Here is a 144,179-nt window from a genome sequence, read left to right on the forward strand (position 1 = left end):
TTTATAGTGTCCAAAATGAGAGCTTGCTTCTAAGTACAAAAATTGTAAACATTCTTTGCTAAAAGGCAAGAAATACATAAACAAATCCAATACTTTCTTGGACATTCGAGTCCGGTCGTCATTACTAGAATGGCGTCAAAATACGTCAAAGGCTAAAAGCCTGTGTTTTTTGCGTTATGCTATAAAGTTCCACAAATAAATGAAAAATTGCTTCCATTACAAAAAACGGTAAACATTGTTGCTAAAAAAGACAGTAAACGTGTGTATTAACAAAATGCAATACTTTCTACGACACCAATAATTATTTCCGGTCGTCACAAGCCGTGATAACGCTAGCTAAAAGCTTATTTTTTCGCATTTTTCTGTATTACATTGTTCCAAAATGGTTAAATGCTTGTATTAAACAAAAACAGTAAACAAGCTTTCTATACAAAAGATAAACAACATAATATTATACAAATCCAATAATTTCTTAGACATTCGAATCCGATCATCACAAATCGTCATTGCTAGAAGCTGAAAGCTTGTTTTCGAGCCTTTTGTATTTTAATGTTCCTAGTGACAGATTGCTTATACAGTCATGTTATTACCAAAAAAACAGTAAGCATTCTTTCTTAACGAAAGAGTTAAAACATAAACAACTCCAAAACGTTCTTATGTATATTCGACTCCGGTCTTTACAAATCGTCATTGCTAGAAGCTAAAAGCTTGTTTTCGCGTCTTTTATATTATGATGTTCCTAAAGGCAGATTGCTTATAATTACAAAAACAGTAAACATTATTTCTAAACATATAAGAGTAAACAACATATAAAAATCAAATACTTTCTTGGACATTCGAATTCCGTCATCACAAGCCGTCACTACGCTAGAAGCTAAAAGCTTGTTTTCTGTGTTAAAGGCAGTGGACACTATTGGTAATTACTCAAAATAATTATTGGCATAAAACCTTTCTTGGTGACGAGTAATGGGGAGAGGTTGATGGTATAAAAAATTGTGAGAAATGGCTCCCTCTGATAGGCCATAATTTTCAAGAAAGAAGTAATTTTTCACAAATTTGATTTCGAGACCTCAGATTTAGAACTTGAGGTCTCGAAATCAACCATCTAAACGCACACAACTTCGTGTGACAAGGGTTATTTTTCTTTCATTATTATCTCGCAAGTTCGATGACCGATTGAGCTCAAATTTGTACAGGTTTGTTATATTATGCATATGTTGAGATACACCAACTGTGAAGACTGGTCTTTGACAATTACCAATAGTGTCCATTGTCTTTAAAATGTTCAATATTATGGTTGATTCCATTACAATTAACAGTAAACATAACTTGCTAGAAGGGACAGTTAAAAATATAAACAAATCCAAAGCTTTCCTGGACCGAGTCTGGTCGTGCAGTGCCCACCAAAAACACCCACCTTTTTTTATTGTACTAGTGCCGGGACACTTTTGTGGATTTGTGTGCTCTATAAGTTATATTGTTATACTATTATATTCATGGTTTATTTATTAAAACACTGCAATACAGCGGCTAAAAGCCGAAATGTACAGTTTACAAAATAGTCATTAAAAACATTACTATATAAAAAAATATATAAAAAAATAAAAAAAATATCAAAATGTACGAACACACAGGCAACAAACTTGTGACAGAAAAACATTAAAGAAACACGTTGCCCCAGATCGGTCGAGTTGATCACCGAAAGGCGCCCGAAACCGTCCGCTATTTTAGTATAATTTTTTGTATTATCACTGACTGATCATAACTATGACAGTCTACAGCGCATTTAAACTTGTAAAATTTTCAGTTTATGGAATTGCAATTTTCAGTTTTATGTTTGTTTTTTGTAATTGTTGTGTGTTTTGCATTTCCCACTTTTAAAGGCAGTGGACAATATTGGTAATTGTCAAAGACTAGCCTTCACAGTTGGTGTATCTCAACTCAACATATGCATAAAACAACAAACATGTGAAAAATTGAGCTCAATCGGTCGTCGACGTTGCGAGATAATATTGAAAGGAAAATAACCCTTGTCACACGAAGTTGTGTACGTTTTGCCTAGATGGTTGATTTCGAGACCTCAAGTTCTAAACTTGAGGTCTCGAAATCAAGTTCGTGGAAAAATACTTCTTTCTCGAAAACTATGGCACTTCAGAGGGAGCCGTTTATCACAATGTGTTATACCATCAACCTCTCCCCATTACTCGTCACCAAGAAAGGTTTTATGCCAATAATTATTTTGAGTAATAACCAATAGTGCCCACTGCCTTTAAACATTCAAGCTAACAAGCAAGTTTCATTTGTTTAAAAAAAAAACTTAGATAATACTCCGTACATTATACGCTGCGAATCAGAGCAAATGTACATTGCAAAACCTGGGGTATTAAAAAAGACACCATGGGTGTTTCACACGATACACAGAAAATAATCAAATTTTGGTTCTCTCTTTTCTAGTATCTATATAAAAAGAAAAACACCCATATTTTCAAAATTAACACCCCAGTTTTTGCTGTGTAGCTACTCTTTTTGATACAATTTAAAATTGTGCTTCAAAAGGAAACAAAATTTCTATTTCCACGGCAACACCGGCTGATATTGTTATGTGCGCCTGATATCATTTTTGGTCAATGGTGAATGAATAAAGCGTTTTGTTTTAAGGGCAATATCTCGGGAGTGGTTTCTGGAATGCAATTCAGTTAAGTCGACCTCTAAAAGCCTGATATTGATGCCCAATGATTTCAGTATCCTTATTTATTAAAAAAGAAATGACAATTCGTCTACAGGGCCTACTTCAGTGACGTCTCTACGCGAAAGAAAAAAAGACCAAGCCGGAATCGAAACCACAGTAAAAAATTTAAAACACTGCAGTTAACATAATATGGAGAAAAAAACTGCCCGCCGAAAGCAAAAATTTCTGGGCTTCAAATGAGACTTTTTTCCCCATCGTGTTAGCAAGGATTTTTGTGTTGATGTGTGCTGCGTGCGTAGCCCACTCACTTTGCTAAGCATTAATTTTTTGCTTACACATCTAGGGCAGAAATGTTGTGCTTAGTCTAGGCTATATGATGTTTAAAGAAAAGTCCCATGATAAATATCCCTGGAAGTGCATGTTGACCGTAAGCAGAAAAACCACATTAAGTGATGTTGCATGCCCCTTCTCCGCATCAATATAGCAACACAATACAACATGCAGGCATCACATTATCACACAGAGAAGTCATAATCGTAGGCGACAAAAATAACAGGTACTTACCGCCGAAAACGATCCTTGCGAGATTTCCACACAAGAAATTCCCACCGACTGACTTATGGTCGGGATGGCAACCAGTGCTAAAAGCGCGGGGAAAATATCCCAGTTTCCATCAAACGTGCAGACATGTAACCACCTTCTCTTGTGTGTATTTATATCGCTATGGCTAGATTACATTTTTGTTTTGTATTGCATATCCTGCTAGTGCAGATGTGTCGTGATGACGGTGAAATAACGTTGAGTGCTGTAAATGTCTATACACACAGGGAGGTTATGGGCAAAAACATGCCACTCTGGTCACCGACTCATCAGTTAGAAACATCGTCGTATCATGCGGGAATTACATGGGCGGTTACCAGACCACGCACTGCGCATTACAATCTAATCCCATGCAACCGCAGTGAGCCGCAAACAGACAGCACAGAAGAAGGGGAGAAATTATAACTACATTTAAATAAAAAACGAAGCTGTTGAGAACATCAACATGTCGAGAGAAGCAGACAAATTTGAGGAGTATTCCTGACGCAATCATTACCCCGAATCGTTTCTGAATCACTAACTAATTATTTACAGTTGAAGAAACTGTACACACACCGTTGTCATGGTAGCCGTTTTGGGCCACTCCAGAGAGGGTGGATGGGTGATGCGCTACAATGGTGCTCAGTGTGCTGTGGATGGTTGCCATGGTTATTACAGTGATTAGTAGAGGCTATGCCAACCCAGTCGTTGATGATGATGATCCGCAGGCTGAGTGGTTGTGAAGCTGTGTTGTCTAAGTGGGCACAGGAGGAAGGATACACTGCGATGGGAATCTGAAGGGTTAATTTCAAAATCGTAAAACAAAGCTTAACTTGTTTTATTCTGCTTTTTGTTACGCCCTGGGCCCAATATCATGGCTCTGCTTACCGTAAGCACAGAATCGGCGCTTACGGAAGCAGGGAATGCTGTGCTTACCCCAAGCGTATTTCACGGGTAAGCAGTTAATTTTGACTTCTGCGCGTGCGTACTCCACGTTACTAGGCATTCTATGCTTACAAGGCTAGCGCAGAAATTCGGCGCTTGTAAGTAAGCTGGGCATCGGTGATCGTAAGCGCAGAATTCGGAGGTAAGCAGAGCCATGAAATTGGGCCCTGCTCTGCATGCAAGTAATGAATGTTCTTAGTGTCTGCATTCTAACAATGAAGCCTTCTTTTTATGTTGGTTTTGTTTTGGAACTTAAAGGCGGTAGACACTACTGGTAACTCAAAATAAATTGTTAGCATAAAAACTTGTTTGGGTAACAAGCAATGGAGAGCTGTTGATAATTATAAAACATTGTGAGAAACGGCTCCCTCTGAAGTAACGTAGTTTTCGAGCAAGAAGTTATTTCTCACTAAATTAATTTGAATTTATTTTGATTTCGAGACCTCAGATTTTGATCTCGAGGTCTCGAATTCAAGCATCTGAAAGCACAAAAATTCGTGAGACAAGGGTGTTTTCTTCCATTATTGTCTCAACTTTGACAACCGTCAATTGGGCTCAAATTTGCACAGGTTTGTTATTTTTGTGAATCAGATACACCAAGTGAGAATACTGGTCCATTACAATTACCGCAGGCTTCCAGTATCTTTAAAGACATACTGGACAAAAAATAGACAATCCCGATTCTCGTTGGGACCCTCTCCGGCTTCCCATTCAATGCTGGCTGTCATTGCGAGGTCTCCGCTTCATCAGCTGGGCAACACTTTTAAGTTTTAGTGTCACATGGTCCAAGCGTTTGTGTACAAACTATAATGTGTCATTATTGTGGAAACCCATAAAATAGGGAGGGTGCGGCAGGAGATTCTGCCCCCCCCCCCCCCCCGGAGATTCGGTCCCCCATGCCATTTATGGCAAACTGTGTACCAACTTCTTATGATAGCGCCCTCTTTTTAATCATCCCCGTTTAGCCCATGTTAATTTCCCATTTGGAAACTGAATCTCCGGCGGACAGAATTCCCTGTGACAAGGGCATACCTTAGGTTATTATTCCACACAATATAATTACCGTAACAACTTGCCTGGTATGATAACTATCACCCGAGATGTGTAACAATAGGAACGACACCGTTTGAATAATCCAGTTGTAGAGAAAGATAATTTTTATTTGCGCTGTAGGTATTTGTAGCTAATACTTTTGAGTTATTTTTTTACTTCGGTGATGATGTTCAATGTCAGTCCACACTAAAATAAAATAAAAATAGCTATAACTATTATTCGCCAATGGAGGGCGTGATTTGTTTTGTCAACACTCGCGGGCAAGTGGTCTGACACCCTCTTACAATGAGACAAGTGACTGCACATTATGAACGAGCAGAACATCCTCAATATGCAGGGTGTCTGACTTATTTAACAATAAAACATGCGACTTTCACTTGCACGGCAGATATTTCGCACAATGGTAACGTGATTTTATCCCTTGTTTTTTTGTAGATATTTGTTGGAATTTTAGTCACAAAATAAGTTTAGAAAAAGCATATTGAACATGTCCATTTTACGTAATATTTGTGCATGGTCTGACCTCGAAATGTAGGTTATATTTTTATTATTTAATTTAACTAAGTCATAAGTGAGTCGTGGTAGATTTTGTTTTCTTTTTTTTCTGGCAATGATTATGAATGAGTAGGGGGGGCACTATAATTATGTTTGCTTGCCACTGTTGACGCGCCTGCAACTAAACATGCTAAAATATCGCAGTGCAGTGAGCGTACTGTAGTGATACATACTGTAAGTTAGGTGTGGAGATTATTGCAGTGATAGGAGTAGCACTCTTTTTTTGTTGAGTGACCAGCGCGTGCCAGTGCAGTGGTGGTCTAGACTTTATAAAAAAAGAGTTCTGACCATTATTCCATATATAGTCCTACGAGCACCTTTTCACAGGATTTTAAAAAGGGAAGTGGTGTAGATTATATATACGGGAAACTGCTACACAAGTAAAATGACCAACTAAAGGCTAGACTACCCAGACCTTTTCGCAAATGCTAACTGTTTAATGAAGTACATGTTGATTGCAAGCTAGACCAACAACATGCACTTCAATCCGCTAATTGCAATAAGGTCCTCTACACTGTGTGGATCTTCCATTCCTGTCTTGTATGTAAAGCGCTTGCCTCTCACCAAGGTGACCCTGGTACGATACCCGGCCAGTGCAATATGTAAGTTGAGTTGTGCGTTGGTTCTCTGCTATGCAACGAGGGTGTTCCAGACTATCCGGTCTTCCTCCCTCAAAAAATCAAAAAACACTTTCGATCTCTGGCTGTGCTCCATGGTCATAATGGGTTGATGTGGTTGACTGCCAAAGGCGCCCTTGCATGCCTGCTTCTCGAACACGTTGTTGCCACATCCTTCGCAATTCAGCTCTTAGTTAGCTGCGAGTAAGGATGATTAGCCTCTCAAACTATTAATATTAATATTAACAAAGATTTATCTGTTGTTGTTTTTTTCTCGCAGGCAACTGAAGCTAAGCAGATGAAGCTGAGTGCTGACGATAGAGCTCAGAAGCTCACCTCGCTCCAGGCCGCTGGATGGAAAGAAGTGGAAGGACGAGACGCCATCCAAAAAGTCTTCATGTTCAAGAACTTCAACCAGGTAAATCATTCAGTCATACAAAGTGTAACCTCGCCAGAGGTGGATTTCACAAGGAGTTACTACTAATCTTAGTTAAAGGCAGTGGACACTATTGGTAATTACTCAAAAGAATTGTTAGGATAAAAACTTACTTGGTAACGAGCAATGGAGAGCTGTTGCGAGCAATAGAGAGCTGTTGATAGTATAAAACATTGTGAGAAGCAGCTCCCTCTGAAGTAAGCATCTGAAAGCACACAACTTTGTGTGACAATGGTGTTTTGTCTTCCATTATTAACTCAACGACCAATTGAGTTCAAATTTTCTCAGGTTTGTTATTTTGTGCATATTATGTTGAGAGATACTCAACTGTGAAGACTTGTACTCGACAATTACCAATAGTGTCCAGTGTCTTTAAGCATTGTTAAGTGTTTGATAACTCATAAAGAGTTAATATACACATAATGAATGTTTATGAGTGCAATGGTGCGAATATGTTCATGAGTTGAAAGATGGAATGTTCTATTCAATGAGGCGAAGCCGAGATGAATGGAACATTCCAGCTTTCAACGAATGAACATATTCGCACCATTGCACGAATGAAAAACATTCATTATTTGTTTTATATAACATCCAAGTAGATCTTTGTCATTTTGATTGAAAGATACAACTTTCAAAACAAACAATTTCAACTGTAGAAGCTGAATGCTAGTAATTTTACTATGCCTTCTTGCAGTAACACCTGCTGCGTTACCAAAGACACGCGCACGCAGTGATGTTTTTACTCAGCTTTTTCGTTCCATCCGAAAAGTACCATTGCACGCTGCCAGCGTGCAATGGTACTTTTCGGATGGAACGAAAAAGCACGGTGAGTGACTCAGCGTGCAATGGTACTTTTATTTGCTATCACGTGATGGACAATCCTCCAATCAAATGGCAAGGATCTGCTTGGGTGTTATATAACATCTATTATATCGTTGTGGTGCCCGCTGCCGAAACGTGGGATTCGAGCTGCCTCTGGCTGCCGGGCGGCCTCGGTAGTCTAGTTGGTAAGACATTACTCTAGAATTGCAAGGGTCATGGGTTCGAATCCCACCAATCCCACCAGAGTAACATGCCTGTGATATTTTTTCACAGGACTCGGGGAAAGTACTGAGTATACAGTGCTAACACACATCGGTGTATGGGTAAAAACCAAAATTACTATTCATAAAGAATAGTAAGTTAGGACTATCTTTGTGAAATTGACCCAGGGCCTAATTTCATAGAGCTGTTAAAGGCAGTGGACACTATTGGTAATTACTCAAAATAATTATTAGCATAAAACCTTTCTTGGTGACGAGTAATGGGGAGAGGTTGATGGTGTAAAACATTGTGAGAAACGGCTCCATCTGAAGTGCCACAGTTTTCGAAAAAGAAGTAATTTTCCACGAATTTGATATCAAGACCTCAGATTTAGAACTTGAGGTCTCGAAATCAACCATCTAAACGCACACAACTTCGTGTGATAGGGGTGTTTTTTCTTTCATTATTATCTCGCAAGTTCGATGACCGATTGAGCTCAAATTTTCACAGGTTTGTTATTTTATGCATATGTTGAGATACACCAACTGTGAGGGCTAGTCTTTGACAATTACCAATAGTGTCCACCGCCTTTAAGGACAAAAAGTAGCTGAGCACATCAAAGTTATGCTTACCAGAAAAAGGTTACCAGCTAAACTACCATGTCACCTGTAGAATTTGTGACTGGTATCATTGCTCCTTTCGCTAGGCAAAAAAAGGTTAGCAACATATTCTGCCTTCCGCTGCTTTATGAAATTTGGCCATCATGTTAAAGACGGGGTTTTAAGGTCAAATTCAGTATTATGGTGCACTCGTTTTCTGATAGAGTCCTTATAAATGAAAATGGTGACAAATCACAAAACTAAAATTGACCTTTGAGCCCCTATTTTAAGTGTTCACAGTTCAGGCTGTCAACAAGGTGTTACTATTAGGCATGCAATATTGAAAAGTGGGTAGGAATGCAGACATCTGGTGTAGTATGGCAAAGGTCGTGGGTCCGAATCCCACCTGATTAATATGCATGTGTTTTAAGCCACAGACCCGGGAAAGTACTCAGCGTTCTCCCTTAACAGTGGTGTGTTGGCCAAATACCAGGTTAAAACACCTGATGACCAGATCAAATACTCTTCAAGTGGTCGTGATGGCTAGTTCAGTGGTCTAGAATTTAAAAAAAAAAAGAGAGTTCTGTACATAGTCCTACCAGTGGTAGGACTATCACTATGGTACTGAACTTTATTTTATTTTAGTACCAGTACTTTTTCACAGGATTTTAAAAAAGGGGTATAACTAAAGTGGTGTACATTATTCATACTGGAAACTGCTACAAGGAAAATGACTAAAGGCTAGACTACCTAATAATAGTCATCGTTAAAGCCATTGGACCCTTTCGGTTCAGAAAAAAAAAAAAAAGTTCACAGATTTACAAATTACTTACAGGGTTTACAGAAGACAATGGTGAAAGACTTCTCTAGAAATATTATTCCATGAAATGCTTTACTTTTTGAGAAAACAGCAAAACAATTTAAATTCTCGTTAACGAGAATTACGGATTTATTTTAAACACATGTCATGACATGGCGAAACGCGCGGAAACAAGGGTGGGTTTTTCCATTGTTTTCTCCCGACTCCTATGACCGATTGAGCCTAAATTTTCACAGGTTTGTTATTCGATATCGAAGTTGTGGTACACAAAGTGTGGGCCTTGGACAACACTGTTTACCGAAAGGGTCCAATGGCTTTAAAAAGCGACCCTTTTTTCATTTGAAATATTGACTAGTGAAAAATCCGACAGACTAGTAAAATGACATCCTTACTGGTCCTGCTGTGAGGTCACCAAAAAAGTTAACGGCATCCCCTGGTACTTAGTATACAATGCTTTTACTCTCATTGGTGTAAGGGTAAAACCAACTATTCCCAATGCAAATTCTATTGAACTACAAGCTTGCAAAACAAAAACAAAACATCTTGAGCAACAAAATACTCATCCAAATCTTTTGCCTTCCAACTCAGGCATTTGGATTCATGAGTCGAGTCGCCCTCCAAGCTGAGAAGATGGACCACCATCCTGAGTGGTTTAACGTCTACAACAAAGTGGATATCACGTTGAGTACCCACGATGTCAGCGGACTCTCTGAGAAAGACATCAAGCTGGCTAATTTTATGGAGAATGTTGTGTCTTCTTAAAACAAAGAAATGTAGTTTTCAGGAAAGTTTTCATCTGGATTTAGATAATCCAAAGAGTTTTAGCTTTATTTTTAAAAGGTGGCTTTAATAGAAAGAAAACATTGACAAGTTGTCTTTTTTTCTGTGTGATAAGCAAGGCTCGGATTTGGGGAAATCCACAAGAGCACTGGGCTTGTAGCTCAGCAAAGTTGTATGTTGATCTAGACAATCTAAGGGTTTGATACTAGATTTAGGAAAGTAGCTTTGTGTAAAAAAAAAACGGCTAAGAAAGAAAATATCAATCCCTCCAATTTTATGGGGAATGTTTCCCCTTCTTAAAAAAAAAAATAATGTTTTTTCAAAGAAGTTTCGGACACCTAATAGGTGTGGATAGACAATCCAAAGGGTTCAATATCAGGTCTGGAATTTAACAAAGTGGCAGAATAATATTCTTATTTTAACTTTAATCTGATCTGTTATCTAACATTTAACAAATCTGTAAGATTATGGTTTAATAGCTTGAAACGATTGAGGTCATTATTTAGACCAGCCTGTTGTATGCAATACAAGTTTTATTATTGTGTATTTTATTTGTTTTGTCAAAATTACTGATCAAAATAATATCATGCCAGACGAAAACAATTGAAAAGCAATACAACATTATAAAGTGTTGATGGTAACTTAAAGTGTCAACTCTGCATATATAATTAACCCTAAATGAATATTATTTATCCCTGATGCAAATTTAACATCCGTTAATTGAAAGAAAAAAAACCATAAATCTACTTGTTTGTACCCATATTTAATTTCCGTATCTGAAATTTGATGCTATTTTCCCAGGAAAACATTTTATCACTACAAATGTATGTACAACATGAATGTCTGTATTGTGAATTAAAATTACCCTGCTTAATCACTCAGGAAATTTGAGTATGTACAAGCGTTTTTTTAGTTCTAGTTTACTCGACAAATAAATGACCGTAAAACCTATTTGGTACGAAACACTGTAACTATTGATAATGTTTATCATTTTGAGAAACAATTCCTTTGAACGGAATGTGGTTTCAGAGAGTGGGATTCAAAAGGACATTTTCATTCTGATGATTGTTTTTGCATGGGGGAGGGGGAAACGACTTTACATTGTGTATTCCATTAGGCCACTTACAAAAAAGAAATTGTTAATCGTCCCCGCCCGACCGTTCAAAAAACCCCGACCCCATTTTTTTTTTCATAATAAAAAAACATTTACTGCCAAGATTTTTCAGCGGATATTGTTTTCAAAATGTACAGGTTCGAAAAGATGTTTAAAGAAGGTTTTCATTCATGTTGGCAAAGCAAGAACAGTTCTTCAAATATTTACTTGGGCTCAATGTGCTTAGTTGTTTGAAAAAGTTTTCAGAAAATGTCATCTAGGAGTTGAATTTGAATTGGCATGTCAACAAAACTTTAAAAAGAAAAAGAAAGAAAAAAATCCCTACCTCCCCCATCCGCAAAAAGAAAAGGACGATCAACAATTTTGTATTATGTGGCCTTATTATACATGGACATTTTTTAGTGCTCCAGAATTTTGGCAATCTCAGAACGACCACCTTTTGCAATTAAATTTTCACAGGTTAGATTTATTGTATATTTCACCCTTTACATAACAAAACGATTCAACGGTTCCAAAATCTTTGCCTTCGCTCTATGGAGTTGGCTACAGCATTATAAAAAGAACAAACGAGATTTATGGCAAACAAAAGTTATAGAGCGCCACCAGGCGAATATTGGACGTCCAACAATCAAGCATTGTGGGTATTAATTACTTTTGGCCAATGGGAAATAGCGATGACTCGCACGGAAATTACGTCATCGGCAGAAAGTTCTTTACGAATGACGTCACTTTGAGAGGGCATGTCGAACGGTAATCCATGTTGTCTGCTTTTTGGATGCTCTCCGTTTTGTAGTCGGGAAGTTTATTTGTAAGGGTATCTTTTAGATTTTCTGGAATAGTTTTGAACAAGATGTGGACGAAAAGGATGTGTTTGATCGTGGAGCTTAGCCTGTTGTGGGTGTTTTGTGGATTTATGGCAACGGAAGGTAAGAATTTTGAGTGCAAAAACCGACTGATTTTTTTTTAGTCCGGGGGATTTTGTATTTAAACTTCAACGACGATCCGATGTACGGTAAACCAAAGCCCAACTGCTGTAGTGTAGGCAAGGGGCGGAGAACGCGACACACCCACAGTGTAATTTTTCTAGCGTAAACATATTTTTGTGAAATTTAAAGCAGTGTTTATTGTAATTAAACTCGGAAGAGGTTTACGAATAAGGCCTAGTCTAAAGTTGCAGTTTTAGGCCTAGACCTACACACTTTATTAATTAATTTTAATGGGATGGGAAAACTGAAAGTTCTGCCAAGCCCAAAGTTTATAACAACCTGACAACACAGCCTCCCCACAGACAGACACATCATGGCGCACCCAGCCCAGTCACCAGGTCACAGCTATATTATTATATATTGTTAAATATAAAAACTTATTAACTTCCAAAATGGGTAAATAAAACTCAAGTGACATAATAGTTACCTCACAACGACGACTGAAGTTTGAAGGGGGAATACAAAAAAATTGCTAAATATTATTTATTAATAATTTTAACGATAAACAAAATAAAATTTACCATGTTCAGTAATTTGTGTCTCATTGGACATTAGTCTACACTTTTTTGCATGATTATATAATCCCGAATTCCAAACAAAACGATTCTTTATCAATGCTTTATTGACATTTTTGCTGTTTAATACCACTGCACCAACGACATGCCACACTGCACTCCTAAATATTATACTACTAGTGCAGTTTTAGTACAAAACACGCACTAAACATGAAACTTGGACAAATTGTGTATGGTTACATTACAGACATTTGTTTGTCTCCTAGGTTAGGTAATTAGAAATATAGTTCAGTTCAGTTGAGTTTTGTACACAGCACAAACACGTGACAAATATTCAAAAATTGATACAAAATTGTTTTGCTTGAATAATACATCATCACATTTACAAGATTTACCCTACTACTGGAACAAGTCATCAGGGACACACTTCAAGCCTTAAATCCCCCTAGCGTGGTTTATAGGCCCACACAATCATTCACTCTCCGAACAACTGTTGCACACATTTAGGGGTGTAGGCCCATACTTGTTTAGCGCACGACTCTTGCACAGCCATTTTTTTTTGGAAAACCGCCAAGGAAATGAGTGGCCTTAGCAAGAGATTGTGAACTTCCTCCCCAACCAAGGCACCCCCTCTACTATAAAACTACAATACTTCAGCAATGTCACATTACATGGTCACCTGTAGACTTGGTTTTTATGGTCACCTATAGACTTGGTTCCAAGTCTTTGATCGTGACTTTTAGTCGTCCTGATAGCCGCTACAAAAATGCCCTCTTGTGATCAACCTTCGTCATTCAGCCTACGATTGGGAATTAGCGTGCATGATAGCTAGGGGCGTTTGTCGTGGCTGAGATGCAGAAGAATAACCGCTATAAGACTTGAATCAAGTCTAGGTCACCTACTGCTACTGGTACACTTCTCCTCCCAAGATCATTTTGCAGAATGAAACAAACTACCACAGAATATTCGCGACGCACCAACTATTAGTATTTTTAAGAGTAAACTCCAAGCTATGGATCATCATCAGGGGGGCCCATTTCATGTAATCATTGCTGCTCAGTGTCACCTGCACGTGTACCATCCCGATATGTGGTAATTGTGCAGTCATTCACCAGAACCAAAAACATAGTACATGTATTTGCCAGAGGGGTGCCTGGCTGTTTTTTTTTATACCTTTTTTTGCATTTGGACATCCTGGTTTAGCTCTCACAATTTTAACATTACGGATGATTTCGTCCAGCAATTTGGCATAGCAAAATATTAATACTGAACAAGTTTTGTGCACACGAAGGATGATTGCTATTTGAGTCACACTCACACATGGGGATTTTTGAGTAGCAACTGATATGTTTTGCATAGCATTTTGTAAATAATTAATTAAATAAATTGAACAAATCTAGTTAAAAAATAAATGTGTATGCCAACCCCCCCCCCCAAAAAAAAATAATAATATATAGTTAAAGGCTTATAATAATGAATAGGGTAGGTGGCCTTAGCTTTCGGTCCAAACCGGACCTTCTTCAGAGGCATAAAACAAATACAAACAAATACATATCCATTAAAGGCTTATAATGATATTTTAAAAGCACAACAATAAATTAGGCAAGCAGTTTCAGAATACACAAAAAAGACATTTTTATAAGACAAAGTGAGATTTTCAATACCAATTTTCAGTGAACTCCCCACCAATAAAAAAATTAAATCAATAAAAACCAATACACGACCGGTACAAATTAAAATATATATAAAAAAACCCAAAAGAAAACAAAATCTCCAAAGCCCAAATCAGTAAGTTTATGATAATTCTAACCCTGTCATTTTTATTTGTCCATTTATTTATATTTTAATCCCAGGTATCACAATAGATCCTCAGAGAAGGATGACAGTTCTCCAAGGCACTGCTAATGTTTCAATGATATGTCCAGTACAGAGATGGGCTGTCAGACCAGTCGATTTCGAGTGGTTCTACTTGCCTAATAATGCTGACAGGGCTACACTGGTAAGGTTCTTAATAACATAGGATTTGAGGCATTGCATGGTGAGGTATCAAATTTGGTTTGCGGTAACACCATGTGTGTATCTACTTGCCAGGTAGAGTTGTTCTTAGGGAACTGTCTTGCTTTATATTTGGTTTGCGGTAACACCATGTGCGTATCTACTTGCCAGGTAGAGTTGTTCTTAGGGAACTGTCTTGCTTTATATTTGGTTTGCGGTAACACCATGTGCGTATCTACTTGCCAGGTAGAGTTTGTTCTAAGAGAACTGTCTTGCTTTATATTTGGTTTGTGGTAACACCATGTGTGTATCTACTTGCCAGGTAGAGTTTGTTCTTAGAGAACTGTCTTGCTTTATATTTGGTTTGCGGTAACACCATGTGTGTATCTACTTGCCAGGTAGAGTTGTTCTTAGGAAACTCTCTTGCTTTATTCTACTGCCGTGGAGTAGATAATCGGAGGTTCGGGAGACTTCTCAGTTCTGAAAAGAACTGTCCTGCTTTTTAACTATTACCAGGGCGGATGGTATAGAAATTAGACTGGACTACTACTTTAGCTTATAGGATCGTAATTAACTGTACTGCCGCGGAGTCAGTTCTGAAATTGGTCTCAACGTTTCGACTAGCTTGCTCTAGTCATCGTCAGGAGACTGAAGAGGTAAGAGAAGAGTGGGCTTATTTATAGGGGTTCAGTGGATCCACTGGTAATTAGTCAATAATGGTAATTAGTCACAAAGACTCTAAGGCCAGGACCCATATCATAAGTAGCTAAGTCAGCACATAACTATTGTGCTATATATGAGATTAAGGTTACAGGCAAGTCCTAATGTTCTACTTGAGCAGAATGTTGTCAATGGAAATGCGTTTTTAACTTGTTTATAATTCGCTTGTTCACCATTTCAATGTAATTTTGATATTATTTTGTACACTTTGTAATTTATTCGTAATTATCGATTAAAAAATCAGGCCCCAACCCCAAGGTTTTGACAAACTAAAAACACTTCTGCCGTTGACGACGCAAACAAATTGACAATGCTTTGACGCCATGCTTGGGATTTTGTATTGTTATACCTCCACGCTGCAACAAAGCGGCTTTACAAATTGGAGCTTCCAACTATGACATAACGGAGCTTTTCGCGAATCTTTCAGAAAAGCGCACGATATATTCTAAATGATTGTTTTTTTACACCAGTAAAATCTATGTATAGTCATATGACTCGATTTCCTTATTGGTTTAAAACCTTTTAAATGAAATTCAGCAAAGTTCACAAGTTGACATTTTTGTTCAAGCAGGTCTTTAAAACCAAAGGATCATTCAAGAATTCCAAACTACTTGAACCGACCTCCAACAGTTGTCCCTTAGCAGTATGTGACCTTCATGGAAATGACTGGTTAGGAGATGGTGACTAACGTTGCATATCCTGTCTCTTGGTAGACGTACTACCCTATACCCCTCTCGATCAATGTTAAAGTGACATCATATTTTGTGTCATCAGTAGGTCATCGGAATAATGGGAAATGAGGGGTCAAAGATATTCGCCCACACCCAAGGAAAAACAAATCTTTTTTTTTTTTTTGAGAATGAAGTTTTTGATGATGGCAAGAGTGGGTGTGACTCCTTGTAAGTGTAGATTTGTTTTTCTTTTTTCCCTTTTTTTCTTAGCTTTGAGAATGTCTCTAAGCGAGGGTTGAAATGTCACGCCATTTACTGTTTTTTTGCCTCTATTATAGGGTCAAACGTTCTCAATTTAATGTATTTTTTTCTGCCATACACTTTATTAAGGACTAAAGCCCGGTTAAAGCAAATTGTAAAAATAAATTGAATTTCTCAGCGTCACAATTGGACAGCAAATACAAGATTGTTTGGGTCATGAAATTTGCTTCATTCGCTTTCAGATGATCAAGGCTCTGGGTCCCTTTCCATACCTGCTTCAACTTGGCAAAGTACAACAATTGTGATTAACAGAAATAGGTTACGGGTCAGCCGAAATACCGCCCTACACTTTTATTATACAATTATTTAACCATTTTCGTTCCTATTAGTTTTTTGCCTAGCAGAATTTGTGTGAAGCAGTATTTTCTGCTCAAGCAGCTCAGTAAAGGGCGCCTCTGGTATTTTTAGACGAAGACATAATACCTCAATATTATACAATGGCATCCACAGCAAATACCATGATGCCCTGTGCTTTTCTGTGGTGCCCACCGCAAAGTTCCATTTCAAATTAAATTTTTCCTCGAAAAGTTATGCCTTATCAGAGGGAAACTGCTGTGCGCTTTCAAGAGCAAGTTCAAGGCCTATACACTTGTGCTGTGTTTGTTGTTAAAAAAGTTTATTTAGATTTTAGAAATTTATTCACTTTTTTTTTTTTTTTTTTTACACAGATAAATGGCACAAATGCAAACAACACTCGCTTTGTGACATCCGGCACAGGTCAGCTTATTGTTGACCAGGTCAACAGGACAGACAGTGGGGTGTTCACCGCCATTGCTACTGACTCAACAGGGGGGTCAGGGAACTGCACATTCTATCTGCAAGTTGCTTGTGAGTTATTTTCCTCACAAAATGTCTTAAAAGGGAAGTTATATGGAATTATTTGGTAACCACTCCTACAATTAAGGCACCTTTAACAAAACTTTTCCCGGATAACTTGTGGAAAGGTTTTCCCGGAACCATTTGGGAGCAACTGCTAGCTCCCAGTAGATAGCAGTCTTAGTGCGTGTGGTTTAACCAACATTAAACAAATGACCCAAAGAACTTTCCTGGAAACTTTTCTTTGAATTTATACAGAATGAACAATATTTTGTTGTGGGATAACAAATTAGCTCCAGGAAAACTTTTCTGCAAGTTATCCGGGAAAAGTTTAGATCCCGGGAAAAGTTTAGATAAAAAATTACTTGTATCAATATAAACCACAAGGGAGTAACATTGTAGTGAGAGCAGCTGCTTTCGATAGTAAAGCAATTTTAATATCAGTTCACTTTGAAGTAATGTGGTCATGGAAAAAGAAGTTAGTTTTTATCCCCCAAGAAACGTTACTGTCAGAAACAAATCCCAGATTGTGTATTCCAATTCCAATATTCAAACTTAATCCTTCCAGCCTTGACTAAAACCACTCTAGATTTTTATCTCAACAACGCTACCACCTTTTTAAATGAAATTTTCACAGGATGGTTTTTTTATTTTTGGGGTTGAACAAAGAAAAATTGACTAGAGTTGGATTCCAACCAACGACCTCCGAATTAACGTGCCTGCGCTATACCAACTGAGCTATCTACATGTAGCCCTATGTTGGTGGTCTCCCTATTTTGTCAATATCTTTGTTCGGGGGTGCCAGTCAGAAGCCATACAACTGTTAACTGCCGTGTAGTCAGGGATCACACCTAAAAGATGATACAACCTGGGAAGCGGCAGCCAGGGGATCACCTTAAGGAAATGGGACTTTTTTTTTATAAACCACAAAGGAAACTTACTGTTTTGATAGTTTTTTTTTGTATGTGTATGACTGTACAAACATACGTGTGTAGGACTAAACGATCGAATGGTCCCGAAAACCATAGATACACATTCCCTTTAAAGCTCCCCTGACCCGTACTCATAGATCTTCTTCATAAGACACTGTCATTATAAAACCATCATTCTGCTGGCTCAACCTGACTGACTCATAACCTAAATCTCCTACCACAAGGTGATTAAGCACTTTCTCACATCAGTCTTGTTAGAACAAGCTTGTGAACAAGCAAAACACTGCAACCTGGAATTTAGAAAGATCAAATCAGCTGGGCCCAATTTCATAGAGCTGCTAAGCACAACAATTTGTTTAGCATAAAGTTTCTTCCTTGACAGGATTACCAACAAATTTTCCACATGATTTTCAAGTTTTTTCTAAGCAAACAACAGCTGAATACCAGTTACAAGCAAATATGCAACAAGTGGAAATTTGGTTGATGATCCGGTTTTTATCAAGAAAGATATTTCATGCAAAGCAAATGTTTGTGCTTAGCAGTTCTATGAAATTCTCAGAACTATAATGATAAAAAAAATTAAGTTTTAAAAAAATAGATCAAAATCAACAAATGAACGTTTGACTTGGAGAATGAATCTTTCTTTTTGCACCAAACCAAAACAACTACTTTGAAGACCAATTTGATCAAAAAACTCAATTACCAGAAGCTCCAAAATAAGCAATGGAATTTGTGAAACCCAAAGAAAGTGCACATTATGACTTAATAGTTCTGAGCAGACGAAATTTAATAAAAATTCTGTTAATTTTCCCCTTTTTTATTGATGCCTACGGTCTAAGAAATAACGACTTAAAGGATTTGCGTACTTTTTGTAACTAAAAAACAATGTCCACAGAGTTACATTAAACTTACACCGTTTAAAGATAACGAGAGCAGAAGGTGTACCTTAAAATATTAGTTGCTGAGGTGCTGTAGTTTTTGAGAGATGAGTAAAACAGTGTCATGAAAATACGTTTTTACATGCTAAAACAATTTTTGTCTCATGATCACTGAGACAAAAATTATTTTCATGACATTGTTTTACTCATTTCTCAAAAACTACAGCACCTCAGCAAGTAATATTTTCAGGGAAGCTTTCTACTATCATTATCTTCAAACAGTAAGTTAAATGTAACTCTATTGAAATTTTTTTGTTTTTTTGTTTTTTTTATAAAGTACCTAGACCCTTTAAAATAAGTATCTTCCCCTCTCCACTTTTCTAGTTCCACCCGTCTTTGACAATCAAACGATTACGGAGATTCAAGCCAACCTTAATCAGACGGCCGTCCTGACCTGCCCCTATGAGAGTAGTCCTTTGTCTACGGTCACCTGGTTGAAGGATGGTGTCATCCTAGGATATAGTACAAGGTTCATCATCGATGGACGAAACCTCAGCATTGCAGGTAATTCTTCAACAATCCAGCCATCGATTTCACAAAACTCTTCCTAACTTAGGATTAATCTTAAGGGCTTAAGATGAGTTCAGTTCCGCATCCGAAGACGTTAGGACGCATTGAACCAATCCTAAGTTAGGACGGGTTACTCATCCTAACTCGAGATAGGATTAATGCTAGCATTTTGTGAAATTGGCTGTAGAGATAACATTAAAGGAACACGTTGCCTTGGATCGGTCGAGTTGGTATTTGAAAAGCGTTTGGAACCGTTTGTTATAAAATGCATATGAGTAGAAAGATGTTGTAAAAGTAGAATACAATGATCTACACAAGTATGCCTCGAATTTGTGTGGTTTTCGTTTTACCTCATCGACTAACACGGTCGGCCATTTATGGGAGTCAAATTTTTGACTCTCATAAATGGCCGACCGTGTTAGTTCGCGACGTAAAAGGAAAACCGTGCAATTTTGAGTGATACTTTTGTGGATCATTATATTATACTTTTAAAACATCTTTCTAACCATATGCATTTCAAAACAAACGGTTTCAAACGCTTTTGATAGACCAACTCGTCCGATCCAAGGCAACGTGTTCCTTTAATAACAGACAGGCCTTTCAGATATATTCTTAATCCCTGATGCAAACAGAATAAGTACAGTATGTTGCAAACTGCTTACTGACGAAAAGACCTATGGTGTCAATCAAAAAAATAGTTCATGGCCAGTTTTCAGAATGGGAATGTGGACACCATTGTAACATGAGACTATTTTCCCCCACAGACATGATGAAGACCTTATCTAAAGGAAAGTGAGTCAATAACACAATTGAACTTGACATTCCCCTTCCTCTTTAACGTCTACGGTCAAACATCTAGGCCATGCTTTAAGATGATAGCCTTTATCCTCTTTCTACCCTTCTTAAAGGGAAGGTACTCGTTTGGTAATTACTCAAAACAAATATTAACTTAAAAACTCACTTAGTAACCCGTGGGCATTGGGGAGTTGTTGATAGTATAAAATGTGGTAATAAGATTCGGCTCCCTCTGAAGTAGCATAGATTTTGAGAAAGAGGTTATTGCTCACTAAAATAATAAAAGACTTCCAGCCAGAAGTCTTTTATTTCTATCTGAAAGGCAAATTCGCCCAATAAGGTGTTTTTTTTCTCTCATAATATTCTCGCAACTTCGATGACCAATTTAGCTCAAATTTTCACAGGTTTGTTAGGTTATGCTTAAGTTGGGATTCGCCAAGTGAGAAGACTGGTCTTTGATAATAACAAAACGTGTACCTTTCCTTTAATTGAGCTGGACATGTTTGGTAATTACTCAAAATATTTTTCAATTGGCATAAAAAAAAACTTGTTTGGTAATGAGCACTGTAAAGCTATTGAAACGACTCCCTCTGAAGTAATGCAGTTTTTGAGAAAGAGGTAATTTCTCACTCAAATATTTGAATCTGAGAAAGACTTCTTTCTGAGGCATCTAAAAGCAAACTCATTTTTTGCTGCTACTACTAGGGTGTTTTTCCCTTTATTATTTGTTTGCAACTTTAATAACCAGTTTAGTCCAAAGGTTCAAACATTTGTTATTTTATGCCTATATGTTGGGATACAGTAAGTGAGAATATTAATCTTTGACAATTACCAAAGTTGTCCTGCTGTCAATTTCACCAAACTCTTTATAACCTAGGATTAATCTTAGGACTTAGGACAAGTCTCAGCCTTGCACTGTTTCATGTGAACCTTAAGATTATTCCTATTTACTCATCTTCACTCGTGACAGGATTAATTCTAACGTTTTGTGAAATCGTGAAATCGTCTGCAGTGGCTTTAACTATCAATTCAATATTTAAACTTTTTAATTGCTGTTTATTTCTTCTTTAGATGTACAAGCCGTTGACAAAGGCAGCTACCAGTGCAGGGCGTCAAACACCTACGGGACGGCTGTCAGTTCACCTATAATTCTTGCTACGGAAGGTGGGTTGGTTTAATAAGACCCTCAGTGAAGCTATCAGACTAGTGTCCATCAGGTTGTTTGTCAACAAATTTTGTTTACTCGATCCCAAAACTTGTTGAAAATTAATACAAAAAAGCACAAAAGCACTATAATTAGTGATTGTGAAAAAACTTATGATCTGACGAATCTCGGCTTTTTGAGAAATGGTGGTGCACAGACATCATTTTTCTAACAAAACTTCACTTGAGTTTGGTACTCTTACCACAACACCCTACAAAAAAAAAAAATAAAACTAAATTTTTGGCTTGAAAATTGACATTATTATAGTCTTTCCTACAGGGTCAACAGGGTCAACAGGGTCAACAGGGTCAACAGGGTCAACAGGGTCAACAGGGTCAACAGGGTCAACAGGGTCAACAGGGTCAATGAAGTTTCTTGTGACACCAGACTCTGTATCAATCTTCATTGCTGGAGAAAATGCTACGTTGACTTGTAGCGTCAGAGGGTCACCTCGCCCAACAGTGGAATGGACAAAAGTAGGTATTCAGTCTTTGTTTATTATGCCCAGGTACATATTTAAAGGCAGTGGACACTATTGGTAAACACTCAAAGTTATTATCGTTATATATTATATAACCTTCCTTGATTACGAATAATGGGGAGCTCTTGATCGTATAAAACATCGTGAGAAACAGCTCCCTCTGAAGGGACGTAGTTTTCGAGAAAGAAGTAATTTTCCACAAATTTGATTTTGAGACCTCAGATTTAGAATTTGAGGTCTCGAAATCAAGCATCTGAAAGCACACAACTTTGTGTGACCATGGTGTGACAATGGTGTTTTTTCTTTCATCAATATCACGCAACTTCTACGACTGATTGAGCTCAAATTTGCACAGGTTTTTTATTTTATGCACATGTTGAGATACACCAACTGTGCAGACTAGTCTTTGACAATTACCAATAGTGTCCAGTGTCTTTAAAAACTCTAGAACTTTTGCTCAAACTTTCAAAAATGGGGGGAACAAAAATACCTGCATAAAAACCTGGCCTGTGAGGAGCAATAAAGTTTACCAAACAGTGAGTCACAAATTTTGCAACTGAAAGTGAACTTGAAGAAGTCTTTTTGAGCTCAAGATGACTTTTAATATGTCATGAAGTTCACCCAACTTCCCCTCACTTCCTCTTCCAACATCCCGGGGGAAAGATTTGGGTAAAAAAAAGGCGATATACCAACTGACGGAGATATCACTGCTTGGAAGAAGTGTTTTAAAAATAGATTGCTTGCCCTGGGGCGATAAATGATTGTTTCCTGTGATTGAGATGCTTTAAACAGTAGGTAAAAAAAAGGCGATATACCAACTGACGGAGATATCACTGCTTGGAAGAAGTGTTTTAAAAATAGATTGCTTGCCCTGGGGCGATAAATTATTGTTTCCTGTGATTGAGATGCTTTAAACAGTAGCCCATACAGTTTACGGAGGAACATGCATATCAAATTATCCCAATCAGTTTGCCTATGTACGTGTTTAAAGGGAAGGTACACGTTTGGGAATTGTAAAAGACCAGTGTTCTCACTTGGTGTATCCTATCATAAGCATAACATAACAAGCCTGTGAAAATTTGGGCTCAATCGGTCATCGAAGTTGCGAGAAAATGATGAAAGAAAAAAAACCCTTGTTGGACAAATTTGTTTGCTTTCAGATAGGAATAAAAGACTTTTCGTGATAAATTAAGATTTTCTCAAAAACTACATTACTTCAGAGGGAGTTGTTTGCCACAATGTTTTATACTATCAACAGCTCTCCAATGCCCGTTACCAACTACCAAACGTGTACCTTCCCTTTAATAAAGACTTGACCAGCATGCAGGGTTTGAACTTTAAGACACTGACCATTCTAACTTTTACTGGATCCACATTTTTTTTTTTTTTTCATTATTATTTGCTTCACTATTGAAAGAAAAATTTGGAATTGAACAACTTAATTTTGTGAATACTATGCAGGCATGGAATTCCATCTTTGAGATGGCAACTTGGCAAGGCCATTTTCATCACGGAAATGGTTTTGAAAAATCAATGGGAAACTTTTGAAAATATCAGATTTTTTAATTTTGGGGTTGTACATGTATGCCCATCTAGCTGTTTGTAGTCTATTCACCCAATTCACCTGGCGTCATCATCAGTATAATCTTGGATGCGCCATACTGGTGGGCAATGTCACTCTGTGTGCTTTTCAGTGAAGTGCAGTGCTTATTTTATAATGATTAAAATGTTAACCTATTGACCACCAAAATGGCGAGCTTGGCACGGTAGAGCGTGTGTGACGTGCGTCAAAGGGGTCATAATGGCTACTCACGACCTGGGCCCAATTTCATAGAGTTGCAGAATGGTAAATTTTGCAACTGTGCAATTTCCATTATACAATGTCTGACGATACTTTACACCTTCCATCTTCATAGAACTCCATGGCTGTGATAAACACTCAACTATTGACAGTCTCTGAGACATTTGTAAACGGCGTGGTCAAATCCACCATTGAGTATACGAGTGTTGCGTTGGACGACCGGGGGACATACTCGTGCTCTGCTCGTAATGTCAACCAGGCTGTTAACCATCTCTTTGAAGTGGTGATCTATGGTAAGTAAGTCAGCCTGCTTACTGTGAGTGACAGATCTTGGCCCAGTTTCATAGAGCTGCTATAAGCACAAAAATTTGCTTAGCATGAAATTTCTTTCTTGATAAAAACAGGATTACCAACCAAATTTCCATTTGTTGCATATTGCTTGTTACTGGTATTCAGCGTTTGTTTGCTTGTCCTGAAAATCACGTGGAAACTTGGTCAAGGCAAAAATTTCATGCTAAGCAAATGTTTGTGCTTTAGCAGCTCTATGCAATTGGGCCCTGCTCTTATGGAGGCACACAAATTTGTGTGTATTGTAAGCATATCTCACAAGTTGGCAAGGATTGTTTAGTTGTGTGCTAAGCATAATCCCTTACACAGCTTAAAGGAACAGTACATAATTGGTTTTTGCTGACACAACAGTTGCTGACAGTATAGGCACTTTATGTAATCCATCATATATACATAAATTGACAAACCTGTAGAAGTTTGAGATCCATCGGCCATCTGGGTCACGAGAGAATAGTTAAAAACCAATAGCAAACTTTGCATTGCATCGATGCCAAAATAAAAATGAATACAATACTCACTGAGCGATAAACTCCAAACGCGAAGTTAGATTATTTATTTCTCATCAAATATAACAATTCAGACAAAATATTTCAAGGGATGTTTTCAACTATCATCATCATTAGACTATGTAAGTTTTATGTAAATCTGTGATCTTCACGATTTTTGTTTTTTACCATTTCTGTAATGTTCCTCTAAGTGCCAAAAATAGAGTAGATTATAATCTTTTAGAACTTGTCTTGCTTTATCTACTTCCCCGGAGTGGATTATTGAATGGATTTGTGAAAAGGAGGATACAACTTTTTTTTAAGTATTTGTTTATATCTCTTTAATTAAAGTACCACCAGTGATCACATCAGTGTTTGAGTCCATATTGAGAGTTCAGATCGGTCAACCAATGACTCTACTCTGTCGAGCGACTGCTCTGCCAAAGGCATCCTTCACATGGTACAAAGATGACAGGGTAAGTACACTTCAAGTACGCTTGCGGGGCCAAGCTAACCTGAGCAGATTCTGGAACCAAAGCAGCGGTTTCAAAAAGGGCCTCAGATTCAAGTTTTAGTGCAAAATTATCTCTTTCTAAAAAAACTACGCTACTTCACAGCTAGCAGTTTTTCACAGTGCTTGCTATCAACAGCTCTCCATTACTGGTTACCGCAAGTAAGTTTTTATGCTGACAAATATTTTTTAGTAATTACCATTAGTGTCAAGTACCTCTGAGCACAATTAGCGGAATCAATGTGTGGTGAAGAGGTTTTCAACTTGTGGTTTAATTCCAACGAGGCCTGGTTCTTGATAATTTTACCGAGACGAAGTCGAGGTAAATTATCAAGAACCAGGCCTTGGCCTCAAAAAGTAAAATAAATGCAAAAATTAAAAATTGTCAATGATTTTTTTCAACACAACCTCCCTCCAGCTATGAAATGGTAAGGCCAAGTCAAGGCCCTCGGGTAAACAACTCCTTATAAGGGAATGCTGTGCGCGTCGTGCGTATCGCGTGATGTGGCACAACTGTCTCGGCCGTTGCTCTCGATCAATAGGAATGAAGAAACTGTCTTATAAGCACAGGTGCAAACTCGCGTGTCACGCCCATGTTTCAACACTTTTTACTGGTCACAAACAAAGGTTTATACACACCCACGTGACGCGCTCTCCACCAATAGGAATAGTGAAACTGAGGTATTTATGAATGTTCCTTCACCTCCATCCTTCCCCCCTCTTACAGCCAATCTCCAGAGTAGCTGAGACCCATTTCCAAGAGGGTTGGGATGGCTACCTTAGGGTGAGAGAGGTCATTGGATCTGATGCTGGCCTATATCAATGCCGTGCCGTCAACGAGGTGGGAGAAGCGTTCTCAAAATCCTTCACAATAGTCGTTACTGGTGAGTAGTAAATGAGAAGTTCATGACATTCAAATATTGTCAGTCAGGTCTGGAATGACACAGAGGCCCATGCCTCTGTTGCCCTTAGTCTTTGCCTTGGTGCCCCTTCAATAGCTTCTTATACACACTCTTATAGTTTCCAATGGATGTGCCCTTTGCAAAAGTTAACTCAAAAATAAATACCATATCAGTCTATTTTATGACTTAATGAATTGACATAAAAAGTTGCATCCCCTTCCAAGGTTGTACATTTCATTTACTTCAGGTTGTTAAGCTATGCAGCCAGGCTCAATGGGCATGATTACTGATGCTTACATGCTTGACGTACTTACAGACTGTGAAGGGGTTAACCCTGTGTCAGCCACTAGTGGTATGAAACCTGGTCTAAAATGGCAAAGGTAGTGGGTTAAATCCCACCCGGGTAATATTCTTGGAGATTTTGTTGTCACAGAACTCCAGAAAGTGCTGATATGAACAGTGCTTAAAGGGAAGGTACACGTTTGGTAATTACTCAAAACAAATATTAACTTAAAAACTGACTTGGTAACGAGCATTGGAGAGCTGTTGATAGTATAAAACAGTGTGAGAAACGGCTCCCTCTGAAGTAGCATAGATTTTGAAATAGAGGTAATTTCTCACTGAAATAATAAAAGACTTCTAGCTAGAAGTCTTATTCCTATCTCAAAGCACACAAACTCGTCCAACAAGGGTGTTTTTTCTTTCATCATTTTCTCCCGACTCCGATGACCAATTGACTCAAATTTTCACAGGCTTGTTATTTTATGCATATGTTGAGATACACCCAGTAAGGAGACTGGTCTTAGACAGTTACCAAGAGTGTTCCTTCCCTTGAACCTACATCAATGTAAGGTAAACACAAGTAGTATATATACAGTAGTATTCATCCCCGGTACAAATTTTAACCTCTATTAAAATCTGATGTTTTTCTTGCACAGGTCTGCACTTCTTGGTGAAGCCACGCCCCAACATGTACATCTACACCAACGCGACGGCCCAGATGGACTGTTCAGTGGCTGGTTCCCAGAACAGTATAGACATTGAATGGAGGAAAAACGGGTTACCAGTGACTACAACATGCACTGAATCTCGCCTTAACAAGTATGTCAATTAAAACAGGGCTAAAAGCACAAACAAAGCTTGCTTAGCAAAAATCAGAGTACCATACAGTTATCATTGCTTCAGCAGAATATTCTGCTTAAAAGACACTAGACATTATTGGTAATTGTCAAAGACCAGTCTCCTCACTTGGTGTATCTCAACATATGCATGAAATAACAAACCTGTGAAAATTTGAGCTCGCTGAGTCGTCGAAATTGCGAGATAATTATAAAGGAAAAACACCCTTTTCACACGAAGTTTGTGCTTTCAGATGCTTGATTTCGAGTCCTCAAATTCTAATTCTGAGGTCTCAAAATCAAATTTGTGGAAAGTTACATTTTTTTCAAAAACTTCGTTTTCAGAGGGAGCTGAGTCTCACAATGTTTTATACTACCAACAGCTCTTTATTACTCATTACCGAGTAAGGTTTTATGCTAATAATTATTTTGAGTAATTACCAATAGTGTCCACTGCCTTTATGAGCTTTATGATATTTGACAGAAAGTTGATAGGAAAGTTTTTTATTGACCCAGTTCATTTCACCTGGTCCCAATTTCATACAGCCTGTAAGCACAAACAAATCTTGAGCAAAAAATAGGTTACTAGCCAGAATACCATACAGTTACCATTGCTTTGACTGGTTGACCCCGCTCATTTCTTGCTTAGCCAAGCAGAACTTTCTGCTTAACAGCTTCTATGGTATTTTACAGAAAGTTTGTTATTGACCCGGTTCACCTGGCCTCAATTTCATAAAGCCTGTATAAGCACAAACACACTTGCTATAAGCACAAATCAATCTTGCTTAGCAAAAATATGTTACCAGCCAGAATACCATGCAGTTACAATTGCTGCAACTGGTAGCCCCACCCATTTCTTGCTTGAAAAAAGAAATTTGCTTGACCCACCACTTAGAGGAGCTACTGCACATGTTTGTTCTTAATCTGATTTCCAATTTGTTTTTGACATCAGAAAAATCAGGAAAAATTAACCTGAACAGTCTATAAAAGCCTTCAAGTAGGCTAGCCATTGTATATTTACTCAATAACATTTTTCCTACTTATTTTCAAAGGACCAAATATATTGCCTGTTTTATTATTATTACTTTACTACTCTTACCCAACTTTGGTGTACATGTACACTACACCAACCTGTTAAGTGCACTTCTGGTGCACCGTTCTCTGCACCAAAAGAGTACCAAAAACATACCCTACACCAATGGACACCAGTAATGCACCAATAGAGCACACAATTGTCTTTGTCAATTTGCAGTGTACACCAAAAGTGCACCAGATATACACTAGACTGAATCCAGTTACACCACTTAAAGGAACACGTTGCCTTCGATCGGTCGAGTTGGTCTTTAAAAAGCGTTTGTAATCGTTTGTTATAAAATGCATATGGTTAGAAAGATGTTTAAAAAGTAGAATACAATGCTCCACACACATTTGCCTCAATATTGGGTGGTTTTCCTTTTACTCTGCCAACTAACACGGTCGACCATTTATGGAAGGATACAAGGAAAACCAGGCATTTTCAAGTGATACGTGTGTGGATCATTATGTTCTACTTTTAAAATATCTTTCTAATCAAATGCATTCTATAACAAACGGTTACATACGATTTTCAACGACCAACTCGACCGATCCAAGGCACCGTGTTCCTTTAACACCGACGTATTTTGTCAATTTGCAGTGTGCACCAAAAGTGCACAAGATGTACAAAAGTACACCTTGTAGTTCAACCAAAAGAACACAAAAAACAGAGTGTGGTGCAGTTTTGGTGTAAACTTATATTAAAAAAAAAATCTGCACCAGAACAGCACTAGAAGTGCACTCAAATGACGCCAAAGTTGGGTAAGGGTGAACACTCTTGATACTTTTTCTCCCTCAACCTCTCTCCTCAGCTCGCTATGCACCGGTACTTTTCGGGTTGGTAACGCATTGTTCATCAAGGAGATGTCAGTGGAGGATGAAGGACTGTATTCCTGTGTAGCATCAGAGAGAGGAACAACGAAAACCATCACGGCCGACACTAGAATCAATGTATTAAGTAAGATTACACTAGGGGAATCCCCTTTTAATAGATTTTTTAATGATTGTGAAAGGAAAGGTGACATGTTTGGTAATTACTCAAAACAAATATTAACTCAAAAAGCTGACTTGGTAACAAGCATTGGAGAGCTTGTGGTAGTGTAAAACATTGTGGGAAACGACTCCCTCTGAAGTAACGTAGTTTTTGAGAAAGAGGTAATTTCTCAATAAAATAATAAAAGACTTTTAGCTAGAAGTCTTTTATTCCTATCTGAAAGCACACAAATTCGTCCAACAAGGGTGTTTTTTCTTTCATCATTTTCTCGCAACTTTGATGACAAATTAAACTCAAATTTTAACAGGTTTGCTATTTTATGCTTATGTTGGGATACACCAAGTGAGAACACTGGTCCTTGACCAAACGTGTACCTTCCCTTTAAGTAGGATTTGAAACTTTGCATATGATGGAAATAGGATATGGAAAAGGTTTGTGGTAACACCATGTATTAACAACTATCTCTAAATGAACTTGGGTGGTTCTTCTCCAGAAGACGACTACTACCCTAAAGACAGATGAGATAAACTTCCATTACAAATGACTTAGTTGTCAATTAAAGCACTACATCAAATCAAACAAAGGCAGCCAAACAGAAATTCAGTCTTTTTGCCAGCACTCTATTTTGCAAACAAAGTCTGTCGCAGTGACATTATTGATTACAGTGGTTTCCATGCCGAGGGCGCGGCACTAGTCTTTCTTGAAATAGTTAGCACTGTTCGTTGGCAAGTCTGCGAACCGACTGATAAACACCCAAAAAAGGAAATAAATAGTCTGCAAATTATCTTCTACACACCCACTCACAGCAAAACTGCCCTTAAATGCCTCTGCTGAGTGTTTTCCTTAATCTCTGTATAAAATCTCAAGCTTTAAAAAGGTCAACCTATGATTCACGATTTCAAAATGCCACAAAAGGTCCCTCCATGCACTCCTACACATAGGCTTCCTAAACCTAGGCTTCCTAAACCTAGGCTTCCTAAACCTTGACCGGAGAACACTTCAAGCGTTGGTTATATTTAGAAGGTAGAATATGCCTATATGCAAAGCTGCCAAGTCTCCAGATTCTGCAGGAATTTCTTTGAAAATATACCACATGATCCAATTTCTGATGAATATATATGAAAAAATCCCTGATTATGCAAAGTTTGTTCCTACTATGTTGAGTAAACTTCTAAATATCTCTCTGATTGTTGTTCAAAATCTCCCTGATTGGGGGTTGCATATTGCAAATGTTCGCAACTCTGGTTACAACGCCAGAAAGTTTCAAATAAAAAATATTATCAAACAATAATAAAATTTATTTTCATGTTTGTATAATGTTTACAGATGATTATTCTGTACAAATCAGCCTTTAAAGCCATTGGACACTTTCGGTAAACAGTGTTGTCCAGTGGCCCACACTTCGTGTATCATAACTTATATATAAAATAACAAACCTGTGAAAATTAAGGCTCAATTGGTCATTGGAGTCGGGAGAAAATAACGGGGATCCCACTCTTGTTTCCGCACGTTTCGCCGTGTCATGACGTGTGTTTACAATAAATCCCCAATTCTCGACATCGAGAATTGATAATTGTTTGAAAGTTTTCTCAAAAAGTAAAGCATTTCATGGAATAATATTTCAAGAGAAGTCTTTCACCATTTCTTTCTGTAAACGCTTTTTTTTTCTGTTCTGAAAATGTATAATGGCTTTAAACTAATTTAAAAACTGGCATTTTCCAGTGAGTCGCTGTACTTGGCATCAAATATTGTATCAGGGAAACTTCTAACACTCTGATGACTGTTTGATTTTGGGTAAAGTTCAAAATGTCTGTTCAATGTCCGGTAAATAGAGAGATTTAAAGGAATGGTACGGCTTTAGTCTGGGAGTTTGTACCACCCCCGTCCCAATTTAGGGATGGTTTGTAGGCTCTAATGTAAGCCTCTTTCGCACCCCCTTCCAACGTACCAAGTGTATTATAATAAGGGAATAAAAGGGTAGCGATGAGTTCTTAAACAGCCGTTTAAAACCGACAGGGTTGTTGGCATGTGATGAAGTCCCGAGCCGAAGGTGAGGGCCTTTATCGCACGGCAACGACCCTGCAAGGTTTTCAACTGCAGTTTAAAAGGTGTAATAAAATAAGAAACTCTGTCAAACTAATCCGTTTTCCGACGTGCTTGAGCTCTGTACGTCTGTGTGTGGCATTGTTATGACTGAGACAGTCGGATATGCTTCCCGCGCATAATCTTGGTGCGAGACATTTCTCGTTTTCCTTTCACACACAGCGTGGCCAACTCACCAACAGCACCCACAGCACGCCCAAAAATGTCTTGCACCAAGACTTAGGCGAGTATCCGAGAACAACCGGTTTTAAACGGAGCTCCAGCTGGTTATTATCAACCGTTTAATCACCCACATGTGACGGGTTCTCCACCTATAGGAATAGCGAAACTGTCTGAGGTTTATATGAATGTCTGATTTAATTTGTTGCAGTTCCTGTCAAGATTGAGCCCGCCCTACCAACTAAAATGAAAGGTGACTTCCACAGAGGACTAACAGTACGGTGCCAGGCAACGGGGGTACCTACACCTAAGATTGAATGGCTACGACACGGGGTACATGTTATTAATAATACATACAGAACGGTGAGTCAGACCAAGTCATCACATATTTTATCAATTTTTTGTTCTCTCCACAAGTTCAATAAAATTACACACAAAAAAATGTACTTGATACCTCAGTTGGTAGAGTGCGGGCACGTTACTCCGGAGGTCGTTGGTTCGAATCCCACTCTAGTCAATTTTTTTTTCAACCCCGATATATTGATTAAAAAAAAGATACAAAAATCATGAGGAGAATGCCAGACTGAGGAGGAAAATGTAAATTTTCCTTTGACTTTCCAGTTCACTTTCTGCCGAAAAAAATTTGTTTTTATTTATGGTTTTGCTGGTGGTTTCGCAATCATTGAGGGGCAACTGTGATGAATTTTGATCTAAAAGTTTGCCATTTACAAATTTCATATAATGTTACCCTAACACTGTATTAAGCACTGTATACTCTGTACTTTCCAGAGTTCTATAAAAAATAAATTACAAATTTCGTATCATTTTGTGTTACGCTTTCACCGATTTGTATTAGGTACTGCTGTACTTTCCAGATTTCTGTAAAATAAAAAACACAGGTGCCAATTAATTTCTTTATTGTCCCCTCTTTAAAGCCATTGGACACTTTCAGTAAACAGATAAGTCTTTCACCATTACCTTCTGTAAGCCCTGTAAATTTTTGTAAATCTGTGAACTTTTAAATTTTGTTCTGTACCGAAAGTGTATAATGGCTTTATAAACATAAAAATGGTAAATTTACTTGTCAAAAAATGTTTTGTTAATTTTTTGAAATTAATATGAGGAATTCAAGACAACCTTTTGCACTGTGACGCGTCTTTTTATGTTTTCAGTCTTACCAATCTATTGCAGACCTTTTTAAAATACCAGTTAATTTGTTTTCATTTTAGGTGATTGGTGGAGTGATGCAGTTCCGAGCCCTCCATGTGGCTGATGCAGGTCGCTATACGTGTGTTGCGTCTAATAAAGCAGGAGAAATAGCACAGAATATGCAAATCGTTGTCAACAGTGAGTAGAAAACAGGAAAAAATTGCAAAATGTTCACCAACCAAAAGGACCTTTGGTAAAAACGTTGAAAATCCGCCAAAAATACTTAGTGGCAACTGCTAAGGTTGTGGGTTCAAATCTCACCTGAGTATAATATACCTATGATTTTGTTCAAAGAATTCAGGAAAGTGCGGAGTATACAGGGTGAGACCAAAGTTAATATTCTTTATTAAGATTAAAGATTAAAAATATTTATTGTCATGATAAAAAACATGAAATTTGTCTTCCCTGTGTAAAGGAGACTACATTACATACAAGAAAGGCATAGCAACAATAGACAACAAGAATAGAATTATCCCTGGTGCAAGTCTAATATATTTCAAAGTTAGTGGCCTTTATGTAACACCCAAGCAGATCCTTGCCATTTGATTGGAGGATTGTCCGTCACGTGATAGCAAATAAAAGTGCCATTGCACGCTGGGTCACTCACCGTGCTTTTTCGTTCCATCCGAAAAGTACTATTGCACGCTGCCAGCATGCAATAGTACTTTTCGGATGGAACGAAAAAGCTGAGTAAACACATATCACTGCGTGCGCGTGTCTTTGGTAACGCAGCAGTGTTACTGCAAGGTAGTAAAATTACTTAACATTCGGCTTCTACAATTAAAAATTGCAGGCCTACGTTTTGTTTGTTTTGAAAGTTGTATCTTTTAATCAAAATGACAAAGATCTACTTGGATGTTATATAAAACAAATAATGAATGTTTTTCATTCGTGCAATGGTGCGAAATGTTCATTCGTTGAAAGCTGGAATGTTCCATTCAACTCGGCTCCGCCTCGTTGAATAGAACATTCCATCTTTCAACTCATGAACATATTCGCACCATTGCACTCATAAACATTCATTATGTGTATAATAACTCATGTTTCGACCCTAAAGCAGACTCTTGCTCAAAGAAAGCCTTTAAACAAGACGGACTCTGCTTGGGCCAGAATGTCAGGCCACTGACTATATATATGTTTTTTTGCATTAATAATAATAAGTGGCTTCCTATATAGCGCTCAAATACGTCACTCAGTGACGCTCATGGTGCTCAAACATTCAGTGTTTTCCCTGTATTAGTGTCAGCTACACCCAACCTCTTCTCAAAACTTATCTTATCTCACAGGTTTTCACTGACAATAGTTTGTATTCTTTCTTTTGTTTTGTTTTGTTTTTTGGTTTTTGCCCCTTGAACACCCAGCAGGGTGGATGTGCGCATTACGAAGTCTTTATTATTATTATTACCACATAACCTTCAAATGATCTTTGTGGAAGTTCAAGCTCTGTTTTCTGTTATCGTTTTTCCCAGCCATCCTGACGACCCCGGCAGCATTAAATATCACCGTCAATCCCCGTAGTCGCATTGCCCAGGTGAAGTGGAGCATCATCGCCAATGGAGGCTATCGTGTAACCAGTTTCAATGTGGAGTATCGGCAGATTAAACCAGACGTCACTGTTTGGACTGTCTATGAAAATGTCCCAGCAAATCAGGTATTTAAAGAAACAAACAAAAATTATCACCATCAGTAGAAAGAGTTTAAGCAGGCAATAAGAGAATCTGAAATAAATAGGTAGTGTCTCGGTTATTAGTAGCGATAATTGTAACCCTCCATTTTCCTGACAGTCACAGACCGAAAAGTTCTGATACAGTCTGTGTAATAATCCACGTAATAACTCATGTGCAATTTCAACCATTTTTGTCGTACTAGTTACCAGATTTGCAAAACTTTTACCTCTTCCAAAAATCATGACGGACATTCTATTGAAAGAACACAGATTTGATCTCTAATGTGTAATGAATTCATGTAGAAAATTAAAAACATCTTTGAGAAAATAATATTTGGTAAAAAAAAAAAAAAAAAAAAGTAGTTTATTAAGAATTTGAGATTGATCAAGTATCGACTCTGGGGAAAGTTATGAATTAGAAATTGAGAACTTTGCAAGAAAAATAAGCATGAAGGTATTCACAAAATGAAAATGACTTTGAAAAGATACATTTTATATAAACAATAGTTTCTTAGAAAAGGAGCAGTTTTTTTATCAAAAAACTACTTTCAAGACCACTGTGTGACTGTACGTGAAATTATAAACTCTCACCCAGTGACTACCTGCATACACAAGCTCTCCATAGATACAGAGAGGTAGTTTTTATTGTTATTTTTTGATGATAATTTTGTGTAGTAGTTTTTTATTGTAGATTGTTCAGGTAATTTTTTGATAATAATTTGTTGATGGTAATTTCAGAGGACATTGGGAATCAAAGAGCTTAATTCTGAAGCTTCGTATGAGGTCAAAGTATGGGCCAACAACCAGCTTGGTAAAGGAGAGGTTTCTACAATAGAGTTCAAAACTGAAGCACCTGGTGAGATCTCAACTTGTTCTTCTCTTTTATGAAAATAAGGCATGATATTCTTACAACTCAAGTCTGATTTACAATTTTGTTTTGCCCCACATCTTAAACTGAAAATTCCTTCCTTGTCTTCTCTCCATGGTGTTCTTGGCTAAGGCTTTTTTTTCGTTTTTTCCCCTCCTAGCAACGGTAGTATACACGATAACAAAAGGAAACAAGGCTACACACAACAAATAGTGTAATTTTAAACTCTTGATGACGTTTATTTTATTTTTATGCCTTTAATAGATTTTAATAATTAAATTTCTTAACTTGAAATAAAAATAAAAATACCCAGGGGGTCGACCGTATTCTTAGGGTAGGTCGGGTTACGCCAACATATATATATATTTTTTTTGCCTAAGGTACAGTGATTAAGTTTGCTTTTGTGAGAGTCATATCAAGAAGGTAATAACTTCATTTGTTACAGGCTAGTCAAGCTTTATTCAAGATGATAAAAGAATAGTGACTTTCATGTGAGCAGCCGTGTTTTAGGGTGTTAATAGGGAAGTAAACATAATTATTATTTTTTTTTGTCAGAAGCTGGAGGTGGAGGAATCTTGGAGCTGTCCATGACACAGTTGATCATCATTGCCGTCATCATCGTAGCTGCTTTTGGAATGCTAGTGGCAATTATCTGCGTCATTGCAGCTAGACGACGCAGCTCTAATCCAACAAGTAAGACTGAAAACGATGGGGTTGATTAAAGATTTTCTTTTAATAGATGTTTAACTTTGTAATCTTGATGGTATAGTGGTGAGACACCAGAGCCCAACGTGACGGCTCTCTATTTATCGTGAGCAAAGAATCAGCGCTTGCAGAAGCTCGGAATTCCGCACTTATGTGTAGCATATTTCACGGTTTGAAACCCTACTATTTATAACTAGAAAAGTTGGGAGTACACCCATCGTGATTATCGTGTAGATGGCCGGTCCTACATGTACTTGCCGTCAACTTGCATCAAGTGCCGTCAACTCAACCACAACACCGCAGATGGCAGATATGGATTAGTCATGACCCAAGACGTCAGCGATCAATTTACACGAAGCACTTTACATAATACACAATGCGATACCGATGATTGACATCTTGGGCCAAGACTATTCCATATTAAGGAAAGCCCCCTCTGTTGTCAATGTTGTACGCACTCTGTGAAAAAGAAAGATGGCAGCTGACGGTTTTGCTGCTTCGAGTACACCCATGTGTAAATCTGTTTTGGGAAGAGTGTTGTCTCTGAGAAGAGCCGTTGTGGTCTCAACGTTTGGAACTGTGTGGTTGTCTTTGAGAGATTGAAGCGGAGTATACTGCTCAGAACATCAAGACCACACTGGCTCTTTTTAGAGCCAACACTTCTTTCAAAAGAGATTTACACATGATTATGCCCACTAGCATCAGAGAGCTGTTGATAGTATAAAACATTAAGGGAAATGACTCCCTCTGAAGTAGGATAGATTTTGAGAAAGAGGTAATTTCTCACAAAAATTATAAAAGACTTCTAGTCAGAAGTCTTTTATTCCTATCTGAAAGCACACAAATTCATCCAACAAGGGTGTTTTTTCTCTCATCATTTTTTCTCTCATCATTTTCTCGCAACTTCGATGACCAAATTTTCACAGGCTTTTTATTTTATGCCTATGTTGGGAGTGAAAAGACTGGTCTGTGACAATAACCAAAGGTATACCTCCCCTTTAAATAAAAAGTACAATACCTTAATGGCTGATGCTGTCTTTCACTTTGTTCTCTTCTGACATGTCTGATCAAACAGGCGGAGAGGATAACCAAGCCCTGGTCCATAACCAGCAGGATTCCTCATCCCACAGCAACCCCGCCTACATGCAGGGCGGGACCAGCGACAGGCCCCAGAAGGACATGGAACTCAAGGAGGTCAGGCAGAATGAGAGCAGCGGTGGTGCGCAGAACGGCAAGTCCAAGAAAGAGACCACGACAACGTAGAGTGAACGTAAGCTGCTTGGCTCAATCGCCAAAGAATCTTGTGCCATTATCCACACCTGGTTCGGACCCTTTAGGTAATTTAACACTAAGCAATTAACAGGCAACCAGTTCCAGGCAACCCCCATGAAGAAAGTCTCTTCACCTTTGAATATTCCCGTATTATTCTTGCCTAATACATGTCGTAGCTCATTTGGTGGAGGATCTTCCCAGAGTGCCAGGGGTCTTGGGTTCAATTCCCAATGAGGACCGTTTGATTTTTCTCTCATCCCATGTTTGGGTATTCACTTCTATGGTGATTAGTCACCTTACCTTACCAAATAAATATTGTGTGAATATTTATTATTCTTGGGAATCAAAAGACAATGTTTAACAACAAAAGTTAATGTCTGCTACTGTATCGAAGTGGTCCTGTAGCATGCACTGTAACTGGTTGCCTCCAAGTTGCCTCGTGTGATTTTTAGTTTGTATAGTGCAGTAATTATATGGAGGCATTTAACCTCCGCATGACGTGAAGCTAAATCATGATGACTGTGAGAGTAAAACACTTATGTTGGTCTTCTGTAGTTGGTTTTAAACTTTTTAACATCTCACTGCCAACAATATCTGCCAGTTACCCGAACCCTAAGAACCCTTATTCATACCTTTATGCTTACGAATCCTTATCCTTAGTACTTTTTTCATACCCTTATCCTAACCGATCCTTACATTTAGTATCCCTTTTCATTCCCTTATCCTTACAAACCCTTGCCCTTATGTGTGAAAAAAATGTTGTACAATACTCCTTGTGGATTTTCAAATTTTTGGCCCTAATTCAATAAAAATCCTGGACTTAATACAAGTGGTTTTTTGCAGTTTTCGATCAAAACTTTAAAAAAAAATCCCGAACCTTGTGGATTTTTTCATTTTTTGGCCCAACCTGGATAAAACCGCTGGACTTTTTTCAGTTTTTGACCCAAATTTGATAAAAATGCTGGACCTTTTTTCAATTTTTGGCCCAAATTTATAAAAATGCTTGACTTACCCCTTGTTGATTTTTCAGTTTTTGACCCAAATTCAATAAAAATGCTGGACTTACCCCTTGTGGATTTTTCAGTTTTTGGCCCTAGTTCGATAAAAATGCTGGACTTACCCCCTTGTGGATTTTTCAGTTTTTTTTGCCAAATTTCGATAAAAATGCTGGACTTACCCCTTGTTGATTTTTCAGTTTTTTGCCCAAATTCAATAAAAATGCTGGACTTACCCCTTGTGAGTTTTTCAAACTTTGGCCCAATTTTGATAAAAATTACCCTTTTGAGTTTTTAAATTTTTGGCCCAAATTTTGATAAAAATACTGGACTTACCCCTTGTGAGTTTTTCAGTTTTGTGCCAAAATTTGATAAAAATGCTGGGCTTACCCTTTGTGAGTTTTTCAGTTTTGTGCCTAAATTTGATAAAAATGCTGGACTTACTTACCCCTTGTGAGTTTTTCAATTTTTGGCCATAATTCGATAAAAATGCTGGACTTACCCCTTGTGGATTTTTCAGTTTTTTGCCCAAATTCGATGAAAATGCTGGACTTACCCCTTGTGAGTTTTTCAATTTTTTTTCAATTTTTGGCCATAATTCGATAAAAATGCTGGACTTACCCCTTGTGAGTTTTTCAATTTTTAGCTCAAATTCAATAAAAATGCGTGACTTACCCCTTGTGAGTTTTTCAATTTTTTGCCCAAATTTGATAAAAATGCTGGACTAACCCCTTGTGAGTTTTTCAGTTTTGTGCCCAAATTTGATAAAAATGCTGGACTTACCCCTTGTGAGTTTTTCAATTTTTAGCTCAAATTCAATAAAAATGCGTGACTTACCCCTTGTGAGTTTTTCAATTTTTTGCCCAAATTTGATAAAACTGCTGGACTTACGTCTTGTGAGTTTTTCAGTTTTGTGCCCAAATTTGATAAAAATGCTGGACTTACCCCTTGTGAGTTTTTCAATTTTTGGCCCAAATTCGATAAAAATGCTGGACTTACCCCTTATGAGTTTTTCAATTTTTAGCTCAAATTCAATAAAAATGCGTGACTTACCCCTTGTGAGTTTTTCAATTTTTTGCCCAAATTTGATAAAACTGCTGGACTTACGTCTTGTGAGTTTTTCAGTTTTGTGCCCAAATTTGATAAAAATGCTGGACTTACCCCTTGTGAGTTTTTCAATTTTTGGCCCAAATTCGATAAAAATGCTGGACTTACCCCTTATGAGTTTTTCAATTTTTTGCCCAAATTTGATAAAACTGCTGGACTTACCCCTTGTTGATTTTTCAGTTTTTTTGCCCAAATTCGATGAAAATGCTGGACTTACCCCTTGTGAGTTTTTCAATTTTTGGCTCAAATTCAATAAAATGCGTGACTTACCCCTAGTGAGTTTTTCAATTTTTTGCCCAAATTCAATAAAAATGCGTGACTTACCCCTTGTGAGTTTTTCAATTTTTTGCCAAAATTTGATAAAACTGCTGGACTTACCCCTTGTGGATTTTTCAGTTTTTTGCCCAAATTCGATGAAAATGCTGGACTTACCCCTTGTGAGTTTTTCAATTTTTGGCTCAAATTAAAAAAAAAAAAAGTGACTTACCCCTTGTGAGTTTTGGCTCAAATTCAATAAAACTGCTGGACTTACCCCTTGTGGATTTTTCAGTTTTTTGCCCAAATTTGATAAAACTGCTGGACTTACCCCTTGTGAGTTTTTCAATTTTTTGCCCAAACTTGATAAAACTGCTGGACTAACCCCTAGTGAGTTTTTCAATTTTTGGCTCAAATTCAATAAAAATGCTGGACTTACCCCTTGTGAGTTTTTCAATTTTTGGCCCAAACTCGATAAAAATAATGGACTTACCCCTTGTGAGTTTTTAAAGAATTTTTGGCTCAAACTCAATAAAAATGCTGGACTTACCCCTTGTGAGTTTTTCAATTTTTAGCTCAAATTCAATAAAAATGCGTGACTTACCCCTTGTGAGTTTTTCAATTTTTTGCCCAAATTTGATAAAACTGCTGGACTTACGTCTTGTGAGTTTTTCAGTTTTGTGCCCAAATTTGATAAAAATGCTGGACTTACCCCTTGTGAGTTTTTCAATTTTTGGCCCAAATTCGATAAAAATGCTGGACTTACCCCTTATGAGTTTTTCAATTTTTTGCCCAAATTTGATAAAACTGCTGGACTTACCCCTTGTTGATTTTTCAGTTTTTTTGCCCAAATTCGATGAAAATGCTGGACTTACCCCTTGTGAGTTTTTCAATTTTTGGCTCAAATTCAATAAAAATGCGTGACTTACCCCTAGTGAGTTTTTCAATTTTTTGCCCAAATTCAATAAAAATGCGTGACTTACCCCTTGTGAGTTTTTCAATTTTTTGCCAAAATTTGATAAAACTGCTGGACTTACCCCTTGTGGATTTTTCAGTTTTTTGCCCAAATTCGATGAAAATGCTGGACTTACCCCTTGTGAGTTTTTCAATTTTTGGCTCAAATTAAAAAAAAAAAAAGTGACTTACCCCTTGTGAGTTTTGGCTCAAATTCAATAAAACTGCTGGACTTACCCCTTGTGGATTTTTCAGTTTTTTGCCCAAATTTGATAAAACTGCTGGACTTACCCCTTGTGAGTTTTTCAATTTTTTGCCCAAACTTGATAAAACTGCTGGACTAACCCCTAGTGAGTTTTTCAATTTTTGGCTCAAATTCAATAAAAATGCTGGACTTACCCCTTGTGAGTTTTTCAATTTTTGGCCCAAACTCGATAAAAATAATGGACTTACCCCTTGTGAGTTTTTTTAGAATTTTTGGCTCAAAATTTAATAAAAATGCTGGACTTACCCCTTTTAAAAAAGAAATTTATAAATAAATAGTAAACTTGCAGGTACAACCATGTGTAAATCTCTTAGGGTGATTTTAATAGTCAATGATTTCTTTAGTTACATAATACAAAAGACAAAGACCATACTAATTTCTTTATAATTTAATTTTGACGGCAGTCTAGAAAAAGTTATTCCTTTAAAAAAAAAGCTCTTAGTATATACTGATGATAAGTAGTTCTTGTCTTACATTGCATTTAAATGTACATTTACCATAGCATGTTCTTATATATTTACTTAATTGATGATTACTCGCCAGATAAGTGCAGTTTTTTTTCACTAAAAAGAAAATTTTCTGATTTTCCTCTCAAGTTATTTTTTGTCTTTAAATGTATCATAGCATGATCTTATACAGTTAAAAATTTTACCCATTTATTCAAGATGATTTAAAATTAAAGCAATATACATTCTATGTAAGTAAATTTCAAACTTAATGTAATCTTGACGGAAATATTGCATAAAAATGTATAGTTGAACCAATGCTCAAATATCGAGCTGCTGTGCTTCAATCTTACAGTTTTTTAAGTTTAAACGCTTTTAAATGTAAATATGTGCGCTGGAGTAGAACATATTAAACCATTTAATGCTAACATTTGACATAAAGAATGACAATACAATTTAATAGCAATTGCGATCATTGTTGTCTCTTAACTCTTGTTTTGTATTTAGTCCACCGAAAACATTCATTCCTCTTGGCATACTAATCACATAAGAAAGCACATTTAGTTAAAGGCAGTGGACACTATTGGCAATTACTCAAAATAATTATTAGCATAAAACCTTACTTGGTGACGAGTAATGGGAGAGGTTGATGGTATAAAACATTGTGAGAAACGGCTCCCTCTGAAGTGACACAGTTTTCAAGAAAGAAGTAATTTTCCACGAATTTGATTTCAAGACCTCAAGTTTAGAATTTGAGGTCTCGAAATCAAGCATCTGAAAGCACACAACTTCGTGTGACAAGGGTGTTTTTTCTTTCATCATTATCTCGCATTTCGACGACCAATTGAGCTCAAATTTTCACAGGGTTGTTATTTTATGCATAATGTTGAGATACACAAAGTGAGAAGAATGGTCTTTGACAATTACCAATAGTGTCCAGTGTCTTGAAAGAGCTGTTGCCCTCGTAGTCAAAAACAGTAATCGCAAGCAACGAATTCAGGTAATAAAAGGTTAATCACACTTTAGTTGCCATGGATCCGCTAATCAGAATAGAAGATATAAGCTCTCCTGAAGATGTACAAGTTCTAAAACAGTGTGTGTCATATTTTTCATAAAACAATTCAAATACTGTTCATCAGGCCTATACGTTAAGTAACGCTGATAAATTCTAATGAACAATATTATTCCTAAGTATAATTTACAACAGATTCAGATATTGCAGACACACAGCAATGGGACACAACAAAATTGCAACCATGTAGATAAAACAAATAATTTAATCAAAAATACAAACACAATTTAGACATTTACCAGTTTATGAGGTTTAGACATTTGAAACTTTATAATACTGCTTTTAATGATGTAGTCCATATCGAACTACTACCAGCTGCTTTTAAACAGGAATGTAACATGATTAAATGATAAAAACACAACCATAAAATATGACGTAGGAGGTAAATATATCTTTCCGTCATTGTGGCGCCATCAGCATTAATAGATGTTTAGAGTCACTGGACACTATTGGTAATTTAAAATAATTGTTAGCATAAAAGCTTGCTTGGTAATGACCAATGGAAAGCTGTCTGAAGTAAATTAGTTTTTGAGAAAGAGGTATCATTTCTAACTCAAATGGTAAAAAACTTCAGCTGAAGCCTTTTATTAGGCATCTGAAAGCACACAAACACTGACAAATAATGTGCAACAAGGGTTTTCATGCAACTTCAAATTCACAAATTTGTTGTTGTACGTATGCATACATGTACAATGAGATACATCAAGTGAGAGTTCTAGTCTTTGAAAATTACCAAAGGTGTCCAGTGCCTTTAAATCAGCATAACATGTTAGTTACAAGAACAAAACAATGAACATACCTTGAAATCTAGAAGGGCAAATCGGTGAGACAGACCATTGAGGGAGAAAACTGAGGTTGGTCAAACTGCCCGTGGGGAAAGCTGCACTGGAACTGTGAAGTCACGCAACAACTAAACATCAAGTCAAAGCAGGCATGGCATGCCGTCGATGGTACTGCAAACCACCGAAAACCGAGATTACAGCAACCTATGAAGCATGTGATTCTACCGTCCACAAGTGTAGAATTCCTTGGTTGCTTGGTAAAACGTTGTATTAGGAATGTTGTGCATTCTGCTGTATCATCAAGGCTCCCAGTGGATGATACCCATGCTTATCTACATCATGTAGCCCTGTTTCAGCCCTAGGAGTAGCTGGCAACACACCCCTGGTGGCAGTCAAGTGTAGCCCTCACCTTGAAGACATTACTGTCGATCATCTATTTACTGAGACGTAAAAACCCTGCAGACATAAACAGGAACAGCACCGTCCAGGAGAGTGTGATGACGTAGCCAATCCACACCTCAAAGTGCTCCAGACCCCATCCTGTACAGGAAGATAAAAAGGGGGAAAAAATGTTCGACAGATGGAGGAGGAGGGGTAAAGTTATAGTCGGTAGGCCTTGGACAATACTGTTTACCGAAAGTGTCCAATGGCTTTAAGGGTACAAGTGTCATGACCGATATTTGAGCCCACACTCCTGCTGATTAACTCCTGCTGGGAACAGTGAACTAGACCGCTAAGCCACGACATGTAAGATACTTGAAAAGAAAATGCAGATTGTTCAAGTTGGGGGCGGGGGGGGGGGGGGGGGGGGCGGCATCGGTAAGGATCAAGATGTCTCACCTTTACTCAGAACGCCTCTTAAGCCCTCATTGGCGAAGGTTTGTGGCAGACAAATACTGATGTAATAAAGTACGTCGGGCATCGATTGAATCGGCCAAATGATACCTGGTTATGTCAAAACAAAATGAAAAATAAAGCCAATTATCAAAAATCTAAACTTGCTCAGTAAAAAATCTTTTCTAAATTTTGAATGCTTCTGGTGGTAGTTTGGAGGCCACAGTTCTGAAATTTGCATTGCAGGAAAGATCCATTAAGGCCAGAATAATACATCCTTTTCGTCTTCACCAACTCACACCTGTTATCTCTATGTAATTCCTTTTTAAACAGTGGACTCAAATCTTTTATTCAAAACATGTAGTGCTGCTGACTGCCTGGGCAGATTAATCATCCATTAGTTTAATGACCCAATTGTGACAATACCAACACACTCACACTCACTGCAAAAGATGAATAGTTTACGAGTTTTGGTGGCTTACTTTTTAATTTTTTTATGGAGCTTAAACTTACCGCTTAAGAGTAGTGTTGGATAGAAGAATCCCTGAGTTAGTTGCATGACAGTCACCTCCGTGCTACAGACTGATGAAGCAAAGAGGCCGAATGCCTGGCCGCAAAGTCCCTGAAGGAAACACATCAAGGCAACTAGGAACAGACTACCCTCGTTTGGAATCTGTGAAAGAACAGCAAATCAAAATAATAATAAAAAGAAGAAGAAGAAAAAGTTCTTGTATAGTGCATTTCACAGTAACGTCTTAATAATATTCCTTTAATCTTTCTCAGCTCCTTGTGGAGTATTAAAGGCACTGTACACATTTGGTAAATTGTCAAATACCAGTTTTCTAACTTGGTGTATCCCCCATATGCATAAAGTAACAAGCCTGTGAAAATTTGGGCTCAATCGGTCATCGAAGTTGCAAGAAAATGATGAAAGAAAAATCACCCTTATTGGCAAATTTGTGTGCTTTCAGATAGGAATAAAAGACTTCTAGCTAGAAGTCTTTTATTATTTTACTGAGAAATTACCTCTTTCTCAAAAACTATGTTACTTCAGAGGGAGTCGTTTCCCACAATGTTTTATACTATCAGCAGCTCTCCAATGCTCGTTACCAAGTCAGTTTTTAAGTTAATATTTTGTTTTGAGTAATTACCAAACGCGTACCTTCCCTTTAAGCCCTGGGCTACCATGGTTTTTTTTAATTTAAACACAATATCAACCTCTTCCCTCGCATGTACCCGTGTGACAAAAAGCAGATAAGCATCTTGCCCAAGGACACAAGTTCCATGACCAGGATGGAACCCACACTCCGATGACTTAACCACCAGAATCTAAATTTAATGCTTTAAACCACTCGGCCATGACACCCTACTAAATAAATCAGCATTACCTTGACTAAAAAAAAAATGATGACCCTACTTTTAAGCCTTTTTCTGACCCATTGGTCATCAGGCATGAGCTTGACAAATTTATGACATCCTTTTCTGACCTAAAAACTGCCAAAGTCATGCATGTGAATCACTGAGCTATCAACATTGTTAAAAAACAAACTTACACTGAAAACTCCAAGTACAAAAACAAGAACGATGACGCTCTGTAGGATTGTGAGCGTACCCTGGACTAATACATGAGACAGCATCACTTCAGTTGCACTCACACCTGGGGGAGAACAAATAATTTAAAATAGAAAATAACATTGCACTTGTAAATATATCTTAGGCCAAGTAAAAAAAGAAACATGTTTAGCGTCCCCGCCCGCTTCCTTTTTACAGGCCGCCTCCTTTTTTATTTTATTTTATTTTTTATTTTGTTATGTACATTTTTTTTTTTTTTTTTTTTAGTAGGGTTATTTTAAATGATCTCAGCAAAAACAATCTGAATGTCTTGTCTGAATGCCTCGACTAAATTGTTTCATTTATGTTTTGTGTATTTCAGCAGTAGGAAAAACAATGGATATTTGACATTTTAACAAAGAATGGCGGCCATCTTGAAATAAAAAATAATAAATAAAAAGCCCCTCTTCCTCCTTTTTTTGAATAACCCGGACGTGAAACATGTTTTGTTTTTTTACTCGGCCTTATACATCTACCCTCTTAAGGCTGAGTCACACTGCAGCGATAACCAAAACGATAATGATCACGACGCAAAGAAAACGCATTGTATTGGTTAAATTGCTCCATGCAGAATATGCGTAGGCTCATTCAACCAATAGAATGCGTTCTCTTTGCGTTGTGATCATTATCGCTTTCGTTATCGCTGCAGTTAACTCGGCCTTAACCCCCCCCCCATTGTCTCCTGCAATGCTCATTCCTTTCTTTTTCTGTGGGTTTTCTGCCTCTCTCTATATTCATGTTTTTTCCAATCGACTGCTTCTGTTACACCAGAATATATGTTCATGTTTGTTGTGTTGTCAGTTAGTCTTCGAGAAAGACTCTGCTAGGGTTGAAACGTCAGGCGTTTTTGTAGATATGCCAAGCACTTACCTGCCACCCAACTCCTGTCTAGTAATCCTTCTTTTCTTTCAATCACCAAAGACAATGCTGTAATTCCCATGGCCAAGAAAAACACAATTCTGAAAAGCAGCAAAAATAACAATCAAACTAATCTTTGTCTTCTTTAGAGGCTATAAAGTTGTTTCAAAATGTTTAAAGGCATAGAAAGAATACACTGAAAGCAAGGTGAGGTCAGATGCTGTGTACAACCCATAAATGTTGATGAGTAGATTAAGTAATACTCTGAGATAAAGAGGGGGGAGGGGCCTTAAACAAAAGTGCTCTCTGCATCACCTGAAACATTTTGAACATTTAGAGAGCCTTTAATTTCCCTCCAAAATAAAGGACAAACCTGTGTGACATGTTCCCCCAACACCATCATGTGTTAAGCACTGGGTTCTTTCTGGAGTCCTATGGAAAATCCACAGGAATACATGTACTCCTCAGATGGGATTAAGCTCACAACCTTTGCCATTCTAGAGCTTGCCCGGTGAAAATGCGATTTTAACATCTGCTAAATGGAGAGTAATCAGTTGTGACCTGGAGCGTCACTAAGTTACAGACATGTGCGCTATATAAGAAGCCACAATTATTATTTTTTTTATTAATCAAGTCGATCAAGTCTTAGGACAAAAGAACCACAAAGTTCTTTTCTATTTACCCTTTATTTGTAATTAATTTTCTTTGTGACTTACGTTACTATAATGCCGGGTGCCAGGAAGTCTATGAACTTTGTCATTGAGCTGCCGTAGATGGGTTTCTCAAACTGCAGAAAGATGAAAATAGAATCACAACAAAGGGTACAAAGTGTTTGTGGATGAGCTGATTGGCTGCAAGCTGCTTGTGGCTGCTTCAGGGTCTCTTAACTCTTTGGTGCACATGGCGGTCGCTAGCGACCACCAAAACACGTCAAATTAGACTTTTAAAAATGGCAATAACTTAAAATTACAACCCCCATATATACCGCTTTCATTCGGTTGTTTAGAGCGATTATTGAGCTTTTGTTCAGTGTGATGTTCAATAGGGGATGCTAATGAAACATTTTGAGAAAAACACGGTTGAACATGTCCTTTTTTTTGTCTTTTCTTTTTTATCTGTGCACCAAAGGGTTAAGGGTTAAATATTGTTTTTTTTTTGTACATTTTAAGTATTCAAAATACTTACAATAACTGGTATTTGAGCCACTGCTGGATCAGGTAAAAACTCTGCAGTCAGTTTCTGAAAAATAAAAGGAGTAAAAATGGAGTAGATTTTGTTGAAAGCTTGATTATGAAAACAACTGAGTGTGAAAACAAGTTTAAAAGCACCACAAACAAACTTTTTTGTGAGTAAAACTCAAGGCTTCTTCATTCTTTAGTGAAAAGATGCCAGAGTAACAAGATTCCATTTTTCGTTAGAAAACTTAAATTCACAACATGTTCAAACCACTCTCTTTAAAAAGTAAATGCAATTTTAAAGAGTTTATCGCCTTACCTGAAATGCAAGCAGCATGTCCTGCTGCAGTGCTATGGCAATCTGGGAATCTGCAGAGCAAACAAATACAAGCTAATAATCAAAAATGAAAATTTTATTTGGGCCTGTGGCCATTCCACTCTACGTGCCTGTATGGTAGCACAAAAAAAGAGGCATCAAGTCAATAGGGCTACTTACCCCCTCTCATTCTTCTTTGATCTTGTGATACATGAAAGTCTTAAGCTTGGGCGATATCGATTTATTTTATTCACGATATATCGCGATATTCGATATAATTGCGATTAATGAAATTTGACATCATCAGTCTTAAAACTCCAAGTAAAGTTGTAGAAGAGACAGTCCTAGCATAAGAGAGGTGTTCTAATGACCTATTCTTCTGGTTTTACTCCAAACCTATGGGGTGCAAGATGTCTCAGCTAGCAAATACATCGCAATATTTAATCGATATATTGCGATCCATATTATCCATCCGATATCGAAATCGTGTCCAAATTAATATCGCGATATTCGATAATATCGTGATATCGCCCAAGCTTAGTATGTCTAACTGTATGCAGTTTATTAGTGTGACCATGTAAAAACATAATTAATTTGAAATGCAATCGCATCAAATACTTGCATTTTGACACGTGCATACTTAGCATCCTACAAGCACCATACAACTCAAAGGTTTTTTAACAAGCGTGCATGCAAAGTTTTGGGAGCCAATCGGGGTTAGTGGCGAGAGATATCCATACGGTGCGCTGCCCATAGTAGCGAGGCTGCTACTTTCCATACTACGTGTTTATGAAAATTGGCCCACGAGAGTCAATTGTGAGAAGTTGGGGTTAAGGGTCAAGTTAAAATTGACTTACTTGTCATGTCCAGAGAGACATGGACCGAACCTCCATCGATGATTTGAGCAGTGGCCTTTGACGGATCTTCAAATCTTTAAAATAATCAAGAAATTTTAGAATTTTTTATTTCCCATGTAGGCCTTGAATTTCATTCTTGAAGGGGCAAAGCAGTTTTCCTCTGATAATGGGCACTTTTAAATTTGTGCATGAACTTTGCAAAGGGCACCACAACAAAAGCACAGCGCACCTCAGCAATAGACCGATCCACTAAGCTCCGCCCCATTGCGTACTGACCAATTATAACGCAACGAAGGTCTGACACTAAGGTCCGACATGCATGCGCGTATCTTGGCGCACGCGACAGAGTTGTGCAGAAAGGCATTGGAGATCCCCACGTGTTCTTGCTCACACGTGCGTCGTGGGCGGAGCCTACTGGATCGGTCTATTGCTGTCAGTGACGTGGGTTATTGCGAGGCCTGCTTTGTGTTGACAGTTTCTCAACCAAGCCATTTAACATCAACGGGAAGGGAATCGACAATGCCAACATTCCTGAAAGATAGCTCAATTGCGGGCCTAGGCATTAGTCCCTTAAACATCTAGTGCAGAAATTTGGCACTTGCACAGTAAGTGGAGAATGGTGATCGCAAATGCAGATTTTAGCGATGAGCCGAGCCATGAAAGTGTGCCTTGACCAGGAGGGTTTCTACCCATGGACAAAGTGTAAGTTGATAGCAGGATAGACTGGTACCTTGTTATGAGATCTTTAGTGAAGTTTGCTCCAAATTCTATAATGCCCCAGTAGTCCCCATTCTTTGCTCCATCCATCGCCGTACTGAAGTTTGCAACTGGTACCTTGTGGCAGCAAAGGGGGTAAAAACAAGATAATTTAACTCATCTTTTTATAGCCGTTTGTCATTACATAAAAGAAAGAGGCAAGAACAATACAACCTTTTTGTCTGGCAACTCACACCTGTTATCTCCATGTAACTCCTCTACCAAACAGTGGACTTTAACTTGAATCATCCACAAACCAGTAGGGCTGCTGATTCATCCAATTACAAGAGTAGGATCCACTGTTTGGACAAGGAATTACTTGGAGATAACAGGTGTTACTTGGTAAAGATCAAAAGGATGTACAACTTTTTTCTGAAGTGGAGCTCTCCCATTCTGCTAAGGAACTTGCCCTAGACTTTTTGTGGAAATTTTTCATAGAGAATTTTTGTATCTGGTCATGACACTTGTGTCCTTCAGCATTTTACCATTATTGCTTCACCCTTCGGATGGGACGTAAAGCTGTTGGGCCTGTGTGTTGTGAATGCAGGTAAAATAACCCAGTGCACATGGTGCACTAATTAAGAGAAGGGGTTTGCCCCGGTGTTCATGGCTTGATTGGCTGCATATTGTGACAGCACCTTTTAAGACCATAACATGGTGCTATGTACAGGAAGAAGGCCCCCCCAAAAAAATATGTTGGATTGCCCTTTCACTTGATTTTTTGCTTGGGTCAATCGTTTTTTTTTTTTTCAGATGTCAAAGAAAGCCCAAAACTGCATAAACATTTGTTGAAAGATCTAGTTGTCAAACAAGCAAGGTATTAATCATCTTATACATCTCGCTTCAAGCGCTCTTTTTGCGTCTTTATTTCGGCAAATTCCTTCAAAAACAATCAATTTCCAAGAGTCATTTCATTCACCATGTTTTTCATCCGTTCAATAAACGAGCGATATATGGGCATTACTGGCAACAGCGCCCTCTGTTGTTCAATGGAGTGTTAGACTGGTTCCTTGTGAAATCATGATGTCGGATAAACGGGCGTGTGGTTTGATATGTGACACAGGCTCGCCCTATCTGTGCGTGTGAGGGAAATCGATCTACATTTGTGCGTTATGCTTTTGTGAACGTTGAAACCACGACTGTTGCACTGGATAATTATTGTGGACTGAAAGTAGTCGGCCGAAAACAAATATGTGTGTCAAATCTACCATTTTGTAAGCATAAAATATTCTTGAATACAAAATTCGAAAGTAATAAAAGGGAAAAAAAAAAAAATAAAAAAATAAAAAACCGCGACTGAGATTTTGCTACTTTTACGGTCAGTTGGGATAGGGCAATCCTACAATTTTATTTTAGACCCAAGTCTCATTCTTACATGTATGTACCACATAAACCTTGCAGGAATTACTGACAGCGCATTAGGAACTTAAAGACACTGGACACTATTGGTAATTGTCAAAGACCAGTCTTCTCACTTGGTGTATCTCAACATGCACAAAATAACAAACCTGTAAAGATTTAAACTCAATTGGCTGTCAAAGTTGCAAGATAATGGAAGAAAAAACACCCTTGTCACACAAAGTTGTGTGCTTTCAGGTGCTTGATTTCGTGACCTCAAAATATAATTCTGAGGTCTCAAAATCAAGTAGTGGAAAATTACTTCTTTCACGAAAACTACGTTACTTCAGAGGGAGCCTTTTCTCACAATGTTTTATACCATCAACAGCTCCACATTACTCGTTACCAAGTAAGTTTTTATGCTAACAATTTTTTTGAGTAATTACCAATAGTGTCCACTGCTAAAAACAGTTAATTCTTCTCATAATTATTATTATCTGGGAACAAAAACCCCCACCAAATGAGAACAAGGTTGTCTTTACCTGATGGACAGAGTAGTTGTTGACGTTCTGCAAATATAACAGACTGAGCTGTGGTGGGACTTCGTTATTCACCACGGCAACGGGGAGATCCCTCGGATCATTGCCGATAGCGAGACAGAAGAGAGACGTCTGAAGAATGGGGATGATGATGGAGAAGAAAACCACACTGCAAGAAAAATAACTTTTGTTTAGAATCAATTAATTAATTAGGGATTTACAGTGTGATGACTTGGTCTTCACTGCCTGGTAATTACCAGGGCCCGTTTCATACAGCTGCTTTATAAGCATAAAAAATTGCTAAGCACAACAAAATGTAACTGGTTTTCTGCTCAGTTTAGCAGAAAAAAATATTTTGGGGGTTGAACAAAGAATTGACTACAGCGGGATTCGAACCAACGACCTATGGATTAACTTGCCCGCACTATACAAACTGAGCTATCTAGCCCTATATTGGCGGTGTCCCTATTTTGTCAATGTTTGTTCGGGGTGCCAATCAGAAGCCATACAACCGTTAAATGCCGTGTAGCCAGGGATCACGCCTAAATTATGATACAACCTGGGAAGCGGCAGCCATGGGATCACCTTAAGGGGATGCGACTGTTTTGTTTGAGATATCAATATAAACCACAAGGGAAACTGAGTGGGTAAATTTGTAAATGATTTGGGGGGTTGAACAAAGAATTGACTAGAGTAGATTAATGTGCCGGCGCTCTACCAACTGAGCTATCTAGCCCTATATTAAAATTTTAAAAATACTATGAAACTAGTGCTTAAAATAGTTATGCTCAGCAAAATGTTTGTAAGCAGGCTACCAGTCACAGAGTGTACAAGTGGCATGCTATTTTGGCAGATAACGTTAGTACAAAATTTGTTCTGCTTAGCTGTTTTTTTGTGCTTACGCAGCTCTATGAAATTGGGCGCTGGTTAGTGGCTAGCTATCGAGCCAAAGGTGAGATCCCTTTACAGTGGACAGACACCAACCAAGCTCGTGTATGCTTTTAATCTCATTTGGTGGGGTAGGTTAAGACGGGGTGGGCAAAATTACAGAGCTCCTGTCATCCTAGACTGGGTACCTGTCTTTATCCGAAAAGATAAAGACAGGTACCTGCTATTCAGATCCAGTGATTCCGTTGGATACAATGATATCATTGGATAAACGTGCACAGTGACATGAGCTTTCCATAGATGCCCAAACAGTACACTCCTATCACGTCCGCCATAAAATTTGACTGCGTATCTCTATGTGAAATGAATGTAGGTCAAAGGTGCATAATACAGGCCGGCTGGAGGCCGGTCTCCAGCGTTGTTCACGAGCCTGGAAGTGTGACGTCAGATGTTCAGGCTACTGTCACCCTGCCTCCGCATGTTACACTACTGAATAGGGGGAGGACTGGTACTGGGGTTGGGTCTACCAAAGTGATAATTACCCAGGATTCCTCATGATGCGTATGACGTTCTTGACCATCAGAGCCCAGAGCCTAGACAGACTGAGGAAGTCATTCTTGCAGCAGCTAGACGAAGGTCGACTCATCTGCACCTGTGAGTCGTTGTCCAGCAACAACTCTCTGTCTGACGTGTAGACTTCTTTCCCGTCTACTCCTTGAATGCTGTTCTCGGATGAGGAGTTACTGATGTGGGGGATTACCTCAGTCGGCTGAAAAAACAAATGAAATTTCTGCAAGGGGCCTTTCTTAAACCTCGTCTTGGGCTCCGTCTCCATCCTGGGCTCAGCACACTACAGACGGAGGTTGGGTTTCACTTTTCCTTTCACTTGTCTCTGTCGTGCCGTAGTTCCTTTTGACAATATATGAATTAGCCGCACTTAACAACACGGTTCGGCTTTCAGGCCTATCAGTTTGTATTCTGCAAGTGATGGTATATAAACAAACAGAGCCTCAAGCCAGAGCCAGAGACCAAGCTGAGGTTTGAGAAACGCCCATGGTTGCGAAACTCTTTGCACTTTGTCAAACAGCAAAAAAAAATTACAGGCAGCGTTGAGGCGACAAACTCCACTGCTATCAATATGAACACTATGGTTCATAGAAGAATTTGTCTAATAATGTCAGACTTGACAACGAGGATAAGATTGCAATATACTTGTTAAACAAACTACATATCCTGAAAGTATTTCCTATCACAATACTTCACCTACATTCACATGTTCCTGTGCCTCTCCGCTATTTGAAGTATCTTGCATACACAGCTTTAGGAAAACGTCTTCAAGTGTCTGAAAAAACGAAAACACAAAATGTTTTTTTTTAGTCCCTGCCTGATTTTGGTTTTACACTTGCACCAATAACAACAACGTGATAAGCAATGTTATAACACCCCATACAAAGATACTGCCTTGTATGGGCTGTTATACAACAGATGTTGGCTGCTTCTACATCTTACATCTCAGATCTCATCACTCAGTATGCACCTTTCCGCAGTAACCTAAGATCAGTCGATCAACGTCTCCTCGTAGAACATATGGCAAAGAACACATGGGGAGCACGTTCTTTCGTAGTTACTGCGGGGAAGGTGTGGAATAGTCTTCCCTACCACATCAGGAATGCAAATACAACATCTTCTTTCAAAACTGTCCTCAAAACCCACCTCTTTGCAGTTAAACAATGACCAGCGACTCTCTACAAACTGTTTCTGTTCCTTTCTTTTGAACTGTTTTATTTTGTATCATGAGCGAGCGCCATGAGCGCCTTTTTGTGGCGGATACCGGCGCTATATAAGACTCCATTATTATTATTATTATGTATGTGGTTAAAACCATGCCTTCCTTGGTGATCCCGGAACAGTCTATTTTCCCCAAGCATGCCAAGGGGAAGCAGAAGGATAACACAATAACCAGAGGATCACTTGGAAGTTGCAGTTTAAACCATAACATTTGAAGCGGTCAGTATTTCTATACCCAACGCTGTGTAAATCCTGCGGAAGGTTGTGAGGAGGAACTTTAAAGTTGGAATAACTTATTGCCCCAATTCACCTGACGTCATCATCAGAATACTCTTGGATGCGCCATTTTGGTGGGCAATGTCACTGTGCATTAGTCAGTGAAGGGCACATTTTAGGCGAGGCGGCGTTTATACGTAAACGCGTCGTGTGTGACGCGCGTGTAAGGGGTTAATAGGATCAGATAAGTATACGCGTGTCATCTTACGGGTAACTGGTGACGGTTGATCAGCTCTAGTGGGTGTGACTCCGACAACAGCTGACCGTTCCTCATCAAACCAACCTGCAGATTTGAGAAAGAATGTCTTTTCTTGTGAATTTTATATAATAATTTTTTTATATATATGTTGCTGTTCTCTTTTATGATGTCCTTTTAATCTTTTTAAAATATTGTATCATAGTTGCAATTCAGTTTTTATGCTGTGATGGCTACTGTCAATAAACCTTTTATCTATCTATCTATCTATCTACCATATATCAAAGCAATTTGGAAACACCACATGACACAACAATTTGAATTTTCCAAGGGCCCTTAAAGCCATTATACACTTTTGGTACAGAGAACACAAAAAAAAGTTCACAGATTTACAAATAATTTACAGGGTTTACAGAAGGTAATGGTGAAAGACTTCTCTTGAAATATTGTTCCATGAAATGCTTTACTTTTTGAGAAAACATTAAAACAATATAAATTCTCGTTAGCGAGAATTCATATTTATTTTAGACACATGGCATGACACGGCGAAACGCGCGGAAACAAGAGTGGGTTTGCCCATTATTTTCTCCCGACTCCGATGACCGATTGAGCCTAAATTTTCACAGGTTTATTATTTTATATATACGTTGTGATACACAAAGTGTGGGACTTGGACAATACTGTTTACCGAAAGTGTGTAATGGCTTTAAGCAGGCCCTTGAACCTACACCAAGAAGGGCTTTTTGCACTTCGAGATGACCAACAAAATAATTGGCCTAGGGCCAGGGGTTGTTAGTTGTTCCTAAGCATGCTTTACTCATTTTAATTTTTTGATAAATTAAGATTCGTGGGATTTGAAACTTTGCATGGTGGAAATACGATATAGAAAGATTTGAGGTAACACCATGTAATGACTATCTCTAATGAGTTGGGGTGGTTCTGAAAAGAACCGTTGGTTTCAACTCGACGTTTCAATCAGTATGCTCTGATCTTCTTCTGGAGAAATGACGATTCCCTCCAAATTTAGGAAAACATTTAAAAGAGAGTGTTTATCCACTTACGATGTTAGCTTGACGAGCTTCCTCAATGTAATGGGTGGTCAGGATGATCGTAGTCTGTGACTTTTGTGCAAATTGGATTAAATGGTCCCAAATCCTTGTGGGAAAAACACAAAACCAAGGTTAATATTTTACACAAACACTTAGCAGGACAGCAATTTTCTCCACAAACAATACATACAATACTTGCTCGGTCCAATTCCGTAATGTTGTTTACTAGAATTTTGCTTAGCAACTTTGCATGATAAGCAAAGTATTAGTCAAGTCCCATCCACAACACCTAAATCAAAGTTACTTCAAAGTGAAATGGTTCTCAAAATGCTTTATACTTTCTAGACTTGTGGACAAGTCGTTCAATTTCTGTCGCGGTGATAGCGTTCCCAATCTCCCCGCGATTCCTGCGGTATTCTCGCGAGACTGCTGGCCCCGCAAGACAACTGCTCTCACGACTCTGGTCGGCAACCAGCAGTTCGCGCGAGAGCAGTGATCACGCGAGAGCACTGCCACAACTCGAATATCTCACCGCGGCAGACCATTAACGACTTGTCCACAAGTCTATATACTATCCAAAGACACTGTACCACTAACCAAGTAAGTTGTTATTTCCATTAGTTTTTAAGAGTGATTCCCTTCAACATGTTTCATCAATCGAATAAACAAAAAACAGTAGAACACTTTCAGAGAATCAGGATTCGAACCCTAGACCATCTTACTCAACTTTGAGTCTTTTAGCCCCTTCCGTTATTGGAGCATTCCCTAATGGTAAACAGAACACTTTCCAAGAATCCTGATTCGAACCCTAGAGCATCTTACTTGATTCTCAGTAGTGGATCCACTCCGACGGTTGGTTCATCCAGGATGAGTAGAGGAGGGCTCTGAACCAGGGCAGCAGCAAAGGATACCCTACGCTTCTGTCCTCCGCTAAAGAGAGATATGAGAGAAAGGGAAAACACAAAAGACTTACAGATAAAAACAAACTTGGATTTCTCCATTAATCAGAGTTTTTCAGCATGTTCAGAGTCGTATTTTATTGTTTATTGACACTTGAGAAAAGAAAAAAAAAGCTGTTGCAAACTTCTTAGTAACCAAAAGGACACAATATGGTATAAATGCAAAAAGAATAGTTAGTAGCCTGGCGCTTCGACCCTTTCTCAAAGCCAAAAGGTTTTCTCATTTTATTATCTGAGAAAAAAAATTAGCTGTTGGCTAACTGGTTTAATACCAACCAAGAGGACCTATGGTACAAATGCCAAAAAAAAGTCCTGACATTTCGATCCTAGCGGCGTCTTTCTCAAAGGCTAAACTAACACAACACACAAAAACTGGTGTAACAACAGTCAAGATTTGACCACAAGAGGTAGGAACACAAAAGACAAATTCAATGATGGGAAGAGCGCTAATTAGACATACTAAAAAGGGGATATCTGTGAAGAGAAAAAAAAATCAAATTTATTGTATGCAAGCATCTTTACCTGAGATTGCCAACCCTTGACCCCAAGCCAGGGAGGTTTAGAAGCTCTATAAGGAATACCTTCCTCTTCTTGAGATCGGCCTTGGCCATCTGGTGAATGGTCCCAAAGTAGTTGAGGGTCTCGCCGATAGTGAAGTCATCAAATAGGGCTGTCTCCTGCAAGGGTCAAAGGTCAAAGGTCAGATTAGAATGTGTGTTACTGTTCAATAGATTGGTCACCAATCTACCTCTTGTGTTACACTGGGATCCAGATAATAATAATAAAAAAATAATAATAATAACCGTATTTACAACGCGCCTTTTGCCAAAGGATACAAAGCGCCAGGTACTATTACTGCAAGGAGTGGGGCGAATTTTGAGATATAAGACCTAATCCTTAAGCACCATGTAATGGTTTACAAGGTGCTGTGGCGCAATATGCTGCCAATCCAGCCAGGAACACCGGGGCGAACCCCTTCTATTTTCGATAAGTGCACTGGGTTATTTTACATGCGCTTATACAACACATGGGACCAACGGCTTTACGTCCCATCCGAAGGACAAAGCAATGGTTATGTGTCTTGCTTAAGGACACAAGTGTCACGGCTGGTGAATCGAACCCACGCTCTGCTGATCAGAAACACCAGAGTTTGAATTCGGTGCTCTTAACCGCTCGGCCACGACACTCCCGTGGCCAGATATCAGGAGGTATTTTGACATGTGCCCTTTCCACCTTTCGATAACCCCCAGAGTTATAGATTCCCAAAGGTTTTTGTGAACAGTATCCTCGTTGCTAGGGAAGTATCAAAGAGCCTGACTTATTTCATGTGGAAATCCTAACAGACTTTTAAAAAGTCTGAAACTACTCATCACTGAAAAATGTGTTTTGTGTTTGGGTGTGAAGGTCACTTTATTTATTCATTAATCTGGTTGTGATTGCTAGAAGGATAGACTTTGATATTGGACCCAGAACTACTTAAAACTTCCCGGGGGCAAGTATGGGCTACTTTACCGAAAGTATAAGGGCAATTCTACGGTCAGTCGCATTACACTTTTCAGTGTCATTTCTCGATCTTGGTGCTAGAAGTTCTATGTGAGATACTCTTTCCACTAAGTTTATAGACTGATTTGTACTTGACACCCAAGGCTTTGAATTGATAATATAAGAAATGTTGTGGGCTTTGTGCTCTTGATGTTATAGCGTTGTAAAAAGCGGTCAGTCGCATTACACAAAAAGGACATCATGGTAAAAAACAAACTTGTCACAATTCAAAAATGTCCTCTATCAAAAAGCTTGCGAAAGTGTTACTATTATGTAACACACAACTCTTATACATGAGTATCCAACAGGATACTTATAAATGGTCAGCAACTTGAACTTTTAAGTATACATGGCAAAACCATGCATGGTTTTGTCATGTATACCTAAAAGCATGGTCAGTCGCATTACGGTCAGTCGCATTACAGTTTTCCAGTCAATTAAGCCAAGCCTACATGGAGCCCAAGCTGAGTTCTTATTTGGCAAAATTGGGTTCATTCCTTGTCAACAACTAAAAATAAATTGGTTTCATATGTTAGCTATAACTTCTAAGTGGTACGAAAGTTGTGACAAAAACTTGATTTTTGGGTGTCATATGTCCATGTTTGCTTGGAATTGCCCATATACACAAGGCCTGTTTGAATGATAGTCAATGGTCATCAGACAATAAGAGAGATTTATTATCTTTAAGACATACCTGAGGCATGTACCCAACCATGCTACCTGGTATTCCAAGCCCCTTGGTCCCAGGGGGTTTCCCCAATGTCAGGACGGTACCTCGGTCCGTCTTGAGACGACCCAGAATGCATCGCAGGAGGGTAGTCTTGCCACAGCCACTTGGTCCGAGAAGTCCGTAGCTTTATTGTAGTCAATAATAATAATAATAACACATTCTTATTTAGCGCATTTCACAATAAACCGTATCAATGCACTTACATTAGTCCCCTGGTCATTGGGCCAATAAACATCCCTTTAATCTTTCTCAGCTCCCATTAGGGAGTATACAGCCTCGAGCTGCCGTGGCGCTCCGAAAGCTTGTCATTCACAATATCAACCTCTACCCTCGCAGGTACCCATTTATACCCCTGGGTGAAGAGAAGCAATTATAGCAAAGTATCTTGCTCAAGGACACAAGTGTCACAAACGGGATTCGAACCCACACTCCGGTGACTTAGCACCAGAACTTGAGTTTGATGCTCTTAACCACTCGGCCGCGACACTCTACAAAACTAAACATACAAAATGAATGGGACGGTGGTGTAGATGATTTGTCTTGTGACTCGTGACATCACAGTTTAACATTAGAGCCCTACAGACGACAAAATGGGTCCAATTTCATAGCTAAGCACAACAAGTGTGCTTACTAGAATAAGGTTACCAGCCACACTACCATGTCACAGATACAATGTGTGACTGGTATCCTACTCAATTCTGCTCAGCAGGAAATTGTTATTTTAAGATCAGCAATATTTTCTGCTTTAAGAAACCATATGAAATTGGGCCCATCCCCCACAAAGCATCTCATGAATTAAAAAAACACGAAATTATTTCTGTAATATTTTGCAATTTGAGCATTGTAGCCTATCTACCACAAACTGCTATGACAAAGCCAAAATGTTGCATCTCAGCACATACTGGTTTTGTGTGTATTCATAGCGAGATGTGACATTTGACATTTAATTTTTTGCACATTTTTGCTCGGACACAACAATGTATAAAGTTAAAGGAACACGTTGCCTTGGATCGGTCGAGTTGGTCTTTAAAAAGCATTTGTTGTATATTGCGCATGGTAAGAAAGATTTTTTAAAAGTAGAAAACAATGACACACACAAATTTGCCTCCCATAAATGGCCGACCACAGTAGTTGACGAGGTAAAAGGAAAACCATGCAATTTCGATGCAAATTTGTGTGGATTATTGTATTCTACTTTTCAAATATCTTTCTAATCACATGCATTTTCTAACGAACGGTTTAAAATGCTTTTCAGAGACCAACTTGACCGATCCAAGGCAACGTGTTCCTTTAAGACCTCTTTGTTTGACTTACATGGTTCCCCGAGGTACGGTCATGTTGAGATTCTGCAACACATCGAGACGGTGAGTTCCTCGACCATAGTGTTTACAGACATTGTTACATTCAATAGCATTCATGGTTCATTCAGCCCTTGTGGTTTGATCCTTCAACACGTAACAAGCTGGACAGCGTTCACAATCTAAAAATAGAGCATTGAAAAGCCATTGGACACTTTCGGTATTAAAACAGTATTGTCCAAGGCCCACACTTGGTGTATCACAACTTCTATATAAAATAGGGGGAGGGGGCCTAACGAACCTGTGAAATTTTAGGTCATCGGAGTCAGGAGAAAATAACAGGAAAACCCACCTTTGTTTCCGCACGTTTTGCCGTGTCATGACATGTGTTTAAAATAAATCCGTAATTCTCGATATATAGAGAATTGATATTGTTTTAATGTTTTCTCAAAAAGTAACACATTTCATGGAATTATATTTAAAGAGAAGTCTTTCACCATTACCTTCTGTAAACCCTGTAAGTTATTTGTAAATCTGTGAACTTTTATTTTTTTTTCTGTTCCGAAAGTGTCCAGTGGCTTTAAGAATTTACTTTTTGCACTTTAAACAAAGATTAAAACACAGTTGTATGCATCTCCGGTACTTGTATGATGATCGTAATAATTATCTTAACCCTCAATCCTCTTACCATCGGGAGGATCGAGGGTTACGGTAATCGCAATCACAAATACAATGCAGACTGCAAACTTGTGCAAAAATATAATAATATTTATAGTGTAACACAATTTGCAATTATGCACTGAACATGACACTTGACACTGGACATCAGTGACACTCAGTGACAGCTAGTGCATTACTACACTAGTGGCTGCAGACAAGTAAAGCTATGAGACTATGCAGATTTTTCCACGAATCAAGAATTGTTTTAATTTCTTGACTTCCTCGTAGGCCTTGAGTTGACAATCGTTTGTTTTTCAGTTTTCATACTAACTAGCGGGATGCCGCTAGATGATGAAAATCCTTTACACAAATATTTCGAAATGTAATGTGGGTGAGGGTGTTATACGCCTCTCTTAATATTTATGCATGGCGTCATCATTCTAACCCAAAATGAAGCTATTGCACACGGCCGCCACTACTTGCAGTGGCTGCGCCAACCTCGTTTTGGGTTAGACGATGTACCTTATACATACTTCTAGAAACTATAAGGCTCCCCCGTGAGCCTTATAGGGGTCTAATATTTTGGGCCTCCTTAACGCTATACGTTTTTCAAATCAGCGTTGATAGGTGAAAGTTTTACGACCGTTAGCCAGCAATAACTAAAGTTTCTTTTGTACTACACTACCAAAACTTTCCACACACACTCAATATACATTCATAATGCTTGCATTTCCTTTTTGTTGAGTGAAATAAAAAACATCGTCAAAAAATGACATTTTCTGCTCGGTACTCACTGTTGTTTTTCTGCCGCATCGCACCAGCCTACTACATGTAGATCGACGAATTGCCGAGCCGCGGCCGAGTCGAACTGTAAAAGCGGTGTTACAAGGCAGTGCAGCAGTGTGTGGGTGCTGTCCGTTTACAATACCCGCCGTTCACGCATAAACCTTGCACGCATTGTGGCGGCCATATTGGATTTGGGATTTTGAGGCATTATTTTTTAGCTTGGCATACAGCAAATTCGAGCTCAGCACCCCTCAATGCCCCTTAATAACTTGTATGACATAAATTAACACAATTTGCCTTCAGGGTTGATTTTTTTTTTAAAGTTTACCCAGTGTTTCTTGGGCCCTTTACTTATTCATCGCGAAATTTTAATGACACAATTTCTGACCGTTCATGTTCACGCTGCTCTAGGAACAAACCTCCATACATCCCATATCTCTGGAACCCTATATCGGTCAAACTAAATAAAAACGGTAAATTCGTCCTCACTCCTTAATTTTCTCTAACTTATTTCACTTTCAGAAAGCATGTCAAGTTATTTTTAGGGTTTGTTACGTCCAGTTTCGGTCAGTTTTGTAATAGACAAACTCCTAAAAATGTACCTCATTCAGCCGCATCGGAGGGCTCTTTTGTTAACATTATCTCCAGTAACCAACCCGACGGGCCGATTCCTAAAGTAGGCTACAAAATGGATTTGGCAAAATGTACATTCTGAGACCTGACCGACACACTGCTCTAACCAATTTTGTGAGTGGTCTTACTCAAAAGGAAACTTAATTTCGTTTTGCTCCACAACTTTGACCAAATGCAAAGTTCCTTTTTTACAGCTTCAAAACAGCCTTTAACGTACGTGTATAAGTTTCACAAACTTCCGTGTTGGGGTAAACTCTGAAACTGCAACATTATACCTCCATGAACTTACCGTATTCTAAAACGGTATTCATGTACTCATTTGAGTTTACTGCCAACAAGAATCACAATGTGTACACTCTTTTCTTGTAAATAATTTGTTCTATAAAGATAGTGTCCATAGTCTAAAAACAGCAAGATACGTTTTGCATCAATAGTGCAATTTCTAATTCTGTATGGAGATTTATTGTAAGTCCGAGGTCGCCACCCACTTTCAACCTAAAGTGGTCCCACGGCGACCTCCTTCACCAAGCAACAGGTGGCCTGTCTCAAAACCAGACAACACACCACTCACAATACACTGACCAGAATGTGAGGTTGGGCTCGATTTCACATGCTTACTTTATTTGTGTAAGCCCCCGCCCCAACCCCAAAATGTTATTAATAGACACCTTTCAGGCTCCTTCCAACCTATGGCCTTACCCAATGTTTCCAAATTATAAAGCTTCCGTTTGATCCCATCCGCCTTGTCCATAATTCTCATGCCGATTGGAAGTGACTGCTTTTTTTAAAATTATTCTCCATTTAAATTTAACATTTTCAACAAATGAGTCACCTGATTTCTAGGAAGACTGGTAACAACATCGACCAGTGGTTGACACATGGTCGCCTGCGAAACATCAATCTGTGAGTGAGTTACTTCATTCATTCAATGCAAATTCGTGAGATTTGTTTCAGTTTTGTCCTGGCACCCAGCCTCTTCGAATGAATGAACCAATCCGGAGAACAATGCTTAGTACAACACGAAAGTAACCCGACCAAAAAGGGCGGATCGAATGGCAGGTGGGCGGGCAAGGGGCAATGAGTGAACCAATCCGGAGAACCATCTGCGAAACACTGTCCAATGACTCATGAGTCACCTGTCAATAGGGCCTATGTCATGATCATCATCAATTCATACGCGACTTGGGTACGAAGTGACTTATGTACGAAGTGGCTTGGGTACGAAGTGACTTGGTTGGATAAATTACGGCATGGTCGTGATGATTACGTAATAAATAATTTAAAAAAACATAACAATACATTGATAAAAACATCCCCAAACAAAATGCATCCTTGATTCCTTCTCTCCTTGTTTAAACTATAGTGCAGCCTCCTCACGATGAAAAGATGCAAAAAATGCTTTAATCAAACATTTAGACAGCCATATCTTACCTCAACAAGGACTTTATACCTTCATGGACTGTTTAGAGTTATTAAGTAAAATTTGACAAGATGATCGACAAAAACAAATGAACCTTTGTATCAGTCAGCTGATACACTCCCCTTTGACATGTTTGATGTTCTGAATAGGGTTTGAGACCAATAACAAATACATACAATGTTGAGCTTTTCAATGCCCAAAGCCGCACACGATTGTGCGTTGTTTGTGGTACCAGCCTAAGCCAGGCCTGAAGTTTCTGAAACCCCAAGAGGGCGCTCTTCACTTTAGACAATATTATTATTTTATGGGAAATAATTTTGCTAATAAAAATTAGGCTTTCATTTTTGTTTTAAACCACGGCATCGAGTCACAAGCAATGTGCATGTTGGCCCATTTCTGCTGGGGAACAACAAACTTCCTTTTTTGTTTGTGCTAAAGCATTAGGCTCATAGCAACTGTATTTGGTTCAACATTTTGGATTGTTTTGGGGTAGGGGTTTACCCAAATATTATTTTTTTAAATAACAGGCCAAAATGTAGAGCATATTATGACTTATTAAAATATCCTTTAAACTCGATCAAAGGAAAAGGAACAAACTAACTTGCCAGGGCCCAATTTCATAAAGCTGTTTGGCACAACAACAAAATCGCTTTAAGAACAGAAAAATGTTGCTCAGCAAAAACAGGCTACCAGCCAAAATACAATGTATGTTTGTTGTTTTCTCTGATTCCAAGCTGATTTTGGCTATTTAACAGCAAAACTTGCTAAGCACAATTCTCTGCTAAAAACCATTATGACATTGGACCCTGTTGAGTCTAGATCCTTTTGGACTAATAAAAAGACTTAAGTTGACCCTAAACAGCCCCCCACACCCCAACCCCACACATCACAGCAAAAACAAATGTATAAACACAAAGTGTACCGGTAACTAATGATTTTTTACCCATTTTTTATTGTCATAATCATTAACAGCTTTGGGTATGAGAAAATTTACATATAAAAGACATTTACTTTTGTTTGATAATGATTTCTAATAAAGCACAAAACTATAATATTTTCACCCAAATACCTTTCTTACAGCACAGGCCCAATTTCATAGCGCTGCTTAGCGGCCGATTTTGTGCTTACCGGTACTGTGCACTATTTCATAGCGCTGCTAACCGAAAAGCACACGAAAAGGCATGCTAACCTTCCGGTGCAGACAGCACGAAAATAAATGACTTCACAATGCAAATCCACGGTAAGCACGCAATATGGCCGCCCAATTTTTCTGCTAACCTGTGAAATACGCTAAGGCTTAAGCAAATTTTTCTGCTACAGTAAGCACGCAAATTTGGTTACCGTTAAGCAGCGCTATGAAATTGGGACCAGGTCAATACAACCCCACGCCAAAATAGTCAGGAGCCTTTATTTTGTATGAATGAGAATTAGTTTTCATTAGTATTATTGCACACAGGGAACTGACAAATTGGCGTGGCACAGTAGAAAATAAGGCCTAATGCATGAATTTAAAAAAAAACACTAAAAACTAAGTATAATACGTTCATCACAATTTTGTTTGTGTATGAATAGTAAATTCATACCAGAATAATTTTAACATCAATATTTTATAGAACCCCTTGAATTGAATTGAATTATGCAATTATACATCAATTCATTATTATATTATGTAATAGATTTTTCTATTCTTATGACTCAGGCATTTCTCGTTTTATGTTTGCAAGTTTTGTATGTTAAAATTTCAGTTTCTAATCTTTGCTATAAATGTCATGGGGGGGGGCCTCTTCTTGACAAGCTTTGCTTTCTAGAGACACCCTTCCACATCCATGATGGTATAGTATTATCTGCTATGGTTTAAACTGTTACTTTTAAAATGACACCATCTCATCTGTTATTTTACATCTATGTATTGTCATGATTTTGTGGAAAATAAAGTAAACTGAAATGAACTGAAAAAAACTCACCTGTTTGTAGCTCTATGTTCTGACACCCCTATGTTCAGACAACCCTATTCACCCTAATACCTCATGATCTGCACACTCTAGGCTTTAGGTTTAGGTTAGGGTAAGGATTATGCAAATATTATGAAGGTCGGAAAACAGAGGTGTCAGAACACAGGAGTAAAAACCACTCTGGTTAAAACTACTCGCAAGTGAGGGGTTCAAATCCAATCATTGCAGCATGTGGATTTTTGCTAACTGAATATACAGTGCTTTTTATGTGTATGTACACGCAAGTATAACTATAAAAAAAAAGCCTGGTTCATACTTTAAACCAAACGCAAAAGCGAAACCAAAGACCAAGAGCTAGCTAGCTCTATTTTGGTAAAGCGCCGGCACATTATTAAAGGCAGTGGACACTATTGGTAATTACTCAAATTAATTATTAGCATAAAACCTTACTTGGTAATGCAAGAGCTGCTGATAGTATAAAACCGTGTGAGAAACGGCTCCCGCTGAAGTGACGTAGTTTTCGAGAAAGAAGTAATTTTCCACGAATTAGATTTCGAGACCTCAGATTTAGAATTTGGGGTCTCGAAAATCAAGCATCTGAAAGCACACAACTTAGTGTGACAAGGGTGTTTTTTCTTTCAACGTTATCTAGCAACTCCGACGACCAATCAAGCTCAAATTTTTACAGGTTTTTTATTTTACGCATATGTTGAGATACACCAAGTGAGAAGACTTGTCTTTGACAATTACCATTAGTGTCTAGTGTCTTTAAAGCTACATGGACACTTCAGAATAATGCTATGTTTGTTCAACACAAATTTCATGAAGTTTAAACTAGCCAAACTTACATTAAGACCATTGGGTTAAAACAAAATCCTAAATCTGAGAAAAACAAGACAGAAGCTAAAAAACTTGTTTATAAATAAATAATGCTGATTTTACACTTCATGATAAAAACCGAGTCAATGAAACTGCCAGTATCTTGAGTTGTTCTGTAATCCTATTTTTTGTTTCCTCCGCACACAATCCACTCTTGTTATAAAGAGTACTTTTAAGAAGAGGTTCGTCTTATTAAGAGTACATTCTGAAGTCATGAACCTCATTTCTGATTTGGTGTTTCTTTGTTTTGCTGTCCTCTTATAACAACATTCCTGTTTTAAAGAGGTTATTTTACCAGTCCAAGTGACCTGCAGCCGGTTTCACAAAACGCTAGGATTAATCCTATCTCGAGTTAGGACGAGTAACCCGTCCTAACTTATGATGAGTTCAATACGTCCTACGTATTTTGATACGGAACTGAACCCGTCCTAAGTCCTAAGATTAATCCTAAGTTAGGAAGAGTTTGGTGAAATCGACGGCTGGTTATAACGAGAGTCGACTGTATTTGGAAACGGATCTCTATTTCTTGGAGTTCTCCCTCTTCCAGGCTATTATCTTTTCTCGTAGTTCATCGTTGGATTTGACTTCATCCATAGTCAGAGGTGCTCGATTGAAAGGATCAGTGTGATCGCTGTCAACAAAATAATAATCAATAAATTATCTGGGATTCAGGCATTGCATGGTGAGGATGTATCAAAATTTGGTTTGCAGTAACACCATTTTTATATCTACTTGCTGGGTCTATTGTGCTCTTTTGAGAACTTGCTGCTGTCTACTGCCGCGGAGTAGATTTCCAGAATTCAGGGGACTTCGTCAAGACAGATTCATATCAATGTAGTAGGATCTGGGCCCATTTCAAGTCTTCACGTGTTGAAGCCTTGGTGGGCGGTGCCAGGTAGGCCTGCACAGAACCACAAAACTTCACCCAGCACTCTGAGCAAAATACAGCACAGATTTCCCCCAGACTGCACTTCAGCAATGATGGCCCCATATCTAAAAATGAATAATTTTGTAGAACTGCTCGCCCTTGGTGGACTAAATTGGACTAAGAGCCCACCACTAAAATACGTCTACAACAACACTGAACTACACTCTTACCTGAGTAGATGCCTCGCTATGACAGATCGATCCATGATCTGACCCGATGATGGTAAGGTCACTGGGTCACTCATTAGGGTATAGGTCAAGGGGTCAATGAACTCATCTGGAGCATCGGCAAAGATTTCTTCCTCCTCTTCGTGCTTCTCCGCCATCGCCTAGGCAACCAGACAAGTAAAGTTGTGTTAACAAAGACAAATATATATCGGTACAAAGAACAGAACAAATGAAATGTGTCTATTTTGAAACAAATTGAGTAAAATACACCTTTATCTGTAGGCCATACAAACAAAATCAAACTTCTTGTCAGTCACAAGCAGTCAAAAGTCATTATAAAATTAGGTGAGGTGTCTGGAAGCACCAACTGTAAAACTCTTTTGAGTGGTGTTGGTTCTAAAAACCACCGGTTCTTTTCAAAAACCTACACTACTCAAAAGAGAAACCACAGATGTTGCTACCTCAAACCTCGCCTAATTACATGTATATTCACACCATGCAAAGTTTCAAATCCACCTTAGTCATATCATAACGTCCAAAAAATCCACAATAGAATGCGCTGTCCAATTGTGGAACTTTCTAAATGGGAGCTGCTTTTTAAAGGTAACAAATAAATTTGTAGATTTATAAGGAACGTTACAGAATTGGTATGAAACAAAAATCGTGAAGATCACAGATTGACATAAAACTTTCACGGTCTAATGATGATGATAGTAGAAAACATCCCTTGAAATATATTTGTCTGAAATGTCATATTTGATGAGAAAATAAATAATCTAACTACGCGTTTGGAGTTTATCGCTCAGTGAGCGTTTTATTCATTTTTATTTTGGCAGCGATGTAATGCAAAATTTATAACCGTTTTTTCACTGTTCTCTCGTGACCCAGATGGCAAATCGATCTAAAACTTCTACAGGTTTGTCAGTTTATGTATATGCTGGATTACATGAAGTGCTTACACTGCCAGCAACTGTTTTGTTAGTAAAAACCAATTATGTAATGTTCCTTTAATGTTCAATAAATTATAAAAAAAGACTTACTCTGACTTTATCAGCAAAAAACGTCATCTCAGAAATCATCTCTGGAGGAGCAAAGAGCTTCTTAAGGACGCGATCAGCACGAGTAAAAAGCGCAGGGGAGTACGACCTTCCGTCGCGTGACACCGCAGAACAGAAATCGTCGATGTCACCGAGGTTGATGTAGATCTGACAGATATGCTGGACGAGGCTACCCGGCTTGAAGTCAAACTCGTCAAAATCTTTTACTTTTAGAGCGCCCATCTTTGGGCCGACCTAGAAATGACAAAAGAAAGCATAAGTACATTCCTAGAAATGACAAAAGAAAGCATAAGTACATTCCTGGAATTTCACGAAGGTCATGGCCCCCGTTGCCTTGTTCTTGGCCTTGGTTGCCCTTCAAAAGTTTCCCATAGACTTTAAGATTTTCCAACTGAAGTGTCATTTTCAAAATTAAAATTGCCTTGCCCTCTCAAAGATGAAATTCTAGGCCTTGTAAAGTAACTTAAACTTTGCATGGTGGAAGTAAAGTTGGGTGAGGTTTGCAATTACACCCTGTGTAAACCTCTTTTAAAGGCAGTGGACACTATTGGTAATTACTCAAAATAATCATTATCATAAAACCTTTCTTGATTACGAGTAATGGGGAGGTGTTGATAGTATAAAACATTGTGAGAAACAGCTCCCTCTGAAGTGACGTAGTTTTCGGGAAAAAAAGTAATTTTCCACGAATTTGATTTTGAGACCTCAGATTTAGAATTCGAGGTCTTGAAATCAAGCATCTGAAAGCACACAACTTCGTGTGACAAGGGTACTTTTCTATCATTAATATCTCGCAACTTCGACAACCGATTGAGCTCAAATTTTCACAGGTTTGTTATTTTATGCATATGTTGAGATATACCAACTATGAAGACAATTATAACCAGTGTCTTTAAGTAGTTTTGGATAAGAGGAGAGATAAGGAATGAATGATAAGGCCAGAACATACCAGCTTCAGTAGGAAGTCGTTGAACATAGCAGCTATCCTATCTATCATCACTGGATGAACAAAGATCGTCTTTATCTCTGAAAGAACAAATAAAATATTGATTTACGAATATACAAATTATGAAACTGCATTCCACTTTTAGTTTCCAAATATTTACAAAAAAAAATGAAACATTTGTAAGCAGGAAATCAGTACGATACTTGAAGTTGAACTGCTTCTAGCTACCTGCGATCACAACGGTCTAGTTGGTAAGAAAACTTACCAACTAGATTGGCAAAGGTCCAGCCTTCGACTCCCACCCAAGTAATATCCCCGTTACTTTTGTTCACAGAACTCAGGGAAGTACTGAGTATATTGATGTAAGGGTAAAACCAAACGATAATAAGCAATTTGCATTTTTGTATTTGAATATTGTCTGATTGTCTGGTTTAATAATGTGCTTGATCACCAGTTATCACTTAATTAAATGTCCTCAGACTATCGTTGCTATGTCACATGATTAGGGGCAAGCTTTTGCATAGTTACAGAAGAGGCGTTGAACACCCATATACAATTCTATATGTGTACGTCACAAGGGTACCAGGGTTTGCGCATCTGGAGGTTGCTATACAAAAGCTTGCTCCAAACCATTTGACACAGCAACTGTCTCTATAGTCTGAGGAAGTCAAATGTAAGCGGTGCATTGTGACTAATAGCAAGCCATAATAATAATAATAATAATACACGGTTTTTATATAGCGCTTTTCACGGGGTGTCTCAAAGCGCTTCCGACATTATTACCCCTGGTCACTGGGCCTTAAATCATTCCTTAAACCATCTCAGCTCCCTGGGGAGTATACAGCCTGTGCGACAATTATATGCGCTACATGGCTAAACCAATCACAAGAACCATCTCTGCCCTCACAGGTACCCATTTACCCCTGGGTGGAGAGAAGCAATTATAGTTAAGTGTCTTGCTCAAGGACACAAGTGTCACGACCGGGATTCGAACCCACACTCTGCTGAATAGAAGCATCAGAGCTTGAGTTCGGTGCTCTTATCCACTCGGCCACGACGCCCCATAGCCATTGTACCAGACATTATTCAAATCTAACTCACAAATGGCTTATTAGAAAATCAATCTAGATTTTAGATTTTCTGTTATGTATAGTATTTAACTATTTTTACGACCGAGGTCTTGGAGGGCACATCTTTTTTTTATGACAGTCTTTTTTTACTTTTGCCTTTCCCTAGACAGCCTCTGCTTGTTTTTGTAAATTTTGTGTTATCCGAAGAAAAAAAAAGAAAAAAAGAAGAAAAAAAAACAACTCACCACTGGTGATAAAACTGAGTATATTCATTGACTCATTGGACATGACGTTGAAGAACCTTGCGATGGCGCCGTGCGTACGTAGCGAACTCTCTTGCTGCTGCAGGTCCTGCGGTCTGAGGCTGCGCCACTCGCCGCTGTCCTTCTTGTGCTGCATCTCTTTGATTTGCTTCAGGTTCTGGAATCGTGGGAAAGATATCGGTTGTTTTGTTGTAAAGAGGTGTGTTCTGGTGCAATGTCTAAAATAATGTTCACACAAGTCGAACATAACACAGTTTGTGGCCTTTCGAAGATTGTGGGAAATATATTGGCCCAATGTCATAAAGCCTGTAAGTACCAAACTTGCTAAGCACAGAAAAGTATTGCTTCTCCTGAAGAAACACCACTACTCAAAAGAGATATTTACATGGTGTTACCACAAACCTCTCTTAGTTATACTTCCACCATGCAAAGTTTCCAATCCTACTTAGAAAAGTTTTGCCTTTAAAATAGAAACAGGTTACTGTCCAAAATTACATTAAGTTTACATTGTTGTGACTGGTGCTTTATAGCAAAGAATTGGTCAAGCAGTGTTTTTTTGCTTTATGAAATTGGGCACTGGTTGATTTCTTGCAAAGAGGTGTGTTCCACTTGCATGAATGTTGTAAATTTCTAAAATGATGTTCACACAAGCGGAGCACAACCACGGTCTCAGAGAGATGGTAGTTTGGGGAGTGTTATCAAAATAAGAAAGACCCGCGTGATGGAGTTTTAAAAGTTTGAGGTGATGGATTTTTAAAAGTTTGAGGAAAAATTGAAAAACTTACATCCATGGCTTCATCCAGCATGAAGATGGCATCATTTATGAGGAGATTGATGAAACGAAGAAAGAGAGGAGCGTTGGCCGCTTCCATCGACTGCAAAGATTCTTCAGCTATGGCCTGGTATAGAAAGGAGACAAAAAATCAAAATGTTAGTCAAGGGCCTTGACAAACTTAATCCAGGACAAAAACAAATCAAAAATTTACTGAAGCTTTTCACTCTAATCACTGGTGTAATACAGCCCTGGGGAGGCCCAAGGAGTTTTTTGGCCTAAAGGTTACTGCGGCGCACTTCCACACTCAGGGATGCCAGTGACTCTTTTCTTTCAGAGCCTGAAAAAAACTTGCTGTGAAGGAAAGGGGGTCACCGCCCCTCCCCCGGCTCAGACCAAAAATAAATTAAAAAAAACAGAACAGCGATTTTTTTTGTAAAACCTAAAGAACAACAAATTCTGACCCCCCGCCAGAAATCTGTTTTCAAAAAATATATTTTTTCCGGCCAGATGAAACACGGAGTGCCGGCAAAATTAATTTTTTTTTTTTTAAAGCCAGAATTCCAGCAACAGCCGGAAAAAAACTGGCATCCCTGTACACTGACCCTTCCAAAGTCCTTATATCACGGGGTTCCAGTTGGCAGTTTCAAAAACACCCCAAGGTTTTACCGCTTGCCCTACTCCAGAGCAGGGGTGGCTTTTCTCCAGGGTATGCTATGCCCATTTGCTGGGGTAGAAAAGGGGTAGAGCGATCCAGGTGTGAAAGGGGGAGCCATTTATACCCTGGGGTTGACCTTGGGGAATCGAGTAGTGTGAACAGGCCTAGATAGGGTCCGGACAAAATGAATCCAAGACAGGGTTTATTCACCGAGAAGAACACAGTTCTCCGATGCACTAAAGACATGCCCTAATGCCAATGCACTCTGCTTGGTGATTTAACTGGCTGATTAAATGTAGTATAAACAAACTTGATGATTTGTAGTGCCAGTGATCTTGGCCCATGTTCATAGAGCTGCTAAGCACAAAAATTTGTCTAGCATGAAATTTCTTCCTTGATAAAAACAGCATTACCAACCAACAGTTGTTGTATTTTGCTTGTTACTGGTATTCAGCTGTTGTTTGCTAATACCCTGAAAATCACGTGGAAATATGGTTGGTAATCCTGTTTTTATCAAGGCAGAAATTTCATGCAAAGCAAATTTTTGTGCTTAGCAGCTCTATGAAATTGGGCCCTGGAAGATTTACCGGCTATTGTAGTAAACTATAGTATTTTCTCCTCGTCTTCTCTCTATTTGGGTTTTTGGCTTTGGCTAGTATAGTGATTAAGTTCACTTTTTCTGAGAAGTTTTGGCCTCACAACCAAATTTAACAAAATAAATAATGAACTAAATCCCTTTTAATCATTTCCAAGTTCTAACCTTCATGCTCTGCTTGTGTGGTTCTAAACTCCACAGATACTTCAGAATGTGGTACATGGGACGTCTGTAGTTGAACTTCTGATCGAAGGCGTGAGCATCGCCGGAGAACTCAATGTCAATGTAGATGCTGAGGACAGACCTAGAGACGAGGGGCAGAAGAGGATGCTCCAGGAAGATCTTCTCTCTGTTGAACCTTGGAGGAGGAAAACAAGATGGCTGATGAAAATTACGTTTAGATTCATGAGAAGGTTAAAGGCAGTGGACACTATTGGTAATTACTCAAAAAAATTATTAGCATAATTATAGTAACAATCAGAGAGAGCTGTTGATAGTATAAAACATTGTGAGAAACGGCTTCCTCTGAAGTAATGTAGTTTTTAAGAAGTAACTTTACACAAGTTCGATTTTGAGACCTCAGAATTAGATTTGGAGCTCTCAAAATCAAGCATCTCAAAGCACACAACTTCGTGTGACAAGGGTGTCTTTTCTTTCATTATTATCTGGCAACTTCGACAACCAATATTGAGGTCAAATTTTCTTAGTTTTTTGTTTGTTTGAGATACACCAAGTGAGGTGACTGGTCTTTGACAATTGCTAATAGTGTCCAGTGCCATTAAGAGATGATGAATAGGGGCTCCAATGTCAAATTGATCTTTGTGATGGCAGTAAAAAAAAATGTTAGAAGCCTACCGTAACTTTTGATAGTGTTAAAAGCATTTTGAGGAATATTTTACCTCAAATTAAATGTTATGTTTTATGCCCCAAAATTTTAATCTGAGAAATGATTCTCAGAATACGATTCCTATTAGGAATTATTCTTCCTGCGTGGACATATTTGTCCAGATTTTCAACCACATCTCTTCAAATGAAATTGTATACATCTACATTTATAGAAGATTAAAACAATCAATGGTAAAAAAAGAAGAAGATATATAAGTTGTCTTTAAAGGCAGTGGACACTATTGGTAATTACTCAAAATAACTATTGGCATAAAACCTTTCCTGGTAACGAGTAACGGAGAAAGGTTGATAGTATAAAACATTGTGAGAAATGGCTCCCTCTGAAGTAATGTAGTTTTTGAGAAAGAAGTAATTTTCCACGGATTTGATTTCAAGACCTCAGATTTAGAATTTGAGGTCTCGAAATCAAGCATAAAAAAGCATACAACTTCGTGTGACAAGGGTGTTTTTTTTTATTTCATTATTATCTCGCAACTTCGACGACCAATTGAGCTCAAATTTTCACAGGTTTGTTACTTTATGCATATGTTGAGATACACCAAGTGAGAAGACTAGTCTTTGACAATTACCAATAGTGTCCAGTGTCTTTAAATACTATGCATTTAAATAAGTGAAAGAAAAGCTGGACTTACATTGTCACAGCAGTGTTTCTCTGCTCCTTCGGCGGCATCAACCCTTCCAAAACCTCAGCCAGTTTGGCTCGTAGATGAGGGTTATTCATCCGGCCTTTGCTCCCCATAAAGGTCACGATAAAGGTCATGAGGTGACCTAGCGACTCCGCCCCTTCCTGGAACTTCTTCTCGGAGAACCTCCGCAGGAACTGCATAAAGTTGATCAGGTTCTCCGCCAGGAATTCTGGGATGTGGGCGAGGGCCGGAGGGGTGGAGTCAGGGAGGGGGTAGGTTGGGGTACGGAGAGTAGTTCGGTCATCGGTGGTTGCCAGCTGGATGAGAAGGCGGGCTGTGGCGATGTGGAGGTCCCAGCTGTGTTGGATGAGTTTGGGTTCGAGGAGAGATGCTCGGAGGGAGAGGAAGAGCGACATGGCTGGGGGAGAAAAATGTTTAGCAGTAACACTCCTATTCTTTATTCATTTTGGTATTTAACCATATACACCGATGTGAATTAGCACTGTATACTCAGAACTCACCCAAGTTCTGTGAAACAAAAACCACAGGCATATTACTCGGGTGGGATTCGAACCCACAACCTTTGCAATTATAGAACAGTGTCATACCAACTAGACCACGGAGATTGCCCGGTGGCTAGAGGCACTCCTATTCTTGGTCAGGTACCTCCTCAAAAGTCAGAATGGTGGGAACATTCAAAGTTTGAGTGATAAGGAATGTTCAAAAGTTGGAATTGTAGGAACATTCAAAAGTCAGATTGGTAGGAATGTTCAACAGTCGGAATGGTAGAAACGTTTAACCCCAGGGGTGGATTTCACAAAGAGTTAAAACTAGTCTTATCTTAAGTTAGGGAGAGTTACTCGTCCTAACTTAAGACGAGCCATACGATTTGTGTACCTCCTAGGACTAGTCCTAACTCTTTGAGAAGTAAATAGCTTGACTTATCGTTTTCAGAGAAAAACACACCAATTTCTAGATAAACTTTATAGGCACTGGACACTATTGGTAATTACTCAAAATAATTATTAGCATAAAACCTTACTTGGTAACGAGTAATGGAGAGCTGTTGGTAGTTGTGAAAAACAGCTCCCTCTGGGAATGAGTAACGTAGTTTTCGAGAGAGAAGTAATTTTCCACGAATTGGATAACCTCAGAATTGGATTTTGAGGTCTCGAAAACTCTGAAAGCACAAAACTTCGTGTGACAAGGGTTTTTTTTTCTTTCATTATTATCTCGCAATTCCGACGACCAATTGAGCTAAAATGTTCACAGGTTTGTTATTTTATGCATTTATATGTTGAGATACACCAAGAGAGAAGACTGGTCTTTGACAACTACCAATAGTTTTTAGTGTCTTAAAAAAAATCTGAATCCAGAAAAAAGTAAATGAAAACACACCAATGTCCATTTGCTCCCTCATCCTTTCGATGGCTGGGTTCCGTGCCCCAGCCGTCCCAAGTCTAGTCATCTCTTGATACGCTTCCTGGACACGATGGAGCTCCTTATTGAGACGGTTAAACTTCTCTAAGACGCTATGGAAGCCCATGTTGAGACAGCGCTGAGTAATGAAGAAGACCTCAGTGGTGAATTTGTATGGTGGGTTGGTTGGAAGGCCTGGGGCGTCATCCTCAAGCTGGATTAAGCAGGTTTCAGCAGGAAGACCTGGAGATAAAAAAAAAGTATTTTGCCAGTTACCTTTAAATTCAAAAAACAAAAGTGACATTTATTTCCATATTTCATGAAAGTTTTAAATCAGTATGTAGCCAAAACAATAATTTTTAAAGAAGTAACCGAGTCAGGCCGAGTGGTTAAGAGCACCGAATTCAAACTCTGGTGCTTCTGATCAGCAGAGTGTGGGTTCAAATCCCACAGCCGTGACACTTGCTTTGTCCTCCGGATGGGACGTAAAGCCGTTGGTCCCCTGTGTTGTGTAATGCATGTAAAAGAACCTATGTAGTGCACTTATCGAAAAAGAGAAGGGATTCGCCCCGGTGTTCCTGGCAGTGGCTACTGATATTATGCCGTAGCAGCTTCGTAAAATTTATAAGGTGCTACATAATTGGGTCTCAGAATTCATCACTTCAATAACCTCTCTTTCAGCGCCTTGAGTACCTTGATGGTAGATACGTGCCCTATAAGACTTCAATATTATTATTACAAGAAGAGCTCTTTTTACAAGGAAGAGAGCCTTAATCTTGTTTGATGGTAAAAGTTGACCTCTCCATACTGTGACTTATAGACTGTATTGAATATGACGTCACGCATCTCAAATATCTGACCTACAAAATGGCGTCTGTGTGTGTGCGTGGGTGTGTGCGTGCAATGTGCCGTAGAAATCAAACCGGGAATGTTGCGTGTTGCGTGCTTCGATGATGTACACGTTTGGACGCGCATACGGTTTGCCCTACAAGATGGCGACTTTTCATAGGGGTTTCGGTCTAAGTAGCGTGTTGGCTTGGTTATCCTTTACAAGAGTTGTCTGTGTACAACAGTGTTTTGCAGTTGGTGAGTGGTGATTAAAAAACTTGCCTCTTGAAATACAACCAGTTGAACAAACAGTTTGTGGAAACAACAATATTTTTTACACAATAGCGAACCATGTTCTGATATGAAATTACAGAAAATCTAGACAATAGACCGATCCATTAGGCTCCGCCCACGGCGCACGTGTGAGCAAGGACATGAGCCTATCCAATGCCATTCTGCACAACTCTGCTGCGCACGCCAAGCATACGCGCACGCATGTCAGACTTTATTTGTCTGACTTTTGGTTGCGCAATGGGTTGTGATTGGTCAATATGCAATGGGGGCGGAGCTTAATTGATCAGTCTATTTTGAGGGATACTTATGTGATTCATTATAATCTACTTTTAAAATCCCACCTCGTAGATGAACTCCTTTCGTCTTCATCTCCTCATCATCAGCGCCATCGCTCAGCTCAAGACGACTGTAGCTCAGATCTACATCCAGTATTTTGCTGGACTCGGACGAGGTGAACGGTGCGCAGAACCGCACCATGACCGCGCTCAGGTTCATGAAGAATGAGTCGCTGGCATAGGTCTGGCCAAAGTTTGGCATCTCGCGAGACCAGAGTTTACCTCGACCTGTGATGGATAGTTCATAAAAATATGAATTTTAGTGACCCGGCAGAGCCAATTTCAAGAAGATGCTTTCTTAGGTGAGATTTGCGGTAAAAAAAGTAGTGGTAGTTCTGGAAAAAACGTTGGTTGACAACTCAAAGTTTAGATCACTATGCTCTCATCATCTCCAGGAGGATGCTAGGTAGTTACTTATAGACCTTAAAGGAACATGTTGCTTTGGATCGGACGAGTTGGTCTTTGAAAAGCGTTTGTCGCCGTTTGTTATAAAATGCATATGATTAGAAAGACATTTTAAAAGTAGAATATAATGATCCACACAAGTATTACTCGAAATTGCATGGTGTTCCTTTTACCTCGTCGACTAACACGGTCGGCCACTTGTGGTAGTCAAATTTCTTGACTCCCATAAATGGCCGACCGTGTTAGTTCGCAAAGTAAAAGGAAAACCACACAATTTCGAGGCAAATTTGTGTGGATCATTGTATTCTACTTTTAAAACATCTTTCCAATCATATGCATTTTATAACAAATGGTTACAAACACTTTTCAAAGACCAACTCGACCGATCCAAGGCACCGAACGTGTTCCTTTAAAATGTTCCAGTAGAACCTGGAAATCATGCCCTTTGCAACTGATAATGGCCTTGCCCTCTCAAAGATGAAATTCCACACCTGACAAATAGTCACAAAGGTAAATCCTTACCTGAGTTACAATGTAGACAGTTCCCAAGCCACGCAAGAAGTTTGTTTTTATTTTCCGTCGATGACTTGAAGATCCCTTTGAAGATATTGTAGACACTCTCATTCAATATGGCTATTGGCTGAGGAAACAAGAAAAATGCAAGCCTGAATTATTTGTGTCCTTGAGCAGCATCTCTGATGCTCATTGGCTACAAAGCTCTTAATGGCAAGGCTCCCCACTATATTTCTGAACTGCTTCAAGTTTACACTCCATCAAGGAATCTTCGATCAAGTTCCATGCTTCTCCTCGTTGAACCCAAGTCTGGACAGTCATGGGGTGACAGGTCTTTTTCTTCAGCTGCGCCACGCATCTGGAACTCTCTACCACTTAATCTTAGATCTTGTCTTTGTACCACAAAATTCAAATCTATTCTCAAAACTTATCTTATGTCACAGGTTTTCAAGGACTAACTTTGTTATGTCTGAGTTTTTTTTTATTTTTTTTACTGCTCCTTGAACACCCAGCAGGGTGGATATGTGCGCATTACAAGTCTTTTTCTTATTATTATTATACACTACAAACATTTGCTTTGTTTGATTGCATACAAACCAGTAGGTTCCACGTACCAGGATTGGTAGTGCTTGCAACAATCGTGGAAGAACAGGGCTACTTATCATCTTGCCTTGCTCTCTACCAACCGCCACGCTCAAGCTTGCGATCAGCTTTTGACACCACACGCCTACACGAACACTCAACCATCAGAACACTCTCATCTGCTCACAACCGGACTTTCTCTATTGTTGCTCCCCGAATATGGAACAACCTCCCAGTACGCATCAGAAATTGCAACTCTTTGACATTGTTAAAAAAATCTCTAACAATGCACTTGTATCAGATGTTAACATGTTGTAGTTTTAGTTCCATTGATTTTGCTTTTTTCAGCGCTTTGATCTTGATGTAAAAGTGCTTTACAAATATTTAGTTGTATGTATGTATGTATGTATGTCTTTCCTGGTGTTGTGGTTCACACTCTTGTTTATAGGTTTATAGGTTTCTTCAGGCTTGCAAGCTACAGTGTTTAAAGGAACACGTTGCGTTTGATCGGTCGAGTCGGTCTTTGAACAGCGTTCTGTAACGGTTTGTTATAAAATGCGTATGGTAAGAAAAATGTTGTAAAAGTAGAATACAATGATCTACACAAGCATGCCTTGAAAGTGCGTGGTTTACTTTTTACCTCGTCCACTAACACGGTCGGCCGTTTATGGGAGTCAAAATTTTGACTCCCATAAATGGCCGACCGTGTTATTGACTCCCATAAATGGCCGGCCGTGTTAGTCCGCGATGTAAACGGAAAACCAAGCGATTTTGAGTGATAGTCTGATAGTTGTGTGGATCATTATATTCTACTTTTAAAACATCTTTCTAACCATATGCATTTCATAACAAACGGTTCCAGACGCTTTTTATAGACCAACTCGTCCGATCAAATGCATCGTGTTCCTTTAATTTCACTTTATGAGGCACCCTTGATTTCAATACCAGAAACAATTGTAATAACAATAAAACCATCTGGAGAATTTTTTTGAAAAATACCTCAAGTGGGATTCGAACCAATGACGTTCTACATTCTTACCTGCCATAGGAATTGCTGGGTAGCGTTGTGGTCTCTCTGGGATGACCGGGAGGGGTTGACAAAGAACTCCGACGGCTGTTGATGTTTTGGAACGCATGAGAGTGACAGCAGAATCCCTATGACAGAGTCCTCGTAACTCTTGGCTTTTTTCGAGTCCTTTGGCGTCAAATGCTCCACTAGAATCTAAAATTCAAATAAAATATCAAACAGGATTTGAAACTTTGCATGGTGGGAGTATAATCGGTAAAGTTTGCTGTACCACCATGGGTAAATCTTTTTTGATGAGTGTTGGTGATAGAGTTATATATAAGAACTAGAGGGCGCACTGGCCTATATATGCAGTCCGGCATGCGCGCATGCGGCCATTTTCTATGTTGTCGAAAACAGCATCGCACAGCGTGTGTTTGTGCGGCCGTTTTGTAAGTTGACAAAACAGCATCACGTAGCATTCGATAAACACAAACTCCAACGTGTACTTCTTATTCAACGCGCGTACAGAATGGTGCGCGTGTCTCCCGTCACGTTTGTGCAAGTTATATATATAACTCTATGGTATTGGTTCTGAAAAATTACTGGTGATTGACAACTCAACATTCCCATTAGTAGGCTCTGATTGTGGATGCTGCTTAAAGGATTTGGGTACTTTTCGTAACACAAAACACAATGTCCACAGATTGACATTAAACTTACACCATTTGAAGATAACGATAGTAGAAAGCTTATCTTAAAATATTAGTTGCTGAGGTGCTGTAGTTTTTGAGAAATGAGTAAAACAATGTCATGAAAATACGTTTTTACATGCTAAAATAATTTTCGTCTCATGATCACTGAGGCGACAATTATTTTCATGACATTGTTTTACTCATTTCCCCAAAACTACAGCATCTCAGCAAGTAATATTTTCAGTGAAGCTTTCTTCTGTCATTATCTTCAAACTGTGTAAGTTTAATGTAAATCTGTGGACATTGTGTTTTTTGTCCTACAGAGAGTACATAGGACCCTTTAAGCACTGCCTATAAGATTAACTGATAGTTGAGCTTGGCTCGATGGTTCACAAAGTAAGGATCAGGAACATGATAAGCTGGGCTTAGCTCAGTGTAGCGTGTAGGCTCGGTTAGTTGTTTAGATTTCAATCCCAGCTCCAGCCTGCACACTTCACCAGGGTAGGCCTATTTGTAGGGGTTGATCAGGGGTACTAAAGCTAAGTGTGAAAGGGACGTCTGTTATTCCCCTGGCAGGAACAGGAACATGATAAGCTGGGCGTAACTTTGTAAAGTGTGTAGGCTTGGTTTATTGTTTAGATTTCAATCCCAGCTCCAACCTAAACGGTTCACTAGGGTAGGCCTATTTGCCTGGGTTGATCAGGGTTAAAGCTAAGTGTGAAAGGGTTGTCTGTTATTCCTTTGGAGTGCCCCCAGGGGAATAGAGTAGTGTGAAAAGGGCTTAAGATATTCTGTCTCCAGTGTTGTAGCCACGGTGGGCGGTGGCCGACGGGCCTGCCTAGAACTAGCAAATTTCACTCAGCACTCTGAGCAAAATGTAATGTGCTGCCCAGCACAGATTTCCCCCAGACTGCACTTCAGTAACGATGGCCCCATATCTAAACATGGATAATTTTGTTGAGCCGCTGGCCCTTGGTGGACTGAATTGGAATAGAGCCCGCCACTAAAATTGGTCTAGCTACAACACTGTCTCTCCTACGTCTACTTAGTATAAAATTTCTCCCTCTACGATATTCTGTCTCCCTCAGCATACCTGTGCTAAACACGGCCGTCTGGTGAATATCTCTATCACAGCACAGTACGCAGCATTTCTAGAGTTTGACAATGAGGGCGAATTTGTCATTTCTTTGTAGAGGAGTTCAAGTAGAGGACAGAAGGCATCAGAGATTTGAAAGTCTTCATCGAGAAGTATAGCATCGGCAATCTCCAGGAGGAAGGCCACAACCTTGTCCATCTCTGGGAATAAGTTTAGAAACAATAACATAAAATGACATTGCAAAAGATGATGCTAGGTCTGATGGAGGGTTTTGGTTTTGACATTACGTGAATCACCCATTCAAAGCAATACACGAGTTTGCCTATTACAAACTTGGGTCGGTACTCACTGGTTTGGGAATTGAGAAGCTTTCATCAAGATCTACTTATCTGATAAAAAGTTCATGAAGCTTTAACTTGTGGTTTAGGTTTGTCACTGCCTGTCAGTTTACTGACACAAATATTGACAAACTTTCACAGGTTCTTGTTTATAATGTGAAGTACTTGGAAACATGAAATCAACTTTGAATCATAAAAACCAACCAAATATATCATTGAGAAATCGAATAAGAAACAGTAGGACTTTCTCTCTGCTCTTTAGCAATTCCATTAATTGACACCAGCAAGAGGGTGAATGTTTACTTACTGGGTGAACAATTACTTTAATGATAATGACTGAAATGAGTCACAGTGACACCGGTGAGTAGACTTTAGACATTTTTGTTTTAAAAAGGGAAATTCGTGTGATTATAGAAATTATATGGCAACTTACCGCCTTTGGAGAAGTTCTGCAGGAGGAGGTCTAATGTTTGGGCGTGTACGTCCTGCCCAGGGAAGAGCTCCGGAGTCAAGAGGCAAGTCACAGCATTGGAGACAGCTACCAGTCTACACCTCTCTGCATATTCATGTAGATTACCCTGAGGTCAAAGGGCAAAGGTTAAAACAATGCAATGAATAAAGGTACACAAATGAGTCCATTGTGTTGTGGTGTGGGCAACACAAATACATTTTGTTTGGGGAGGAAGACTTATTAACTTTTTCTAATACAGAATTTTGAAAATTCTAAAAAAGGCATTTTAGGCTTTAAAAAAAAAAGGAAAAGGGGAGTGAAAGACTTAACAAGCTCTCTCTACCAGCAGACCAGGGGTGACAGACAATCTGAAACTATGATCCAAATCTCTTGGAGGTTGAGATGATAGCATTTCCACCTCTTGATTACCTCTGGGGTTTAGATTTCACAAAGCGTTTAGGAACAGTTTCCTCAGCAATAGAGAATTAAAATCAAAGAGCAGGAGTTCTTTATGTTAGGAAAGTAAATAAAGGTAGATTTGTGGTTCACCAGGCACACACAAAATGTCTGAATTCAGATAATCAGATAAACGTCTGAAATTTCTCATCTCTGAAGATACCTTCTTTGTCTTGGATTGTTGGATGCTACTCCAATGGCATCTCTGTAGGTACCGCATCACATCCTTCTCCCCCGCCTCCTTCTGCTCCTGAGAGCAAGTCACAGACGACGAGTTCATGGTGATGACGTGGAACGCTGGGTCTTCAAGAAGAAGCCTCTCAAATATTGCCTACAGAGAAAAGATCAATGAGGAGTCATGATTAACGCTTGAAAGACCATAATGACAAGATCTGGGGTTGGTTTCACAAAAGATTAAGACCAGTCTTCACTTGAGATAGGACGAGTCAGGACTTTAGCCTAAAGTTTTTAAAATCTCCTACTCTTTGTGAAATCAACCCTTGATCTGTTTCCACTCAAACAAAAAGACCAAAGGAGAGATGAGTGTCTTGAATTGACATTTTCAAATGTTTTCCATAGTATATTTTGAAACAAAACCAAATTATGGTCATACTTTGTTCGTTAGACAGTTTTACAGAAAACCAATGTGTCCAAAAACTCAACAAATATAGAAATTAATGGTCTCTTAAGGGTTAGAAACTGTCCACTAATGCGTCTCAACTGAACCTTAAAATTCAAGCTCACTGTGTCTGCTCCAATTAATGAAATTCCAGTCTTTATACCATGTAAGTTGTGTGTGCAACTAATGTTATGAATGCACACCCTTTAAGATCAGATGAAATCAGCTATTAAAAATGTAATGAATTCCACAACTTTACCTGATCAATGACGTCCCATCCAAGCCAGCTCCAAGTACCTCCACTGTCTTCTTTAAGCTTATCAGCCGTTTCAATGAGATAAACACAGCGTGGGGGCATCCCACGTTCATTCGTTTCTCCCTCTGACAGAAAGAAAAATATATGAAACAAATTTCACTAACCCTTATACTTAAAAATACATTCGGATGGTTTGGGATTTTAATTGTCAAATCCATCTATCAAGCAAACTCTTGGAAGGTTTTCTTTTAATAGAGAGATTGCCACTTAAAGACAGTGGACACTATTGGTAATTGTCAAAGACCAGTCTTCTCACTTGGTGTATCTCAACATATGCATAAAATAACAAACCTGTGAAAATTTGAGCCTTGTCAAACGAAGTTGTGTGCTTTCTGATGCTTGATTTCGAGACCTCAAATTCTAAACTTGAGGTCTCGAAATCAAATTCGTCTAAAATTACTTCTTTCTCGAAAAACTGCGTCACTTCAGAGGGAGCTGTTTCTCACAATGTTTTATACCATCAACCTCTCCCCATTACTCGTAATCAAGAAAGGTTTTATGCTAATAATTATTTTGAGTAATTACCAATAGTGTCCACTGCCTTTAAAGGCAGGAAGGTGAGTGCTGCACTAAACCGGTTTGGGCTGTTGACCCAAATCAACTGTCACTAGAGGCACGTTGCCACCTACTCCTTGGATTGAAATAGGGTTACGCAGTATTACGATGAAGGCAGGAATCATCCACTAGGAACCTGGATGGTAAAGCAGATTACACTTACTTCCCAACTTTGTACAAAGCAATTACATGGTTAAGTGTCTCGCTCAAAAGGGAAAAACACCAGAGATAGGTCATGTGAACTAGGTTTGTTCGCGCAAAGATCTATGGTTAAAGACAGTGGACACTATTGATAATTGTCAAAGACTAGTCTTCACAGTTGGTGTATCTCAACATTATATATGCATAAAATAACAAACCTGTGAAAATTTGAGCTCAATTGGTCGTTGTAGTTGCGAGATAATAATGAAAGAAAAAAACACCCTTGTCAAACGAAGTTGTGTGCTTTGTGAACTAAAATTCTAAACTTGAGGTCTTGAAATCAAATTCGTGAAAAATTACTTTTCTCGAAAACTACGTCACTTCAGAGGGAGCTGTTTCTCACAATGTTTTATACTACCAACCTCTCCCCATTACTTGTAATAAAGAAAGGTTTTATGACGATAATTATTTTGAGTAATTACCAATCGTGTCCACTGCCTTTAACGAGTGGTTGTTTAGTGGTGTATATGTAGGGCATGCGTACAGAAGTTGTAGTGCGAACGAATGTAGTCGATGTTATCAACATGACTTTCGACATAAGACACAGTATCATTTTGTTATACCGAGTCAACTCTGCGCTGTATGAAAACGGCTGTTGGTAACCAGCGATGCGACCATCCCCCTTGCCCTGTAGGTTGGTTCCAAATTGTCGACTAGCGTAGTCCAACTCTAGGCCTATCGTTGACTAGACAGACTTCAGACAATGTTATGTTAGTCAAACTATGGTCAACGATAGTCCTTGCGCGAACTTGGCCTTATAATAATAATACAAAATTTATTTATACTGCGCCAATTCCAGGCAAACCTGTTCAATGGCGCATGACAATGAACGATAAAAATATTAATCATTAAACCATCTAGGAAGTAAACAATAAAATAAAAAAATATATACAGTGTTTAAAATGCAGAGAACCATTGAGAGCCTAGACTGATCGGCCAAAAAAGGCCTACGTATAGCTTTTACCATTGGATCTCGGACTGAGCTTACCATGATCTACCGTCACCAAGAAGACTGTCTGAATCATACGATCAATATCTTGCACCTGTTGAACCTCGGAGGTTGCGACCTCATCACTACCCCCTGCCCCATCACCTTTGACCTTCAGACATTGGTCACTTATATCTGGCAAAACCTCTGCACTTTGACCTGTGATGACCTCTGGCTCTTCAGTTGGCGTTGACTGCAGGAGTGCAAAGGGGTTGAAAGCGGAGTCCATTCTTGATAGGATGAAGTTAATTTAGCAGCAATGTGATGTTTGACTGCTGCGGGTGCAAAGGTGCAAAGAAGCAGAAATCAATGAATGACAAAGTTAAGAAAGAAACAAATTTCCCTGATGATTGATCCCAATCATGCAAATCAAGTACGACATCATCGGCCAGCTTGGGCCTTGGCTATTTTTTAGGAATAGGACCCAGGTCAGAATTACTTAGAATTTGGGATAAGGAGCAAGAGGAATGTACTGCAAGGAGATTTTGATGATAAACACTGACAAGTTACTGACTGACGAACCAACCCAGTTTTTAGTTTCTCACTCACACATGCATGCTCACCATCAATCAATCATGACCATCTGACTGATGCCTGAGTTACTGTTTGGTAACTGTCAAAGACAAGTATTCTCACTTGGTGTATCTCATCATAAGCATAAAATAACAAACCTGTGAAAATTTGGGCTCAATTGGTCATCGAAGTTGCGAGATAATAATGAAAGAAAAAACATCCTTGTTGGAACGAATTTGTGTGCTTTCAGATAGGAATAAAATACTTCTTTTTTCTAGCTATAGAAGTCTTTTATTATTTTAGGGAGTAATTACCTCTTTCTCAAAAACTACGTTACTTCAGACTCTGAAGCGAGGGAGTCGTTTCCAACAATGTTTTATACTATCAACAGCTTTCCAATGCTCGTTACCAAGTCAGTTTTTAAGTTGATATTTTGTTTTGAGTAATTTCCAAACGTGTAGCCCTACCTTGCCTTCCCTTTATGAAAGTTGATTGAGCAGAGAGACAAATAATATTAAAGGCTTTAATATTATTTGTCTCTCTGCTCAATCAACTTTCAAGCCAAACCTAATTAAATTACTTATTGAATACAACTATAACAATCATAATGTACGCACCTGTCTTGTTAGAATAAGATGATTATTTAATTTGTCCACTTGTAGCAGAATTCATACTCCCTCTCCGAAACAGTTCTTAAAATCACAGTGTTACATACTATCGAAAAATTACAGAATGGGATGGACTTAATCACAAAATAAAACACACGTATGATTAAGGGCGCCCTCAACAGTTTGGTCACTCTCTGTCAAAAAAAAAAATACGGGCCGTGGCAAAAAGATAACAGTGATGGGCGTGGTCGTCTAGGCTTGTCTTGCTTTTGCGAACGCTAGATGATCAAAATGTCAAAGTAGGGGGTATGTTTAGAAGAACTTCACCACATATGACGCAAAAGCTTTCTGGAGATTAAGTAACTAGCTCTTTGTTAAGCTAACACCCTTAGCGCCCCCCCCCTAGCGCCCCACCCCCTTACGCAATCTCCAGAAGATCTACCACCAATGACTTATTGTTTCTTCTGTGCCTCATAGAGCAAACCTTTGATTTACGCACTTTATAAACTATTTATTTATAACTGATTGATTGGTTTAATAACATACAAATTGAAATAAATCAAATGAATAGACAACATTAAAGGCAGTGGACACTATTGGCAATTGTCAAAGACCAGCCTTCACAGTTGGTGTATCTCAACAAAATAACAAACCTGTGAAAATTTGAGCTCAATCGGTCATTGAACTTGCGAGATAATAATGAAAGAAAAAACACCCATGTCACACGAAGTTGTGTGCGTTTAGATGGTTGATTTCGAGACCTCAAGTTCTAAATCCGAGGTCTCGAAATCAAATTCGTGGAAAATTACTTCTTTCTCAAAAACCATGGCACTTCAGAGGGAGCCGTTTCTCACGATGTTTTATACCATCAACCTCTCCCCATTACTCTTCACCAAGAAAGGTTTTATGCTAATAATTATTTTGAGTAATTACCAATAGTGTCCACTGCCTTTAACAGCCCCGGAGTAACTGACCAGTAAACGCAACTTCTTTCTTCGTTATCTTTTTAACCAAAGTATTCGACATCCATGATTATTTTATTCACTGATTTCTGATACTTATTCATTTCTAAGGAAAATATGTAACACTTATTTGATATAAGTACACTGTTAGGGAATTACTCTTAGCACTTTCTCCACATCATATATTAAAATTAATAATAAATTATTTGGAGTTTCAAATAATAATAAATAATAGCCAATTCTAATTAATTTTTTCCATGTTCATAAAATTAAAATGCAGCTGACAAGGTGAACATTTGATTGTCTTTAGCATCATCAATACATTCAAATTTAAAAAGTCATTGTCACATCTCTTGTTTGTAGTAACCATTATAAGAAATTCACCACAATCACAAGGCCTAATTTTCGGACATTATTTCAAAACTTACCAAACTGCAGGCATGCAACTGTATTTAATCAAAGAAAAAGAGGAAAGTTCAAGGCCCACCAAAACTTTGAACCCCTTTTTTAAAAATACAGCATGAGCAGTAAAAAGGTTCCAGATTTGAACGTGACAACCGTGCAAAATAAATTTGTCTGAAGTATAAGTACATTTTAAAAATATGTTTATCTAAATTTCCTGGTCAAATCTGTCAAAAATAGGGATATAATCTTTAAACAAAATTATAGTCAGATACATGTAGGTGGGTTCAATCTTACGATGCTAACTCAGTAGACAAGTATTGTTAAAAAATACATACAGACAAAACAAATAAAACAACTGCAAGAACACCAAAAACAACAACAACAACAACAACCTGACAACATCAAAACAACAACAAAAACTCAAGGTCTACATTGGGGGTTAAAGTATCCAGTTTTCTTCCATTTCCCTTCAAAAACAATTGAGCTTTTTTAGAATTCTAATTAGCAAATAAACATAAAAATGGACGGATAATAATCAAGTTACTTAGTAGAAGTGCCTGTGTTCAAGAAATTTCAAATTTTGTTGACACTTTTTGAAGCGTTTCTCACCAAAATCATTCTCAAAATTGCAAAAAAGAAAATGGACGGATAATGAGTTGGTTTTTGGAACCAGTGGTAGTAGCGTTTTGGCGATGTTAAAGAAAATCTGCAGTGGTTACGGCCACGCAGGAAAAATAATCCATAATTGGAATACCCAATCTGAGAAACTCTTCATACGGAAAATGTTCTCAGATTAAGTCGTTTATTTAATTCCCCCCCTCTAAAACCACATCCCCTTAAAACGGATTTGTTAAAATGTCATATGGTAATTAGTTTTTGAAGTAGTTATCAAAGGTTTACCCTCACTTTATAATTGATCATGGAGCAAATACCAAAATAAATTACCCCTGGACACCTTGCGAGAGAATAATGGAAGAAAAAACACCCTGGTCGCACATGTTGTGTGCTTTCAGATGCTTGAATTCAAATATTTTAGTTAGAAGCTACTTCTGTCTCAAAAACTACATTACTTCAGAGGGAGCCGTTTCTCATGAAGTTTTGGCAACAGCTCTCCATTGCTCGTTCCAAGTAAGTTTTTTTGCTAACAGTTATTTTCAGTGATTACCAATAGTGTCCAGTGCCTTTAAACCTGGGTACAATTTCATAAAGCTGATGAGCTCAAATTCTGCTGAGCAAACTCCTTTGGTTTGTCCTGTTGCTCTGAAAGATCTGAGTCACTACTATAGGGCCACTGATTTTCCGTTTCAGAAAAGTGCAAATTCCGTTTGGCAAAAACATGAATTCCGTTTCAGGCACAAAAAATTCCGTTTCATGTTTTTTTAACTAGATAAAAGGTTGTTTAATACCCAGGGACACACTTATAAAAATCAATTTGAGATAAGTTGCACTGTTGACTTCGTAAAATGTTCATTTGAACTGACAAATTTCAAAAAAATACTTTTTTTTATAATATTGTGGATTATTTTGTATACTGCTGTTCTAAAAAGGTTGCACTGTGACTGCAGTATCAATGCACATGATGTGAAAGACTTGATTCCAAGTCTAAAACTGCAGTTGATTCTCTGCATCAGCCACATTGTAGGCTAATGACAGGAGTGTATCCACAAGAGGGCGCTGTTTCAGCATGATCAAAGACTTGGGAACAAGTCTATGGACGTGACCATTCTCCATCCACAAACAAAATGTCAGCCATTTTGTTTTCGCTTTGGCGACAGAATGTTGACAGTTTACGGTTTTATTTTAGACCTTTCCGAGATGAAAAAACATTGTATGTGTTCTTATAGATCATAGGTAAGCTAGTTTGTGTATTATTGTTGGTAAAAGAGAGGGAGAAAATGCAATTTGGGTGAACAAAAAATGTTTAAAACGTGCCGCGAATAATGCCCTTCGCTTAACCATGTTAACAACGTGTGTACATCATGTGTGTAAACATTGAGGATGGTGTGAAGTAGAACAGAATGATCCACGGTTACGATCTCGTACTTTTTAATGGTCTGATTTCTGATGCCTTTTTAGTTTAACAAAAAGAATCTTAATAAAGAATGCAATTTCAATAGTTTTGGCGTCAAGAAAAAAAAAAAAAAAAAAAAAAATCAAATTTTCTGAAATCCCGTTTTCCGTTTCAAAGGGCGGATTCCGCGAATTCCGTCCGTTTTCCGCGATCGCGGAAAATCAGTGGCCCTACTACTAACAGAATGAAGTTGCTCCTGATCATGGTTTCTTTGGTTAAACGATAAGTGGTCTTGTTCACTCTCTGATAATTGTTCCATATTATTATCTGAGTTTCCTATTAATGATTTCTCAAGACTAAGAATAGTTTGCGCTTTATCGATTGGCAAGGAGAGATTTTGTTTAGTCATTTCATGGCTCTCATGATTCCTTTGAGGAATTTGTACGTTAGTTCTTAAAGCTGATGCTAACCCCTTCTTTGTTTTCTTTATCGTGATTCCAACAGGTGACTCTAAGCATTGCTCCTGGGTTCCAAGATTCTCAGTGACAGGTGACCCTTCTTCATCTGGAGGTAGAGTTTCATTTCCAGACTCCGCTATCAAAGTGTCCAGGTTCTCAGCACCGTATAGCATTGACAGACTTAGGGAAGCATCTCTGTTGTGAATTCGTATCAAATGAGCCTTCAGGTTGCTACCGTCTGCAAAAGCCTTCCCGCACTCTCGACAGACGTAAGGTCTTTCCTTTGTGTGGGTCCGTTCATGGGCTCTTAAGGTGCTCCCCTGCTTGAAAGCCTTCGGGCAAGCCTTGCACTTGAATGGCTTCTCATTTGTGTGGATAAGTTCATGGCTCTTAAGGTTTCCTCTGGCTGAGAAGGCCTTGCCACAGACTTTACAAATGTGAGCTCTCTCTTTGGTGTGGGTCCTGATGTGTGCCTTTAAGGTGCTGCTCTGAGTGAAGGCACGGGTGCAGAACTTACAGATGTAAGGCTTCTTGTTCAGGTGGATTCTTTCATGAACGCAGAGGGTACTTCGCTGGGTGAAGCCTCTACCGCAGTGCTTGCAGACGTAGAGAGTGTCTGTCGAGTGGGTTCCTAGATGAGCTTTCAGGTGGCTGCTCTGAGTGAAGGCCTTCCCGCACTCCTTGCAGATGTAAGGTCGCTCGTTGGTGTGAGTACGTTCATGGCTGATTAGATTCCCGCTAGAGGCGAAGGGTTTACTGCAATGTCTGCAGATGTACGGCTTCTCGTTGGTGTGGAGCCGCTCGTGTTTCTTCAAGCTACTCAGGTTAATGAAGGTTTTCCCACATTCTCCGCAAACATTCGGGTTGTCCTGGTTGTGGATACGCTCATGCCGACGGAGATTGGCGACATCTGCGAATGCCCGATCGCACTTCCTGCATATATGTGGCTTCATGTTTGTGTGGATGATCTTATGTCTGTTGAGATGGCTACCCTGGCGAAAGCGCTTCCCGCAAAACTCGCAGCCGTATGGTTTATCATTGATGTGGATTCTCTCATGGCTTATCAGTGTCCCGCTTGCGGCGAACGCTTTCCCGCAGTGTTTGCAGATGAATGGTTTCTGTTTGGTGTGGAGCCTCATGTGGGTTTTTAAGTAAGCAGTAGCTGCGAAGGACTTGTCACAAACCTCGCAGGTGTAGACTTTCCCGTCTGTGTGCAGCTTGGTGTGTTTCTTCAAGCTGCTTGAATTTTGGAAGAGCTTTTCGCAGTGTTGGCATTGGAAGCTTTTCTCGATGTTGTGAATCTGTTGATGCTTCTCTAGGTCATCTTCTGTTAAGAAGGCCCTTGTGCACTGGTTGCAGACGAGAATCGGTTTCACAGGCTGCTCTGTTACTTGATTCAACAAACCTCCAGGCCCTGCAAACTGATCCTGATTCATCATTTCGGTTGAGAGTTTGTGACCTTTTTTGAGCTCTTCCTTATCAACAGGCGATATTTTATCTGAATATTCTTCTGGAAGCTGGTCTACTTGGTCTGGGTCAATTGTCTGTTTGGCATCATGAACATTCTGTTCTTTGGCTTTGGGTGATTTTGAACCCACCACTCTAGCGTCCGGAGAGTCTGATGATCCTTGAGACTGAGCTGAGTTGCTCTGATCTAAGGAAGATTCTAGGGGCACGCTGGAAGGATCCTGAGGCACGCTGACCTGCATCTCAAGATTGATTCCATGTCGGTACTTCAGATGCCTGACGAGGAAAACAACACTGCTGAAGACGTAGGAGCAGAAAGGGCATGGTTGGTGGTCACCATCTGTGAAGGAAACAAAAAAAACATCAAGATATTATGTTCACCGTTTCACTTTACACTCTTAAATGGTCCAAGTTACCAAATAGGTCTTCTTCCAAATAGCTGCAGAAAAGCAACTCTGCTGAAGACCCACTTGTTTCGTCGTTTATTTTGGGCCATCATAGATACTTTGATCTGTGTTGGACACATCCTATCACTTTGCAACCTCTGAAAAAGGCCCTCCATAAATGCCAGCTTATTATTTCAAGAAACTGCCGAAAACCCACTTGTTTCGGCGACAATGATTTGTATTTTGGGCCATCTTTGTCTTAGATTCTTTGATCTGTGTTGGACACATCCTATTGTCTTTGACAATTACCAATAGTGTCCACTGCCTTTAAGATTAACTTTAAATATAAATATGAAGAGTAAACTTGCGGGTACAACCAATGAGTCAAATCTCTTTTGAAGGAGTGGTGGCTCTGAAAAGAACCGGTTTGGTCTCGACGTTTCGAACAGAATACTCTTCTCGTCCTCTGCTCGTCTCCATTCGCCTGAAGACGAGCAGAGTATACTGTTCGAATCGACGAGACCACTGCTTCAAAAGAGATTTTACTCAAGAGATTTTACTCATATTCAGATTTACATCTATAGATACTCTTATTGAATTCTCCACACCATGCAAAGCTTCAATGAGCTTATTATTATTCACCTGCCTGGGCCGGTGATAAAAGAATTTCAGAACAAACCTGCGACTTCGGTTGCCTTCTGCAGCTGACTAGTGATCCGTTGATTGATGTCTTCAATCCCACGGAGGTCGAAGGCTGCTTGGATGGATTCCATGACCCCATCTGATGGCTGACCCTCCTCTACCTGATACTCAGCTGAAATGCCATTGAGGTTTGATGTATTTGAATAATCAGGGAGGACAGATTCAAACAATGACGAGTCTGTTTAAGAAAAAGCATATAATAAAAAAAGGTCGATCAGCATTCTCCCTAAACATAGGACAAACAGTGTAAATGGAAAGATGCCTGGAAAATGAGTTTTGTTCCGACCCCCAAGGGTCTAAGAGAACTCTGTGGTTTTTAACAGGTTAATTGATGGAATTACGATTCCAAAAAGTTCTAAAAGTCATATTTTTTACCATTGGTGAGTTCTGTTCTCTGAGGGGCTCTTGAAGAGCTGAGACTTTCTCCTGGTCGGTACTGGACTGGACGACTGCTCTTACGTCGGTGCTTCTGGAGTGCGATCCCAGACGCCGTTGAAGACAGCAACTGAGGGATGGCACTATCTATAAGAAAACAATTTCAAAACAAACCTTAGTTTTATCACATGAACAAGACACTGAAAATTTTCTAATATGTTAAAAGGGAAGGTAGACGTTTGATTTGTCACTCTTATAGCAATCGCAGGCCTGATACTTCACGGAGGCAACGGAGGCGATTGCCTTCGTTGCCCCATGCCATTGCCTTGGTGCCCTTGAAATGCTCCAGTAGAAATTTACAATTTCCTCATAGGGTGCCCTTTGCCAAGGAGAAAATGCCTTGGTGCCCTTGCCCTTTCAAAAACAAAGCATACAGGCCTGCAATCGCACAACATCGGTAAGCAGTATTGTCGAAAGGCCCACACTTCATGTATTACATCATATAAAAGAACAAACCTGTGAAAATTTAGGCGCAATTGATCATCCGGCTTATTTTACATGATTGTAGTTGTACATTGTTGTTGCCAGGCTTATATTGGGCTTAAAAAAAAAAAAAAGATTTAATTCGTCCTTCACTTAATTGATTTTTTGTCATATCTCAAAATTGACACCACCTTTTGAAATGAAATTTTCACAATAAGTTTTGTAAACTAAATTTAGGCCTATATCTGATTCTGATTATTTAACATTAAAATGGTTCCAAAAACCACTTTGCTTTGGAGGACACAAGTGTCAGAAACGCCAAAACTTGAGTCCAGTGCGCTTTCTTTCTTTAGTTATTTATTTATTTAAATAATTTACCCAGGGTGAACCAAATCAGTAAAAACAACTGGTTTAGGCATACATTGGTAAATAACACAATATTATTAAAAAGTTAACAGACATAATCACATTAAAAAACTAACAATATAAATAAATAAATGAAGCGTAAACATGTAGGGATATGTTATGGGACAACTAAGTAAAAACAATATAAAAAAAGATGAGTAAAATAATTACTAGCCATTTTGTTTTCCATATTTTATATTTTGTCTATTGCTTGTAAATGTTGTATTATAGTATTACTTCATGTATCATCATTATTCCATTTGCTTGTAAACCATAATTCTCATTCACTCCTAATTGTTTTGTTTATTTGTTTGGATTTGGAAATAAAGTGAATTGATTTAAGGGAACACGTTGCCTTGGATCGGACGAGTTGGTCTATAAAAAGCGTTTTGTAATCATTTGTTATAAAATGCATATGGTTAGAAAGATGTTTAAAAAGTAGAATACAATGATCCACACATTATTTGCCTCGAAATTGCGGTGTTTTCCCTTAACTTTGCGAACTAACACGGTCGGCCATTTATGGAAGTCAAAAATTTGACTCCCATAAATGGCCGACCGTGTTTGTCGACGAGGTAAGAGGAAAACCACTCAGTTTCGAGTGATACTTGTGTGGATCATTATATTCTACTTTTAAAATATCTTTCTAATCATATGCATTTTATAACAAACGGTTACAAACGCTTTTCAAAGACCAACTCGACCGATCCAAGGCAACGTGTTCCTTTAAATTGAATATAGAATGAAAGAAACAAACCTAGATCTAACAGCATGTCGTAATGCTCCTGAACATTCTCGGGTCCAGTCTTCTCGTAATCAGCGATTACAGACAACTGTTCAGCTGTGAAGCTCTCAGAGTTGTTGTCGGTTGCCATGGTGACTGGCAGAACTATTTTTGTGGATTATAACTTCCCATTATTTCTATTACCTGCCCAAAAACATGAAAAATGCATTAAAAGACAATTAAACATTAATTTTTTTTTTAATTGTTATTACTCGCCTTTGTTTTGATAAGAAGGCCCCATTAAAATGATAACATTTTTAATGATAGCTGTGCCAGGTTTTTTTCCCAGAAAAATTGGAAACTGCAAATAAGTCATGGAAGATAAAACTATAATAACATACCACGGAAACAGTAATCATTTTTCAATTATTAAAATTTCTAATCTCTACATAAATCGAGCTGCAAAAATAGTGAGTGGTACTTGTTGGTAGTGTCTAGTTTTCTGAGCGCGGGCACATAACTAGTTGCGATAACATAACCCTCCTGCCGACGGGAGCAGGAGGGTTATTGCAGCTACAACTAGTATAACATTGGTCGATTTGTACACTAACACTGCACCTGCTGCAAATCATCATCATTCGGCATAGACTTGCGTCCGTGGCCGCCGCGTCCTCAGGTTGTAATGGTGGCGCACTCCTGGGCTCCTGGAGTTGCCGCCATCACCTGGTGTCTTTCAATCGCTGCTTGTCTTAGTTTTTCGACAGTTCTCAGTTGCTGCAAATGGCCCAATTGAATACAAGTTCTACTCGAACACAGGTGACTCAGAGTTGACCTTGTTTTCACACCTTGTCTTTGGACACCCCCCCCCCCCCCCCCGATAAAATTTCCGTATCATAATGATTATGATAATCCAGCCACCTCTTTGTCATATGTCTTGAGTTTTTGTCTGCACCTGCTAGTTTGCAACCAATGTCTGAATGTGCGAGTATACTCCAGAGGAGGTTTCTGCACAGTGTAGGAAGATGATGATGATATAAATTGCGTCATCCATAAATAATGAGACATTCTTTTTGGGTGAAATGAATGAAAAAGTGGTGGCACGATATGGAAATCTTTTCACATGTTCATACACACACCTCCGTTTGTTTTTGAGGGCGCTACACAGTGGTGTGACCTTGTTTACTCAACACAAGTACTCCACACGACCAGTCGGTTCGTACCGTGGAGGCATAGTTTTCCCCCACCCAATGGGTACAGAATTGAATTACAATCCCCGTAAACTGCATAAGAGTCTTCCAAACTTCACTCTGTCTGAGTGTGTAAGTAATATTTCTAAATTAAATATCATGCAATTAACGCAACCTCCGGCTACCTCCGGCTACCTCCGACTTTTACCAACACCCTTATTAAAGTTGTTAAAATAATACTACTACAGTAGTAGTCTACGTAGGGTACTAGGCCTGGACCCTACAATGTATGTTTTACTTTTAATAATGCTCACTCATCAACAGACTGATGATGGACGGCAGGGCGACCTAGTCGGTCACACCATAGAGTAAGGACAGAGAACACGGAGTCGGTCACACACACACAGTCCCACATACTAACACTGCATAGTGAAAAAAAGACAAACGGACGGACCGAAGATTCTGTCGTAATTTCGCCCATATTCAACCAAGGAAACGACTACATATTTCCCTTATAAGCGGAGCACACAAAAGCCATTCCTGCTTTGTTTGTAAACCTACCTTGGTCGCTCCATTTGGTTAATTATTGGAGATTCTTGTGTCTTCTTTTTGTCTAGACAAACAGACGGGAAGCATTTTGTTGACTGTCTGGCTAGCTGGCTTTTGGGCTGTGAATAGCGCCCTCTATTGCCTAATTTTAGATAGTCCACAAGAAATCAGCAGCTTGCAGGGGGCGGGGCGGGGCGGGGGCGGGGGCGTGGGCGGGGGGTGGGCGATTTGCTTATGGCTCCGAGTTTGTCTTTAAAAAAGCGTAAAAGTAGAAAACAATGATCTACACAAATATGCCTCGAAATTGCGTGGTTTTCTTTTTACCTCGTCGACTTAAGCCCGGTTCATACGACATGCGAATGCGAAGCGCATTTGACGTGAATTTGACGTCACAACCCTCCTTTCGCACCGATATTTGCAAGTGAGTTGAGCAAAGTTGAACTGCTGCGGATTATTCGTTGCGAATGTGTGATGTAAACTTTCGTATCGCATTCGCATAGTTGCAGTGAAACAAAAACACAGTTCAGAATTTGTATCAAATTAGGGTACGCCTCTGAATTGATAAATCAGTTTCTACATAGCGATCAACTTGATGATCATTTTATTTTATAATATTAGTCATTGAAAAAGTAATTGAAAAGGTAATTCCACTTATCAAACTAGGTACAGCAAAAAAAAATAAAAATTCATGGCGTAAGTCCAGCATCAAATTTGGGTTAAAAAATGGAGGGAAAAATAGACAAGAAAACCCAAAATAACAACAAAATAAATAATAAACACACAAAAAACTAGTAGAAGTATTTCTTCTATTATTCATCAAAGAAGTTTTTGAGAAAAACAATCAGTACTGGATGGGCATGAATTTCAACAAATTCAGTGGAATCGCATCACACTTGTCGAACGGGGCTTATTTCATAGACCTGATAAGCATAAAAATTAGCTAAACTACAACAGATGCTTTACTAGACTAAGGTTACCAGCCAAAGTGTCACGTAACATATACGTTGTGTGACTGGTATTCTGCATTTTGTTGCTTAGCAGCAACGGTTTAAGCAATAATTTATGCGCTTGAAGCAGCTTAATAAACTTGGTCCCAGGAATTGTGTCTACAGCAAAAAGTGAAGACACAACATTCAGCAATTCTTTGTTATTGTTATTTTATTGCAAATCTATAATCGACATGCACAGTACAAATATTCACACAGTTGATGGAAAAAATGGACGTTATATTATACAATCAAATTAAAATAAGGAACTGAAATCATTACAAGAGGGACTTGATTATAAAAACAAAATTAACTAGAATAGATTCCACAAGATTTTTTGCTAAGATAAAAATAATAATACATTTGAGTATAAACAACTAATATTAATTACAACAGCAGTATGGACAGTAAACTGAATTCTGTTTAGTGACACTTCAAAATGCTAAGTAACTTTAGCATACATAACACTGTACATAGAAGGTAAAACTACAAAATTCAGCAGTTCTAACATAACAGTTTTCACCTATGTTTTGTAAAAAGTCCTGTGGTTGCTAGGGTAAAGGTTGAGTAAGGGTTAAGAACATACACTAAGGTTGTCTGAACAAGGGTGTCGAAACATAGGCATGTGTCGAAAGGAGTGTATCTAGTTAATTGCATTCTTGCAGCAGAAGTTTCCCAATTTGGGTTCACCCATACTGTAGCTAAATCCCCATAAAATAAACCCAACAGAAGTTGTAGAAATTGCCCAGATTTGGGCGACCCGCACTAACATGTTAGCAAAAGGTGTGCCACTAATTGCAGCACAACTTTTATAGCCATAATATTAGTTTTAAATTTTAAAACCAAAATCTTTGGAAAGTAATTCTTCACTTACAATTGTAGGTAAAGTATCCCACAAATAAATCTCTGGTATATAATATCGGAGCAAATGTAGTAATAGGTACACAACAAAATACAAACAGACACAAACAAAACGAAACCAAAACAGACAATACAAAAAAAAACACCCAAAACCCAAACAAACAAACACACAAACAAACACACAAACAAACAAACAATCAAACAAACAAACAAACAAACAAACAAACACACACAATGTTTACACAACTACATAAACTATTGACACAGCTCAAATACCAACTACAAGGTACACTTTGTACCTCCATGGTATAACATAATTCCAAAAAAGATTCACTTAAAAAAAATGCTACAGTGAGATTTTATTACCAAACAAATGTAGTCTCTGACAAACACATAATCATATTAAAAGTTAGAAAAAAGAAGAACTTTCACTTTCATAACAAACTCTAATTATAATGAATGTTTTCTTTTCCTGTAATAAACATAGGGGTGACACCCTGTGAGAAACTTTGTGCTATTTTCAGCAGATGGAAGGAAGCACACGGCGGACTAACACAAGTTTAGGAACCCTTTCAACCCCCCCCCCCCGCCTCCAAACAGGCAATAGAACAGGTAAAAGACCTTTTTGAGGTATGGCAGACACAAGGCTACAACACTTTAAAGTTGTGGTAAATTTGTGCGTATTAACCATAGAAATAGAACGTATGTTATTCAGTGAAGTGCGCATTTTAGGCGATGCGGCGTTTACAAGTAAACCTAATGACTAGTGGCATCAGTGGCGGCGTGTGACGCGCGTATCACATCCGCCATACCTCAAAAAGGCTTATAGACCTTTTACCATGAAATATGTAAATGGCACAAACGCTTTGGCTCAAATCATGTTCAAAAAATACAAATCTAACCCATTTGACCCCAAAAAGGAATATAAAGAACAAATTTTTTTAAAAAGATGGCGAGCAGAATAATTTAATCTAGCTACATAAATAAAATACTAAAAATTTAATAAAACAATTACTAATAGCTACTAAGCTAGACCTTTCCCGGCACAATCAGGCGGTACTAGGATAGTTAGATAATACTGATAGCTGTAAAGATACTAAAAAATAAACAATAAAACGTGAGGAAAAAGTAAAGAATTTATGTTTCATACATGGAAACTGCATTAGGGATAAGAATCTTCATTTGGGTTTGACCCAAAACCTTGCAAAGATCGGTTTCAATCCCACCTGAGTAATATGTCTGTGATTTTGTTCATGGAGCTTGGAGTACCGAGTATACACTGCTAACACACATCAGTGCAAGGGTAAAACCAAAATGAATGGGGAAATTATGTCTTGTTTCAGACAAATTGGAGGATTGGTAATGTAGTTGAGGGAAACATGGTACATTTGACACTAATGGTAATTGTCAAAGACCAGTCTTCTCACTTGCTGTGTCTCAACATATGCATAAAATAACAAACCTGTGAAAATTTGAGCTTACTCGGATGTCACAGTTGCGGGATAATAATGAATGAAAAAACACCCTTGTCACACGCAGTTGTGTACGGATCTATGCTTGATTTCGAGACCTCAAATTCTAAATCTGAGGTCTCGAAATCAAATTCGTGGAAAATTACTTCTCTCTAGAAAACTACTCCACTTCAGAGGGAGCCGATTCTCACAATGTTTATACTATCGACAGCTTTCTGTTACGCTTTACCAAGTAAGGTTTAATATTTATAAATATTTTGAGTAATTACCAATAGCGCCCACTGCCCTTAAAAAAGAAGCTTAATTTTCTATTATAGAACTGTTTGTCTGGTTATTTACCCAGTTTAATTGCTAAAACCAAACAGGTTATAATTACCCGGTTTAATGACATAATTAGGCCTAATCAACTACAACACAAAACAATAAAACAAACAATTGAACGATCATCCTGAACCATGTAGTCTAGTTAGGATCAACTCCAACACAAAGTAGAATTTTTACCTCAACAAAAAATGAAAGACTTAAACTTGTTAGATGTTTTTTTGCCTTCAACTTAAAATTTGGACCTAGCTGGAGCTTACATGAAAAAAAAAAAAAAAAAACACTGGACGTATCAATTACTACACGATTGAGTATAATTAAACTAATTAGCATAATACACAAAAAACATAAACTGATGGTAAATAGTGTAGATTACTCAGCTCAGCCTGGTCAACAAAATAATGCCCTTTGATTTTCTTCTTCTATTTTAGGAGGTAAACAACAACTGCTATTCTTAGCAGGCAGCCATGTCATGAGAAAAAAAACAAGAAAAGTTTGCAGCTGATTCTTAATTGTAATGTTTTTTCCATTTTTTTTTCTTTTCTTCATTTTTTATAACTTTGTTACTAATATACATAACTAGAAGTTTAGGAATGGCATTATTTAGATATGAACAATTAGACTATGGTACATAAAAAAAGTGCATCTGTACTTTTTACCTAAAAAAATCCAACTAAACAAAGGGAAAAGGGGGCTCTGTTCAGAAAGAAATTCAGTTCGGGAAATTTTGTTTGGTGTATGAAACAAATTGAACATTGAATCTATTTACGTCCTAAAAGGATAAAACATAAACAATATCGTTTTCAACAGTCACTTCTTATGGGGTCAGATTTTTTTGGCACGAAAGTGTAATGACACTGGACAAAGGCTTTAGGCCTGAAGTCTTTTGATATTAGAGTGAGAAATGACCTCTTTGTCAAAAACTACATTACTTCAAGACATTGGACACTATTGGTAATTGTCCAAGACCAGTCTTCTCACTTGGTGTACCTTAAAATAACAAACCTGTGAAAATTTGAGCTCAATTGGTCGTCGAAGTTGCGAGATAACTATGAAAGAAAAAAAACACCCTTGTCATCAAGGTTGTGTGCTTTCAGATGCCTGATTTCGAGACCTCAAATTCTAAACTTGAGGTCTCAAAATCAAATTCGTGGAAAATTACTTCTTTCTCGAAAACTATGTCACTTGTTACCAAGTAAGGTTTTATGCTAATAATTATTTTGAGTAATTACCAATAGTGTCCACTGCCTTTCAGAGGGAGCTGTTACTCACAATGTTATATACTATCGACAGCTCTCCGTTGCTTGTTACCAAGTAAGCCTTTAAGAACCCTTTCAACCCCCCCCCCCACAGTATGACCTCAATCTGGACACCTCTCCTACAAACCCTTCCGTACATTTCAAAACTCAAGCAAAAAGATTCAAGTATTGACATTTGAAATACCTTGGGGAAAAAAGTTGTAAACAAAATTAAAAGTCTGATGATTTAACCCTAGCAGAGTCTTTTTCAAAGGCTAAAAAGAAGAAGTCATGAGATGTAAACAAGATTCAAAATTAAACATGATTTTTTTGTACATTGCGAAAGAAATTTGAACAAGAAAAAAAACCCACTTAATATGACCTTACATATAAAAAAAAATTAACCAATAACCTCTCGCATTTCACTTTGTGAAAATCAAGATTTTTAAACTCGAAGATGACAAATCCTTGACCCATCTAAAGGAACAGTACAGAATTGGTTTTGCTAACAAAACAGTTGCTGGCAGTGTAAGCACTTTAAAGACACCGGACACTTTTGGTAATTGTGAAAGACTAGGCTTCACAGTTGGTGTATCTCAACATATGCATAAAATAACAAACCTGTGAAAATTTGAGCTCAATCGGTCGTTGAAATTGCGAGATAATAACGAAAGAAAAAAACACCCTTGTCGCACGAAGTTGTGTGCTTTCAGATGCTTGATATCGAGTTCCAAATTCTAAATCTGAGGTCTCGAAATAAAATTCGTGGAAAATTACTTCTTTCTCGAAAGCTACATTACTTCAGAGGGAGCCGTTTCTCAGAATGTTTTATACTACCAACCACTCCCCATTACTCGTCATCAAATATGGTTTTACGATAATAATTATTTTGAGTATTCCACCATTTGCATAAACTGACAAACCTGAAGTTTGAGATCGATCTGACATCTGGGTCACGAGAAAATAGTGAAAAACTGATTACCGTACACATTCATGACGTCGATTAATCTTTTTTATTATCAACACTCACCGAGCGATAGGCTCCAAACAGGAAATTTAGTTTTATTTATTTCTCAACAAATATGACATTTCAGACAGAAATATTCCAAGGGATGTTTTCTACTATCATAATCGTTAGACCGTGTAAGTTTTCAGTAAATCTGTGATCTTTGAGAAGTTTTTTTCTTACCAATTCTGTAATGTTCCTTTAAGAGAAGAACCGAATCCACACACGTTTCTTTAGAATACAAACTGGTATACAATGCCCATCATGCTTTTTACTTGCTCCGCTCCATGTACTCCAAAGAAAGAACAACAACCAATAACGAAAATGTACACACAACTCTTGGATACACAAACTCAAAAATTAACCTTATAAAAAATATCTCTGTTATATATATAATAATACAGACATTTATGTCAAAAAAGTTCAAACTAAGACGGAGAATTCCGGTAGCCGCCCTCAGTTACCGGCACATGCCTGCTTTACTACCGTTTGAGAAGCGTATGGTGCGTTGCTGGGGCGGATGGTCCACGAGGCGATTGGACGCCTTCAGGAGGACGAGGGCAGAGCCCAGGCAGGCCTGGACAGGGGCGACCGCACCACCGGGGAGGGAGATGATTGTTGTGCAGACAGCTGCCATGTCGTCCTCTGTGGGCTCCGTGGCGATTGAACCGGTTCGGAAGCGCTCCTGCAGATAAAAGGAGAGAATAGGTTAAAGGAACGTCTCAAAAGTCAGGCACATTCTAAGCGCAAAACAAACGTTCCCGTTACCACATGCCTGCAATCCATTGGACTGTGAGTGAATATGCGCTTTAGTGTTATGATTGTTCCATTGGAACGTTTCGCTGGTCCAACGATAGGGTACAACATTGAGAGAATAAATTTAGTAGTTTGAACCTGAATTTTCACTGCTTTAAGTACACTCTGGTCTTTCCAAGCTCAGACTCTGGTCTCTTTTGTATGTTCCTTCTAAAAAACAATTTCCCACTGCTAATACCCTGAACAAACTAATCACTTAATTCCGCTGATTTTCTGATTTTTCCAAGGGTAGAAAAATCGGAATTTCGGAAATCAGACTTAAGTAGGAATAATACTGTGCCTATGAGCAAAGCTGGTAAAAGAAAAAAAACTTACTTTGTTGCTAGCAGATGTAGGACGAGAAGCTTGATGTGGGTCTACCCAGCCTTTCTTCAGTCGGCTATGCCTACGCGACGAGGACGACGATGACGGAGGGGGCGCATACGGAGCTAGAGGCGCCCTGTCGATGAACAGCAGCACCTGTCCGATCGGCCGGCTCGCCCGGTGTTCCAACTCAAGGGCTCGCCGTTGCCGATCGTTCCTAGCCTCGAGGCCGACCTTAACCTTCCAGCCGACAACGAGAATCGCCAGGAAGAGAAAGAAGCAAGACAGGAAGACTGAGAAGAAGACAAAGAGGTCGATGTGCGGCTGGTCCTGGCGGAAGTACATGATTCCGTTTGTGGCGTTCGCCTTGGCACCACCATCGCTCTCCCGGCTCAACAGCACGATGTAGAACTTGCGCGACTTGAGGCTGTGCGTCTCTTCGGGGAGGGTGACCACGAGGCGGTTCTGGAGGTTGCGGATGATTGTCACGAAGTAAGTCTCGGAGATCTTGACGAAGGTGTTGATGGGTGTGCCAGCTGTGTACTCCAAGAGCTGGTTGTAGATGGGCGGCTCGACGGAGGCAGTCTAGAGATGGGGTCGGATTGGGAGAAAGGAGGTTAGGAATATTATTCATCAATGATTATTCTTCCTCTGGATCGAAAGCTATCCTACTCATAACATTATTCATCATAGTATCTTTTGAAACATAGAAGTTGTTGGGTCAAGGGACAAACGTGTCCCTGCCACTAACTTATATTCCTCTTTAGAACACCGCTTAAAAAGATTCAGCCTTTTGTTGGTTTGGAGCACGTCATATCATAAATCTTAATTTTACTAGACTGCCGCGTGACCGCCCCATGCAATACATGTAGCAATGTACTTTATCTTCCAGTACGCGCTAATCCACCAATCAGAAGCTCGAACTACTAGGGGGATAAAAACCTATATGCTACGACCTCTGTTTTATATCCTACTTCCTCTGTTTTTATTACACAGTGTGTATGGTGAAATATCATTTTGTCACGCTCCGTATACAGACAGTGCAAAAATTTCATTCTAAACTTTGTGCGTGTGAAATAACGCTCTGAAATTTTTAGTTTTGCGTGTTGCAAGTGAGACTGGAAGATAAATTTGTTATCACACGCGCGCTCGTGAAATACAAAAAAAAATAGAGCGTCTGCGTCCCATATCCAACTCGTTGGATATGGGATGCAGACGCGCTATATTTTTTCGTATTCCACTCGCGCTTGTGTGATAACTAATAATATCCAGTTCCATGCTTATCCTCAATGAACTCAAGTCTCGACACTCATGGGGTGACAGGTCTTTTTCTTCAGCTGCGCCACTCATCTGGAACTTTCTACCACTTAATCTTAGATCTTGTCTTTGTACCACAAAATTCAAATCTCTTCTACAAACTAATCTTATGTCACAGGTTTTCAAGGGCTAATTTCGTTGTGTCCGTTTTCTTTCATTTTGTTTTTGGTTTTACTGCTTCTTCAACACCCAACAGGGTGGATATGTGTGCATTGCAAGTCTTAAGTCTTTACTATTATTATTAGAGAGGTTACGCAAGCGTGCGGATACAGATACAGTTATGGATATGATAACAGTATCCGTTCACGTCCTCCGCGTGTTGGATTTTGTTTCGCAAACTAAACGTATGTTTCACTTGAGGGCGCTTGCATTCATCATGAGTGTTTTTTTGACAAACATGACCCGTAGAGACCCCGTGTTTTACAAACTGCATTTTCTCATCGTTTTGCTGGCAAAATACGATAGTTGCGGATACGCGTCACATGAACACACGAAAAGTGTCGACGTATCAGTACATGTATCTGTATCCGTAAGCTTGCGAAACCTCTCTACTATTAAGGCAAGATACAACTACACCACCCTACACATACCTGTCCACTTGATGGAGTGAGTTCAGTATGCCGTTGATGTCTCCGCAGGGTGCCGTCTGAGCCCCTCTTAGACCGGTATGCCTCCTCAAACAGGTCCGCCCCATCCAGCTCCACCATGTGACGCCCTGACGTCTGATTCGTCATTATCTTGAAGAACTCTGAGCTGTACGTGATGTAGACGTCGAGGGCACCAGACGTGATGTCGATGGTCAGCCGGATGTCTAGGTTGGTGAACTTGGGCTGAACGACGAAGAAGGACGCTCTGCCGTTGTAGAGGGGGCTGGAGTCTAATGGACAATCTAAAAAAAAAATAAGTATAATTTATGAAACTGATTCTGATTTCTGCAATCAAAATAAACAAATGAAAGTGTACAAAGGAAAAAGAATTACATGGATATAACAGGTGTGAGTTGCTTGTTGAAAGGATGGGGGAGATGTTAAATTTGCATCGAGTATAGAGAGTATTAATTTTGGTTTTTACCCGACACCGATGTGTGTTAGCACTGTATACTCACCCGAGTTCTGTGAAAAAATATCACAGGCATGCTACTCTGTTGGGATTCAAACCCACGACCCTTGCAATTCTAGAACAGTGTCTTACCAACTAGACTACCGAGGTTGCCCGTCAGCTAGAGGGTTAGCAGTTCGAATCCTATGTTTTGGCAGCGGGTACCACAACGATATACATGTAAGAGGTTAAATTTGCATCGGGGAAAGAGAATATTAATTTTGGTTTTTACCCATACACCGATGTGTGTTAGCACATAGCACATGATGAAAGGATGTTTTTGTTTGCCTTTTTGTTTAATGGAGCTTTCCCATTAAGAGAGGTTTGCACCCGAAACAACCTACGGCTAAGGCTATGACTGTTGCTAAGAGTGTTGCTAAGGATGTCTGATACACACAATGGCACAGCGATCTAGGCGTAGCCGAAGCCTTAGCCACCAAATCTTCAGGCTAAACTTACTGGTCTGAGTCTCTAACGTCCGGCTACGGCTATGACTGTTGCTAAGAGTGTTGCTAAGGATGTCTGATACATCAACACACAATGGCACATCGATCTAGCCGTAGCCTAAGCCGTAGCCACCAAATCTTCAGGCCAACTAAACTTACTGATCTATGTCTCTAGCCTCCGGCTACGGCTATGACTGTTGCTAAGAGTGTTGCTAAGGACGCCTTATAGATCAACACACAATGGCACAGCGATCTAGCCGTAGCCCAAGCCGTAGCCACCAAATCTTCAGGCTAAACTTACTGGTCTGAGTCTCTGGGTCAAAGCACGTATCCTGATCAACATGCATCTGACGATAGCACTGGTGACCGTCTGTCGGAGTACCGATGAAGAGCTCTTCGCAGGCGGAACACTGTTGAATGATGAAAGAAATAGTCGTCAAAAGATTAACAAAAGAGAGGTTTCGCAGAGTCACTGATACTCTTACGTGAACGGATACGTCATAATACGTCATCACTTTTTTGAGGTCCATGTGACGTATAACCGTTGTACACAAGTTAGAATAGTCGCCCAAAACGGGAATCTGTCACCATACACGAAAGTACACATATTTTGTTCATGTTTTTGTAGCGGATTGTTATTTATTAATGCACGAGGCTTTCACCATGTCTATTAGAGGTATCATACACGGATGTAGTTGGACATTTGTTAACCACCATGCTTCAGAAAAAGAGAAATGGACTAAAAAGTCCATGGGTGCAGCCATTTGGTTAATAGCGTCCTCTTGAGCCTTACGTTGAGGGTATTCGTTAGAATTTTGCGAAACAAAACTACACAGCTCACTTGACGCGAATGCGTACGGTTCGATATCTGTATGCGTATTCGTATCCGCGACTCTGCGAAACCTCTCTATTGTACTGAAAGTAACTACTATCATTTATGACTCAACAACCTGTTACTCTTGATAGCATTTCTCAGCAAATATAGCTGTTATTCCATTGCATGGTGAGGCATCAGTTAATTGGGGTGCGTTTTTGCGATCCCAACCAGAAACGTTTTTGAGGTTTGGTCATTGGTTGAGCATTGAACAACAGTGACGGGCCTTTTCCCACCAAAAGCTAACCAACCGACTTGTTTTGGTTTAAAAATGAATTACCCTGAAGCATAACAATTAAATGATGTTGCGTTCTAATACTTGAAAGAAAAGAGGAAGGTTATATTTTAAGAACATGGAATTTTCAAGAGATGTACCTACATCAAGAACTGCTTCTGGTTATTGACCGCTTTTGCGTAGCTCTCGGATATTGTTTCAGTCAGTAAACTGTAAGTCAGAAACTTGTTTCCGGTCATGGTTGCCAAAACCCAGTCTTGTTAATTTGCAAATGATTACACTCTTCTTTAACTACCTACCTGGTGCTGCCAGCAAGGTTTAGGGTATTGCTCCGTTGGGCACGAGGGTGTATCTGTGTTGTTCTTACACTGGCAGTCCTCACCGGTCACTTTGTCACATCTGTCCCAATGACCGTTACATTGACACCTGCAAAGCGAGGCCAGCGACATGTTTAAATGGTGCCAAAATATTAGGACATATATATTAGGACAAAATATTAAGGACAAGGAGCCTCTCTCAAAACTCAAACTTCACTGAGGCCAACTTTATGTATTTTTTTATTTCAGAGACCTAAGAGTGTTTCACCAGGGTCATCAGAGTCACAGTGAACCTGTGAGTAGAATTCAAATTTTGTTCCCCGAAACAAACATTGAGTTGCTTACCATCTGGATCTTTTTAAGATTTACACATGGTGTAACTGCAAAACCTCACCTAATTATACTCACACCATGCAAAGTTTTATAAGGGGTGGCGTTCACAATTATCAACATTAAAAGTATCTCTATTTTAGAATAATGTTGTCATTGTGACCCTCGGAATGAGTATGGGCAGAAACGGCATTCAATTTGACTCAGCTGTAGTAGCTCTTAGTTTTATTACAATCTGTGTAAACGGTGAATCTGCTGGGTGAGGGTGAATAATAATAATAATAATAATAATAATAATAATAATAATAATAATAATAATAATAATAATAATAATAATAATAATAATAATAATATAATATGAAACATTTATATAGCGCTCTACGGAGAACAGAGCGCTTTACATGAGACTATGACAACAAAACAAAGGAAAAACAAACAAACTAGGATGGGTGGGGAAAAAGAAATGTCTTGAGGAGGCTTTTGAATACAGGCAACGAGATCGCCTCTCTCAGACCCGCGGGGAGCTCATTCCACAGGCGAGGGGCAGCTATGGAGAATGAGCTATCCCCAGCTTTCCGTCTAGTTCTAGGAACGGAAAGCCGGGTCTGATCAGCTGATGAGCGGAGTCGTTGCCTGTATTCATCAGCAGTCATGGCAGTATTGGAGTTTTGGGAATGAACAAGTTCAACCAGATATGATGGAGATTGGGTGTGAAGACACACAAAAGACGTCAGTATCGGTCTTCGGCCCAAACCAGAACGATCTTGAACGGGAAGCAGCCCGCAGTGGGCGCTAGCCATGCAAATTAAAGCAAATGACTACGTACTACAAAAATAAACGCGGGGGGGGGGTTCGCATCGCACCTGTGACAATGTTAAAAATGTTTAGTGAAAGGACCTGTAGTCATCATCTTCCCTCTCTACACGAAAAACTGCACTTACGGTTGGCAGACGTCTTCATTTTTGAAGTAACCGTCAATGCACGTCTCGCACATGTTACCCGCGCTGAAGTTACGGCAGTTTACACAAATGGCGTCTTGGACTGCACCAATAGGGAAGAAGCTTTCCAGCTAAGATATAAGAACAAACAAAACTAAACGTAAAAAATTTGTCTGCGTAAGAGCGACCACAACAAGGAGTTTTTAAAATGGAATTTTCAATTGCTAAGCTATTTTTTAGTATCACAGGTAACTACAAACAAAAACACATGTAAACTGAAATATTTTGTCTGCATAAGAATAACACAACTTAGAGTTTTTAATACGTAATTTCAAGTGTTCAGCTTTTTTTGAGTGTGTAAATGTAATTTTAATCAAAATCACATGTGAAGAACTGAACTAATTTTTCTGCCGAAGATCCACACAACATGAAGTTTTGAAGAAGTAATTTCCATGTGTACAGACATAATTTTAGTCTGGTACTCACATTGTCCACGTCTAGCGACAGACCCGCATCCCTGGACAGGTTGTAATTCTCCTCTGTGATGCAAATTTCACTGTTGCCATGGCAATACGTTGAACACGGCACGCACGTTCCGCCGTCGGCGGGATCTCCAATGAAGAACGGGAGACACTTCTCGCAGTTTGGACCCTAGTCAATAAAGAAGAGGTAATAGTTTTTAGAAAACGCATTTGATAGATGTTAAATTTGCAAGTGTCAAGACTTGGACCTGAACCCACACTCCGATGACCAAACCACCAGAACTTGAATTCAATGCTCTAAACACTCGGTCATGACACCCTACACATTGTGTCTTGCCCGAGTAGTTTTGGGCACCAGACTGAAGTCAGCGCACCCCGATCCAAGGCAGAGGGTACTCCCTCGTCCCACTGTCTTTTGGACACCCTATTGTAGGTGAACAATTTGGACACCCAGTTTTCGAATTTTCAGCAAATTTAGGCGCCTGTGACCAAATCCTGGCTAATACCTTACTCTAGGGCTAGTCAGAAATGAGAATCCGCACAAAGACTGGGGCCGATTTTCACAAAGTAATAAAATTCATCGCAACACAATTTGTCAGTATTACCATAGTGATTTGTATTGTGATATCACATTTTCAGGCAGTGAACACTATTGGTAATTACTCAAAATAATAACCGTTTTAGTACAAAACATTGTGAGAAACGACTCCCTCTGAAGAATAAAGTTTTCGAGAAAGAAGAAATTTTCCACGAATTTGATTTCGAGACCTCAGAGGTCTCGAAATCAAGCATCTGCAGGCACACACCTTCGTGTGACAAGGTTTTTTTTCTTTCATTATTGTCTCTATGACAATTACCAATAGTGTCCAGTGTCTTTAACAAGCAAGTATGCTTGATTTGCAGTTAATCTAAACTCTTTGTGAAACATCTTTCTTACCTGTGTATTATTCATGCACTTGAGGCAGTCTGACTTGCTGTCCACTCCGGCGCACGTACTATGACCGTTGCATTCACACTTCACACTACAGTCCTTGCCGACGTAGCCGAAGTCACACTGACATAGATCTGGTTTGATACAGGATCCCCTGATGCAAGGAGGGATGCAGACTGGCAGACACTTGGCCTCCTCACTGTGATGGGAGGGGGGGAGGGGGTAAGGATCAAAGAGAGTGGTGCCATTTTAGGTAGATGATTAGATCATATTTTTTTTCATAAACCATGTAACTTTTTATAAATTGTTAACTTTTATGAGATATCGCTTATAGCCGATTCACACTTCCTGTGAATGCAAAGCGAATTTTGATGTTACGTATTCAGAACGAACAATTCGCAACAGTTGACTTGTGGTCAACTTCTGCCAAACATTCGCTGCGAAAACAGCAAAGTGATGTCAAATTTCACTTCACATTTGCAGGAGAACGCATTCAAAGAGACCGCATTCTATTGGTTGAATCAGCGTGTGCGTATTAAGCGTGGAGCAATTCAACCAATAGAATGTGTTCTCTTTGCGTCGTGATCATTATCGTTTTCGTTATCGCTGCAGTGTTACTCGGCCTTTAACCAATGATTATCTCTTGCTTACTCTTCTTGATAGTAGCCGGGTTTACAGTTGCACTCGAATGATGTCAGTGTGTCGTTGCAATCCTCATTCTCGCGGCAGTCATGGTGACCATTCAAACATTCGTTCTCCGGTGGGCAAGCAATGAACGACCACACTGGTGGCTTCCTTGATGCCTTGATGGCTGCCGTAACAGACTCTGTGGACAGGGGGAAAATGACAACAGGATTTGAAACATTTGAACCCTTTAGAAACCATTCATTTCATCATCCAAACCGCCCAGACATAGCGCTCCAGACACTAGAACTTTGGTGGTTGAGCAATGAAAGACCACATCAACTTCCAGATTAATATGCCGCACTCTACCAGCTCAGCTATCTCGCCCTGATGTTGGCGGTTTCCTTATTTGCAGACCCGATATTTGATCTTTTGAAAAAAGAAAGCAATTTCTTTTTTAGGGCTGACCTACTTGTTCATATGGTGTGGGTTTTTTTTCTTCAGAATATTTAATCACAGTTTTTCTGAATTTTTCCCAAGGGCAAAACATCAGAAATCAGACTAAAATAGAAAAAATATCATGCCTGAATTTGAGACTTTGTCCACACAACAGGAGAGAATAACAAGTAGAAAATTGGAATAGACAAGTTCCAAATATCCCCCCCCCCTCCCCTGGCCAAATTAAACCCATAACATTTGAATCTGCCTAAATTATTAGAATTACCTTCCAGAGGGACATTGTGCACGCTGACGTTCTGGGCTGTGCACACACCCCCCGTTGGCTCATATAGCCCTCCTTCCATGCACACGCCCGTTCCATTACCCTCTCCTAAGGCGCACCACCCACAGCCCGGCTTCTCAAGGCAATGGGTGCACTGGGTATTGAGGTAGCATGGGGTGGGGCAGCTGTTACTACTGGTGTGGGCGAGGGGACCGCATGACCCAGTGGCGCAGGCTAAAGGCTGATAGGTTGGGGAGATACACTGCAGTGGGAAAAAGGAAGTAATTAAATTTAGCAGTCTTAAAAAAATTAATCCAGGACAGATCTCTGATTTCTAATTAAAGCCATTGGACACTTTCGGAACATAATTGTTTTTAAAGTTCACAGATTTACAAATAACTTACAGGGTTTACAGAAGGTAATGGAATGCTTTACTTGGTGAGAAAACATTAAAACACTATCAATTCTCGATATCGAGAATTACGGATTTATTTTAAACACATGTCACGACACGGCGAAACGTGTGGAAACAAGGGTGGGTTTTCCCGTTATTTTCTCCCGACTCCGATTACCAATTGAGCTTAAATTTTCACAGGTTTGTTATTTTATGTAGAAGTTGTGATACACAAAGTGTGGGCCTTGGACAATACTGTTTACCGAAAGTGTCCAATGGCTTTTAAAGGGTCTGGGAACTTTTTGTAGGACACAAAACACAAACGACCACAGATTTACATTAAAATTTACACGGTTTGAAGATAAGAATGGTAGAAAGCTTCCCTTAAAAAATATTACTCGCTGAGATGCTGTAGTCTCTGAGAAATTAATCAATAAATTTTTGTCTCAGTGAGACAAAAATGTTTTAGCACAAACAACGGATTTACGCGACTCCAGACCTGCCATCCTTGTAAATTTGTTTTGAGTACCACATTATTGCAGCGGCATAAACATGATCGCCCAGTGCACAACGACATATGGTACAATGCTTACGGTCAGTCAGCAAAAACCATGGACCACTTCATTTCAGATGAACCATTCATCTAATGTAATTATATATCATATTCACACAAAATACAGGCTACTTCATAATAAAAAAAAGTTGTATCATGATATCAGTGTTTATCTTAGGGGTGGTTGATGTGGCCTTTTCTGACTTTTTGTGCTCGTGACCTTAACAGTCTGAAAAAAAAATGAAAAAGAAATAACCAGTTGACTGCTGGAACTATGTTCCAAATGCCTAGATCAAGGATTTAAAACTGAAGGGGCCAAAGTTTTTTTTTTTGTTTTTTTTTAATATCACAAAAAAAAATTGGCCAGGGGTTTCCCTACGGGCGGTGAGCCCATTTTGACACATTTCTGATCCATAACAGATATTAATTTCATTTACAAGCTCTGTTGAACAATGTTCCTAAATTATTAGTAACTTAAACTCGGCATGCAAATATTATAATTTGGTATCCATCTTTGGTTGCCCAGTAAACGGACAAACGAAAGCCCACCGTAGAGTTTTCCAGTTCCACTTCAATTCAGGCATGCTTCAATTCATCATTTGTTTCCCTCATCATGCTTATACAAAGATTACAGGCCATTAAATTCCCTTTATTCTCCCCAAATTCTCGGGAGTTGGGAAAAATCGTGACGTAAATAATAACATGACTACCTCCTGACCTAAACTGCTGCCGCTCTTTGAGTGAGATGTCTAAGTCAAATGAAGTGTGTGCACTGCCGACTGCACACATGCACTGTATTTTCCACGTTGAGGAAGAAACTTCTTCGGAGCATGCATTCTCTTTTTTCCGGGTGGAGGAGTACTTTTTCCCCATCACTGACACTTCGCCTTCGATCGGCGTCAATATAAACACATGGCGACGCCGAACGAATTAGAGCCGAACACTAACGTCCGTCGATATATCGAAAATACTCAAAAACTCGATATTTTTTTGACATCGAAATCGCCGATGTCACTTTTATAATCATATCGTAATATCGGATTTTCGATATATATCGAAAATTTCCATGTTTTGAAAATTTCGATGTTCTTAAATGATATCGAAAATACCAAAAGAGTGTCCGATTATTTAAAAGAAATCTGTGTTTGAGTATTAGAAAAGCCGTCGTCGTTATGTAGTTTCATCATTTTGAGTTGCCCTATTAAACAAAATACGTTTTACAACCAAGTATGTCTGCATGTTCTTTGTGTTTTCGCCATCAGCCGCCGGCCCGCCGCAGAAGTTCACGACCCCGCGGCGAGCGCACGGTAAAACCTCAGAAGAAACCGCCGCTGCTGCCCCAGCCTATCGGCTGTTTAAGATGCAACTTCCCATTGTGCATGTGATCAAAATCAATGCGTCTTCATCACAGCATTATTGACTTTGCAAAAATACCCCGCAAAAACTTCCCCGAATCAACAAGACAAAACAAAACAAGGAAGAAAACAATCTTACGTTATACAGTAAAATAATCTTTCTATAAATCCAAGGTATCGTAATGGCGTCATTTTGGTCAAATAAAGCCTACACGTTGTGTTGTTTTCGGTAAACAAGCTAACATTTCCGAGGAACTATATGCTTCGCAGACCACGCTGTCGGTGGCTATTTCGTGCGTACCAGCGAAGACTATGCTGTTGTACGGTTTAAGCGTGCACACCAGCGTGTATGGTTATTGCAATTCGGGGGGAAAACCCGTTTGCCCAAGCATGCGCAGACACATGCAGTCTTTGGTCAAGGCGGTATCGCGTGATGCACTGTGTTATTTCGACAATAGAGGGCGTTCTAGCATTCAATGTTTCTTGCCTTTGTTATAGAATGCAAAGTAAAAAGACTACGAGCCTTTATTGGAGACTATGTGACTGCATGCTGCGTGCGTTGTATATTGTGATCGCTGAGTGGTAGGTCTGTGTTTTGCGGGACTTTCTAGTGATTTTTTTTCGATGATTATCTCAACCATTTTCAACCGTAAAGGTAGTCCGCGTGCCCTTTGGACAACTTGATTGACACTTCTACGTCAATGCATCGGCAACTGACACCTTAATGTCGGCGAGTCACGCAACTCACAAAGGCTCTGTGTAATTTTGAGACGGCCAATCATGGCCAATCACGAATCGAGAATTGTGGTGAGCGTTCACCAATTGGCCAAGCCAGCGGTAGCGGCGATCATACTTTGTTGTAAAACCAGAAATAATCGGGGTGGGACTACGCAATCTGAAATTGTTTGGACTACAAACAAGTTCGGGGGATCAGACAAAAACAGGTTGAAATGTAACCCTATTAAACTGTCAGTCTATGGTATATATATTTCTACCTCCATGAGTATACCAAGTGCTGTTTTAGGCTTCCATCTTGCGCGCGGGAAATACTCGATATATCGAGTATACTCGATATTAAATTTTCGATATATCGGTAATGGGAAAAAACCGACATCGACGGACGTTACCGAACACGTGCGTTGTGTGCACGTACATGTACATGTATATCCATGCATAAGGCTGTACATGTACTATACCAGGTTGACCGAACTGGTATGCACCATTCCCACCCCCTCTGTTACGCATTGGTTTATTAGTTTTCCAGCGGGAGTAAGAATTTAAAAAATAATTCTAAGCACCACCTCTTTTTTATCGAAGAGCATAATGATCACTCAGATGTGGGGTGTTTTTGATCTGTTGTTTTTGCACTTGGGGTCGAACGAATAATAGTTGATTAAATTGAGAACAAAATTGTCCGTTCGTGCTGCAGTTTTAAAACACCGCGATATAGATTTAGCTTTTTGCGTACGTTCTGCAGAATATCTCGTACCACCGTACTCAGGGGTGAAAATGCGTGCATGGTACGCAAAATGCGTACAGGTTGGCAGGTCTGCGACTCTCTTGAAAACATTGCTCTGTGATTTTTCTTTTGATTCTCAAAAACTTGACAACATATGAGGCTGATACTTCTAGGGGTAAATTACAATACGTCTTCATTACATGCACAGTGAGTAGGGATTCATGTCATGGTCACAAACTTGATAGTATAAAAGGTATTTAAAGCCATTGGACACTTTCGGTAAACAGTATTGTCCAAGGCCCCACACTTCGTGTATCACAACTTATATATAGAATAACAAACCTGTGAAAATTTAGGCTCAATCAGTCATCGGAGTTGGGAGAAAATAACGGGAAAACCCACCCTTGTTTCCGCACGTTTCGCCGTGTCATGACATGTGTTTAAAATAAATCCAGAGATGCCAACATTGAACTTTAAAAAAGAGTAGCATCTCCCAAAAGTTAAGGGGGAGCGTGGCTTGGGCTCCCTAAACCGATCTTTCTATTACATTCTACAATGCTAATTAGCTCATTTTCAGGCATTGTCCTGAAATAACAATTACCTCTGTATGCACCACCAGAACAGCTACAAATGTTTATAATGGCCAGTGAAAAAAAGAATCTGGAAAAAAAAAAAAAAAAATCCCTCATCTTCTGACTTTGTTTCAAAAAAAAAAAACATAACAAAGGGTGGCCTTACTTAAATGTTTTTGTTTTAATGGTCAGAAATGCAACAACAAGCTATTGGGAGAGAAAAAAAAAAAAAAAAAAAAAAAACGTGTCCGGATTTTGGGCAAAAAATACGTGTCCGTATTTTGGGCATTGTCTGGACATCGGCGCTACATTACTAGTAAGAAAACATGGAAACTGTCTAGCTTAGATCTCACAGGCCACTCAGGTGAAGGTATTTTTGTTCAGAAGGTCTCCTTTTTTGTCGCCATTTTTTCTTACTTTTTGTGCCAAGCTTCGATGAAGAACATGTACAGACAGCGCCGGCACAATAATAGTGGATACATGAGGAATGAGGTTACTGTGACACGTTAGCTCACACACAACCTCATTCCCCACGCACGTGTGCACTATTCCCCATGGTGTAATAGAGATCAATGGGTACGATCTTGCAGCAATGCACTAGCCTAAAAATACTCACCGGCCAGCCAGCGGGGGAGAGGGCACGCAACAATCATTACGTCGAGACACGTATAATGTTCGAGTGAATTCGCCGCTATTATTCAACACTGCGTTCTAAAATTAAAAGTGTTTTTTCTTTTCTGTTACAATTATTTTGATATTTTTCTTAATTTTTATTTCCACTTAATAGTTCATTCGTTGTTTGCATGTATTGTACGATTTAATACAATTATATTGGGCGGTTGTTTGGCGTGTTTTATTGAGTATTATCGTAGCGTCGTAGTCACGGCTCGAAATCGTATTTGCTACGCCCAAATCGTGTATGTTGGTATCTCTGTAAATCCGTAATTCTCGACAACGAGAATTGATAATTGTTTTAATGTTTCCTCGAAAAGTAAAGCATTTCATGGAATAATATTTCAACCAAAGTCTTTCACCATTACCTTCTGTAAACCCTGTAAGTAATTTGTAAATCTGTGAACTTTTTTTTTTTTTTCTGTGCCGAAAGTGTATAATGGCTTTAAACTCATTAAAGGCAATAAAAATTACTTGGGTAGAAATACAACAGCTTTTGATTGCATAAAATCATTTTACTTACTTAACCTGGTTATGGAAAAATGTATCAATTTTCGTCCCCCAAAAGTACCCAAACCCTTTAGACTTTTAGTAAAAAACATTTGCGTCATTTTACCTGGCCGAGTCGGTCGCTCCACCTACACTCTTTGGATCCCCCTGCAGCCCCGTCCGAAGTCAGGCATGACTCACAGGTAGTGTGGTTGTGACAGGGCATCGGGCAGGCGTTGGGCGGAGACGCTTGGATGACGATCGTAGACGGAGCTAAATCTGGAAGCTGGGAGCTGAAACAGTTCCAGGTGTAAATGGGAAACTCGTTCACGAGATACCTAATTTCACCTGAGAGTTGAGAGAGAAAAAATAAATTGTTGCTATCAATCAATCATCTGACACGCTTTTCAGACTATTCAACACCATGATTTAAACATCCTAGAAGGAAATGACTAATAACTTTGTGTCTTTCCCCTCCCTTTGTTCCACAGAGGTTCCCGTTTTTTTACTAAGGGAATCAATGTGTGGTGAAGAGGTTTTAAACTAGTGGTTTAATCCCAATGAGGCCTGGTTCTTGAAAATTTTACCGAGACAAAGTTGAGGTAAATTATAAAAAACCAGGCCTTGTCAGACGGTGTTGTGTGCTTTCAGATGCTTGATTTCGAGACCTCAAATTCTAAATCTGAGGTCTCAAAATCAAATTTGTAGAAAATGCCTTCTTTCTCGAAAACGATGTCACTTCAGAGGGTGCCGATTCTCACACTGTCTCATACTACCAACCTCTTCCCATTACTCGTTACCAAGTGAGGTTTTATGCTAATAATTATTTCAAGTAATTACCAATAGTGTCCACTGCCTTTAAAAAAAGAAAGTCTGAACACCTACCTGCTCGTTGGAACTGCCTTGACCATATACAGAGTCCAGTGCCGACGCATTTATTACAGTCGCTAGCTTCACAGTCAAGCTCAAGACACGTAGAGGAGTCTGTGATGGCCCGCTGGGTACCAGCCTTGCAGTCATTCTCCAACACACAGCTCAGATCAATTGGGATACAGGCACCTACTGGGCACTGGGAACACCACTTACAAGTCTGTCGAACCGAGAGAAAAGTGACAATAAATTCAGGTACATAACTCCCACCATCTTTAAGAAAGTGGTTGGGTTAGGGTGCCCTTGGTTATAGCGGCCCCAATCTATGGAAAAAACTCCTTCCAGAAATCCGCCAGTCTGACTCCATCATGACATTCAAAAACTGTTGAAGACTGAACTGTTCAGAGCTCATTAATTTTTTGTTTTGTTATTTTTTTTAATTTTTTTTACATTTTTTTTTTAACAAGACGATCAGAGCATACTGACCGAAACGTTGAGTTGAAACCAACGGTTCTTTGCAGAACCACCCCAACTCATTTAGAGATAGTCATTACATGGTGTTACCACAAACCTTTCTATATCGTATTTCCACCATGCAAAGTTTCAAATCCTACTAATTCTCTTTTTGTTCAGCGCCTTGATCTAGTGTCTAGAATACGTGCACTTTATAAGAACTTTGTATCATTATTAGAATGGAGCAGATAAGCACACTGCACACAAGCTCCGGTTGTTTCTGATCAGCAGAGTGTGGGATCGAGTCCTGGGGCCAATTTCATAAAGCTGTGATGCCAACACATTTGCTTAGCAATTTTCTTGGCTCAGCGAGAAATGAACAGGGTACCAGTTGCAGCAATGGTAACTGTGCGGTATTCTGACTGGTAACCTATGTTCGTTAAGTAAAAAGTTTTTTTTGTGCTAAGCAAGTTTTTCTTGCTTACAAACTTTATGAAATTGGGCCCTGCTTAAAAGGCCCTGTTGCAGCAATGGTAATTCTATAGTATTCTGGCTGGTAACCTGCGTTTGCTAAGTTAAAGCTTTTTTGTAATAAGCAAGATTTTTGTGCTTACAAACTTTATGAAATTGGGCCCTGCTTAAAAAGTGCCTGTTGCAGCAATGGTAATTGTATAGTATTCTGGCTGGTAACCTATTTTTGCTAAGTAAAAGCTTTTTTGTGCTAAGCAAGTTTTGCGTGCTTACAAACTTTATGAAATTGAGCCCTGCTTACAAGCTTTGCACAATTGAGGCCTTGTTGATTGAGATCTCTACGTACCTGTATTGCACTTGAATGGGCTGGATGAATCAACACACACTCCCCGCAAGAACTCGCTTCTCTGCATTCCCTACTCTCTACTTTCTCAACGTTGCAGACTGTGCCTTGTGTGAAGACACCGGCGCAACTGTGGTGGGAGAGAATAACATTTAAAATCAAGACGACTTGATGACAATTATTACAAGTATAGACAAGGTGGCATGCTGGGGAAGGTTGCGAAAATTTTAAAGACAGTGGACACTATTGGTAATTATCACAGACTAGTCTTCTCACTTGGTGTATCTCCAGATATACATAAAATAACCAACATGTGAAAATTTGAGCTCAAACGGTCATTGAAGTTGCGAGATAATAATGGGAGAAAAAAAACACCCTTGTCACACAAAGTTGTGTGCTTTCATATGCTTGATTTTGAGACCTCAAATTCTAAACTTGAGGTCTCGAAATCAAATTCGTGGAAAATTACTTCTTTCCAGAAAACTACATCACTTCAGAGGGAGCTGTTTCTCACAATGTTTTATACCATCAATCTCTCCCCATTACTCGTTACCAAGTAAGGTTTTATGCTAATAATTATTTTGAGTAATTACCAATAGTGTCCACTGCCTTTAAAGATACCGATTTTCCTAAGAACAAGAAAACAAATTAACGGGAAGACTGCACAAACAAAAGTGTGTTTTGTCATGTGGAGCATCGTATCCATCAGAAAAGGACTGCCCGCGGAAAAAACAATCCGTCTGCAAAGACCAATGGGCAGTTAATTGTACCAACATCTGACCATGAAGCAATCTATGTCCCGTGCCCCTTGGCAGCCCGCCAGACTGTCTAGTGGTAATAAACTATCTGAAGCTCCAAGTATTGGCCTCAAATCCATTACATCATGTTTACGACCATGTCGTGGCCGAGCAATTAAAGGCAGTGGCCACTATTGGTAATTACTCAAAATATTTATTGGCATAAAACCTTTCTTGGTGACGAGTAATGGGGAGAGGTTGATGGTATAAAACATTGTGAGAAACGGCTCCTTCTGAAGTGCCATAGTTTTCGAGAAAGAAGTAATTTTCCACGAATTTGATTTCGAGACCTCAGATTTAGAACTTGAGGTCTCGAAATCAACCATCTAAATGCATGCAACCTCGTGTGACAAGGGTTATTTTTCTTTCATTATTATCTCGCAACTTCGACGACCGATTGAGGTCAAATTTTCACCAACTGTGAAGGCTAGTCTTTGACAATTACCAATAGTGTCCACTGCCTTTAAGAGCACCAAACTCAAGCTCTGGGTCCTATTTCATAGAGCTGCTTAAGCAAGAAGTGTCGTGGCCGAGCGGTTAAGAGCACCAAACTCAAGCTCTGGGTCCTATTTTGTAGAGCTGCTTAAGCAAGAAAAGTTCCATAGACTTTAAATTTGTTTCAGGGATAAAGAATATTATTAATATTTCGTAACAATTTTCTGATAAGCAAAAGGGAGCAGGATACTAGTCACAAATCGTAACGAGTCTTGTACTTAACCTCGTATCGTCAACGACCAGATTAGATATACAGAAGAGCAACTCCTGAGTGCCGTTAGTCACTGCGCAGGATGCGCACCCGTACATTGCCTGGCACCCATCCACCGTGGTCTGCAAAGCGCAGAGGTCAGAGGGCAGAGACAGCTTGTGGAGGGAACCGAGGGTCTTCCCGTCGTAGCCACCAAAGACGTAAATCGTCTCCTCGGAGACAACAGCGGCCAGGGAAGACGCAGGAGGTGGGGGTGTACCGACAACAAAACCTACAAACAAATTTCAAAAAATTATTAAGCCTATTAAAACCCGACAACTTAAAATCATACATGTACGACAGGACTGTCGGCTTTATTTTTGAAAGGGCAAGAGCACCAAGTCATTTTCTCCCGTAGTAAATTTCTACTGTAGCATTTCAAGAGCACAAAGGTAAAGACCAGGGGGGCAAGGAGGCAATTGTCTTCAGGCCTGACACGTCCCTTTCACAGTGCGAAAACATATCTCTGAAATTATACTTTACAGATTAACAAAGGATGATATTTGTTGGTCAGACAGCAAGAGGGTTGACAGTGTACTGTGCGGAATGCAGTAACCACATGCAATTCTAATGGCGGCTGGAATGGTTCATTTATAATTCAACACCTTAGTTGAAGATATTGGTTGCTCAGGCAGTAGGGGGGTTGACTGTGGACTGTGCAAATGCAAACACATGATATCATATTGCAGGCAGGCATTAGTTTATCATTAGTTTATCAACACTACATAGGATGATAATGATTGGTCAAACAGTAAGAGGGTTGACTGTGTACTGTACAAATGCAAACATCACATGATATCATATTGCAGGCTGGAATAGTTCATCAGTCATCCAATACCTCAGTGGATAAGAATTGCAATTCATATTATTCACACTATGCCGAGCTTCAAACATCAACCACAGTGGATTATATTAATTGGTCAAAGAGTAGGAGGGTTGACTTGTGCTAAGTCACCGGAGTGTGGGTTCGAAATCCCGGTCGTGACACTTGTGTCCTTGAGCAAGATACTTTACTAAAATTGCTTCTCTTCACCCAGGGGTAAAAATGGCTACCTGCGAGGGTAGGGGTTGATATTGTGAATGAAAAAGCATTCGGAGCGCCACGGCAGCTCGGGGCTGTATACTCCCTATAGGGAGCTGAGAAAAATTAAAGGTATGTTAATGGCCCAATGACCAGGGGACCGATGTAAAGTGCATTGATACGGTTTGTTGTGAAATGATAAATAATAAAACCTGTTTAAACCTGTTTAAACCTGTTTAAACCTGTTTAAACCTGTTTAAACCTGTTTAAACCTGTTTAAACCTGTTTAAACCTGTTTAAACCTGTTTAAACCTGTTTTGATTCATTGTTTCTTCATGTATCGTCTTATATTTTTATGCCAGTGGCAAGTCTAATAAAACTAAACTAAACTTAACTTACCTCTAAGGTCGACCCACTGGTTGCAGTTATACTGGTACGCTAGCAGGGTGTCCGAGGCATTATGTGAGGGTGTCCCACCTCCTATTACTACCATGTAATCATTCAGAGAGGCAGCTGCTTGGAACATGTGTGGCAGTTGCTGAATAAAAAGGGAAAAGAAACCATGAATGATTTCAAAGACACTGGACACTATTGGTAATTGTCAAAGACCAGTGTTCTCACTTTGTGTATCTCAACATATGCATGAAAAAACAAACCTGTGAAAATTTTAACTCAATTGATCGTCAAAGTTGCGAGATAATAGTCAGATAGTGGAAGAAAAAACTTCCTTGTCACACGAAGTAGTGTGCTTTCAGATGCTTGATTTCGGGACCTCAAAAATCAAATTCTGAGGTCTTGAAATCAAATTCGTGAAAGATTACTTCTTCCTCAAAAACTATGTTACTTCAGAGGGAGCTGTTTCTCACAATGCTTTATACTACCAACAGCTCTCCATTGATTGTTACCAAGTATAAGTTTTTATGGTAATAATTATTTTGAGTAATTACCAATAGTGTCCACTGCCTTTAAGTTACAAGACAAATCTTCTGATAAAGTGAACCCACTGTTAAAAAAAATGTTTACACAGACCAGCACCGATACTGCTAGGGTTCACCAAGAACTCTAGGCTTGCTATAAAAATTCAGTGTATACCCTTTCAGGGGTTACCAACAACTCTGCTCTTGCTTTTTTAATTTTTTTAAATTTTTTTTAAATTTTTTGTTATGCAAGTCGTCCGACACACAAGGCCTGAAGGCCACTTCAAGGTGTGCACTACAATTAGTTCATTCAGAGGCCGTTGCCACCTACTCCTAGGGCTGAAACAGGGTTACCCCCTTTAAAGCTCATATGGATGTAGGCTTGGGTATCATCAATCCGAAGCCTGGCTAGCACTCTTCGTACCTGTTGGCTTGGCTCCGCTGGGAGGATACTCCAGCGGTTGCCGCTCCCTTTGTAAGTCAGCGAGTAGAGCTTATCGGAGACGAAGATTCCGTCCAGATGGAACCGATATCCGCCATACACGTACAGGGCACTGGACGCTTGATGCCAGACGGTACTGTGACCAAACAGACCTTATAAATACAAAGAAAAAAAATCTGTTATTTCTTGTCACACGTGGCGATTTCTACGGGTGACTTTAATGGCGTGTCTGGGCCGAGCAAAAAAGAGAACCATACACGTACAGGGCGCTGGAGGCAGGATGCCAGACAGTACTGTGACCAAACAGACCTGGGCCCAGTTTCATGGCTCTGCTTACCGCCGAAATCTGCGCTTACGATCACGATTCCCTGCTTACTTGCAAGCGCCGAATTTCTCGCCAGTCTTGCAAGCCTAGAATGCATAGTAACGCGGAGTACGCACGCGCAGAATTACCTGCTTCCGTAAGCAGATTCTGTGCTTACAGTAAGCAGAGCCATTAAACTGGGCCCAGGTAAACACAAAGGAAACAAATCTGTTAATTTTTTGGAGCCTTTTCACTGACTGACTAAATATAAACACATGAGGGCACTACACCAGTAACCTGTAAAACGAAGGTAGAAATGCAAGCTCTAGCTTGCAAGCAAGGGTTGAATCACACCACATACATTGACATTTACTGTTAAAATTGCCACGGTACTTGCTGCTTAAACCTAAGATTTCGAACTGCGTCCAGCTACTTGGCACCTCGGTGGTCTAGTTGGTAAGACACTGCTCTACAATTGCAAAGGTCGTGGGTTTGAATCCCACCGAGTAATATGACTGTTATTTGTTTCACAGAACTCGGAAAAGTACTGAGTATACAGTATTATATAACACCCAAGCAGATCCTTGCCATTTGATTGGAGGATTGTCCGTCACGTGATAGCAAATAAAAGTACCCGTGCTTTTTCGTTCCTGAGTAAAAACATCACTGCGTGCGCGTGTCTTTGGTAACGCAGCAGGTGTTACTGCAAGAAGGCATAGTAAAATTACTAGCATTCGGCTTCTACAGTTGAAATTGTTTGTTTTGAAAGTTGTATCTTTCAATCAAAATGACAAAGATCTACTTGGATGTTATATAAAACAAATAATGAATGTTTTTCATTCGTGCAATGGTGCGAATATGTTCATTCGTTGAAAGCTGGAATGTTCCATTCAACTCGGCTCCGCCTCGTTGAATAGAACATTCCATCTTTCAACTCATGAACATATTTGCACCATTGCACTCATAAACATTCATTATGTGTATACTAACACACATCGGTGTATATAAGGGTCAACACCAAATTAATATAGATGAGATGTACTTAGAGGATTCTTACCTGTAGGCGGGGTACCAGTTACAGTAATTGGTAACCATTTGCCCTCCCCAATACTGAATTCCAGTACGTCCTTCTGCAGGCCGCTGGATGGTGAGTAACCACCAATCACAACGAGCTGCTGGTCCGGCACTAGGGTCAGGGAGTGGCTCGCCAACGGCGGAAAGTCGGACGGAATCTGAAGAAGTGTCAAGAAAAGGGCAGGAAAAAGTGAGAACAATTTTCCAACACGAGAACCTCAGGTTTGAATTCACTTACATTAACTTCTCATGAGCTGAAGGAATCTTGTAAAAAGTAAACTTTTTAAACATTTTTGTTTGAAATTTACCTGAGACCAATTTTCGCTGATGGTATTGAAGAACCAGACATCCTGCATGACCGTGGTGTCGTTCATCCCTCCAGAGATCGCCATGGAGGTGGCGTAGAACGTGGCTGCATGAAAGCGCCTCGGTGCTGGATGCGCAACGCTGCCGGATAAATGTCTCCTCCATTGTTTTGTGTCAAGGTTGAAGCTAAACATTAATCAAAACAAATATGTTAAAAAGTCTTTGACATGACGGATTTGCTCCATAAGATAATTTGGTCGGTTGTGTACTGCGATTTTGCTTCCGAAGTCTTTCCCAGGGCATTCTGCTTGGACAGAGGTTCAGGCCTGGAATAACATGCAGGCCACGGCCTCCGTTGCCCCTGGTCTTGGCCTCGGTGCCCCACCAAAAGTTTCCCCATCGACTTTAAGATTTTTCAATGGAAGTGCCCTTTGCAAAATGAAAATTGCCTTGCCCTTTTGAAAAAATAATAATAATAAATAATATTAATTCAGCTTGGCTTTGTTCCTGGCCTTTGATCTAATGGCCTAAATGGCTTACCTCCAGACATCATTCATGTCCCCTTGGCTGTGAGAGTATCCCCCAAACAGCCATAGTCTGTCGTCGACGCCCGGAATCAAGGTGTGCCCCATGCGGCCACACGGTACAGCCCCGATGGTGGAGCTGGCGTCTGGGTCAAGCCGTGCCTCATCCGCTAGAGGGGACCACATCCCTTGGCCCAGGGAAGAGAGGGGGAGGATGGAATACTGGCAGGCGTCGCCGCCGTAGGGAGGAGAGCAAACGCAGACTCCCATATCCTGCAAGAGACAAAGAAAATGATAAATTTGATTCATTATAAGGCACTGCATAGGTTAGGTAAGAGTCTCACTTGGTGTATCCCAACATATGCATAACAGTCTGTGAAAATTTTGGCCCAATTGGTCATCGCAGTTGCAAGAAACCAACGGAAGAAAATTTTAACACTCTTGTGTTAACATAAATGTGTGTGCTTTCAGATGCCTGAGAAACGCTTCAAGTCTTTCTCAGATTCAAATATTTGAGAAATTACATCTTTCTCAAAAAACAATTTCACTTCAGAGGGGTCTGCTAGGGGATCTGCAAGTGTAAGCGTAGAATGCCTAGTAATGTGGAGTAAGCAAGCACACTAGCCAAAATTCCCTGCTAACCCATGCAATACGATTGACGTAAGCGCAGAATTCCCTGCTTCCACAAGTGCTGATTCTTTGCTTACAGTAAGCAGAGCCATAAAAATGGGCCCGATTACACTCCCACCAAGCAAAATTTTAAGTCCAACTGATAATAAATAATTTCATGTCTAGTACCTGATCACACGTCCCTTGTCCTTTATCCGCACTGCAGTTGGACGGGCACATCTCAATGTCGCACAGCTCTCCCCGGTACCCAGCACTACAGCGGCACTTCCCAACAACGCACTCCCTGTTACCCTCACAGTCACCAGGGCACCGGTGGATGTAATAGCTGGCTGCGAATCCGGGGGAATCGCTCATATCGGGAAAGTAAGTTTGAAAGATGACTGTCATTGTACCTGTAGACACAAATAAGAGAGCATAATTTTATGCTACGCCTGGAACTGGCTCCCAAAGTCTACCAAAACTAAAACTGTTCAGCATCATATATGGACAGTTGGGCCCAACTTCATAGAGCTGCTTAATATATTTCAACATATTTCTGCTAAGCAAATATACCAGTAACAGACTGTACAAGCGACATGGTATTGTGGCTGGTAAACATATTCTGGTAAGCATGAGTTTATTGTGCTTAGCTTCTTTTTGGGCTTTCAAGCAGCTGTTCGAAATTTGGTCCTTGAAAGTGTTACCAATAAATAATATTTTCTTTGAAGACAAAGTTTACATGAGTACGCGAACACTGATAACCATATTCTGGTAAGCATAATTTTGTTGTGCTTAGCTTCCTTTTGTCAGCTGTACGAAAATGGGTCCTGGGAAAGTGTTAAACCACGAATAAAAAAAAAATCTTAAAGGAAAGGTTTACCCGAGTAAGCGACTGCGGAGACTCGATCCAGTAAAGCCTCTCCGCAGAAGGCTCCTAGTTCAATCCTTACACTCGCCGGATTAGACATCGACAAATGCTCTGGGATGCCATCATAAACATACACATGGTCTTGCTATAAAAATCAAAACGCAAGAAGTGCATCAAGGCACATAAGTAAATATTAACAACAATAGTCTAAGTTCTTTTACACTTCATCACACACAAGGGTGTCTCAAGCACTAATAATAACAAGATTTCTATAGTGCCATTCCATCTAGATCATGGCCACCAGCAACAACAGGCAATGAAAAAACAAATACATTTAAAAGGCAACTGGAAACAGGTGAGTTTTTAAGTTGTTTTAAATGAAAAAACAGTGTCCAGCAAGTCCAGTGTTCTGATGCGAGATGGTATATTATTTCAAAGTTTCGGCCAGCAGTTGAAGGATTTTGTTCTGTGTAAGTGGTTTTTTGACCTAGCTTCTGAAAGTAGCATTCAAGTACCTTCACAACAGCCTTTTTTTCTCATTTAGATGCTGGTCTTGCAAACTCTGGTCCAGTAAAAGTTTGGAGCTACAAGCTGTGTTACCCTTTTGAATTTTCCCACCAAGTTCGACCCTTAATGCCGTTGGACAGGGTTTACAGAAGGTAATGGTGAAAGACTTCCCCTAAAATATTATTCCATGAAATGCTTTACTTATTGAGAAAACATTAAAACATTTATCAATTCTCGATATCGAGAATAACAGATTTATTTTAAACACCTGTTATGACACGGCCAAACATGCAGAAACAAAGGTGGGTTTCCCGTTATTTTCTCCTGGCTCCGATGACCAATTGAGCCTAAATTTTCACAGGTTTGTTATTTCATATATAAATTGTGATACACAAAGTGTGGGCCTTTGGACAATACTGTTTACTGATGTTGTGCGATTGCTTTAACTTACCCCACAGACTCCCCCAATGCCCTCTACAGTGAAGCTGATACTCGGTGGGTTGGTCATCCCCGCCGTGTGCGTCAAGTTGTCGCCGACGGTCAACACCCACAGGCAGTAGGTCTGAGACAGATGCATGACACCATCCCCCTGGCTGGAGCCCAGGGCGGCCGAGTCGACGTTGGTCAGCAGCATGCGGCCATCACACTCACGGGAGCAGTGCTGGGGGAATCTGATATGGGGAAAAAGGACATTCATTTACTGTTAAGTTCCATTAAAGAAAGAGGCAAACAAAAACATCCTTTTATCAAGCAACTCACACCTGTTATATCCATGTAATTCCTTTTCCAAACAGTGGACATAATTGGATCATGCCCCATAACACCAAGTAAGAAGTCTTCAACAATGACCAAACATTGCCAGTGCCTTTAAGGGCACTGGACACCTTTGGTAATAGACCAATCCATTAAGCTCCACCTCTGCATATTGACCATCACAACCCATTGCAAAACCAAACTACCAACAAATTAAGGTCGACATGCGTGCGCGTACGCTTGGCGCGCACGGCAGAGTCCTGCAGAATGGCATTGGAGAGGCTCACGTGTTCTTGATTACATGTGCGCGGTGGGTGGAGCCTAATGGATCGATGTATTGTCAAAAACAAAGACCAGTATCCTCACGATACTGCACTGTACATGATACAATAATTTTCGCCTCGCTGAGACGAAGTTTCAAAGTTTTGTTAACTTCTCAAAAACTACAACAAGTAATTTTTAAGGGTAGCTTTTTACCATCATCATCTTCAAACCGTGCAAGTTTAATGTAAATCTGTGGACATTGTGTTTTGTGTCCTACAAAAAAATAACCCAAACCCTTTAATGGGTGATTCACTTAAAGCCATTGGACCCTTTCGGTTCAGAAAAAAAAAAAAAAGTTCACAGATTTACAAATAACTTACAGGGTTTACAGAAGACTTCTCTTGAAATATTATTCCATGAAATGCTTTACTTTTTGAGATACAATATAAATTCTCGTTAATGAGAATTACGGATTTATTTTAAACACATGTCATGACACGGCGAAAAGCGCGGAAACAAGGGTGGGTTTTTCCGTTGTTTTCTCCCGACTCCGATGACCGATTGAGCCTAAATTTTCACAGGTTTATTATTTGATATAGAAGTTGTGGTACACAAAGTGTGGGCCTTGGACAACACTGTTTACCGAAAGGGTCCAATGGCTTTACTGGATTGTGGAAATGTTTACCTTGGGTCATGGTAGAACCCCTCTACACATTCCTCACAGTGGTCCCCCTTGGTGTTCTCCGTGCAGTAACAAACACTGGTCACGTTGTCACAGCTACCGAGCGTGACGTCACCGTGACCGTTACACTGGCACTCCAGGCAGCCTAAGTCGGGGTCGGTGGCGTTACCGTAGCTCCCTGGTTTACACAGCTCACAGAACTGCCCCATGGTCGGGTCTGCAAAGTTCAATCAATCATTAAAATGATTCATGATAATTTGTTATTAATCTTTTATGCACTCGTTCATGTTCGCCATGTGTAGACATGGTAGACCACACCGGCTCTTTCCAAAATAGAGATTTAATACATGGTTGCACGTGCAAGTTTACTATTTATTTATTGCGTAAAGCAACTAATCCCATGTGTTGTGTAACGCATCTAAAATAACCCAGTGCACTTATCGAAAAGAGAAAGGGGGATTGCCCCGGTGTTCCTGGCTGTGGCTGCTGTATGCGCCGTAGCACCTTGTAAACCCTAATAAGATGCTACATAATTGGGTCTCAGAATTCATCACTGCAATAACCTATATTTCTGAAAGTTTGTACAGTGTATATACTCAGCGCCTTGAGTACCTGGTTTCGTAGATACGTGCGCTATATAAGACTTCGATATTATTACCTTAATTGATAATTATGTTAAAATACCTAGAATCCAAACTTGATCTGACTGAGTCGCCTCGCACTACTTTTTGGTAGATACGTGCACTGTATAGACGATGTGACCACTGTTGCACACGAAAACCATAACATGATTCGCGCGCATACCGCCGGGCAAAACCTTTGTGTTTTGGCAGCCAGCTAGAAAGTGTATGCAATCTTAATACCATGACTACGTGTCTTTTTGCCCGGCGAAACATGACGTATACAGTGTATTTTCAACAGAGGGTGGTTTGAATGTAAACAAAGGTCACATCGTCTATAAGACTTATTCATTATCATTATTTATTTATACTTGTATCTTTCATGCACCAATTATTAAAGTGATAAATTGATAAGTAGATACGTGTGCTATATAAGACTTCGATATTATTTCCTTAATTGAACATTATGTTAAAACACATTAAAGGCAGTGGACACTATTGGTAATTGTCAAAGACTAGCCTTAACAGTTGGTGTATCTCAACATATGCATAAAATAACAAACCTGTGAAAATTTGAGCTCAATCGGTCATCGAACTGACGAGATAATAATGTAAGAAAAAACCACCCTTGTCACACGAAGTTGTGTGTGTTTAGATGGTTGATTTCGAGACCTCAAGTTCTATATCTGAGGTCTCGAAATCAAATTCGTGGAAAATTACTTCTTATTCGAAAACTATGGCACTTCAGAAGGTGCCGTTTCTCACAATGTTTTATACCATCAACCTCTCCCCGTTACTCGTTACCAAGTAAGGTTTTATGCTAATAATTATTTTGAGTAATTACCAATAGTGTCCACTGCCTTTAATTCTTTGTAGTTTTTTCTTTATACAAATGACACCCCCCAAAAGTAGGTCACAACAGCACCCTCAAGAGTCCTCTTTCCCATTCTGAAAACTGTTTGGCAAATATCTTTGTTTTTGAGCAATAATCCATTTCTGCTTAGCAAGATTTGTCCGCGCTAAGCATATTTGGGTTCATGTGTTATTACTTACGTTCACAGGAGTCACAGATCCCGATCCCCGTAGAGCAATTACTGTGATTATTACATCCACAGTTGATGCTACAGTTATCCCAAGTCCAGCCAGTGTCACAAATACACATGTAGTCTGGCGCCTCACTGCACTGGCCATTGATGCACTCATGGAAGCAGCTAATTAGATTGGAAGGGAAAAGGAAGGTTGGGTGCTAGATTAGAAAGGTTTCACTGGGCCAACCTCGTTCCCAGGGGTAATGGTAATTTACAAAATGTTCTATACCATAATAATCGTTGCATTTCTTTTAAAGGATTTGGGTACTTTTTGTAACACAAAACACAAGGTCCACAGTTTTGCATCAAACTTACACCGTTTGAAGATAATGATAGTAGAAAGAGTACCTTAAAATATTAGTTGCTGAGGTGCTGTAGTTTTTGAGAAATGAGTAAAACAATGTCATGAAAATACGTTTTTAGATGCTAAATAATTTTCGTCTCATGATCACTGAGACGAAAATTATTTTCATGACATTGTTTTACTCATTTCTCAAAAATTACCGCACCTCAGCAAGTAATATTTTCAGGGAAGCTTTCTACTATCATTATCTTCAAACGGTGTAAGTTTAATGTAAATCTGTAGACATTGTGTTTTTTGTCCTACAAAAAGTACATAGACCCTTTTAATTAGTATTGTAGTGCCCCTCCCAGAGATTACATAGAGAGTAAGAAAATACCACCCCCACAAAAAAATACAAGTTCCCATTCTGCAGAAATAGTGGACATGCGGCAACTGTCGATGTGGCATCCAGTAGCTGATTGCCTGGCTGTGATCCAAGTACCATGGTCAACGCCTTCTGATTGGTTAAGGCACCCAGCATATGGATATGCAACTCAAACTAAGGGTTCTCTTTGCTACTCATTTTTATGTGAGCATTGAGAGAATAAACACCAAGTCCACTGTCTTAAGCCAACACATACTTGTTAACTGATGTGATCCCTTCCTCTTGCTCCTTTTATAATCAGGTTTAAAGACACTGGACACTATTGGTAAATGTCAAAGACCAGTCTTCTCACTTGGTGTATCTCAACATATGCATAAAATAACAAACCTGTAAAAATTTGAGCTCAATTGGTTATCGAAGTTGCGAGATATAATGACAGAAAAAAACACACTTGTAATACGAAGTTTTGTGCTTTCAGATGCTTAATTTCGAGACCTCAAGTTCTAATCCTGAAGTCTCGAAAATCAAATTCGTGGAAAATTACATCTTTCTCAAAAACCACATCACTTGAAAAGGGAGTCGTTTCTCACAGTGTTTTATACTATCAACAGCTCCTATTACTCGTTACCAAGTAAGGTTTTATGCCAATAATTATTTTGAGTAATTACCAATAATGTCCACTACCTTTAAACCACTCCTTCGAGACTGGCCTTTCCGTATGAATTTACTCACGTTTTAACACACTCGTCTCGCCCATCGCCTTTGAAGCCTCGGTTGCACGTGCACTCAAACCCGGTCTGCGTGTTGTTACACGTTGCGTTGGGGTGACAGTTGTCTAATCCCAGCAGGCATTCTTGAACGTCTGGGCAGAACTCATATGACCAATCAGCTGGATCCGCAACAGTGATGTTACTGTACTGGTCGGCCACAAAGGCATTGCAGGACTGGTTCGAGATGGGACCTCCAAAGTTCCCCTCTTGACAACTGGTGATTGAGAGAAATAACGCAATTACAAAAAAAACTACAACACAGGCTAAAAGAGACCGGCCTGATTTCACAAAGTGCTAAGAATGATCATAACCCCCCCCCCCCCAATATTTATTTTTCAAGATTTTGGTTGTGCAGCCAAGGACTCTCATAAAGTGAACTTAATCACTGCACTAGCCAAGAACCCCAATGAAGAGAAGACAAGGACGGAAGTTTCAGTTTGAGATGTGGGAGGGAAAACCCCAGAGAATTATTCCAGGGAAAACCCATGCAGTCAGGTAGGGACTGGAAACCATAGTCCACTTAGTGCCCCGGCGTGAATCAAACCAGGGTTCTACAGGTTGAAGGTGAGGAAAGACGCCAACTCAAACACCAATAGTAAAGTTAGTATGTCTCAACACAAATCACTACGGTCATACTGACAAAATCAGGAGAGTTTTATCAACACATCTACACTTTTATTTTTCTGAAACCTACAGGAAAAGAAATATAAACCGTGACAATATCCCCCCAGGGTGGGGATGGTTTGTGATACTTACTTTCCCAGGGTGGGGTTGTCACGGTTACCACACCAGCCACATCTGAAGTTAGCCAGGCAGCTCTGACAGTCTGTGAAGGCAGAGCACGATGGACACTCCTTATTTCTAAAAAAAGACAGACAAAACATGGAATAAACAGCATGATTAACACTCAATATAAATGGATACTAGTATTAAGCCCGGCTCATACTCCCTGCGAATGCAAATACAAAGTGAATTTGGATGTCTTTTGCAAATTATTTGTTGCGAATTTGTGACATCCAACGTGTTCGCATTCGCATTCAGAATGAATCGGGCTTTAATCAGAGGGCTTTAAGGGCTTCCCGTTTTGAAAATTGGACACCATGCTTGACTATTTCAGTGAGAAACTTGAATGCTCTCTTTTAGAGAATTCTAGCTGAATACAAATGTAGTGTTACAGGTTCCCAAAATTAAAAAAAATATAAAAAAAATTTTGGCAAAACCCCACCAAAATATTATTCTCTATCCCAATGCAAAACCATTGCATTTTATCAGTGCTGCCAACATTGAGACTCAGGGGGGGGGGGGTCATTTCTTAATACTGCACCAAGTCAAACAAAGGGAGATTTGGACCATAATCAGGGGTGAGGCAGGATATATTTACTTACAAGTCAAACCAGTTCGGACATTGGCCGTACGTGAACGATGTGATGAAGGTACCAAAGGAGAAACAAGTCTTGGTCACCTCACACCAGGCACACTCCTTTGTGCGTTTGGAACAGTCCTCACAGTTAGTGTACCTGTGCACAAAGTGGAATAAACCATTGATAAGTACAGGGGTGTTTTTTTTTTAAAGTTATAGGTGCATTCACCACATGATACCATATTGCAGGCCGGCTTTAGTTCACTGTCGTTCACAATAATGTTGAATGATCAGACAGTAGGAGGGTTGAGACTTTGTACGATTCATTAACAATGCAATATCATAATGCGGGCTGGCTTAGTTCATCTGACATTTGAAATCAAGTTTGATGATATTGAATGGCTAAACTGCAGGTGGGTTGAATATATAATGTGTAGATCATAGATGCATTAACAATGTGATATCATAATGCTGGCTGGCTTAGTTCATCTGACATTTGAAATCAAGTTGGATGATATTGAATGGCTAAACTGCAGGTGTGTTGAATATACACTGTGTAGATCATAGATGCATTAACAATGTGATATCATAATGCTGACTGGCTAAGTTAATATATTCTCCAAAATTAAAGCGGATGATATTGAATGGTCACTCTGTAGGAGGGTTGATTGTATACTGATATCATATTTAAGGTTCGATGATATTGAATGGCTAAACTGTAGGTGGGTTGAATACGAACTGTGTAGATCTATGCATTAAAGGGAAGGTACACTATTGGTAAATGTCAAAGACCAGTGTTTTCACTTGGTGTATCTCAACATATGCATTTAATAACAAACCTGTAAAAATTGGAGCTCAATTGGTCGTCGGAGTTGGGAGAACATGATGAAAGAAAAAACACCCTTGTTGGATGAATTTGTGTGCTTTCAGATAGGAATTAAAGACTTCTAGAATTCTTTTATTATTTAAGTGAGAAACTACCTCTATTTCAAAATCTGTATTACTTCAGAGGGAGCCGTTTCTCACAATGTTTTATACTATCAACAGCTCTCCAATGCTGTTTACCAAGTCAGTTGTACGCTAATATTTATTTTGAGTAATTACCAACCGTGTACCTTCCCTTTAACAATGCGATTTCATAATGCTGACTGGCTAAGCTTATCTGTTATTCAAATTTACGTGGATGATATTGAATGGTCAAACTATAGGAGGGTTGACCGTATACTGATATCATATTTAAAGTAAAGCATAGTGCATCTATTCTTAACAGTAACAGAAGCCCAACCAAGTAGGAGGCTTTACTCACTCGTGGCATTTTTGGGTGCACTGACTTGCGTTGACGACGCTATTTGCAAAGCGCCCTCGTCTGGTGCAGATTGCATCATCTCCTGATAACAGCCATTCGCACAATGGATTCTGGAATAGAATTCAAATAAACACAACAGTTATCCAAAGGTCGAATAACAGGAAAACATACAGAGAATACAAGATTTAAAAAGAAGAAAATATTACACAATTACAAAATTCACACATCAAAATAATTGGTCTAGGGGGGGGGGAATTATTTATATATAAAAAAACGTTTGAAAATAGAGAAGCAGTAGCCTGTATAAAAATGTTGTACATAGAGCCTGATGAAACCTCAGAAGAAAGCAAACAAAACAATAGCATATAAAGCTGCATACATGTAGTAATTTCCCCCAAGTCTTGTCAAGTAGCAAGTCAGTAAAATTGGTGACTCAAGTATGACTCGAGTCTAAGTCATCGACTTGTGTCGACAACAACATGGGGAAAAACACTCAAATTAAATAGTCACTCGGGTTTTTACAGACCATTCCTTATTAGACAGCGTACTAAGTTAGACCCGAACCAGTTTTACTTTTGAGGTGGTTGAAAAAAAATTTCCCCTTTGCGTTCAGACAGCACTGAGTTAAAGCCAATACGGTCTATCTTTGGTTTTAAGAGGTCAAAGCAAACGCGACCCTGTTATTTTAACATCCGGTTTATTGTCCTGGTGATTGGTCACCGTGTGTTAACGTAATGATTACGGAGGTCAATGGATCATCTGTTGAGACATAAACCAGATAGTTTTTTTTTTGTTCTGTCCACACACAGTGCTAAAAGATGAACCCAAAGTAGTTTAGCGTTAAACCTACCTCGCCGACCGTTTTAACTCATTCGGGTGCAACTCGATTCGGTTAAATTTCAAGAGCATTCAGACACACAAAGTTAAACCTGAATGAGTTAAAACTGCCTTAAAACTGACTTTATTACTGTGTCTGAACGACCCCCCCAGACTCACAACTTACCTCAATACAGGTCAGGCAGTCCACATAAAGCCCGCAATCCAAGCACTGATCCCACTGAAGGATTAGATGATGTGTGGTAATCCCTACCGCCGTGCCGCATCGATCCACGGATACCATCGGTCCGTCCCTAAGCTCACAGGTCTGACTGGTCGGGCACCAGCCGCAGGAATTATCCGTCAGGCAGCCCGAGCATGTCGAATACTCGGTGCAGGATGATGAGAAAAAGGGCTGAAGGAACTCCTTGGTGAATGGCTGGAACAAAAAAACAAAATACTAGTTTATTTTCAATGCAATGACTACATCTTTTGAACCTTATTACTAGGGCACCGGACACGAGCTCTGGTGATTTTTATTTATTTTCATTTTTATGCAAGTCGCCAGACACACAAGGCCTGAAGGCCACTTCAAGGTGTGGGCTACAATTGTTTTTTTCCAGAGGCAGTTGCCACCTACTCCTAGGGCTGAAACAGGAATACCCCCTTTACAGTCCATATGGTATGTACTTGGGTATCATCAATTCGAAGCCTAGCCGGTAGAGCAGAAAGCACCACCTCCCCAATGTTATGTAGCAAGTGTCACGACCAGGAATCCAACCCACACTCTGCTGCTCAAACACCAGAGCTTGGATCCGGTGCTCTTAACTGCTCGGCCATGACACGCCATGATCTGCAAATTGTTTGATCGAGGCCCGGTTGTGGAACTTCTAACCTCAAAGGCACAAGCACATGTACAACATACATTAAGCATTAAATAACAAATCAATGAAAATTTGGACTCTATTGGTGATTGAAGTTGCAAGTAAATGATGACAGAAAAAACACCATTGTTGCACAAATTTGTGTGCACTCAAATGCATAATAAAAGGCTTCAGGCCTGAAGTCTTTTAATATTTGAGTGAGAAATTACCTCCTTCTCAGATACCTTGTTACTTCAGAGGGAGCCGTTTCTAACAATATTTTATAATATCGACAGCTCTCCACTGCTCTTTACCAAGTAAAAATTATTTTGAGATTTGTTCAGATTACCCATCCTGGATCCACTTTGACAAGGTTCTGAAGCACTTTGAGACACCTGTGGATTAAGTGCTACAAAGCTAAGAATTAACAAACTAACATGTGGCGTGTCATGGCCGAGTGGTTAAGAGCCCCGGATTTAAGCTCTGGTGATGATCAGCAGAGTGAGTATGGGTTTGAATCACAGTCGTGATACTTGCTACACAAAATTAGGGAGGTAGTGCTTTGTGCTCTACCGGCCAGGCTTCGAACTGATGATACCCAAGCCTACACCCATATTAAGTGTAAAGGGGTAACCCTGTTTCAGCCCTAGGAGTAGGTGGCATCGACCTCTAAAAAAAAAAAAATAATTGTAGCCCACACCTTGAAGAGGCCTTCAGGCCATGTGTGTCTGGCGACTTGCATGCTTAAAACAAAATGAAAGTAAAATAAAAATGTATTGACTATCTTTACCTGTGAGTTGATACCTTCTTGGAGATTGCCATTCCAGTTGAGGTTCATGACCGAGCGGACCAAGTTATTACTGATGACCTGCTTCTGTTCTTGGAGGAAGTAGTAGGAGGCGGTCGGAGAGGCGTCCGGGATGATCGGAGAATCGTCATCTCGTTTAGCTTCTGTCTGCCTCTCACTGGCCAACGAATGATATGCGACTTTCTCCTGGTTGATTAAAACAAATAACGCGTGGTTTGTTTACTAGATGGAAATTTGCATTGGGGATAACTAATATTAATGTTGGTTCAGCAAGGGCACAGAAAATTACAACACAACCCTAATGTGATGGCCAGAATTAAACACTGTAGCTCGAAAGCCTGATAATCCAGTCACGTATGGAGGTAAACACAATAAAATAAATATAAATAATTTGTATACACAAAGCACAACTTAAAATAAAAAAAACAAAAACAAACACCAGAAATAAGACAAGCATATAAATAAACAAATAAATAGATAGTTCTAAAAAAAAGAAATTCTGGGCTGGATTTCACAAAGCAATGCTCTACAATTCCTCGCAAGACAAATTGTCAGTATTGTCAGTGGAAGTATCAATGATCACAAATATTGTGAGTGTTTACAAAAAGTATACCCCGCCTTAAAGTTTAGCATCTTCTAATCTTAGATTATTCTCACCACACTGTCTGGGCTATCATCCTTGTTGAGATAAAGCGTTGAAATGGAGTTAGAGCTGACCATCCACACACTCAGATCGGTGCCCGTTGGGGGCGCCACACCATTGGGACGCAAGAACCCCTTGTACTCTGCAATGAACTCTCCACCATTGGATTTCTCCTCTCTGGTAGCAGCGTAGTAGAAAGTGAAAGTGTTGTCGGCTTTTTCTTTGATAGTCACCTGGAGTGGGTAGTTACCAAAAACAAATGCATTAAAGACACTGGACACTATTGCTAATTTTCAAAGACCAGTCTTCTCACTCGGTGTATCTCAACATATGCACATTATCACAAACTTGTGAAAAGTTGAGCTCAATTGGTCGTCGAAGTGGCGAGATAATAATCAAAGAAAAAACACCCTCCTCACCAAAGTTGTGTGCTTTCAGATACTTGATTTTGAGAACTCAGAATTAGATAATGAGGTCTTGAAATCAAATTCATGGAAAGTTACTTCTTTCTAGAAAATTACATTACTTCAGAAGGAGCCGCTTTTCCCAATGTTTTATACTATCAACAGCTCCACCAACTAGTATCCACTGCCTTTAAGCAGGACATTTATGTTATCAATATAATGTTTTAGGTTCACTGGGGTTTCTTCCCTGCTGTTCACTTCTGCTGTTCACTTCCGTGGACCACGGTTTGAATCCTGCTACAGACCTTGCCAGATAGAACATGCTTTCGATCCCTACCCGATTACAAGGCTTTCCCCATTTGAGTTTTACCGCACGTATAATTTTTGTTAAACTTAAGTCGGTACAAGACCCCCCTTTCATAAACAAGTGTAATAATGCGGTGCAATTCGCGTCCAATCATGCCAGATACACAAGTACAAGTCTACTAGATCCCTCCAGAACACGTTAAAGGGTGCTGCGAGTGCAGAATGTTGCCATACGCAGCATGTGGATAATGGTGATCGTAAGCGCAAAATTCAGCGGTAAGCAGAGCCATGAAATAAGTCGTGGCTTCAAATCCCACCCGAGTAACATGCCTTTGATATTTTTTCACAGGACTCTGAAAGTACTGAGTATACAGTGCTAACACACATCGGTGTATGGGTAAAAACCAAAATCAATACAGAGCCATGAAATTGGACCACTATTCTGAACAGGATTTTACCCTTTTTGGAGGATAATTTAGATGATAAAAACACTGTCTCACCTCGTCAGGATGCGAGATGTTTTGAGGGTGTCGATACTTAATCCATGTGACGCCTGGAGGATGATCCTGTATTCTGCACTGTGAGAACTCGGTCAGGTATGTACCGTTAACTCCCCACCATCCAGGGTAACCTGTGTAGGATGACTGGTCTCCACAGAATCCAACTGGTTCTAAAAAATTAAGATGAAGTATAAAGGACAATCAGGAATTGAAAAACCTTTTTGGTTTAACTTAAGGAGCAATATGGCCGATTGATTCGGCCAAATTTTCAGACTGTGTCTGATTAAAGTAACCCTCTTCTTAATGCATAAATTTGTATCAGTTACCAACACAGTACATAACCTATAAGTGCACAATGTGAAAGTTTGAAGTGTGGAAAAAACAATCTGGGAAGCTATCTTTGAAGTTAAGTATAATGCTTGGACTGCAAAGTTGGCAACATTTGCAATTTGCAATCAGTCAAATTCTAGTCAAAGTTCGTTCTTCTTTTTTAAAGTGTGTTGCTGTTTAAATGCAGGACAGGAGGGCCGTGCGAATGTTTTTAAGCAGGCTCAAAGTTCTGGAGCACCATTCACGATCAAACCCATCCGAGCACGTCCATAAAGTTTGTAAAAAGCTGTTTTTCCACAGTTTAACTCCGTTCGGCAAAATTTTTTTTGCAGAACATAGCAAGAATCAGGTCTGTGTGATGGGGGCTTAATTAATATACAGCAGTGTATGGGCACAAAAATTTTTTTTTTTTTATTGTCGATGCAAATTACAAACAGTCAATTCAAATCAAGTTTGAGTTTTATATTTATTCCGTACCTCCCAGTTGGTAGCACTGTCTCTCCTGAACGCACCAGCCACACTGCTCATTGACCCTTGACCTCGAGGGGTCATTGACGGTGACCCCTTGACCCCAGATGATACAGGACTCACAGGAAACCAGGCTGCTGCAGATGCTTGGGCAGTCTCCGAGGACAAAAGTATCGGCATTCGAGCAAGACTTTACAGGGAAGCAAAAAGAAAGAGAGATATTTTAATTTTTTGAAAAATAATATAACATTTAGGAAATAATCAATGTTTGGGGGCGCTATCCCATTCAGTGATGCTGTATCTGTTGACTTGTTTCAACTTGAAAATGTATTGTGTTAATATATATCCAAAGTGTAACTGGGTTCTTTTATGTGCTATACACATGTACACAGCAAACTGTACCAACTGCGTCATCCCATCCAAAGAAAAGAGCAATAATGATTATGTGCCTTGCTTAAGGACATGAGTATCAAGTTTCGGTCTCAAGTGAACATAACTTACAATTTTACTAATTCATTTCTGAAAAAATATTGTACTTCAAGCAAAAATATTTAAAGGGAATTTTTCCAGCATGACCATCTCTTTGCCACGACAAGTGAACACTCCTAGCATGGTGGAATAGCATGGCTGCAGTACTCATAGTGCCATTAAGTGTAAGGTGTGGTAGGGTCAGGGGTTTCTTAAATTTAAAAACAAGCAAACTTACGCTCTGTCTTGAGTAGCCCAGGCATGCATCGTCATTCGCGCACCAACCACAGTTAGGATCACTTACGCAGGTGGATTCACTACACAAACAAAAAGGCAGAAAATAAACAGTTTTGTCCCCAAAGGCATCTGAAAGCACACAAATTTGTGCAAGTAATTACTTGCTGAGGTTTCTGTACTTTTTGTGAGATGAAAATTATTTTAGCACCTTGTAAACCCATATAAGTGCTACATATTTGGGTCTCAGAATCCATCACTGCAATAACCTATCTTTCAGAAAGTTTGTATATATACTCAGCGCCTTGAGTACCTTGTTTGGTAGATACATGCGCTATATAAGACTTTGATAATTATATTATGTACAACGGATTTACGCGACCTTCTGAGAACATTGCTCTTATAATTTTCACCTTTTTTCTCAAAACCTTGACATTAAATGAAGCAGTAACTTTCACAGGTAGACTATATTAATAATATGTTAAAGGCAGTGGACACTGTTGGTAATTACTCAAATTATTTATTAGCATAAAACCTTACTTGGTAACGAGTAATGGGGAGAGGTTGATAGTATAAAACATTGTGAGAAACGGCTCCCTCTGATGTGACGTAGTTTTCAATTTGATTTCGAGACCTCAGGTTTAGAAATTGAGGTCTCGAAATCAAGCATCTGAACCCACACAACTGCGTGTGACAAGGGTGTTTTTTCTTTCATTATTATCTCTCAACTTTGACGACCGATTGAGCTCAAATTTTCACAGGTTTGTTATTTTATGCATATGTTGAGATACAGCAAGTGAGAAGACTGATGTTTGACATCTACCAATAGTGTCCACTGCCTTTAATTCACAGTAGGTAGGGATCATGTTATGTTCAAACACTTGATCTACAAAAGGTATCAACAAACTTTTTAAGGAAATCTGAAGGCAAAAGGAGATCAATAAAAGCAAACCTCAAATCTGGAGGAAAAAAAACCAAATCACAGCCTTGAGCCTTGTCTTGCCGTCTCTTTTCCCCGACTGCTACTTACCTCGAATGCAACAGACAGTTGTCAAGGACCGAGCCGCCCACCTTGGAGTTAACCGCCACTGTGCCAGGCATCCTGACTGCTATGAGGTCACCCAAGACTACCCCACTGTACCCTCCGACAATCAAGAGCGTGCTGCCGTCCCGGACTGCCGCGGCGTGACCAAAGCGCCCTCTACTGGTAGTGTGTACATGTGGCGAGTCAGCAGAAGCTACAAAGTGAGATAAGAAAGATCAGTGAGGCTTGAACTTACTCTTCAAAGGACATGTCAATGTTTCAACAAAATTATAAATACTATATTTTTTATTATTGCTTGTTATACTGTCATTGCTATGGCGATAAGAAACTTACATTGGAAGCTGCTTGCTATTGTGTCAAAGTTCACCCATTTGTGACAACCGAGATGAAAAAGTTCAACCTTGTCGTCATAACAGCGTTCATGCGTGGATGGGTAGTGCTCTTCTGGTCTGATATAATGTTCATGAACGTTACCACCTGTGGAAAGCAAAGGACACATAACTCAACTAACCAATAGAGGTACATGTTTGTAAATATGAACAACACACCTTAAAGGCAGTGGACACTATTAGTAATTACTCAAAATATGTGTTAGCATAAAACCTTACTTGGTAACGAGTAATGGGGAGAGGTTGGTAGTATAAAACATTGTGAGAAATGGCTCCCTCTGAAGTGGAGTAGTTTTCAAGAAAGAAGTAATTTTCCACGAATTTGATTTCGAGACCTCAGATTTAGAACTTGAGGTCTCGAAATCAAGCATCTGAACGTACACAACTTCGTGTGACAAGGGTGTTTTTTTCTTTCATTATTATCTCGCAACTTTGACGACCGATTGAGCTAAAATTTTCACAGGTTCGTTATTTTATGCATATGTCGAGATACAGCAAGTGTGAAGACTGGTCATTGACAATTACAAATAGTGTCCAGTGTCTTTAAAGGCAGTGGACACTATTGGTAATTACTCAAAATAATAATCAGCATAAAACCTCACTTGGTAACAAGTAATGGGGAGAGATTGATGGTATAAAACATTGTGAGAAATGGCTCCCTCTGAAGTGCCATAAATTTCGAGAAAGAAGTAATTTTCCGAGACCTCAAGTTTAGAATTTAAGTTCTATAATTGTAGTACATGTACATGTACAAATGGTATAGAAAGAAGCCTGAACCTGAATTTCAAGAGACAGGAGCAATCCAAACAGTGACTTACCGAACACCACCATGTAGTTACCGATGATGCTTGCGCTATGGAAGGTGCGTCCCATGGGGGCGCCAGTCTCCTCCACTGCCCACTTCATCCAGTAACGCTTCTCAACATGGAATGCATAAATGTCGGCAGAGCGATCGCTGAACCTAAAAAACAAGAATTTCATTTGTTTACTCATTACACATCTAACAGCACAACTCGCGCAAATAACAGGATGAATAAGAAAAAAGATAAAAATGTTAAGTTGGCAAGACACTGCTCTAGAATTGCATTGGTCAAGGGTTCGAATCCCACCAGAGTATTAGTATACCCGTGATTTGTTCGCCAAGCTCAGGAAAGTATACAGTGATAACACACATGTGTTTATCCCCGATGCAAATTTCCATCTACATGTAATTAAAAAAAGAAATGCTCAGTTTAAGTTGTTGTTTGGGGGGGGGGAGCCATGCAATCAGGTAAAGACTGAAAAACCAAATCCACACACAGGCTTGTATTGCGATCAACATTGTGCATGGGAGTGAGAAATAAACACACACTACTATAAACAGATCATTACAAAATTCAGATATAAGAATTTTTTACGGATGTCAACAAATTTAGTTACCTTGAGGAAGTTGGTCGGAAACCTCCAAATACGATGAGCGATTTTGAATCCAGATGGAACACCGTGCT

At 39.3% G+C, this 144,179-nt stretch overlaps 6 protein-coding genes across 8 annotated transcripts in view; 2 read left to right on the forward strand and 4 right to left on the reverse strand.

Annotated features, from left to right (window-relative positions):
* Positions 1–5,225: 5,225 nt before the first annotated feature.
* LOC117301849 (pterin-4-alpha-carbinolamine dehydratase-like) lies at positions 5,226–10,982 on the forward strand. 2 transcript variants are annotated; one of them, XM_033785843.1, is made up of 3 exons: positions 5,226–5,250; positions 6,719–6,856; positions 9,905–10,982. In XM_033785843.1, the coding sequence occupies exons 2-3, from the start codon at positions 6,737–6,739 to the stop codon at positions 10,076–10,078; spliced, it is 294 nt and encodes a 97-aa protein (XP_033641734.1). In that variant the 5' UTR covers positions 5,226–5,250; positions 6,719–6,736; the 3' UTR covers positions 10,079–10,982. The 2 variants fall into 2 exon arrangements, with proteins under 2 accessions (XP_033641734.1, XP_033641733.1); XM_033785842.1 differs by lacking the exon at positions 5,226–5,250 and adding an exon at positions 5,573–5,669.
* Positions 10,983–12,060: 1,078 nt separating this feature from the next.
* On the forward strand, positions 12,061–38,232 carry LOC117301707 (hemicentin-1-like). The gene is made up of 17 exons (XM_033785732.1): positions 12,061–12,136; positions 14,565–14,710; positions 17,087–17,246; positions 19,429–19,608; positions 21,481–21,573; positions 21,974–22,089; positions 24,011–24,188; positions 25,080–25,204; positions 25,967–26,123; positions 27,080–27,242; positions 29,146–29,291; positions 31,801–31,952; positions 32,819–32,936; positions 34,268–34,449; positions 35,203–35,320; positions 35,888–36,025; positions 37,113–38,232. Exons 1-17 carry the CDS (start codon positions 12,061–12,063, stop codon positions 37,298–37,300), a joined length of 2,436 nt encoding a protein of 811 aa, XP_033641623.1. The 3' UTR covers positions 37,301–38,232.
* Positions 38,233–43,120: 4,888 nt separating this feature from the next.
* Positions 43,121–63,863, reverse strand: LOC117301647 (ABC transporter G family member 20-like). Its single transcript, XM_033785670.1, has 20 exons — positions 63,706–63,863; positions 60,212–60,377; positions 58,862–59,021; positions 57,148–57,302; positions 56,489–56,596; positions 55,679–55,772; positions 54,630–54,704; positions 53,625–53,699; positions 52,900–53,126; positions 51,473–51,638; positions 49,567–49,670; positions 48,837–48,910; positions 47,983–48,032; positions 47,674–47,727; positions 47,205–47,275; positions 46,501–46,589; positions 45,573–45,676; positions 44,533–44,692; positions 44,026–44,130; positions 43,121–43,725 (listed from the first exon to the last, which is right to left on the reverse strand). Exons 2-20 carry the CDS (start codon positions 60,313–60,315, stop codon positions 43,619–43,621), a joined length of 2,082 nt encoding a protein of 693 aa, XP_033641561.1. The 5' UTR covers positions 60,316–60,377; positions 63,706–63,863; the 3' UTR covers positions 43,121–43,618.
* A 3,079-nt stretch (positions 63,864–66,942) lies between these two features.
* Positions 66,943–86,887, reverse strand: LOC117301596 (ubiquitin conjugation factor E4 A-like). Its single transcript, XM_033785623.1, has 18 exons — positions 86,742–86,887; positions 85,612–85,886; positions 83,811–83,932; positions 83,096–83,263; positions 82,459–82,603; positions 81,685–81,887; positions 79,930–80,112; positions 78,318–78,435; positions 77,397–77,618; positions 75,913–76,176; positions 74,521–74,932; positions 73,148–73,340; positions 71,743–71,856; positions 70,940–71,114; positions 69,628–69,704; positions 68,661–68,912; positions 67,624–67,781; positions 66,943–67,156 (listed from the first exon to the last, which is right to left on the reverse strand). Exons 2-18 carry the CDS (start codon positions 85,838–85,840, stop codon positions 67,045–67,047), a joined length of 3,147 nt encoding a protein of 1,048 aa, XP_033641514.1. The 5' UTR covers positions 85,841–85,886; positions 86,742–86,887; the 3' UTR covers positions 66,943–67,044.
* Positions 86,888–89,270: 2,383 nt separating this feature from the next.
* Positions 89,271–96,952, reverse strand: LOC117301842 (zinc finger protein 85-like). 2 transcript variants are annotated; one of them, XM_033785836.1, is made up of 6 exons: positions 96,859–96,952; positions 95,144–95,314; positions 93,499–93,645; positions 93,101–93,301; positions 90,350–92,375; positions 89,271–89,382 (listed from the first exon to the last, which is right to left on the reverse strand). In XM_033785836.1, the coding sequence occupies exons 2-6, from the start codon at positions 95,259–95,261 to the stop codon at positions 89,301–89,303; spliced, it is 2,574 nt and encodes an 857-aa protein (XP_033641727.1). In that variant the 5' UTR covers positions 95,262–95,314; positions 96,859–96,952; the 3' UTR covers positions 89,271–89,300. The 2 variants fall into 2 exon arrangements, with proteins under 2 accessions (XP_033641727.1, XP_033641728.1); XM_033785837.1 differs by lacking the exon at positions 96,859–96,952 and adding an exon at positions 96,612–96,692.
* A 5,911-nt stretch (positions 96,953–102,863) lies between these two features.
* The window catches only part of LOC117301369 (multiple epidermal growth factor-like domains protein 8), a 49,835-nt gene continuing 8,519 nt past the window's right edge, over positions 102,864–144,179 (reverse strand). Inside the window, exons 8-45 of the mRNA XM_033785302.1 lie at positions 144,112–144,179; positions 143,511–143,653; positions 142,637–142,780; positions 142,289–142,496; positions 141,263–141,341; positions 140,566–140,746; positions 139,759–139,928; positions 138,563–138,781; positions 137,888–138,091; positions 136,422–136,673; positions 135,419–135,528; positions 134,138–134,269; positions 133,509–133,613; positions 132,715–132,966; positions 131,280–131,437; positions 129,610–129,823; positions 128,359–128,578; positions 127,413–127,545; positions 126,722–126,945; positions 125,940–126,196; positions 125,402–125,585; positions 125,077–125,251; positions 123,698–123,867; positions 122,756–122,894; positions 121,309–121,567; positions 119,797–119,923; positions 118,542–118,746; positions 117,784–118,004; positions 112,166–112,424; positions 111,469–111,643; positions 110,824–111,016; positions 109,891–110,055; positions 109,408–109,535; positions 108,119–108,245; positions 107,012–107,120; positions 105,757–106,055; positions 103,862–104,434; positions 102,864–103,415 (exon numbers count right to left, since the gene is read on the reverse strand). The exon at positions 144,112–144,179 is cut by the window's right edge and continues 122 nt beyond it. Coding sequence (XP_033641193.1) covers positions 103,191–103,415; positions 103,862–104,434; positions 105,757–106,055; positions 107,012–107,120; positions 108,119–108,245; positions 109,408–109,535; positions 109,891–110,055; positions 110,824–111,016; positions 111,469–111,643; positions 112,166–112,424; positions 117,784–118,004; positions 118,542–118,746; positions 119,797–119,923; positions 121,309–121,567; positions 122,756–122,894; positions 123,698–123,867; positions 125,077–125,251; positions 125,402–125,585; positions 125,940–126,196; positions 126,722–126,945; positions 127,413–127,545; positions 128,359–128,578; positions 129,610–129,823; positions 131,280–131,437; positions 132,715–132,966; positions 133,509–133,613; positions 134,138–134,269; positions 135,419–135,528; positions 136,422–136,673; positions 137,888–138,091; positions 138,563–138,781; positions 139,759–139,928; positions 140,566–140,746; positions 141,263–141,341; positions 142,289–142,496; positions 142,637–142,780; positions 143,511–143,653; positions 144,112–144,179 — 7,206 coding nt within the window. The 3' untranslated portion in view covers positions 102,864–103,190. The remainder of the gene's footprint in view (positions 103,416–103,861; positions 104,435–105,756; positions 106,056–107,011; positions 107,121–108,118; positions 108,246–109,407; positions 109,536–109,890; positions 110,056–110,823; positions 111,017–111,468; positions 111,644–112,165; positions 112,425–117,783; positions 118,005–118,541; positions 118,747–119,796; positions 119,924–121,308; positions 121,568–122,755; positions 122,895–123,697; positions 123,868–125,076; positions 125,252–125,401; positions 125,586–125,939; positions 126,197–126,721; positions 126,946–127,412; positions 127,546–128,358; positions 128,579–129,609; positions 129,824–131,279; positions 131,438–132,714; positions 132,967–133,508; positions 133,614–134,137; positions 134,270–135,418; positions 135,529–136,421; positions 136,674–137,887; positions 138,092–138,562; positions 138,782–139,758; positions 139,929–140,565; positions 140,747–141,262; positions 141,342–142,288; positions 142,497–142,636; positions 142,781–143,510; positions 143,654–144,111) is intronic.

This window comes from Asterias rubens, chromosome 17 (assembly GCF_902459465.1).
Source record: "Asterias rubens chromosome 17, eAstRub1.3, whole genome shotgun sequence".
NCBI classification, from domain to species: Eukaryota; Metazoa; Echinodermata; class Asteroidea; order Forcipulatida; family Asteriidae; genus Asterias; species Asterias rubens.

Excerpts from the sequence above, each read along its gene's own strand:
- LOC117301849 (XM_033785842.1), top strand. The coding sequence starts at position 5,631 with ATGCGACTTTCACTTGCACGGCAGATATTTCGCACAATG. Across the intron at positions 5,670-6,718 it reads GGCAGATATTTCGCACAATG|GCAACTGAAGCTAAGCAGAT; the intron begins GTAACGTGATTT and ends TTTTTCTCGCAG. Across the intron at positions 6,857-9,904 it reads TGTTCAAGAACTTCAACCAG|GCATTTGGATTCATGAGTCG; the intron begins GTAAATCATTCA and ends CTTCCAACTCAG.
- LOC117301707 (XM_033785732.1), top strand. The coding sequence starts at position 12,061 with ATGTGGACGAAAAGGATGTGTTTGATCGTGGAGCTTAGCCTGTTGTGG. Across the intron at positions 19,609-21,480 it reads ACGAAACCTCAGCATTGCAG|ATGTACAAGCCGTTGACAAA; the intron begins GTAATTCTTCAA and ends TTTCTTCTTTAG. Across the intron at positions 24,189-25,079 it reads CTTTGAAGTGGTGATCTATG|TACCACCAGTGATCACATCA; the intron begins GTAAGTAAGTCA and ends CTTTAATTAAAG.
- LOC117301647 (XM_033785670.1), bottom strand. The coding sequence starts at position 60,315 with ATGAATGCTATTGAATGTAACAATGTCTGTAAACACTATGGTCGAGGA. Across the intron at positions 51,639-52,899 it reads CGCATCATGAGGAATCCTGG|TGTGGTTTTCTTCTCCATCA; the intron begins GTAATTATCACT and ends TTTTTCTTGCAG. Across the intron at positions 49,671-51,472 it reads ACAACTACTCTGTCCATCAG|GTACCAGTTGCAAACTTCAG; the intron begins GTAAAGACAACC and ends TGCTGCCACAAG.
- LOC117301596 (XM_033785623.1), bottom strand. The coding sequence starts at position 85,840 with ATGGACTCCGCTTTCAACCCCTTTGCACTCCTGCAGTCAACGCCAACT. Across the intron at positions 74,933-75,912 it reads GAGGGAGCAAATGGACATTG|CCATGTCGCTCTTCCTCTCC; the intron begins GTGTGTTTTCAT and ends TTTCTCCCCCAG. Across the intron at positions 69,705-70,939 it reads ACTCAGTTTTATCACCAGTG|AGATAAAGACGATCTTTGTT; the intron begins GTGAGTTGTTTT and ends TTGTTCTTTCAG.
- LOC117301842 (XM_033785836.1), bottom strand. The coding sequence starts at position 95,261 with ATGGCAACCGACAACAACTCTGAGAGCTTCACAGCTGAACAGTTGTCT. Across the intron at positions 93,646-95,143 it reads CGACATGCTGTTAGATCTAG|ATAGTGCCATCCCTCAGTTG; the intron begins GTTTGTTTCTTT and ends GTTTTCTTATAG. Across the intron at positions 89,383-90,349 it reads CAGGAGCAACTTCATTCTGT|TAGTAGTGACTCAGATCTTT; the intron begins TAGTAGTAGGGC and ends TCAGTGGCCCTA.